Source organism: Gadus chalcogrammus, chromosome 9, assembly GCF_026213295.1.
Source record: "Gadus chalcogrammus isolate NIFS_2021 chromosome 9, NIFS_Gcha_1.0, whole genome shotgun sequence".
Classification (NCBI taxonomy): domain Eukaryota; kingdom Metazoa; phylum Chordata; class Actinopteri; order Gadiformes; family Gadidae; genus Gadus; species Gadus chalcogrammus.
In genome coordinates this window covers 24624104-24753325 of record NC_079420.1, presented here as the reverse complement: position 1 = coordinate 24753325, position 129222 = coordinate 24624104, and the positions used below count along the sequence as shown (strand labels likewise).

The following is a 129222-nucleotide window of genomic DNA, read 5'->3' as shown; positions in this document are numbered from 1 at the left end:
AGAGAGAGAGAGAGAGAGAGAGAGAGAGAGAGAGGAGAGGAGAGAGAGAGAGAGGAGGAGAGAGAGATGAGAGAGGAGAGAGGAGGATGAGAGGCGAGAGAGAGAGAGAGAGGAGCAGAGAGAGGAGAGAAAGACGGAGAGAGGCGGGAGAGAGTGAGAGAAGTAGAGATAGAGAGAGAGAGAGAAGGAGAGAGAGAGAGAGAGAGAGAGAGAGAGAGAGAGAGAAAGAGAGGGAAGGAGAGAGAGAGGGGGAGAGAGAGAGGGAGGGAGAGAGACCCAGGGGGCTGCAGGTATAATTAAGAAGAACAATCCATCAAGATGTAGCGTTACAAACCCTGGCACAGGCTCCGCAAAAATACACAAGAAAATAAGTGTAAGCAGGAAAAAAATGTGGTTGTGGGGGGGGGGGGGATAAGTGAAAGCAGAAAAAAAAATGTGGCTGTTGGGGGGGGGGGGGGGGCTTGGGGGGGGTGGGAGAGAGAAAGGGAGTGGGGTCGAGAGAGATCTGTCTATACAATCCCTCTTCACTGGCTGACCGATGTTCTGCTGGCTGCTGCTGGTGCGGAAATGAGAGCGTGCTAGAGTCTCCCCACTAGAGAATAACAGGGACCCCGCAAAGAGCAAATCAAACACATGATCCACGTCAGAGGAAGCCATTTTGAAGCGTAAAACCTCCCAGAGGGAGATCCTTTTGAATGCTGCGTGTATGTGCTCCCTCGCTTGCCCCACACCACCACTACCTCCTCTCTCTCTCTCTCTCCCCCCACTCTCTCTCTCTCCCTCTCTCTCTCTCTGTACTGACCACAAAGCTAACCCGAACCACACCAGGCTCAGACGACAAGCCTGCCTTTCTCTCACTGCTGCACTAATCTCCTATTATTTCTGTCTCTCTTTCTGACTCTCCATTTGCTACTACAGCAATGGTTAACTCTGAATCAGTGTAGACGCTGTGTGTTTGTGTGATATACGTGGGGAGGAGAAAAAGGAATAGGGAGAGTGAGATTGAGAGAAGGAGAGTGAGAGGAATAGGGAGAGAGAGAGAGAGAGAGAGAGAGAGAGAGAGAGAGAGAGAGAGAGAGAGAGAGAGAGAGAGAGAGAGAGAGAGAGAGAAGCTGCCTTTCAACACCCAGTGTGGTCGGAGACGTACACAGCAATTGAGGCATGTGTAGTTTATTTCAAAATCACAATGAGCATATCACACACACACACACACACACACACACACACACACACACACACACACACACACACACACACACACACACACACACACACACACACACATACACCAAAGTCTATTTATGCTAAGGGTCATGAGCGACTGCTCTGAGTTAAAGTACTGAAGTGACCTTTCTTGAGATTCTTCCCCCCCTACAACCTTCAACCCCGAAAACCTCCCTCCCCCTCCCCCTCCCCCTCTTCCTCCCTCTCTCCCCCCTTCCTCCCTTTTTCTCTTAGCTTTCTCCTTCTTGCCTGGCATCTGAAAGTGCTGGAGGTCAAAAGGTCACATGGGAGGTAATCAAAGCTGTTTTGGCTGCCTCCCCCTCCCCCTATCAGCCTGGGAAACCGACACGTCCATAATCACCCAGGGCACCAGAACACTAGGGCCACACCCGTAGGGCCAGACCAGTAGGTCCACACCAGTCAGGCCACACCAGTAGGGCAATGGCCATGCTGGCTGAAGGTGCCTGGTGGAACCAGGGGGCAATTTGTCAGGCCCTGGACTCTGCCAAACTTTGTAAACATACACACACACACACACACACACACACACACACACACACACACACACACACACACACACACACACAAACACACACACACACACACACACACACACACACACACACACACACACACACACACACACACACACACAAACACACAGACATACATGCACACAAACACACAGACATACATGCACACAAATTGAGAAACACACACACACACGTACACACACAAAGTCACACACGAGAGCCAAGCATTGCCTTGCTGGAAGCGAGTCAGTACCCAGGCCAAATCAGCCGAGCTGCGAGTAGCGGATCAAGCCAGGCCTCATCTGGGACTCTTGGTTCACGCGAGTTTACCCGCACTGCTGGCCGGGAGGGGGGCCAGACCAGACCGGACCGGGCCAGGCCAGGCTGCACCATGCTGGCTCTGGGCGGGGGTCTGTCATTAGGTTGCCTCAATGTGAGCTAACAGCAGGTTGGCTAACAGCAGGTTGGCTCACGGCGGCGTGATGCGAGCTGCTCAGCTGAAGGCTGGCGGGGGGCCACTGGGGAGAGGGGAGGCAGGGGCCCCAGGGGAGAGGGGAGGAAGGGTGCTGGACCGTCTCACAACCTCCTTAACCCCGGCTGCACTGTGACCGCGGGGAGAGAGAGACAGAAGAAAGGGGGTGAGCTCCCATCCGCCTCTCCTCGAACGCCCCTCATCCTCTCCACGCTTGTCCATGTGATTCGTCTGGTGACGTAAACGTTTTGCTGCTCTTCACTCTCATTCCTCTCCCTCCCGACCCGCTGGCCGTCTCTCCTCTCCGCTGCGCGGTGCGGCGTCTAGGGACGGCGTTCCAGAAGGCCCCGGTCCCCGCAGCCCCCCCCCCCTAAGCCCCTTGTGACCTCACAACAGAGCGCCCGGGGGCGTCCACCGCAGCATTCTCAGACCGGCAGGAATCTGTCTCACTGCGCTTCACCCATTACCATGGATTGTGTTACCGTCGCAAACACAGACACGCACACAGACACACACACAAGCACACGCAAAAGCTCATACAGCACATACCAGGGCCCTACCACCGCACCACATCGAGGTTCTTGTCCCCGCAGGAACAAACAAACAGCCGGCCCACGGCAACGAGAGGGCCTTAGCACGTCAGGGTGAGGGGAAAGAGGAGACGCTGGACGTATTGACAGGTCCCGCCTGGTCCCGCATAGTCAGGGGGATCGCCTTGCTCTTGGGGAAATTAATTTGGCCATTCTCTGGGCCCCATTGTCCTCCAGGTCTTTCTCTCTCTATCACTCTCTTGCTGTGTCCCCGGATCCCCTCCTCAGCAGACACACCAGGGGAAGCTGTTTTCCTTAGCAGCTCTACCAGGGTCCGGCGAGGGGGCTTGGCCCTGGATCAGTCTGTTATTAACTTGGCAAAAACTGCAGCTGCTACCTACCTCTGTTTGTGTGTGTGTGTGTGTGTGTGTGTGTGTGTGTGTGTGTGTGTGTGTGTGTGTGTGTGTGTGTGTGTGTGTGTGTGTGTGTGTGTGTGTGTGTGTGTGTGTGTGTGTGTGTGTGTGTGTGTGTGTGTGTGTCCAGGTGGCTAGGTACCAGTGGATAAGTGTTATGACAGTGGAAATCATTTGTGTATCTCTTCCCTCTCTATCTCCCCCTCTCTCTAGAGCTCCCTGTATCTCTCCCCCACCTCTTCTTTCCCTCTCTTTAGATCTCTCTTTCTCTCCATCTCCACTCCCAATCACACATACAACCAGAAACCTCCTCCTCTTCCTCCTCATCATCCTCATCAGTCTGAGATGGTTCGAGATGCAGACGTGTCAGGGACCACCCAGCTGTGTTGATTACAGATCAGCTGTTGTAAACCCCCCCCCCCCCCCCCCCCCCCCGATAGACCTAGCGAACCAAGACACCATGCAGCCAAACTCACACACACTGGATGTACGCACACACACACACATGTGGACACACACACAACCACGCACTGGCTATTGTATACAGACAATGGCGCGTGTTTAATGATCTTTATGTATCTCCCTGTTCGTTATTGATCATCATGATAAGGTCAAGAAGGAGAGGGGAGAGAAGACACAGAGGAAGGAGATGTAGATGAAGGGGCTCCCATATACAACATGGCTGCCTCGAAACGCACACAGAGAAGCAGAGATTTCCTTTGTGATTTTGTGTTTTGTTGTGATTGAAGTGCTAAGAAGCTTTGGGAGCTCTGGGCCGGTGCTAGAAACATGTTGATAAATACAGAGGACAAATGTTTATATGCAAAGTCTCTCAAATGTGGTGCCAAGCCACATAGCTTGTTGGTGAATCAGAGCAGACTCCATCAATACTCTCCTCCATAACAACTGCAGTCCTGCATTAGAAACCATCTCTCCCAAATAATATTTAGATAACGCACACATTTGAGAGCGTCCGCACCACGGATATAATCTATAAGTGTTCATGTGACTTTTGATTTGATGTAAAATGTACATATATATATATATGTATATTTATATATGTATATATAATGTACAATTATAACCAATATGGATATATACATAACACAAGTATACTGATTACATTAACAAAGTAATCTTTTATTTCTAGAACGGTTTTCAAGGTATTGTTCTTCGACCAAAAATGACACTTTCCATTTCTTTGTTTGTGAATTGAGAATGGTGTGCAGAAGTAAGCCTCCACGTGCTGAACCTTCAGAGACTGACCTGAGATGATGCACATCTGGGGAAAACAACACCAGCCTTTTTGTGGTATTATTGAAACAAGACGTTTCCAAACAGAAATGGTCCGAGAGTCCATTTTGAAGCTCAGCCCTCCTGGTCTCCTCTCTGAGCACCGTCCGCCTCCTCCACTTGTTGCTCCTGGCCCCGCGCCAGCCGCTCTGTGGATACTTCTCAGCACTGTATCATTGTGTGTGTGTGTGTGTGTGTGTGTGTGTGAGTGTGTGTGGTTGCGTGTGTGTGTGTGTGTGTGTGTGTGTGTGTCTGTAATAGTGGGGCCACATTAGGGTACATTAAAAGCATGTGTGTGTGTGTGTGGGTGTGTGTGTTTGCGTGTGTGTGTAGGTGTGTGTGTGTGTGTGTGTGTGTGTAGTGCTAAGAGTATGCCTGGAAAGCACAATCAACTATGAGCTTCAGCGGTGTGTGTGTGTGTGTGTGTGTGTGTGTGTGTGTGTGTGCGTGTGTGTGTGTGTGTGTGTGTGTGTGTGTGTGTGTGTGTGTGTGTGTGTGTGTGTGTGTGTGTGTGTGTGTGTGCGCGTAACCATCTACTGTATGCACCCACACATAAAAAACATTTTCCGCTTTTCCAAGAATTGTCTTTGACACGCAAACGCACACACCAGCACACACACACACACACACACACACACACACACACACACACACACACACACACACACACACACACACACACACACACACACACACACACACACAGCCTTAAAGGGGTGACAGAGTGCACTGGCTGAGCTCAGATAAACCAATGGCAACCTGGGAAGGAAAGAATGTGCATGGCTCCAATCCAAGAGAGGCCGTCAAAGGGCTCCGTGGGTAGCCTGTTGTCTCACTGTGTGTGTCAGTGTGTGAGTCTGAGTACAGTGGGGGAGTTTGTGTGTGGAACTGTGTCTGTGGGCTGGGGGCTGTGGCAAGGCGGAGGAGTCTTAAGCGGGACAGCCCACGGGAACCTCCGCAGATGTAGGTGGTGAGCTTGTATCTCCTGATGTCTGCTCTCCCATCACTGAGCTTAATGATGGACTGACTGTATCCCCTGATGCCTGCTCTCCCCATCACTGAGTTTAATGAGGGACTGTATCTCCTCATGTCTGCTCTCCCCATCACTGAGCTTAATGAGGGACTGTATCTCCTGATGCCTGCTCTCCCCATCACTGAGCTTAATGAGGGACTGTATCTCCTCAAGTCTGCTCTCCCCATCACTGAGCTTAATGAGGGACTGTATCTCCTCAAGTCTGCTCTCCCCATCACTGAGCATAATGAGGGACTGATTGTATCTCCTGATGCCTGCTCTCCCCATCACTGAGTTTAATGAGGGACCGTATCTCCTCATGTCTGCTCTCCCCATCACTGAGCTTAATGAGGGACTGTGTCTCCTGATGCCTGCTCTCCCCATCACTGAGCTTAATGAGGGACTGTATCTCCTCAAGTCTGCTCTCCCCATCACTGAGCTTAATGAGGGACTGTATCTCCTCATGTCTGCTCTCCCCATCACTGGGCTTAATGAGGGACTGTTTCTCCTGATGCCTGCTCTCCCCATCACTGAGCTTAATGAGGGACTGTATCTCCTCAAGTCTGCTCTCCCCATCACTGAGCTTAATGAGGGACTGTGTCTCCTCATGTCTGCTCTCCCCATCACTGAGCTTAATGAGGGACTGTATCTCCTGATGCCTGCTCTCCCCATCACTGAGCTTAATGAGGGACCGTATCTCCTCATGTCTGCTCTCCCCATCACTGAGCTTATGAGGGACTGTATCTACTTATGTCGGTTGTGTTCTCCGTCACAGTGAGACCGGGATCAGGGTCCATGTGGTTCCCTTGTTCCCTTCATTTAGTTGTTTGATCACTGTTTGATGTTTCTTCTCCGCCGAGAGAAATGACTTGCGTTGAACCGGTTTCGGCACTAGATGTCGGCACGCCTGGGTGAATCGAATCCGTTGCCCAGTCCAACGCGTTACCTTCAATAAAAACCCAGTAGTAGCATGTTACTTGCTACAGTGTCTTCAAGACCAGTAAGTGTGTATGTGTGGCTGAGAGTCTTTAAGAAGGTGTGCCTATAGTGGATGGGAGATGGTTCGGAGGGTTGTGTAATCGTACAGACCTTTGGCCTAGCTAACGGCTAGCTGGAGAGTGTCTCCGTACGCAGAATAGTAGGGAACTTTGTCTGCTGGAGGTTCCCCATAGATGTGGATGCGAACCTCTAGAGGAGTGAAGACGGGGTGTGTGTGTGTGTGTGTGTGTGTGTGTGTGTGTGTGTGTGTGTGTGTGTGTGTTTGTGAGAGCTCCTAGTGCCAAACCAACATAAATACTGCTGGTAATAGCCATTATTTATGTGCTGTATGCAGATGCAACAGGCAGGCTCACACCCAGGGGACTTGACCGGGCAACATTATCCATGAGGCTGGATCAATACAGCACCATCTTATACCACCCACTTCCTGATTCCTGGATGTGGGGTATGATTGTAATTGTAAATGGTGAATGGACGGTCTCTGGATCAATATAGATGCCCTTAATTCCACCCAGTCAGAAACTTAATAGCACTATCAACCTAGCCAGAGGGTGCTGGGAGTTGTAACCGCAAACCTTACCGGCTAACCACCACAATCCAGGATTTATACCTTACTTCCTGTTTGGCCCCTATATGGAACCAGGCGATACATCGTGTCACCAACCGTATAGAATATAAGTTTAGAGATTTGAAATTGTGGAAAATCTAATCAGGAGCAAATATGTTTGTATGAGAGAGGGGCTATTGATCCAAGAAACTCCCTGAATAAATCATTTTGTTTCCACATTCCCACACACAGAAGTTATGGAAAAGTAATCTGGTTGTTAAATCTTCGCTCCGGGCCAACGGCTGGGTTTTCCGTCCTCCGTCACAGGACAATCTTTGAAGTCATATGCCAGGCCTGCTATCTGTATCTTGAGTAGTTTCTGGGCAAAAGATACTTTTACAAGAATTATAATAATGTGAAGTATTCAGATAAGCAGTTCCAGTGGCTCCCTGCTCGGAGTAGAGAGGAGGAAAAGCAGGGACACAAACAAACCACGCGTTGGTGTGAGGACTTCCATTCGTAGATCTTTATAAATCCTTTAAGTACCATGAATGCACTTACATACCATGAGTCGTGAGCTATCGCCAATAACACGATCATAAATAATTATAATTTTTATTAACGTTTCCCAAGGGGAATCTTTTATCCCTCTGTATAAATTACAATAAACTGGTATTTTATAAAACTAATTCAGGATTATTATTACAAAAATAAACATAAAAATAACAAGTAAGCTGGACATCCTCACAAAGCAGAAACAATTCGTCCAGAACCAGGAGCATTCGGTTCCTCAGCTCACTGGACCTAAGCGTTCGCGCACAAACCTTCAGCGTTCAGCAGTTCTTCTTCCTCAGACAGAGTCACAGGCGTGTGTGTGTGGTGTTCTGAGCCTCGCTGTCACCACCATGCAGGGAGGGAGAACCTTACATTATAGAAATGTTGTATAGCTGTATCTATTCCTCTATGGGTGAGGACAAAGACAACCAGGAAACCAGTGAAAACTCGAACTAGAAAACATACTCTCGAATGTTTTTAAAACTATTAACAGAATAAGGCTGAGTATGTGAGTGATCCAGGGGGGTGTTATATGAGTAGGCTGTGGTATTGGGAGAGACTGCGGCAGGAAGTCAGACATGAAAAGACCCCCCCCTCCCCACCACGGACACGCTGCATGATGTCATCAACGTGCTTCTCGCGGACTAAAGTAGCAGAAACAGGGTCACGTTTGCACTTTACTTATGCAGGGGGGATGAACAGATGAGGGAGGAGGAGAGAGAGAGAGAGAGGGAGCGGAAGGATGGCGAGAGGGAGAGAGGAGGGGGAACAGAGAATAGGGAGAGAGAGAGTCAGAACGACAGAGAGGGGAACCAGGAGAGAGAGGAGGGGGAACAGATGGAAAGAAAGAGGGAAAGAAAGATCAGGGGACGAGAGTGAACGGCTGTTTAAAATATTCAACCTCCCTTCCATTAGGCGGGCGTACGGAGAAGGGAACATGACCCGGGACGCTGCATCTCCCCAGAGTACTCTCCTTTGCCTCAAATCCAGCTCGCCGTTTTCTCAATGATTTCATTTGATTTGGCCCCCACCCCCTACACACCCCTTCCTGTGCCCTTACAGACAGACCCTCAAAGATGACTACACTTCCCCCCCGCCTCCTTTTCACCCCCATTTTGATTAGGAGGAAGTTCACCGTGCAGCCTCTCAGTATCTCCCCTACTTCGCTCTTCCTGCTCTTCCTCCCTGCCCCCTCTGTGGGGGGGCAGACGCCATCGACCTCATGAAGAACCTAAGAACAAAGGCCAGGGCGGCCTGACCGGGGGTCTGCTTTAGGGGCGCAGGGGAGACCGGGGTGTCAGTCCCGTTGTTCTGCAGGGGGGGGGGGGGCTCCGTTCCAGACAACCGGCCAGCAACATCAATATTGACCTTCCCCTTAGTGTTGGAGAGACAGGCTGGCGACGCCCACCGCCAGAAGAGGACAGGCCCGGGACGGGGGAACACTTACTGTAGCCCCCAGGACCCCCACATCTCTGTCTGGGTTACTGTAAGGCGAACACTAGAGGCATGCGGTCCTCCTGCTGGAGCTGGGTAACTTAAAGGGCTGGGGGGGAGGGGGGGGGGGATAAAAGGCTAAAGTAAACAGGCCAGAGGTTTTGGAAAAGACTGTTTATTTAGAAATTCTCATGCTAACAGTACTTAGTGTTGACTAAGCAATTCACAGCTTCCACACACTAACAGGGTTAGTTTACACACACACACACACACGCACACACCGAGCTGCTCAGCCGCTCACAGTTGTGGGGAGAGGTGAAGGGGCTGCTGAGGACACAACCCTGAAGCATTGTTAGAGCAACATGAAGTGGGGGGGGGGGGGGGGTTAAGGAGAAAAATATGAAAATAAGACATGCGAGGAGGTGGTCCAGAAAGAAAAGACCTGAGGATGAAGTAAGCTAGAGGAGAGGTAGAAGGACAGAGTGAGGAGGGGAGGAGAGAAGGAAGCAGGTCATCCGAGGAGAGAGCGGTTCTGAACCAGATGGACCCGGGCCTCTACACTCCTCTATGCGGTTCTGGCCCGCTACTGGACTTCAGCCTCACACACACAAAGTTTTTCATTTCAGCCTCTTACCAACAAAATTAGCAAATTAAATCAACTGAAACATCTCCAAGCCCACACATACACACACACACACATCACAGGTACATCATGATGGTCTGAAAGAGACGCCCACACACACACACATCTTGGTCTCTGGGCCGCGGCTAGAGGCCAAACCATTCGGTGACCCCTGCCCTGCGGGGGTCTCCCCGCTGCCGCTGCTTCTCGTCCTCCATGAACTGCTTCTGCATCTGCTCCATGGAGCCCTCTCCCTCCTCAGAGCTCTTCTCCACAAAGATGTCCGGGAACACAAACACCTGGTCCTGAGCCTGGAGGAGAGGAGAGGAGCGAGAGAGAGAGAGTCAGAGAGAGAGAGTCAGAGAGAGAGAGAGAAAGAGAGTCAGAGAGAGAGGGAGTCAGAGAGAGAGAGAGAAAAGAGAAAGAGAGAGAATCAGGTTAACCTAGTACAAAAGTAACAGAGCAGCTCCATCTAATATAAATATGTGCAGAACGTAAATACCACAGAAGAGTGTCCAGGGCTGTGCTTTATTCAATGTGGGCTTCAAGTTATACCAATTCACTCTCTCTCTCTCTCTCCACCTCACTCCCTCCCTCAAGATGTCATCTATTATTTAGACTCTTGCCATGTCTAATGCATAACTGGCTGCCATAGAGTACAGTATGTACTCTATGCGCGCGCACACACACACACACACACACACACACACACACACACACACACACACACACACACACACACACACACACACACACACACACACACACACACACACACACACACACACACAGGTCAACGGGGACACATGTACCAGTTGCATAATGCTGAATATTATGCAACTGGTGACTGAATATGTATATTTACACACATGATTACATACGTTGATATATTATGACGTCACACATGAGAGCAGAGGCTGCATTTTCAGGGAGCACACACCAGGTTCAGAGTTGTAATGACAAATAAGCTTTCACATTTTTTTTTTTGTTGAAAAAAACAAAAAAATAAAATGTTAAATAAATAACGAAAATATTAAATATATTTCTTTCAAATACAAAGCATATAATAAATATAGCCGGTGGGCAGAGGCTGCACACAGTCGATTTGAGTTGCCATCTTGTATTCACACGCTAACACTTGAATATGCTTGCTGTACCAGCACTTTATAGTTTTACACCCAACAACCACCCTCCTCCCTTATGTGATGTGTGTCACAAACTAAAAACAAACACCACACTGAAACTTGGGATTCTGTCAATACACTTAACAATTTAGCCTGGACATATATAATGTATAATCCGGCCCAGTTTGTAGCCGTAGAGAAGTGATGTCGACCAGCTGTGAATATCAGTTGAACTGTGCAAAAGTGACCTAAGAAGGCTCCAGAATCACTGCATTGCAATGTCGGTATGGCGAGAAATCAGTCATTAAGTAAGAGGACACACAGCCTCGTAATCTGTAATGCACTTTGGATCTCCAGGCTTGGGCCAATGATCTATCTACAGATGCCGTGGCATTCCCTCGTCCACAGAAGAGCCAGGGAGTCACCGTTACTGTGATTGGTTGGATCCCTTTTATTCTTTAAGCATGAATATGCTTACCTCAGCAATAGCTGCACACCGAGAGTTCTCCTTTTTAGGTTTGATCGAATGATCGAACCAGATCAAGGTTCAGAGCTAAAAGTCTTCCATTGGGAGTTCTAGAATGCTCTAATTGCTAAAATACCTTATTTTTTTTCCAAACTGTCCCTGCGGCTCATTTTCCGGAGCGGCTTATTGGTAGAAAACACAAACACAAAAGACTTCAAAGAAATCCTCTGCAAGGTTTTCAGTAACGTTCTAATAATATCTGACATTTTTAATTGCATCATGATGTAAAGCCCATATGCTCATTGACTTTGGATGTCTGCAAGTAAAGATAACCTTGTAAAGAAATATACGATTTTAAGTATGAACGTTTTATTCACGGTCATTTACTCATGTTTATTCACATACTCCAACTTCATTCTAATAGATGAGCTGTTGCCCAAACAGTGCCCAGTGCCGTTATCCATCGTCATCATCATACAAAAAAAAACTTTTTTAGTGTTGATATAACGTTATATTGTAGCAGATCATAGCAAGCTAGATCGCTTTCAAAGATCATTTTCGAAGATCGAGAAAATTGCATGTATCCTAAATATGGTATGTAATGTATTACTGTGTTGAAAAGCTAAGTTTGAAGTAACACAGTTTGTGCAACAGGCTGACTTGTGAATTATGTAGAACGCATCCTGCATTGTAGTCATTGCCATATACATTGTCTTAAACTAAACCTTTAAACTCACCCATGTCACCCACAAAGAATGTTTGTTGTGGTTTGGCTTCCCGGACGCTTATAGAATGACGCTACGTGTGGGTGGGTGGCTCCGTCTGGGCAGCACTTTATTTAATGTCTGCCTCCAAATAAGGGTTTGTCTGTGTCCTGGACACCTACAGTATAACTCGCGTATAAAATGTAAAGGATTCAAGAGGGTTCTTGCTTTCCGATATCCATCCCCAAAGTGGAAATATCCAATATGAATAATATCACTATTGCCATAATAGGGAGGCACTTGGCAAATTTGCTTCCAAAGGAACAGAAATCACCACAGCTGAAGAGGGCATTGTAAGTTTCTAAATGTCCGGTAACAAACTTGTCGCGTGTCTACAAAAACGCAATCAACGACTACTGCTGACGTAGCAGGGTCCTGAAGTGTTGTTCCATTTCACAGGAGAAGACCTCAACCACCACCCACTGCAATGCAGTTCGCATGGGCAAGGGGCACGCCAACCAGATAAGGGGTAAAAAAAAAAGCAATTGGGCCCAAGTAAAAAACTTGAGCCCCAATCTCTGCTAGATCCTATCCTAGACACAATGTCCGCCCCCCCACCAGGAAGATCTATGGCCGCTGCCAATTGGATAAGTCAACTAACGAGAAGCAGTGATAGGCGAGACGCGGGGCATCCAGGTAGGAGCCTCTTGGGTCTTCTGTGATGGATCTGTCAAACACACTGGGGGAATTGCCTGTGGCCCACTACCACCCGGAGTACAAACTTGCAAAGAACATGCATATCCAACTTACCAAGTCAGTTTGTCCAAGTTAACCTTGGCTTACAGACCACCTCATCTGCATCGCGTTTCAGATTCAAAATAGGGGAATAAAATAGTTAACATAATTTTGGCTGCAACGATATGCAACACTAGACTCGCCTTAAGTAGGTTAATTTTGACTAGTAAATATAAAAAAGGAAAAGGAAAAGTAAAACTCTCAACCAATTTTCTGCATCACACTTTCATGACTTTTCCCAAATATGTCTTGTGTACAAATCAGAATTGATAGATATCTGAAAACAAGATAACAAGCAATTTCACGGCAATAAATGTGGTAAAATGATCCCTGCTGTAACTACAAAGTCGCATTTTAGGTGTAATGGCCCTTTCTGCTCAGTAGCTTACTGGCATAAATTGTAACTGTTCGGCGTAATCTACTATGTACTTCTCCTTTGCCTGGTCAATTGTGTGGCATTTTCCAACTTCAGAGCGGTTGTAAGGCGTTGCCATTTCTGTGCCAGATTCTACTTGGGCACTGTGTACCTTGTGATCAAGTACACAGAGTGTATTTGATCACCAAGGTGATCTTATTCGCCAGTGTGATTGAAGTGATGAGGTTATAGGTTGTGACATTTTGTGTCCTGTTCTCATCGTTTCATAAATAAGGAATTTGTATCAATATCCAAAAAAACGATCCAAGATCTGATTCACAATTGATCAGGTTTGTTAGCCATTCACTGTCTAAAGTGAAAGTGCGCTTTTGTAGGGAACTGTTGTTGGCCAACCGCTGTGATATTCTCCCCAGGCACGTAGTTTGACAATTGTGAATAAATTGTTGAAAATTGCTCAGATATCCGGCAAATGTGTTTGTCTTGGCCATCTTTCCTCCTTTTTCCATTAAACTACACTGGCCTGGACCGCCTCATTTGAAAATGCTTGGTAGCTGAGCGGAGCTCGGATATGCATCTGCATTATTAAAGGGCTCCGTTACGTGGTACTGGGTTTTGTGCTGCTTCTGTGTATTGTTGCACTAATGCTTTTATTTTGGCCTTGCTCCTGTATTGCAATGTCTCTTGTCACCTCCTTTAGGCGGAGCCTCTTGTGGTTACAGGTTGCTGACTGGCTCTCCTTGATTATAGGCGCCACACCCACTCATATAAAGCCGAGTTGAATCACGTGTTTCACTTACGTGAAAGCCCCACTCACAGGGGCCCTGAAGCCCCAGTCACAGGGGCCCCAAAGCCCCAGTCACAGGGGCCCCAAAGCCCTAGTTAAAGGGGCCCTGAAGCCCCTGAAGGCCGAGAGAGAGCAGTCAAACCCCTTGGAAGCACAGAGAGAGCTGCAGGCTGCAGCCTCTCTGCCAAGGCCCCAAGCCTCTTTCTACCGCTCCCTGTACCGTCATCGAGGAACACAATCTGAACACAAACACCGGTCCCACTCTAGAGCCAGGCCAGGGTGGGTTTACAATAAGAGTCACATGAGGAGGAAGGAGCCAGAGGGAGGGGAGAGGGGTGTGTGTAGAGGAAGGAAGAGAAGAAAGTGAAAAGAGATGGCAGCCTACGATAGCAGGCGGAGGCTAGGAGACCACCAGGGTGTCCTGCTCCCCAAGTGCTGGAACCAGCAGGGAATCCACAGAGATCAGAGGATTTCTGAGTATTGTGACTCTGTAAATATTGCACAAACATTTTTTGGGTTTCATTTTAATATTTAGTGTTGTTTAAAGTTGGGTCTCCAGGATCGACATGTCCCCGTTATCGTTTAAATGAATGTGGCTGGACTTCCGGTTTGATCGATGACGGTGTAGGTCACAAACCGGGAGAGCTCTGTTGAAATCCTGCCTAAATTTGACTAATACAAGGTTTTATTATCACTTCATCTTGTGCAAGCTTGTGTGGAGGTATACTAAACATGGGGAAACCGAAGAAGCAAAGCCAACCTGCAGATGAGCAGTCGCCTGGGAAGAACCATGGCCGCGATCCGGATGCTAGCCAAAAGGACCCGCGTGCACATAGCCCAAACGAACAGCATGTTACTGGCAATGCTCCGCTGACCTTGGCCGACATGGAGAAACTTCTCAATTCAATGGAGGAACGCATTATAGCCAAACTTTCTGTCCAACTTTCTGCTGACAGAGCAATTATTGACCACCACGACCAGACCATCCAACATATTGAATCTAGGGCCCGACCGATTCATCGGCCTGCCGATTTTTTTAGCCTTTTTGAAAATAATCGACATCTGCCAAAAAGACGCCGATTACAACCGTTTTTTTTATTTATTTTTATTTTATTGCGCAGATTGCGCTCCTACTCGCCTAGCTAACTAACAACTTTAGCTGGAGTAAAAAAGAGGCGATTGAATTTTACCGTACAACATGAAAGCACGCTCGCTCAGGCAGCCGTGCGCTCACCTCACCAATGTACACAAGACGCGTTGTTTGAGCATGTTGTGCCTGTTTTTCTTTAGGTCCCAGGCCATGTTAATTTGTTATACTGTAGACCAGGGGTGCCCAACCAGTCGATCGCGGTCTACCAGTAGATCGCCGACAGATCCGAAGTCGATCGCGAGGGGTGAAGAAAAAAAAAAAAGTTTTTTTTTTTTAATAAAATTAAATTTGCGCGGGACATATACGCGCGGTAGCGCGTATATGTCCCCCCCCCCCCCCCCCCCCCCCGCTTGAAGGTAGGTTTGCTGGTAGATCTCGGGAGGTTGGCTACTTGAAAAGTAGATCTTGGGTCAAAACAGGTTGGGCACCCCTGCTGTAGACTCTAACGGTGAGACCATACTGCTCAGCACGCATGTGTTAGCCACTGCTCACGAGCACAGCACATTTGGAGTTAGTTATTTATTATACATTTTAAATTACACTAATTTTTGACTGTAAATGTATTCTAAAACACTCAAAGGTTCTGCATTCAATTCACATATTCGTCAAAAGTGTTTAAAGTATATTTAAGGTATCAAAAGGTATCAATATATATATATTTTTTTAATCGGCCGATTAAATCGTAATCGTAATTTTTCTCTGAAAATAATCGGCATCGGCACTCAAAAATCAATATCGGTCGGGCCCTAATTGAATCATCCCTTAAATGATATGGAGGCCAGGCTGCTAACCCTTGAGTCAACCTGCACTGCCTTATCCAGAGAGAACGAGGCCCTAAAACTTAAGACGGATGATCTGGAAAATAGATTGAGGCGCAACAATATCCGTATAACCGGCTTACCTGAAAAAATTGAAGGCTCACAACCGACCGCTTTCATGGAGGTATTCCTGACAGAACTCTTCGGCGCAGAAGCTTTTCCCTCTCCCCCAGCCGTGGACAGGGCGCAGAGAGTAGCCATCCCCCGCAAGAAACAGGACGACCCTCCACGCCCGTTCATCGCTCGGATCCATCGTTATCAGAGCAAGGAGCACATCATGAAGCTGGCTAGAGAGTCTGGGTCTCCCTCTTTCCGCGGTTCCGAGATACACATCTACCCCGAATACAGTGCAGAGGTGTCCAAGAAGAGAGCGACTAATTCCATGGTGAAGTCACAGCTGAGAGACGCCGGCTTTGGATATCGGACATTTTTTCCTGCCAGACTCCAAGTCAGCGACAACAACGGTCAGAAACTCCTTTGTTTTTCTCCAGAAGAAGTCTCCACTTTCCTTCAGAAAAACCGACCAGTAATTTCGCCCACTCGCTCTTCTCAATGAAACTTTGACTTTGTCTGCGTAAATTCCATCAGATGCGGGAACGTTCACCCTGTTATTGGTGAGCGCTGTGGTTCTTTTTGTTTGTTTTTTCGTCCCACACGTTGTGTAATACTGTTGTCGGCTGTTTAGCATCCTGTTGAATGGTGTTGCCTACATTATCTACCGAGTTCTGTTGAGTTTCCTTAGTTATTTTGCTCTGATTTAGTTTATAATTGTAGCCTATTTTAAGCGTTATATTCTACATATAGTCCACGGTTGTTTGACACGTGTAACTCCAAGGATAGAATATAACTTACCTTTCATTGCAGCAGCAATTGTTTTTATTTATTTTTTGTTTTTTTGAGACACGGATATATAATTTCTGCTGGCATTAGTTTACACCTGTTCCATTTGGTCTTACCAGACACGCAGTGTCTTTGCACCATTACATCCTTAAACCTGTATTACTTTTTAGTTTTTTTTTTTTTTAAAACAGAGTTAAAGTAGTAAGTTAAGTGGATGTCCTTGTAACACCTGGATGAAAAGACAAAAGATAACATCCTACCTACAACAATTAAAGTCAGACATAGCCTTCTTACAGGAAACCCCCCTCATGAATGACCATGTCAACTATCTGGGTCGGCCAGGTGTTCCACTCACAGTTTAACGCTAAAGCCAGAGGGACAGCAATCCTCATACATAAGGACATCCCCTTTGAAGCTGAGGAGGTGATTGCCAATAAGAATGGGGGATTTGTCATTGTTGCAGGTCGACTATTCACCAGTCTTGTAATTTTGGTCAACGTCTATGCCCCAAACTCTGATGATTACAACTTTTTTAACAATCGGCTCTCTGCCATTCCCGGTGATAACAATTATAAGCTAATAATAGGAGGTGATTTTAACCGTGTTCTCAGCACCCTGTTAGACAGATCTTCAAATAAGGTCCAATCCCTCACCAAATCTGCTAAAGTTATAAACGATTTCATAGCTCATGGTGGTGTTTCGGACATTTGGAGATTTAAATTTAATAATCAAAAGGTATTCTCCTTTTTCTCTAATGTCCATCACACATACACTCGCATCGACTATTTTCTTTTAGATAGATTATTGGGAAATGTTAGCTCTTGCACATATCATAGTATTACAATCTCAGATCACGGTGCCGTCTCATTTCACATAGCTTTACCAGACTGCCTTAGGCCCTCTCGCAATTGGAGACTTAACCCCCTCCTCCTAGCCGACGAACAATTTGTAAACCATGTTTTTCCTCAAATTGACTTTTTCATTGAAACCAACGCCTCCCCAGAAGTTTCCCACTCAACCTTATGGGAGACCCTCAAGGCCTACCTTCGAGGGCAAATAATTGAATACTCCTCCAGGGCAAAGAAAGCAAGAGAATCCAAACTCAACGACATCTCGCGAGCCATTGCAAAGATTGATAGCCAATACTCCTCCTCATCTCCAACACTTTTTAAAGAAAGACTGCGTTTACAGACAGAATATAACTTACGTTCTACTGACAAAGCAACATATTTACTCACGAAAGCTCGATTTAACGTGTATGACTCAGGGGATAAGACTGGCAAGCTTCTAGCCCAGCAAGCTTGCCAAGCCCAATCATCTCGCCTCATTCCTAAGATCTATAGCCAAACGGGTGAGACTATTACAGACCACTTGGAAATTAACAACACCTTCAAACATTTCTACAGTAATTTATATAGCTCTGAGTGTGATGATAACTGTCCACAGTTCAATCCCTTTTTCAATAACCTTCCCTTTCCTTCTATTCCATCTGAAAAATTCCTTACTGGGAGGTGCGATCTCCAATGCAGAGATTCGGGAAGCCATAAACCCTTTGAAATGCAACAAAACTCCCGGTCCGGATGGTTACTCCTCAGAATTTTATAAAAAATTTGCACTCAAGTTATGCCCTCTGCTCCAGGCCATGTTTAATGAATCTCTGTCATCTGGACATCTCCCACCAACCCTACGACAAGCCGCAATAACACTCATACCAAAAGGGGGTAAAAATCCACTTCAGTGCTCCTCCTACCGCCCAATTTCTCTGCTAAATGTAGATTCCAAAATTCTATCCAAGGTTTGGGCAGCCAGACTGGAGACAGTTATCTCACAAATCATTGCGACAGACCAAACAGGCTTCATCCTAAATAGACACTAACTCAAATTTTAGAAGGCTTTTCAATATTGTTTATTCCCCTCTGCCCTACACCCCCGAAATGGTTAGATCACTTGACGCTGAAAAAGCTTTTGACCGAGTTGAATGGGTATATTTATTTGCGGCCTTAAAAAAATTCGGGTTTGAAGATTCCTCCTCCAGTAATTACTAATGGACAGCAATCAGAGCAATTCTCTCTTGGCAGAGGTATGCGTCAAGACTGCGGTATGTCCCCTTTACTCTTCGCTATTGCCATTGAGCCTCTCGCCATAGCTCTCAGACAATCAGAGGATTTCCAGGGTATAGAATGTTGGGGCCGGACACACAAATTATCTCTATACGCGGATGACCTTCTTTTATATGTCTCGGATCCACTGAGTTCTGTTCCTTCCATTCTTAATATCCTAGCTCAATTCGGAAATCTCTCTGGCTATAAAATCAATTTCGAAAAAAGTGAGATGTTTCCTCTTAATCAGTCAGCCACTTCAATCCCTCCATCACATTTCCCATTTAGAATTGCCAACAAGGGCTTTAAATATCTTGGTGTAGAGATCACTCCGGCTTTTTTATCCCTCTTTACTAAAAATTGTAACATCTTGTTTGAAAAATATAAAAAAGACTTTGCTAGATGGATAAACCTCCCCCTGTCCTTAGCTGGCAGAATTAACCTCGTTAAAATGCTTGTGTTACCAAAGTTTCTTTACCTCTTTCAAAATATCCCCATCCTGATTAAAAAATCATTCTTTAGCTCTTTGGAGGGATGCATAGCTTCGTTTATTTGGAACGGTAAACCCCCTAGAATGAAAAGAAGCGCCCTCCAAAGACCTAAAAAGCTTGCCGGACTAGCAATATAAAGACAATGCTACACTGGATTGGGTGGGGGCGTCTCGGTGGGTGTGAGGCCGGGGTGCAAATGGAGTGTGTCTCTAGCTCATTCGATCTAGGTTCCATACTATGTGCCCAATCACCTCTCCGCAGAGCCAATTTTGCGCTAACCCAGTGGTCTGTCACTCAACCAGAATCTGGTAACAATTTAGAAGACATTTTAATTTGCAGACATCATCTGTGAATTCTCCCATAAGGAATAATTATAACTTCCCACCTTCTCTGTCAGATTCTACATTTGGAACTTGGTTCTCATATGGAATCAAGTCCATTTCGAATCTAAATGTGGAGGGTAAGTTCGGGTCTTTTGCCCAACTTTCTCAATTATATAATTTGCCAAAGTCCGACTTTTTTAGATTTCTCCAAATTAGACACTTTGTTCAGAAAAGTATTACCTCCTTTCCAGATTTCCCAGCAACCAACACGTTTGATCATATCATTAACCCCTTTGCGTAAAGGTCTTATTTCAGTTCTTTACAACTGCATATCCAATATTTCCCCTCACTCTTTGCAGGATGATAGGAGGAACTGGGAGAGCGATCTTGGGGAGAATTTTACAGATGATCATTGGAAGGCTGTTCTTGATTTAATACATGCATCTTCTCCTTGCGCCAGGCACAGTGTGTTACAACTCAAAATAGTTCTAAGAGCACACTTGACCAAGTCAAGACTGGTCTTCCCTACTGTTGACCCCTCATGTCCTCGCTGTAAAGGTCAACCAGCAGACTATATTCACATGTTCTGGTCTTGCCCCAAACTTCACACATTCTGGGCCAGCATCTTTGGCGCCTACTCTAAAATGCTTCAAAGAGTCATCACCCCCAACCCTGTATGTGCCCTATTTGGTTTTACCCCTGAAAATCGTTCCCTTATAGCATTCTCCTCCTTGATTGCCAGACGTCTCATCCATCTCTCTTGGAAGGATCAGGCACCCCCCAGCTTCACTAGGTGGATAAGGGATATTATGCATTTCCTGAAGCTTGAAAAGATCAAATATACTCTTAGAGGCTCCTTGCAAAAATTGAGGACGGTTTGGGCCCCCTTTTTAGAATACTATGACAGCTTGCAAATACCATTAAATAAAAATGACTAATGGGCTCTTATCAGAGGGAAGCGGTGCACCCCCCCCCCTATCCCCCCCCCCCCCCCACACCTCCTTTAATCTTTTTTTTTTTTTCATATATATATTTTTCTCTCTATTCTCCACGGTTTACTTTACTCTACTGATACTTGCTTATTTTGACATATTGTACTGAACTGTATATGCTCCTTCTGTAATCCTTCTTTGAACATACACTTCAATAGACATTCTGGTGAAGATCTGGACTTAAAGGGACAAGCTGGGATGGGTGGGTTGGGGTGGGTTGGGGGGGAAAGTATTTTTGCGCATTATTTGAACATTACCTATTTTTGGGTAAAAATACTGTGAAATAAGAGTAATGTTTTACATACGATTGTAAAATGTTTGAAAAAAAAAAAAGTTAAATTTCTTCATGTCCATTTTGGTATATTGTTAATAAAAATATATTAGACAAAAAAATTAATGTGGCTGAACGTAACACAACATTGTGACACAGATTGACCACTGGTAAATACTATACTGCACCCCAGACGTATTCAACCTGATGCTGGTTGTGTTGCTGAACCAAAGCGTATGTGTGTCCAGCAGGACATCGGCTGGCTGGCTGCATCAGTATCTTCTGCTGTTAAATAAAGAGGCAGAGCAGCATGCAGACCATCTAGATCAGGGGTGCCCAACCAGTCGATCGCGGTCTACCAGTAGACCGCCGACAGATCCCAAGTCGACCGCGAGGGGTGAAGAAGAAAAAAAAATATATATATATATATTTTTTTTTTTAATAAAATAAAATTTGCGCGGGACATATACGCGCGGTAGCGCATGCGCTGTCAACAGCAGTTGAAAGCCGTCAACAGTAATTACGCACTCCTAAACGTTGGCATGGCTGAGGGGAAACGAGCTAAGAGCTGAGAAGGTGCCGTGCGCAGACGGAATGAAACCCCCACTGAAGCGCTTGAAGGTAGGTTTGCAATGTTGACACTAGGCTGGTAGATCTCGGGAGGTTGGCTACTTGAAAAGTAGATCTTGGGTCAAAAAAGGTTGGGCACCCCTGATCTAGATACTCCCCAACCTCTGTCCTCCCTCCAGCTCATCCTATCTGCAGCCTCCTCCTCCCTTCATCAGACCTGCAAATTCCTCAGAGTAAAAAGGGGGGGGGGGGGGAAATCATCGGTGTTTCGAGATATACGGCTACTTGAATTCTGAGCTACCCTGGGCGGGATTTAGCTTGGATACTCATAACGTAGGTTGTAGCACACAATACAATGGAAAGACTTCAAATGACAGACTTGGATGCAAAATGTAGCCCTTTAATATACTGATCGGTGTTTCGAGATATACGGCTACTTGAATTCTGAGCTACCCTGGGCGGGATTTAGCTTGGATATTCATAACGTAGGTTGTAGCACACAATACAATGGAAAGATTTCAAATGACAGACTTGGATGCAAAATGTAGCCCTTTAATATACAGAAATTTGCTGTTGGTGTATTAGCCTAGGACAACACCCTTACCAGATTATTTATCTAAATAGCCCTATGTTGTTAGAATTTACAAACTTTATGCAAGGTCTACGTTCGTGCAGTACTCGGCGACACTCTGTCCTAAAAATACAATATTATTGTAAATTATATCACATCGAAAAAGCGGTAGCTAACGTTAGTTGAATCAAGCAAACAAATAGCTGTTTTTGCTCCAAAAAGCTTGATTTACCTCGAATTTTACACAAGATAGTTCCTTCAAATTAGGGCTGTACAGTATGGACTAAAATGTATATACCGGTATGATTTGAGGCATGGACGGTAACGGTATTATATCACGGTATGTTCATTTTATCTTCTAATTTCGATATAAATGCCAGTGAAGGGGTAAAATACTGGTAAGGCAGCAAGACTGCATAAAAAAGTTAGTTACTTCCATCTCTGAAAAACACTAATGTTTAATAGTATGGATTTGTTTCGGATCTAGTTTTGGCATCTCAATTTGGCTGAAGTGTGTGCGGGCAGGTAACGCGTACCTGGGATCGAGTGTTTTGACCATCTCTTTAAAGCCCTTTCTATCGACATTTTGAAAGGGAACCATGTCCTTACACAGGTATACATGACAGCGTTTGTTATCTTGTGCCACTGCTGGCATTTTGTCGTAAGGGCTGGCTTTCAAAATGCCTGCGGAAGCAATGTCTGATTGTAAAGACAGCTTCACTTTACCAGTGTCTGTCTCGTACGGTGTTACGCAAGCACGCAGGAGCGCTTGCTGTGCACCTGCCTGCTTGCACAATAGCATACTGCCTGAGAAGGCAGTATCGCTGTCAAATCTGTCCCTGGGAAAAGTAACGTGGCGCCGAATTGAAAAAGGAACTATGTTTCGTTACCATATTTTCAGTAGTTGCGCATAACTTTACTTTATACAAGAAAAAGTAGTTAGTTTACTGTATTAACGCGTTACTTACTTTGTTATGCGTTACACACAACACTGTCCACACCGGTCTCACGGTAACAAAGAATCAAAAAACATACCGTAGCGCAAATTCACACTGGTGTACTTTCTATACCGTTTATACCGTAGGCCTACACCCCTACTTCAAATTGACATTAAGAGTTTCCATCAGACTCGCGTGGTAGCCACGCGTCTCATCCAAAGGCGAGCACAGTTGGCGCTGTGTGCTTCAAAATTCTAGAGCAAGTGCTGAGATTCCGAATGGCCCAGAGAAATGTCAATTATAAAAATTATTGTTCTAACAATTATTATCCAATAATGTTTAATTTGAAGGACAGCCTTCCCCGCACCCCCACTAAAAAAAACTTTGGTTCTACTCGCTTCAGGTGAATGACCCAATTGACCAAGAAAACGGCGATCGTCGCCGAAAAGCGACAAGTTTGCAGGTGTGCTTCATCCATCCCTCCACATGCTGCTCCATCCCTCGACCTCAGTCCTCCCTCCCTCCACCTCTGTCCTCTCTCCTTCCATCTCTGGTCTCCCTCCCCCCCCCCCCCTCCCTCCACCTTTTTCCTCCCCCGCTCCATCTCTTAGCTCCCTCCCTCCATCTGTAGTCTCCCTCCCCTTCTCCCCAGGCTACCGTTATATTGATTCTTATTCTTATCCCTGCATGTGTTGTGTGCGTTCCCTGCATGGCTGTAGAGAAAGCATGAGGAGAAAGAGAAGAAGGGGGTGAGTGTATTTCTGAGGAGCACAGATCGACAGACCTAGACGGTCTCTGGGGGGACACAGTCCACATTATGTTCCTGCCTGGGCTGAAGCCTCTTGTCCGTCAAAGCTGTGGGTTTTCCACAGTGAAAGGACGGGGGATTTTCCATGGGCCGGTCAGCATCTTCTGTGTGCTCTTAATGAAGCGCACTGCCATCCAGGAACACCGGAGCAGGGGTGTGAAGGCATGATGCTTACGCACGTTGGCACACCATGACACCCCAAGGCCAGTTTCCCTCCACGGCCCAGGACAGAGGGAGATGGGGTTGGGGGAACAAATGTTTTCATTGACTGAGAACCAACATTTCTTACTTCCATCATGTGTATGCATGTTGATGGAAGTAAGCTGAGAGTGTGTATGGTGGTGGTTGGGGCGCGTGTGTGTGGTGGTGGTTGGGGCGTGTGTGCGTGTGCGTGTGCGTGTGTGCGTGCTTGCGTGCGTGCGTGTTTTTGAGTTCTATCGTTATTGAAGAGCAGAAGAATGCCGTTCTAAATTATGTGTGTCCAGCAACCTGGAATGCATGTGAAACCGATCCAGTGGAGACAGGCCAGAGGTGGGTGTTGGGTCGGCGGTCTCTTCCTGTTGTTGTTGCTGTATTCATAAGTGAAGTTCCGAGTATCAGATATGAAAATCACAGCGCTTTTGTTTGCTGTGTGAGAATGTTTTTGAAGATGACAGGAAGGTGGTTTAGGGGAACAAGAGTCGAGGTGGAGGTGGGGTTTGCGGGGGGTGAATAAAACATTACGGCTTGAGGACACAAAAGAGCGATTCATCCGGTCTCTGGTTGAGCACTACCCATCACGGGACAGACTGGATGAAACGGGCCCAGACCCAGGCGGGGCAGAGAGGTAGACAGCAGACTGAGACTGAGAGAGGGATCCAGAGATAGCTGAAAGACAGACACAGAGACAGACAGCGAGACGGACCTAGAGACAGAAACAGCAGAGAGAGGCAGACACCCAGCAAACAGAGAGACAGCAGAGAGACAGACAGAAAGCCAGACAGAGACAGGAGACAGAGGCACACAGTAGAAAGAGAAAGACAGAGGCAGACACAGAGACAACAGATAGAGGAAGACATAGTGGACCGCAGACATACACATTCACAGAGACAGACAAAGATACATAGATACAGCAGACATGAGACAGCATACAGAGACCAACACAGAGGCTGCAGACATTGAAATTTGCTGAATGGTTATCACAATATCAAAAGTTTATATTGGTAATTGACAAATTTACCAGTATGCAATGTTATGCTGCAATACCTTAAATAGTGACCAGGGTAATTATGCTCTCTTTATGTTCATTTCGAACGTAGGAGCTGTGTATAGTCAAACAGATTTACAGCTTTTCAAATATTGCGATATTCAATTTCTTATATGGGACCACCCTACAGTGTACCATGAAGAATCACCCCAGATAATCTGATGAGCACGTTATTGGTGTGTTGTAAATGTGGGATGAGTTTAAAAGGTGATTTCTATTCAGACAATGAAGAGGATTTAAAAGGAAGAGAGACAGAGCTGGAGAAAAGACGTTCAGCAAGGGAAGGATTAGAAGAGGCTTTAGTCTTTATCACACACAAGCTAAAGAAGATAAGATAAGATCAGAGTGTGTGTGTGTGTGTGTGTGTGTGTGTGTGTGTGTGTGTGTGTGTGTGTGTGTGGGGTTGTGTGATAGTGTGTGTGTGTGTGTGTGTGTGTGAATAACAATGCATACTTTCTATTCTATGTTTGGGGAACAATTCAACGTTCCATTTCGTCCTGAGTTCGCCTTGGTGTGTTCACGGCCTTGCAATCAGTCGATGGAACTTTTTCAAATATATAATGGCATAAACTCATAAACACTTTCATACTATAATTTGCCACACCGCGTTCTGAGCGCACATCGGACTAAAGCAGGTCCTGATATCGGCCCACAATGTACTGAAGTCTGATGTCTGAAATCGAATAGAATGCGATACCGATGGAATCCCCTCATGACCCTGAGAGTCACCGTGGGGCCGACTGAGGGGCCCTAGGGGAGGAAGCCTCCGAGAGCCAGAGGTGGGTAGAGTACTGAAAATCTATACTCAAGTAAAAGTACAATTACTTCCTTCAAATGTAACTTGAGTAAAAGTAAATATTCCAATTGTAAAAACCTACTTGAGTAAGAGTAAAAAAAGTACTTTGTTTTAAAGTTACTCAAATTACAAGTTACTTTACATTTTTGTATTGCAGTGCTTGGATCAGTGAAAAAGACCTAACGTGTGTATGTGTGAGAAAGATGCACTCTCAAACATTTCTCACAAGTTGCTTCATTCTGTATTGTTCATTAAACAAACATAGGCCCATCAAACAAATTTAACACTAAAACATGGAATTTAACTTCAGCTTTCACAAAAGCATTGTAGGAACAGTTACCAATTAAACACTAACCTGGCTGGGGGGGGGGGGGGGGGGGGGGAAGAGAGAGAGAGAGAGAGAGAGAGAGAGAGAGAGAGGAGAGGAGAGAGGAGAGAGAGAGAGAGAGAGAGAGAGAGAGAGAGAGAGAGAGAGAGAGAGAGAGGATACCCCTTAACAGTGGTATAATGAGCACATACCAGAGCCTGTCGTGATCTATTGCTTAATTATAAATAGCTCTGGTTGTTGTTTCTGTTCCACAACATTTGTTATGTCATGTTTGTGGTGTGGGATGAAAGAGAGTGGTAATGAATCAGATGTAGTGAGTGTAACATAATTCACCTACAGTATTTTGTTATTGTTGTTCTTTCAATTGTGCTGTCGTTTACTGCATGTCATTTACTGTTTTGGGGGGTGGTTCAGGGATCGGCTGTCCCTTTAAGGATTACGGCGTCTCATGACGTCAGAGCCCATGCGGGAATTGTTTACCTGCAGCACGTTTCGATTTCCGGCTTTTCTCTTTGACTAAATAAATAATAAAAGCCTGGTCTGTCTGCACATACAGACAGACGGCAGGGCTGAGACAGGCCGCTGAGCAGGGGGCTGCGCCGGATCTGCTGGGATCGTTCAGCTCTGGTCCCTCCTACACCCCAAAAATAATTTCTGATCTCATTCTTCATGTGAGCCGTGTTTGGCAGTTAAAGAGCCCATGCCATTAAAATCACATTTTTCCTGTTGTTTGTTAAATAACATAGGTCTAATAAGTTGGTGAGCTGGGTGGTAAGGTTTGTCCTCTGAATGCAATAGGCAAATGAAAGGGAAAAAGGCAGAAGAAATGAGCCAATCTGGATAAGGTGGACACTGTGGACGTAGCGTTGTCAAAACCATTATTCATGCCCTGCCCACGTTGGTTGGTTCGTAACCACCCACAAGATTCTGAAGAGTCGTGTTAAGCTAGGCTAAATGCTAATACGTGTATGGTAGTTGCTTGGTTCGTAGTAACAGGCTAGTTACAGAATTTTGAATGCAATGGCAGAACAACATCGAAGTACATGAACTGCGACATGCTGGCCTGCCGCCAGGTTGCCGCGAGGCACCACCACCCGCGAAGCACCACCGCCCGGCAGCGGCAGCTGGGCTGTGGTGCCTTGCGCCGGCAGCAGGCAGCAGGCAAGCGCGCGGTTCTGATCTACTACAGATTGATGTGAGAGTGGACGAACCAGAGACGTCGGAGAACCCGACAAAGTCCTTTGGATTCATTATATCGTCTGGACGTGCAACAAGCTTTTGGCCGTGATAATATGTATTATTTGATATAGATATCTATGTATTTATATGATATTATTTATATATAGAGCTCCAGGACTGTAACGCAAGTGTTGCACACTTCCTTGTTATTTGGATAACCGTTCTGCTGTGGTGTGATGGCTTATAACACGTCGGACTCTCGTCTCCTGGTATTTCTACAACGAACTCGTAGTGGGGGTTATCTCAGCCATGGTTGAGAATGAATTGGGGGAAAGGAACTTTGGCTTTGACTCCCGGAAGTAGGCATGAACCACAACATGGAGGAGAAAGGGGATTGTTGACTCGCGAGTCGTCTCCCGCCGGAGCCTCTCGCTGCCGATGGACCACCGCCTTCAGGAGGCGGTGATTAGCGCTGACCGCTGCGAGGCGGGCGTGAAGCAGGGCTCGAAGCGGGATACATTCGCGGCCAACAAGTCCCCTTCTCCTCCATTGGGTCGTGGTTCATGTACTTCAGGGAGTCAAAGCCAAAGTTACTTTCCCCCAATTCATTCTCAACCATGGCTTAGATACCCCACTACGATGTCTCGTTGTAGAAATACCAGAGACGAGAGTCCGACGTATGCCGCCATCACACCCAACAGCAGAACGGTTATCCAAATAACAAGGAAGTTGTAGCAACACTTGCGTTACAGTCCTGGGGCGCTACATCTAAATAAGATCATATAATACATAGATATCTATATCAAATAATTCATATGATCACGGCCAAAAGCTGTGGTGCACCTCCAGACGATATAATGAATCGCAAAGGACTTCGGTCGTGTTTCTCCGACGTCTCTGGTTCTTCCACTTCCACATCAATCTGAAGAAGACGTCGGATCGTTTGAGATTCATAATGCCTATCGTCTGGAGGCTGCACACAGCTTTGGCCGTGATAATATATATTAGTGATATAGATATCTATGTATAAAATGGGTTTCTAAGAGCCATTGCGATACATCCACCGTAAACAGAGCGCATGGTACCGTGGCTACAAGCTGCTCAGGGCCAGGTGATAATATATATTATAGATTATATGATATAGATATCTATGTATAATATGGGTTTCTAAGAGCCATTGCGATACATCCACCGTAAACAGAGCGCATGGTACCGTGGGCTGCTCAGGGCCAGGTGATAATATACATTATATATTATATTATATAGATATCTATGTATAATATGGGTTTCTACGAGACATTGCGATACATCCACCGTAAACAGAGCGCATGGTACTGTGGCTACAAGCTGCTCAGGGCCACACCCCCACCCCCCTCCTTGACACGCCCACCGTAACCAGAGCGCATTGTACTGTGGCTACAAGCTGCTCAGGGCCACACCCCCACGCCCCCTCCTTGACCTGCCTTGACACGCCCACCGAAACAGCGCGTTTGGGGAAGCTCTATGTGCGACAGGTTCGGAGTGGGCTGTAACTCTGCACCACGGCTGAATTTCGGGGACGTCTTTGAATACTGTGTTTGTGGCCCACTAATACCTATATTAAAGCATCCATAAATAGCATGGCATGGGATCTTTAACAGTCCCCAGGGAAGAAGAAGAAGAAGACAAGAACAAGGACTACAATGACAAAAAGGTTTTTGTAGCAGAAGAATTTGATGCAATTCCAATATCCAAAACATGCATCCGATATTGACATCGCTCTCTCCAAAGCGTTCCCGCCCACTCTCTCTCCAGCATAGCGCACATCTTAGGGGATGAGAACGCATGTGGACCAGGATAAGATGGGCCAGGACACTCAAGGTTCTCATCACACCGCCTGCACAGCATCAACACTGGCTGAGGAGAGAGAAGGAGCAAGAGGGCTTTCAGGGATCTGTTGTGGCCTGCCTACTGAGAGGTGTTGATGATGTGGTTAGAAACCCCATGGGGGATGTGATACTATGTTGGCCTTAACGAGAGAGATATACAAGATAAATAGACAGACGCAAAGATGGCGGATGGCGAGAGATCAACAGAGTGCAAAGACAACAGGAAGGACTGTATATGAGTGAGAGAGAGAGCGAGATCGAGAGAGCGAGACCACAGCTCGTGAGGTTACAGGGATAACAGTGAACAGCACTTCCCCGCCGGGCATCTCCAGAACTCTGGTCATTAACAGAGCTGTGGTGTTTTTCACAGCAAGGCTCATTCAGTCCCACAGACACACACTGAACTTGGGGAGGACCAGAGGAAATCTGAACCAGTGATGCAGGGGCAGGAATGACCAGCGTGGCAGTGGATCAGAACAAACTTATTGGTTCATAAATCTAGTGAACTAATAATATTTCATCATTATTAGAAAAAATAAAAATATTAAGGCATACAATAAAAAAAAAGATGGCTGGACAACCGATCACCAAACACAACTGGAGAGAGGGCAGAGCGGCCATTGGAATGGTAAACACTCTGAGTCATTCAGCCATTGAATGAATGTCAAGAGTCTTTCTCCTGCAATCAGAGCTCCCTCCTGGGGTGATCCCAACGCATCCCTCTTCCCAGGGGCCGCGCGCCACATGAAGAGAGCCATCAGCGGACACACACATGGCCATTATACAGCACGTTTCTCACAGCTGTGGTGAGCGTTCAGGACGGGGGCCCTTGCTCGGGGGCACGTTGAGTAAAGCGAGCCAGAAGGAGGGTCTTCAACATGCAACCGTCTGGTTGCCAGACGAGTGTGTTCTTCTCTGGAGGGAAGCCCTGTCCCACTCAGCCCTCCCAGCCGCCCTTTAGGGCGCTGACGACCGGGATCTGTCCGACTCAGCCCTCCCAGCCGCCCGGGACCTATCCCACTCAGCCCTCCCAGCCGCCATTTAGGGCGCTGACGACCGGGACCTGTCCCACTCAGCCCTACCAGCCACCCTTTAGGGCGCTGACGACCGGGACCTGTCCCACTCAGCCCTCCCAGCCGTCCTTTAGGGCGCTGACGACCGGGACCTGTCCCACTCAGCCCTCCCAGCCGCCCGGGACCTATCCCACTCAGCCCTCCCAGCCGCCATTTAGGGCGCTGACGACCGGGACCTGTCCCACTCAGCCCTCCCAGCCGTCCTATAGGGCGCTGACGACCGGGACCTGTCCCACTCAGCCCTCCCAGCCGTCCTATAGGGCGCTGACGAGCGGGACCTGTCCCACTCAGCCCTCCCAGCCGTCCTATAGGGCGCTGGCGACCGGGACCCGGACGCTGCGGGGGTACGCCGAGCACGCTCTTCTTATGGCAGAGGAGGAAACCCAGCTCACAGCATGGGCCCGTTGCCATAGCGACCTGATTTCTCCGGCCTGTTGAGGTTGTTCACACAAGCAGAAAGGGGGCTGGGGAACGGGGAGGGGGAGGAGTGAGGAGGAAGAGGAGGAGCTGTAGGGAGATTCAGATTGGTGACTGTAAACAGCTCCTACTTCCAGGCATCTGGGTGGGCTTCACACACACACACACACACACACACACAAACTCTCTCAGCCTGGCTCCCTCGCTCTGACATACACACAACCCAGAGGAAGAGACCAGAAAGACTTCCCTGACCTGCCCTCGGTTCCCTTCTCACAGAAACCGGTCTGATCACGTAGCTTTGAACGTGAAGCTACGTGAAACACTGATAATTAGAAACATACAAACATTAGCCAACACAAGAGCTCTCTCTCTCTCTATGTCTAGCCCTCTGTCTCTCTGAAAGCCTTCCCTTTCAGAGAGACAGAGGGCTAGACATAGAGAGAGAGAGAGAAAGGAAGTCACAGAGACGAAGAGCCAGAGAGAGAGAAACAGAGACACAGAGTACAAGAGAGAGTGAGAACGAGAGAATAAGAGACAGAGACAGAAAGAGACATAGAGAGCAACAGATTAAATGGAAAGGCCCCCAGTAATGCAAACACACACACACCAACACTTGTGCGCGCACCCGTGTGTATATCTATTGAGCGTGTGTGAGTGTATGTGATTGCATGTCCGGGCATGTCTGTGGCGAGTGTTACTGGAGATGGTGAACTCTGGTGACAGTGAGATCTTTGAGGGAGAGATCAGCCTGATCCAAGTATCACCCAGACCTCTGGCCAACCCCCCGGCCCACAACCCCCATAAAAGTCCTGTAGCCTACTTCCATCTGTTGGAGGCCCACAACAGACAACAACAACCAGCACAGAGTCCATCCACCCGGCCAGAACATCCCATCACCACACACTAAACCAGGTCACTGCAGAGACCCCTCCACCAGGTAACCAAACACTAAACAAGGTCACTGCAGAGACCCCTACACCAGGTCACCACACACTACACCAGGTCACTGCAGAGACCCCTACACCAGGTCACTGCAGAGACCACTAGACCAGGTCACCAGACACTACACCAGGTCACTGCAGAGACCACTACACCAGGTCACTGCAGAGACGACTACACCAGGTCACCACACACTACACCAGGTCACTGCAGAGACCCATCGAAACACTCAACCCATAAATGAAGCTACTGTCACAATGGCACCCATTCCCATCAGGGACCATGATGGAAATAAGTGCTTGCACTTATGCCGCTTTTCCACTGCATGGTACCAGCTCGACTCGACTCGACTCAGCTCGCATTTTTTGCGTTTCCACCGCGAAAACATGGTATCTGGTACCTGAAGTGGCTGCTTTTTTTAGTACTGCCTCGCTCTAGGTTCCAAGCGGCTGAGCCGATGCTAAAAGGTGACGTTGGCAGACGGCCGGCCACTGATTGGCCAGAGAGTGTGACGAAGTCACGAGAGCGACATGGCAACCATGCTGGTAACAGCCATAGCAGCGCCGCAGCCAACATATTCCACTTCTTCAACTTCTTCAACATGCCAGCTAATAATAGTAATGTTATCGATGTCCTCCATTGTTGTTATGTGGGTTCTCTCCATGTGTGGGTTCCGTAGGTGTTGTTTGCGTCGCGTACAAAAATACGTCACGGCCCTTTCGCGCAGCCGACCCCGCCCACGTCCAGGAGGTACTATTTGCGGTGGAAAACGACCCGTGCTGCTGCCCTGTCGAGTCGTGTCGTGTCGAGTCGAGTCGAGCTACATGTGCGATGGAAAAGCGGCATTAGTCATGTTTTTCTTTTATCCCTTGGATATGTCTTTATTCCAAATAAATCAAAATCCCAGCTCCTTACGGTCGACCATACCCCCCTTTGCGTCCCCCGAGTTGAACCCCATAGCACACACGCACAGCTGTCTGCTGTCATTATCCCCTTTGTCTGTGTGCACCCCGACACCATCCACCCCTCACCCCCACCTCTGTCTGGTAAAGCGCACGACAACAACAGGATCAGACCCCCACCCCAAATACAGATATGCAGGGTACCCGGGAATGTTGCCTGAAGCTTCTCACTGCAACACAAACATACTTCCTTCATCATGTGGAAGGAATATAAAGAGCTTTATGCCCCAATGAAAACAGACGCACAGGCTCAAAAAATACACGCTATAATGTGGACTTTACGTTTTTTTTGTATGCATCTACTTTATTGACTTATTTCTTTGCATCTTCATTTTAATTCATACATTTTCATTCAAACTTAATATTAACGTTCAGTCATAAGTTATTTCTAAGCAGATAGTTAATGATGAGATGAACATTAATAAATGCTGTGGCATTCCATCCAGTGGTAGGCTGTCATACATCTGGCTGGACACTCCCACTTTTCCAAAGGGTAGATTTACATTTACATTGAGGGCATTTAGCAGACTCTTTTATCCAAAGCGACTACAAAGCGAAGTACATTTGTCAGAAGAAGGTGAATCAATAAATTGCGGTCGGTACAGTAAGGATGTCTTAGCCGTAGATTTAGACGTGCTATTAATTGCTAGCTAATCAACATCCCACCTGGTGGTTCAATAGGGTTCCTTTAACATAACTTATGAATCATCTACAAATGTATAGAAATGTGTTGTGAATTATTAGTTTATCAGTTATTATAAGTATAAGCCTTTTTACACACCAGTAAACCCCATTCCAATAACTTGTGTTTGAAATATGTACACTGTTATATTTTGTCCTAATTACAATTAAAGATTTGTTATACTACAGGTCCCACCCAGAGGTCAGGCTGCCTCTCAGGACATATCCAATGTTCGTTTTTTTACTTCATTTGTTGGAGGCTGGATCACCGAGGACATACCTCCACCCAAAGACTTTGTAGGGTCACATTCCCTACAGGCACAAAATAGTCTTCAACATAAAACATTTGACGGTCCTTGTTGAATGATTGTCATTCCATGGACATTGACCCACCGTTAAACACAAACACAGACATCATGTATGTCAGGTTGTAAACGTAATGCAGTGAACGTAGCCTTGGGTTTTCAAAAACTCCAGCCCCTCCAAGCACTCTCTCACTCTCACACACACACACACACACACACACACACACACACACACACACACACACACACACACACACACACACACACACACACACACACACACACTCTCTGAAGAGTGTCACCACCAGCTGGTGGAGGAACATAAAAAAACATGCGTAGCAAAACAGGAAATGCATCAGCAGGGGCCTATCAGAGGGCTTTATCAGGTCACAGACTGCCCTTCTGAGAAACTGTGTGGCGCCAAATGCTGATTGGCCTATCAAAAATGCAGCCGTGTCATTACAGGTCAAGACGTCAAGAGGTCAGCGGTAATCAAAGGGGTTTTTACGCGTGTGCGTATGTGTGCGTGTGTGTGTATGTCTGTGCGTTACCATGGTGATCTAAACAACAGGGGGGATCCTGGGGGAAACACAAGAGGTTGTGTTGGAAAGAGGGCAGAGGGAACGCTGTGACATCATCAGGTGACGGGCAGATTACAGAAAGAGAAAGAGAAGACGCATTCCTCCTACATTCAGAATACAGTGGTGCCCAGAATGCAAATAGGTCCAAATAGAAGGCAAACCGTGGCTTACACAGTACCCTCTATGTTTTCCAGGCATTACGGCCATCTGTTCTTAAGACCTGGCCAACCTTTCTTTATGGAGATGCAGACCATTCGAGGGCCGTCAAATGATTATTGTTATTTATCTCCTCCCTTGTATTTTTACATTGGGTTATTTTTCATTTTTCCCATTGTTGGCCCGTAATGTCATCAACGTCTGCAACTTCATCTGAAGGCAGCGACCATCAAACGTAATCCCCGGCACACACCTTCGGCACTCTTTTGTATCCGGTGCAAGCTAACCCTCTGCCTGCAGAACCATCAGTCCAGAGCATAAGAACCGGTACTAAACAGGGCGTCTGAGCACCAGAACCGGCCCCTAAACAGGGCGTCTGAGCACCAGAACCGGCCCCTAAACAGGGCGTCTGACCACCAGAACCTGCCCCTAAGCAGGGCGTCTGACCACCAGAAACGGCCCATAAACAGGGCTTCTGAGCACCAGAACCGGCCCCTAAACAGGCCATCTGACCACCAGACAGCCCCTAAACAGGGCGTCTGACCACCACTATCTTTAGCGATGACACACCACCGCTTCAGAAGACAACAGAACACAGAAACCACAGTCAGACATGAATGGGAAAACCAGATCAACACTGCAGAGAGAGACAAGATGAAGGGGACAGTCGAGTAACCAGCGGCAATGGAGGAAAAGTGACATTTATTTACTTTAATCTGTTCGGAGTTCATAAATAATCAAACCACTACGATATACTAACAACAGTCGGACAAAAAGGGACAGAAGGAAGAAGAGGTGGACAAACCGTGGTCAGGAGGGAGAGACAGAGAGAAAGAGAGACAACAGGAGAATGAGACAGAGAGAAAGGGAGGGATGGAGAGAAAGAGAAAACAGGAGAACGAGAGAAGAGAGAAAGGGAGGGATGGAGAGAAAGAGAGGAAGAGAGACAACAGGAAAACGAGAGAGAAAGGGAGGGATGGAGAGAAAGAGAGGAAGAGAGACAACAGGAGAACGAGAGAGAAGAGAGATAAAGGGAGGGATGGAGAGAAAGTCAGATAAAGTGAAAGACAGACCGAGAGAAAGAGCGGGAGGGTTTGAGAAAAATAGGGTTGGAAAGATATTGAGAGTGATAAAGGGAGAGCTGAAAGCAGTTGGGAGAACCTGAAGGCCTCTACTGGAGAAACTGAAGAAACAACCTTTGCGTGCGAGAGTCAAACCGGATGCTTCGGACCCTGGTCTCTCCTTTATAATTCATATTTTATGACACACAGACACACACACTTTAGAACTGGATCTATCCTTTTGGGGATGCTTATCACCACCAGATTCCCAAGCTTTGCCTATCAGCCTTGTCACAAACACACACACACACACACACACACACACACACACACACACACAGTAATTAGTGTATCAGCTCAGTACTTCCTTCCTAGAATGCTGACCGATACATTACTCGCCTGAGACGGAGGAGAGAAAGGTGGAGGGGGAGGGGGAGCGAGGAGGAGGCAGAAGGGAGAGAGTGGGGGTGAGGGAGAGACGGAGACAGAGTCAGAGAGGGAGCGAGAAGTGGAGGGAGTTCATGATAATTAGCAGGATAAGTAAGGGTGAGGCAGTGCAAGGAGAGGAAGAGAGGAAGAGGCAGACAGACAGGCTGCTATTGGCGTGACAGGGTGAAATTGCGGCAGACGGAGAGGAGGTGGAACCATTAGGATCCAAACAGCTGAAAATAATAAAATTCCAACCCGATAAGCAGGAAATCCCCCCCCCGTCCCCCCCTGGGAGGCCCCCAGCCCTGATCCAGCACCGCCAGAGCGTGTGTGTTGGGCACAGACATAGAGGTGTGGGATATAAAGACACCAGAGCCCCCTGTTCTGTACCCCTCGCTGCTCAGCTAGCCAAACTCACACACACACACACACACACCCAGACTCACACACACACTCTCCTGTGGCGTTTGTGAGATCCCCCCCCCCCCCCCTCTCCCACTCTTGCTCTCTCTCTCTCTTACACACACACACAACCCCCCCCCCCCCCCTCCCACCACCACAGGGTCCATTGTTAAGCAACAAGGAGTCAATAACAGAAAGGAGATAGAGTTAATGTAGGAGAAGAAGAAAGAAAAGAGACAGAGAGGGAAAAAAAACAGAACAGCCAAACGTTGCCATCTAGTGTCTACCCGACAGGAAGGGCACAGCTGATATTTGTGAGATCCTGGACTCACTTTCATCTGTTATCATCGGTCATATCTCCCTCTCACTCCCCCTGGAGGTGCATATGGGGGAGGAGGTGATTCACCTCAACAACCATGATCCTTATGTGACTCTCCACCACGGCTATACAACCCCTATATTGTTTTGTCAGTCGGTCGCCAGGCAGACTGTGTCCTGGGAGGAGGAGCGATGTGATTGGAGCGCCTGGGTTGTTGGGTTGCTGTTGCCGAGAGGCTGCCAAGACTGAATTTTGACACCTTATTTACTTCTTTTTAGGAACTAACACTCGCACACACACACGCGCACACACACACACACACACGTGACCACACAGCTGTGTCTAACTGGATGTGGGTGTGTGCACCAGGGAGGAACCTGGCCTGGGTGAGAAAGAGAGAGAAAAAGCGATTGGTGGAGTTTTGCCAATATCCCAAAGGTATTCCCTATGTTTATCAGTTATTTTCTGCTGAGCAGGACAAGCTTTCAGACTCAAGTCATGGCAGCCGTTAAATGTGGAGCATTATGAAGTGTGATACCAATAATACGTCATGCACATATATATCAATTGACGTGTGTGTGTGTGTCTCTTTCAGCGATACAAGTACCGTCACTGGTCTAGGAGTGTCCTCACAAAAATGTCAACAGCTAACTTTTTATTTACAAAAATAAATAGATAAATAGATAAATGGTCAGTCTTTTTTTGCTGAGGACCCCCGCTGGCCCATCTATGTTCCTCCAGTCTGTTACTCAGCGTACAACACTAGGTGCGTTTCCATCCCCCTAATTTAATGCGAACTTTGAAGTATCGAATCAGTTAACGGTGATGGAAACACCAAAATTCGCATAAAAAAAGTCTATCCGCTCGCTTGAGGTGGTTTTTGAGAAATGCGAAACAGAGTAAATTCGCAAAATGGGACATGGAAACACATTTTGCGAATCAGCTGTGACGTAGCGAACTTTGAACACACAGGACTGACAGTCTTTCAGATTTCCGCATAACGACCGGCCATAGCAACCCTGCCGACATCAACGTGTAACGTCATCACCCTATTCCGCTCCAACCACTTGATGGAAACGCACCTAATTCGAATTACTTTTTTGCGAACTTTCTAAAGATTCGCATCACCTTTTAGATGGAAACGCAGCTACAGGCCTGCCTCTGAGGCCCTTTGCAGTCTCTCCACCCTGGCGCTATGGAGAAGCTGTAGAGCTGTCCTACACACGACCGAAACACACTGCTGGTGCTTCAAGTGATGCTGATAGTAAAGCTCTAGCAGGCCACACTACGCAAACTTTTTTGAGCTGTATTTGTTGATGTGTGATATCTATAACTGTCTGCAGTTTCACTAATGTAATCAAAAGAACAACGATGTACTGTGCAGCATTTCTGAATTATATGGGAACAATCTGCAGCAACTCAAATCTTTGACTCTTTGCCTCATCGTTCCTAGCCTGACTTGTAAGTGACTTTCAATAAAAGTTGACATCTCATTTCTTTTTACTTCTCTTCTGGATTGCTAGAAGAGCTGATTGAATGCATCGTTATCTGGTCATGTGGACAATGTTGTAACTAATCAGGAAGCCAATTACTTTTCAATACATATGTGCTCTAATCCTGATTCATATGTCCACCTAAATGATATATAATCATATATAGGGATGGGATCTCCTCTAATCATAAGGTCCTACTCAGTACAGTGGAATGAGTGTTATAACTTGCATGAATGCATCCTTTTAGAAAAGGGATTAACGTTTATAATGCATTGAACAGCAGTTATGAAACTACATTATTTACCTTATGAAACACTGTGCATATAATTAATTGATAAACAACTGACTCCCACCCAAGGTGCAATGAAAACTGGAAGGTAGTAGGAAATCTACTACCTCCACACAACAAACGGATCATTTCAACAATCAAACCTACAGAAGAAAACTAGAGAGAGAGAAAGAGCGGTGTTCATACTGAAGGTAGAGCTAGAACCATGTGTTCAGAGGACAGTTACGACACCATGACAGAGTACAAAAAACAACAACCATCATGGCACCGGCGCAGTGGAAGCAGACCGAACAACTCAAACCATCTCCCAGCCCCCCTTACTCACACCCCATTGCTCCCTCCTCCTCTTCCTCCACCCCCCCCATCCTGTACCCCTGTTCACCCCAATCCACCCGCCTTCCCCAAACCCACCGCCCCCGATTTGTCTCTGGGCCTCCCTGCTCTGGCATAACTCCACCATGCCCTTACTCACCTCCCCTGCCTTCACCCCTCAAAGCCCCCCTCACACACACACACACACATGTGTACGCACTCTTTCCCACTGACACTCACTCTTTCCCACACACACACAGAGCTACTATCTCTTCTCCTCTGCACCGAGGTCTCCCCTTAGCCAATAGGAAAATGGCCGTCATGGAAGCCTGCTAAAGAGAGGCCTACCCTGAACCACAAACCCGGAGTAGGAACATAGATGTGGTGGTGGTGGTGGGGGGGGGGGGGGGCAACATATTACTGCCGCAATATTAGCTGATGGAGAGAAGAGGGGGGCTGGGGTCTGGGGGGCTGGGGTCTGAGGGGCTTGCTGTGAGCTCGAGCCCACAGAACACTCACCAACATATGGAGTAAATTAGGAACAATCTTATTTTTTACCGACCACTGTGTTTTTTTCCCTCCTTGAGTTCAGCCTGTGTGTGTGTGTGTGTGTGTGTGTGTGTGTGTGTGTGTGTGTGTGTGTGTGTGTGTGTGTGTGTGTGTGTGTGTGTGTGTGTGTGTGTGTGTGTGTGTGTGTGTGTGTGTCGTGCACACACACATAAACATGGAGGAAAAATAATGACTGATTGAGTGAGGTACAATAAGAGAAAAGAGAAGATTTCTCAGCAAAGAAGATGGAATAGAGAAAGGAAAGCTGTTGGCCGCCCAGGCCAAGTTTGGAGCCTGGATGTAAACAACCGGTCCCCAGGCCAGCGCTCAGACGAGCATCCCCCAGCTCACCGGTGGCGAGACACCCTGAGAAGAGTACGAATGACAACACTGCCGTCTCTCTGGGAAACTGCACCAACTGGGCGTGTGTGTGTGTGTGTGTGTGTGTGTGTGTGTGTGTGTGTGTGTGTGTGTGTGTGTGTGTGTGTGTGTGTGTGTGTGTGTGTGTGTGTGTGTGTGTGTGTGTGTGTGTGTGTGTGTTGTTCTGCGTCGTCTCTCCCTGTGGTCGGTCTTCAGGGAGGGGCAGGATGCATTACCTTGAGCGACTCTGCCGGGAGAACCAGTCACATAGTCATGCTCAGACCGCCAGCCTCATCACAGGTCCAACAAGGAGGAGGAGATCCCTCCTCTGAGAACATCAACTCTTGGATGACATCTCCCCTTGCAGGGACATGCTTCCGGTTAGCCCGTTATAAGCATGGTCTGCATAAGGTCCACCAAGGACGATCAAATAGCAAAAACCCTCTGATGAGAGCCTGTATCTCTCATCAAGAATATTCTCAGGCAATGCCAAGGGATCGGTCTCGAAAGAGCCTCTGTCGGAGAGACCCCTGTACGATAAGGGCTCAGAGGTCCACGGGAACACCCATTAATGGTGACGCCATTGTCAAAGGAGGGGCTAAGAAGCTGCGCACGCCGATCTAACCCGATAGACTTAGCTGAAAACTTGCACCCGACCAGGTTTGGTTGAGAGCATACGTCTCCATGGTGATATAGCGACTAAAAGAGATAGACTTTCGTGTCCCAGCTAACCTAGGCTTTGAGCGCAACATACCTCGCTAACCCACTAATCGAGGTTCGTAGTACAGGGCACGCATGCTGTCCGGGGTGTTTTGATTTCAGGTGATGGATCAAGCTGGATGTGTTGAAAGTCTTCGCAGATGTTCCCCCTCTAGAAAGTTCAGCAGAACAATGTCTGCAAACGGCCTTATTTGCTTTGTTTCCTGAAACTTTAAAATGCTTCCACACTGCCATGTTTGCTGCATTAAGTGTGCGCAGATTTTTTTCTCTCTGCTTGGTTTCTTGTTAACAGGTGCGCTCTGCTCTTTTTTCATCGCTATGTATTGTCATGAAGTTGTTTACAAACTTACGTGCGGCTCTTTTTTAATCTCTCTTTTGATGATGCGCACCCGGCTCATTCCACAGTGGTTGCCTTTTTTATTTTTTCTCACATCATCAAAAATAGAAATGTTCGGTATTTTCTTTCGGCCTTTTTACATCTTTAAAAATTATGTTTTGAGCCATTTTCAGTCTAACATTTTCGGTGGCCGAATTTTCGGTGCATCCCTAGATCCCAGTGAGATGGGAGGTATTCCGACTACCAAAGCAATGGGTGAGCACAGGCAGGGGTTTAAAACCATGATTAACGCAAATATTTATGTGAAGGGAGGTTATGACGATTGCACTTTAATGACATGACATCGATTTGTTTCAGTTAATAGCTGAAAGCAGTAGTTGATCTACCGACGTTCTTACGCCCAGCGATGAACTCTGATTCGCTGGATCCGTCCTGACAGCTAGTTTCACATTAAAGCACGTTCTCCCGGTTGCCTCCAGGAGTGAACCCAGCAGGAACCAGCAGGTATTTTGAGTCAGCACGACATAAACAAGTGTCACAAAGCTGCACACTCATCTGGCTCGAGATCAAGACCGCACTTGCCACTTAATCTTCTTCAAAGCATTCCTTTAGAAGACATGCCATTTAAATATTTGTGCTCTTGTGTGGTTTTGTTTGGCGTGTGAAAACGTCACCCCGTGGTTGGTTCCCACAGCAGGAGGTGCCAGCTGACCTGATGTTCAACCTGAACCGAGGTGTGAAGGAAACCATTGGGAGGGACCAATGTGTCTGTTGGAAACGCCACCAACGATGTTATGCACCGTTAAACAGGAACACACACACACAGAGCCCCGTACACATACACAAAAACCGGGCGAGCTGGCCAAGATAACCATACCCTAATATATGTAATAGGTCTGGCATGTAACCAACCGCGACCTTTGACATTGAGTTCAGGTAGGCTGCAGCTCCGTCAAGAGAGAGTGTGTGTGAGTGTGCGTGCACGTGCTAAGTGTATGCCTGTGTGTGTTTGTGAGGAATAGAGTGTGTGCAAGAAAGTTTGGTTGTCATAGCTTACAGTCACAGTATAGACCACATACGTTATGCTATGCCTGTAGTGTGCAACATTTATTTTGGCTGTAAATTGTGCAACCCAAATAAGAGATTAATGAATGTTTTTTAAATCAAGCCAGACGCTGTTTTCTCCATGGTTCTTTCTGCACTGAGGATGATTAACTTTGTTTGCTAAATTGCTCGTTTAGCTGTCACTGTCACAGTAACTGTTTATTGTGCATATCGAGCCGTTAGTGCCAGAATCCCATCTTTTACGATTCACCACTCTCCAAAAGCCCAGTGGCCATTGTGATTAAAAAATAGGTTTTGGTATGTGAGTTATGAAGATATAATCTCCGAGACTAGGCTATGGGTAAAACAATTTACTTGGTTTTTAAAAACGTATAATTCCCCTTGCTTGTAACCATGCCAGCAAGAACCAGGTTATTCAGCACATCAGAACTCGTAATCCGACAGTTTTATAAGCAGGTTGTTCATAAAATATTTGAGTTTTTCTGTCATCTCCAACAAATATCTCCTTGAGGGTGGAACGCTTTGTACGATGAAAACAAGTCTTCTTACCAAACAAAGTGTGCGTGTGGTGTGATCTTACCAGCTGCACATAGGCCACTTTATAATCAGGCTGTTTAACCTTCTGGTTCAGATGGTTTCTCTTCTTGTTGGAACCTGTGAGAAACAGAAGAGTATCATTTCAATGGAGCCCACTGTTAAGATAAAACATTTAGTGCAAGATGCAGGCGAACACTAGCCTGGTCCTACCAGACTCTCGGACTTCATTTAATTTGTACCGAGAGTCTGGACCAACTCAATTGACAAACGTTAACTCACTTGAAGGCGGGTGTCTGTTGAAGTTTAAAACTATTGGATCTGCCCAGTGCCACTCTGGATCTGCCATATACAATCGCTAACGTTTGGTGGGGAATCACGTTGCGTGCAGGCTGTAAACAAACCAATCACTGTGCGTGAAGATGTCCGTCAACGAGAGCTGACTTTAACATCATTGATCTCGGCGACTTCCTCTGTTCGCTGATTGGACGCAGAAAATCTAGACGGAGAAAACCCACTAACATACCGCAGACCCAGACCTAGTACTGAAGGGAAATTTAAATTGAGCTTAGGCGGGCGGAGCCAGGCTAGGCGAACACTAGGTAAGTACGGAGAATGGTTGATAAGAAAGCTCTCTCATAAGGAATACAATTCACTGAACACTCAATTTATGTTTCTTTTGAAATATGTTTTAAACATTAAATGTACATTGAAATGTTCAATCAACAATGCATATAAAAAGTTAAATTCAAAAAGGAAACAACACTGGACCCTGGTCCACAAAGAAAATAAAGTAAATCAAATGGGTGGAGACTAGGGATGGGCACGAGTAGTAAATTCCAAACTCGAGTGATCGACGGAATTCCTCGAGGATCAATCGAATACTCGTTTAATCAAATCTATTTTTAGAATGCAACGCATCTGCAGCAGGAATATGCCTAATGATGAACGGCAATATTACCAACCAAACATGTAATGCTTATTCTCCATCAAAACAGTCCGAGTTATCAGAGTAATCATTATTTATTTTTGCAAACGTTCAAAACACATTTTCCTTACAAAAATAAATATGCGTCTCACAATTTAAATCACGTCGAACCAAGGCCTGTAACGGTTTAAAAAAAACAAATACAAAACAAGTAGCCTAACCATTGCAAATAATCTGCTGCAAATTAAACGGCAGCAAATGGACTATGGAAATACTCAGCGTGGTGACCTTCTCTGCACGGCCGGGACGCGTCTTGCGGCGGTGAAAATAGCCGACACACTTGGTTGCTGCGGGTCTGCTTTCCCGAACTCACCGTTGTGTTTCAGGAGCATATGTTGCTGCATAGTACTTGTAGTACTCTGGTAGCTCGATTCCGCTTGGCATATTTTACATTTCACCTTATGATCCCCTATTTCTTTAAAGTATTTCAATTCTTCGCTGTGCTTTGCTTTAATCGCCATCTCTTAACTTTTTGAATTTTGGCGTGCCTGCACACGGCACGGCACGCACCACACTCCCCCCGACGTGATCTACCAGGAGGCAGGGTAATGGAGTAGTCTCTCCAGACTCTCACAGAGGCGGCAACAACCAAGACAGAGGGCCCTATCTTGCATCCGGCGCAAGTGACTTAGTCACTGGCGCATGTGTCGTTGCTAGTTTACAACTGGCGCAGAGCGTTCTTTTCCAACCAGCGCCACTCGCCGGTAAATTAGGGATTGATCATGCGCCCCAAGGGGCGGTTCGGCGGAAGGAGGAGGCGTGTTCTGGCGCAAACGGTATTTTGCCGTCTCTGAATACCATTGCGCTTCTGACCAGGAAATACCTGGTTTAAAGTCAGTGGCGCGTTGTTCAGATGCTATTTTAAGGGCGCATGCATACATGCGCATGCGATGCATACGGATTGCTTGTGCACCTCGCGCATACACTTTGCTTCTCTCATCTACCTAGCCGCACATTCTTGGTAAATTATTTGGGAAAGAACAGCTGATGCAGCGGTAATAAGTTGTACTTTTAAATCAATGCATCTACACCGTACAGCAAACACATATTTTCTTGACACAGACATCGTGTAGGCCTACATGCCCATAACTTTTAGGATTGATGAGTAGGCCTATTTGATCGTGAAAAACAATGAATGAATGTGGGCGCGCGTGTGTGCTCTGTTTAAACACACGCAAACGAAACACTCTCATCATCATCTCATCTTCGTTCGCTTATCCGGGGTCGGGTCACGGGGGGAGCAGCTCAAGCAGGGGGCCCCAGACTTCCCTTTCCCGGGCCACATTGACCAGCTCTGACGGGGGGATCCCGAGGCGTTCCCAGGCCAGTGTGGAGATATAATCTCTCCACCTAGTCCTGGGTCTTCCCCGAGGTCTCCTCCCCACTTGACGTGCCTGAAACACCTCCCAAGGAAGGCGCCCAGTGGGCATCGTTACCAGATGCCCGAACCACCTCAGCTGACTCCTTTCTAAGTAAAGGAGCAGCGGCTCTAATCCGATTTCCTCACGGATGGCTGAGCTTCTCACCCTATCCCTAAGGGAGACGCCAGCCACCCTTCTGAGAAAACTCATCTCGGCCGCTTGTACACGCGATCTCGTCCTTTCGGTCATCACCCAACCCTCATGACCATAGGTGAGGATAGGAACGAAGATCGAGAGCTTTGCCTTGCGGCTCAGCTCTCTTTTCGTAACAACGGTGCGGTAAAGCGAACGCAATACCGCCCCCGCTGCTCCGATTCTCCGGCCAATGTCACGCTCCATAGTTCCCTCACTCGCGAACAAGACCCCGAGGTACTTGAACTCCTTCACTTGGGCAAACTAAACACGTAACGCATAATACAATCAATGGCAATGTCTATTACCGCGGGGACACATGCATATTAGGATAGCATACAATACTGATAAGAAACAATGTTTATAATGTATTGCGTATATCATTAAATAGAACCACAGTTACCGCATATCATATGTTATAGCCTATCATACGTTTTCTTTGCCGAAATTTATTTGAGGACTCAGTATTTCTGAAGTTGTGGAAGAAACCCCCTTATTCCATGTGTGAATTAGGCCATATTATTTGGCAATAAACTAAGCCATTTGCAGTTTGAAATTCATGTGCATCTGTCTCATCGGAGACTGCAGACGCGCTGTCAAAATATCAACTTGTCCGATTCAAATGCGCTCATGGCTCTTAAAGGGGATGGGAGCTGGCACTCTCATTGGTTTGTTGCACGTTACGCCCAAACCACACCTACGGGTAATAAGGCTGCTTCAGACCAACCCTTTTGACACTTGCGCCGCGGCGCAAGCGTCATTTATCCGCCTGTAAAATAGCGATAGCGCCGTAGAACCGCCCACAAAGCTACTTGCGCTTTGCGCTTCCCACTTGCGTTTCAGACCATTAAAATAGGGCCCATAGGGTCTCCCATTGCCGTGAAATCTACAGTATCAGGGTTTGCTGTGGCCTGCTAGACCGTCTGGTTTCGGCTTATAGGTTTATGATAGAGTGAGATGGACAGGAACGTATTGGAGAGAGAGGGGTGGACATTAGGGATGAGTCGGTCGCGACCGATTCGTTCACAACTAACGAATCCCGAACGTGAACGACAAGAACTGGTTCCTCAAAACAAGAAGAACTGGTTCTTTGATTCTTTTTTTTTAACATAAACAAAAAATATGGTCACGTAAATAAAATATATACAAACGAACAGCGCTTCGTATCCCCGCGACTTATATTGATTGAGTCTACAACGTTCTCACAGATTCAGCCAATGAGAGGTAGCAATGGTGTTGCAATGGCACCTGGGTAAACAAATGACAAGGCGGTACCGTTGAATATGCGCGCTTTCTCTGTCTGACGTATCTTGGGTCATACCATTCGACGTGGGGCCACTCATATATCCCCCTAAATTTTTTCGGAAATAGACTTGCCCTCCATCTGCTATTGGATAAACGCATTTCCCAATCCCAGGAGTCTTTGCTCCATTCTACGTCAATTTAAGAACAAACAAAGAAATTAAACTGCAGTTCGTATTTTTTATTTATGACCATGAAAGTTCTGTAATGCCTGAATAATGAAGAATTAAATGAAAAGTAAAATAAAATTATAAATGTAAAACCATGAATGAAATATAGAGAGTAAGCAAGTGGTATAAATATTGGTGGGATGTTCGGTTATATAATATAGTACATCTTCTCGATTTTCATGGGGGTTAGAGCCTAGAAGTCGTTTAAATTATGCTCACGGCCGTCTCGCGGGGGTGGGGGGTTCGTTACACCAAATGACGTAACGAACGAATCAAAACGAACGAATCAAACAAACGAATCGTTATAGTGAACTGAACTGAAAGAACTAGTTCCCGGAAAATAATCATTTTGCCCATCCCTAGTGGACATGCAGCAAAGGACCTTAGGCAGGAATGGAACCCTTAACTTTCATGTTGAAATGGAGGATCTGTGACGTTAGATCTGTCATCGTCACATTCACGTCTGTGCCGTGTACTGTGCCGTGTGGGTACCTGTGGCCTGTACCCACAGGGAAATGGTGGACACAGTACATGCTCCTGAAAGTCTTCTTCAAGTGAGTGTTCCCAGGCACAGTGGATACCGCTAATGGCAGCTTCTAAATCCTCAGCTGCTGGAAGTCTGGTTGGAGGCTGCAAGGCCTTCTCTAAACTCTCCATCCAGTCTCGATCAGGGAGCCCATCACATTTGCGTCGGGCCTGTTCTCCACTACAAGCTCCACTCACCGCTACTGCAGTCTTCTGCCTCCTCGTCATGACTCAGCATGTTGTCTGTTGTATACAGCTCCTGTAAGAGAACACAGATCTTTGATGGCGTGAAGTTCTCCTGGAGCTGAAGCCAAAGCTCTTTCCTTCTTATGCTTCATTTGGATCGCGAATGACAACTCGTGACTTGATCTGTAATCACCATCCGTTTCTTGTATCTTGTCGTCTGGTTCAATAGACAAGTAGCCCATGCAGACTAACTCAATCAGGTAACTTGTGCCAACTGTTCTCAATGGAGCAGCTCTCCCATGGTTTACGAGCATTTTTCACATGTATGGCATTTAACGTTGAGCCATCTTGGTCCAATAGAATCTAGCATGGACCAGGTGAAGTGATCGCTCAAACCCCAGGTGTCCCACTTCATCATTAATACCTTCCAGGTTTCTGGATCTGTACTTTACAGGCAAGACTAACTAACTGGAAGCCTTCTCTTCCTCCGTCTACATATCTCCTGAAAAGGTCTCAGAGTTTGAACTGATTCAATATATTCTCAGGTCTGATGGCTCCATTTTAGCCTCTTTGAATGGGGGCTTAGTCTTTGTCCCAATAAGATGGTAAACATGCTTTATGGCAGGATCTTCGTTTTAGTTCTTTGCGTACGTCTCATGTGTAAATCAGGTTAATTTAAAGGAACGGCGGGTGGGCCCACCAAGAGGGACACTGCTTGGAAAGGTGGTTTGCAGGGCTCCAGTCTCATTGGGTGAACAGGAAGTGATGATGTCTTCTGAGTACTTGATGGTTTCAATCCAACACACACTGAGTTAGCTCTTCCATCTTCGGTTTTTCCTATTGAACATTTTTTTCTTCCGAGGGCTCCTGAGGGCACCTCAAGAGCAAGAGAACGCCCGTCTGCATCCTGATATCTGTAAAAGGTCATACCTGATGTCAGAGCAGTAGATTGAAAGGGCAGCTAGCCAGCAGCCGCCTATTGCATTGAGTGTTCCAGATGTCAACACATAAGCATGGGATAATTGTCAGTCTGGAGTGACATTTCATGAAATTTCACACATAATGATCACTTTAATACTAAGTATCAAGTTTGTGTGTTGGATAGTTGTGTTCACCTTTGGAAAGCCCTCGCAAAGCAAAGGCAATGGCCCTAAGCTTTCCTTCTTTCTCTTGGTAAAATGCTTCTCCATCTCCTTGAAGGGGATCTTAAGTCTGAGTGTGTGTCACAGCAGACATGCGTTTGTTGAGTCATTGTAACAATGTTCCAGCTACATGCCATCGTGTGGCTGTCGTACTCTACCTAGGTGGCTATTACTGGCCCCCGACACAGAACACAGGATGATGTTTTTGGAAACCGTCTAACTGTAGCGCTAGTAGGACAACATGAAGCCGGTGATCCATGGTGTCATGCAGGAGAGAGCACAGATTGCGTGTTGAGATGGCTGGTTTAACAACAGGTGTACAACAGGTGTACAGCCTCGACCAGCCCCAGAGTCCAATAAGTATAACTCGGGCCAAGTGAGGCTGCTTAAACCAGCCATCATCCAAACATACTCCACAGTCATCAACTGCACATTGACGACACCTCGGATATTGTATTCAATTTGGCCAGAATGCATCATTTCAAATCTGTAGGGATGGGAGAGTATTTTAGATTACAAGTCACTCGGCGAAGTGTACACTGACGGGAGAACACATGACATGGGGACATCAGGTACGTGACCAATAGTGCTGTCATAATTACTGCGATCACACAGTGATGAGTGATAGAAGGCTCAATTTAGGGCTGCAACTAACGGTCGATTATTTTTTCGATTAATCGATGAATCGGATAAAAAAAAGAAACATTTGGAATTGCCGCATCTTTATTCAAAACGGAACATTACTTCAAATTCACAGTGCAGACTGAAGTGTAAAACACCAGGTTATTGATCCAACGTCCCGGAACTATTAAAAGTAATATTAAATAATAAAAAAATTAAAAAAAATAACTGGGATAACACAAAAAAAAACATACAATGTATGATATTGTGGTGACCCACAATTGATGTGTGAGACATTCACCAAGGGACTGTATCTTTAAGGTAAACAGTTCCGGTTTACTACCGTAGTGTTTCACGACAGTTCCGATTCTCTGCAGTTTAGATTTGAACTCATGTGCGAGTTAGACTCGTTTGTTTGAAGTGGAGAGTAAAGCTGACTCGACCCATCTCCGTCTCTTGTCTCATCATTTACATATCTCCACAATTGGTGACCCCCGACGCGAGTTGGATACGGCTGTAAAATGTTTCACATCGACGGTGATAACAACGCGCCCGCCGCGGCGCCGGCCGCCGCTGGCGGTGCGGCTATCGACGCGGCTAACGTCGGCGCTATCTATGCTGCCACCGTCAAGTTACCGGACTTCTGGCAGAACAACCCACGGCCGTGGTTCCAGCATATCGAAGCCCAGTTCCAGCTGAGAGGAATAATACAGGACGTGACTAAGTATTTCCACGTGGTAGCAGCCTTAGATGCCTCGACGACGGCCAGGTGTATGGCGCGGTTGGAGGCTCCTCCAGCTGTCGGCAAGTACGACGCACTCAAGGCGTTCCTCGTGGACCTTTTTGAACTTTCGGAGCTGGAAAAGGCGGACCGCCGGCTTTCCCTGAACGGCCTGGGCGACGGCAAGCCGTCCGAGTTGATGGAGAGGATGCTGGCTGTGCTGGGCTCGGCGGATCCCTCCTTCCTTTTCGCCCACATCTTCCTGCGGCAGCTTCCAGCACCCGTGCGCACCGCACTGGCCAGCTCACCCCTCTTTGCCTCCAAGGACTACCGGGCGGTGGCTGTAGAGGCCAACAGGATTTTCCTCGCCAACAGGCAGCAGTTTGTTCATGCGCTGTTGCCCCCCCAGCACACGTCGGCCCCGTTTCCCCCGCAGGGGTACGACCCGGACACCGCAGCCGCTGTGACCGCCCGCCGACCACGCCAGGTTCGGGGCCAAGGCCAAGCAGTGTCGACAGCCTTGCAGTTTTGGGGCCCCGGGAAAAGCCCGGGCCAGCGCTGGTCGGGACTGCAGGCTGTTGTTCGTCACTGACACCTTGTCCGCCCTCTCCTTTGCTTCGTTACCCTGCACGCTGGGGGGGGTGGGGGGGCTTTGTCTTGCGAACACGTTTGCCACCGGGGACCTGTATCAACGCCTGCTGGCTGAGTTTCCTGACATCACCACGCCAACGTTTTCATCGGCTGTGGCTAGGCATGGTGTGGAGCACTACATCACCACGGTTGACCCCCCGGTCTATGCACGGGCCCGCCGCCTCGACTCTGCCAAGCTCGCGATCGCCAGGGAGGAGTTCGCCACCATGGAGCGCCTCGGCATCGTACGCCGTTCCAAAAGTCTGTGGGCCTCCCCCCTGCACATGTTGACCAAGGCTGATGGCGGTTTGCGTCCGTGTGGTGATTTCCGTCGCTTGAATAACGCCACCACCCCCGACCGGTACCCGGTACCGCACATTCAGGATTTCACCGCCCACCTGGTTGGCGCCGCCGTCTTTTCAAAGGTGGACCTGGTACGCGGTTACCATCAGGTGCCCGTCCGCCCGCAGGATGTCCCCAAGACGGCGGTCATCACGCCCTTTGGACTTTTTGAATTCCTGAGGATGCCTTTCGGCCTCAAGGGTGCAGCGCAGACGTTCCAGCGCCTCATGGATTCTGTGCTGTGGGACATGCCGTTCCTGTTCGTCTATCTGGATGACATCCTCGTTGCCAGTGCGTCCGCGGACGACCACCTGACGCATCTACGGCAGCTGTTCGGTCGGCTCAGTGAGCATGGTCTCATTGTGAACCCGGCCAAGTGCGAGTTTGGCCGGTCATCCATCACCTTCCTCGGCCACCACGTCACTCCGCAGGGGGCGGTTCCCCTCCCGGCCAAGGTGGACGCCATCGCCAGTTTCCCACGTCCGCGCACTGTGAAGTCCCTGCAGGAGTTCCTGGGCATGGTGAACTTCTATAACCGTTTCCTCCCCCATGCGGCCCAGCTCATGCGACCCTTGTACAACGCCTTGCGGGGCAGGAAGCCTGCAGACGTGTTGGATTGGTCCACGGAAATGACGGCTGCCTTCGATGCTACCAAAACCGCGTTGGCCAACGCTGCTCTGCTGGCGCACCCGACTCCGACCGCCCCCGTTGCTCTTACTACGGACGCCTCAGATTACGCCGTGGGGGCTGTGTGTGAGCAGTGGGTGGGCGGAGCCTGGCAACCGCTGGCCTTTTTCAGCAGGAAGCTCCGCGACAACGAGAGGAAATACAGCGCTTTCGACAGGGAGCTCCTGGCTCTTTTCCTCGCCACCCGTCATTTCCGCTTCCTGTTGGAGGGCCGTCGGTTCACGGCTTTTGTTGACCACAAGCCGCTGACGTTCACCATGGCCAAGTCTTCGGAGCCATGGTCTGGTCGACAGCAGCGCCAGCTCTCCGCCATCTCGGAGTACACCACTGACGTTCAGCATGTGGCCGGCAAAGACAATTTTGTAGCCGACTGCCTCTCTCGGGTGGTTATTGGTTCCGTCCACTTGGGCCTCGACTACGCAGCTATGGCTGGGGATCAGGCTATTGACTCTGAGGTGCAGGCCTCGGCGACTGGGCTGACCGCCTCCCGTGGGTTATGCTGGGCCTTCGCTCCGCCCCCAAGGACATTACATCTGGGTCCTCATCGCAAGGGGAAAGGCAATGGACTGTATACATATGAACCACAGCTTCAGCCTTTATTAGGTATTTCCACATTCGGCTAAGTTGTTGATCGCCTAACTTCCTCTGTTCTAAGGAAAAGCAAAAACTCTGAAAAGGATGGGGTGAGCCTTCTTGTGCTAAGGCTTGAGTTCGCTGATTATTGTCTGGTCTCAACAACTCCTAAAGAAGTATCTGGTAAGTTGCTTATGTGAATCTTCACCCTACATCCCGCCCTGGGCATCAGCTTTGTTTAGTAGTGTGTGTAGTTGTGCAAATAGTTAAGGGGGTTTGGCACTTAGAAATGCTGTATAAAGCTCTTCTCCATCTGCTCCAATCCCAAAGCAAAATCAAGTTTGGTGACGTGACGCCAAGAACTTTGACTATTTCACTAGTAGTGCTCATCAAGCTCTCCAACATCTTCCTGACCTTCAGAGGACCTGGAACAGAGGAGTCATTCAACAGCAGTTCTGCTTGTGTCCTCTAAGCGTCATCATCAACCACTTCCTGTGTAGGTAGGGGTTTTGCATTGACTGGCATATGAGGATTGAGGCTTAGTTCTTATAATACGTGCGTTTTCAAATTATATAATACGAATTCCAAATTATAAATATGTATACTTTATGTTGAAAAGTAGTATGAAAGTAGGGCTGCAACAACGAATCGATAAAATCAATAAAAATGTATTATTAAAAGCGACGGCTTTTCGTTGAGTTGTTGAGACGGCTTTCGTTGAGTTAATCCCGCGACTCATCGATTCGTTGAGTCGCGGGATTAATACGTCACTCGTAGGGGTGGCCCTGTTTACAGCCAGCTGCTGACAGGTTGGTTCATACATGCCCACAGAAAGCTTTAGTGTGAGCGACCACAGTTTGTAATTTGGTCATATTTTAACACTGGACTGTAGGCCTATATATAAGTGTTGTACCTTCACTGTCTTTGGGTTAAAAAAACTCCTTCAACTCAGTATCCGACTAGTCCAACAGAAAACTCTGTCAGCTGCTGCTGCAGACGGTGTGCAGACGGGCTCGGAGTCGGCACCACGTGCATCAACAGTTATTCAAAGCAGCGGTAGTAATCTCACAACCGGACGGTGTAGAAAGACCCGTAAATTAAAAATAGTAATCCAGCAATCCCAGCAATATAAAATAGATAGTAAAGAAGGAATTTTGACCTGTTTATCGTCCTATCTTGAACTATGATCATCTTATCAGCAATTAAAGCAATAACACAAGTTATATTTCAACAATCTCCTGTCATCTGAGAGAAATTAAGATGATTTAATTAATTTTTAACCGTTAGTATTTAACGGTTAAAGATCTTATCGGTTGACCGGTTAACCATGGACATCCCTTATATACGGTATATACAGTGGGGAGAACAAGTATTTGATACACGGCCAATTTTGCAGGTTTTCCCACTTACAAAGCATGTAGAGGTCTGTAATTTACATCATATGTACACTTCAACTGTGAGAGAAGGAATCTAAAAAATCCAGAAAATCACATTGTATGATTTTTAAGTAATTAATTTGCATTTTATTGCATGACATAAGTATTTGAACACCTACCAACCAGTAAGAATTCCGGCTCTCAAAGACCTGTTAGTTATTCTTGAAAAAGCCCTCCTGTTCTCCACTCATTGCCTGTATTAACTGCACCTTTTTGAACTTGTTACCTGTATAAAAGACACCTGTCCACACACTCTATCAACCAGACTCCAACCTCTCCACAATGGCCAAGACCAGAGAGCTGTGTAAGGGCATCAGGGATAAAATTGTAGACCTGCACAAGGCTGGGATGGGCTACAGGACAATAGGCAAGCAGCTTGGTGAGAAGGCAACAACCGCAATTAGAAAATTATTAGAAAATGGAAGAAGTTCAAGATGACGGTCAATCTTCCTCGGTCTGGGGCTCTATGCAAGATCTCACCTCGTGGGGCATCAATGATCATGAGGAAGGTGAGGGATCAGCCCAGAACTACACAGCAGGACCTGGTCAATGACCTGAAGAGAGCTGGAACCACAGTCTCAAAGAAAACCATTAGTAACACACTACGCCGTCATGGATTAAAATCCTGCAGCGCACGCAAGGTCCCCCTGGGGCCATGTATCGCAAGATCTTGGCAACAACCTCCTTCCCTCAGTAAGAGCATTGAAGATGGGTCGTGGTTGGGTCTTCCAGCATGACAATGACCCGAAACACAAAGCCAGGGCAACTAAGGAGTGGCTCCGTAAGAAGCATCTCAAGGTCCTGGAGTGGCCTAGCCAGTCTCCAGACCTGAAACCAATCGAACATCTTTGGAGGGAGCTGAAAGTCTGTATCACCCAGCGAGAGCCCCGAAACCTGAAGGATCTGGAAAAGGTCTGCATGGAGGAGTGGGCCAAAATCCCTGCTGCAGTGTGTACAAACTAGGGCTGGCCCGAATTATTTGAATATTCGAATACTCGTTCGGAAAATTAGTATTCGAAGCTTAAATCAGTATTCGGAGCTTCGTTTTTTTGTTTTTTTTACGTATGTGACGTTACCAGAGCGAGGGAGGCAAACTATAAGCGTCAGCGACACCAAGCAGAGAAGCGAGAGAGGTGGAGGAAGAATAGATATCTTGTTTCCCTTTACTTTTATAACACAATATTAGCGGGATCTCTGGAGGAAAAGTAATACTTAAAACCTTAGCTTAGTTGTTTGTTTACGTTCGCTGTACAGCGCCGCGCCAATCAACCGTGACTGGCTTGCTGCAGAGCGTGAGCGTCTTGGGAATACCCGGTAAATATAATGGATATAATATGGACACATAAGACAATCAATATTCGGTATTTGTTATGGATTTATTGTACAAATTCCCTGAAAAGATGCACGTTCCAGAATGAATTGAAAAGCTCCAGTGAGGGCTGAGATGGCAGAGAACAGCTGATTTGGAACGGAGCAACAGCTGTTCGCTTTCACGGGGAAAAACTAAGGAACTTCAACCTACTTAGGCCTACTAATTAACGTTCAAAAGCTATTAAATCTTCAACAAAATATGCAGATACTAGGGCTGTTAGATTATGGGAAAAATCATAATCACGATTATTTTGGTCAATATTGATATCACGATTATTCAAACGATTATTTTTGAGTTTGAAAACATGCATTTATTGACACAATCAATTATGACATAGAAACACGAGTATCCAAAATAAAACCTTTTTCGTGTGTAAGTGTACTGTCTGCCACAACATTCTGAATCTAACATTTGATTTTTATAAAACATTTCATGAATACAATATATTCAGCCAAATGCACTGACGAATGACTCGACTGAAATAATACATTCCCTATTTAATGTCTAGAGAACAACGGTCCCAGCATTTCTCCAAAGCAAAGTTAAAAGTCACAAAGCCATAACAAACACATGGCTAATAAAAATCATATTGTTGTTAAATAGAAATACATATACAAGATGTACTTGGCAGTTCTGCCTTAAAGAACTCTTAGTTAAAGTCTGCTATAGGAGCTTGTTATCGTTCATCAAACTGTAACGTTACTGAAACTTTAATATTCCACACTGTAGGTCTACTCCAACATGTCTGTCAACAGTCGATGCTGCTGATTGGCGGTTCACTGGCATGTCCCGCCTCCTGACAACGGCATACTTCCTGATGCAGCACGCCTGTTAGATTGTATTCCCTCTCGCCGCGTTGAATGCTTTCGCATGCGCGTCTCTTTCATAAACTCTCTAGCCCTACTGTAAAACGGAAAATGTCAAATTAATCGTTTCAACTCGATTATATGAGTTTGGAGATCGTTTGACCCCAAAATCGATATCGCGATCGAAATTCGATTAATTGCACAGCCCTAGCAGATACTGTCAAAATCGGTTCCAGGAAGTATATAGGGATTATTAATGTTGTTTTTGATGGTGAGTATTCGAAGCCTGAGAATGGCATTTGGGCCAGCCCTAGTGCAAACCTGGCCAAGAACTACAGGAATCGTATGATCTCTGTAATTGCAAACAAAGGTTTCTGTACCAAATATTAAGTTCTGCCTTTCTGATGTATCAAATACTTATGTCATGCAATAAAATGCAAATTAATTACTTAAAAATCATACAATGAGATTTTCTGGTTTTTTGTTTTAGATTCCGTCACTCACAGTTGAAGAGTACCTATGATAAAAATGACAGACCCCTACATGCTTTGTAAGCGGGAAAACCTGCAAAATCGGTAGTGTATCAAATACTTGTTCTCCCGACTGTATATAAATGTATATCATACATTGTATGTTTTTGTGTGTTATCCCAGTTATGTTTTTTTATTTTTTTATCATTTAATATTACTTTTAATAGTTCCGGGATGTTGGAGCAGTAACCTGGTGTTTTTACACTTCAGTCTGCACTGTGAATTTGAAGTAATGTTCAGCTTTTGAATAAAGATGCGGCAATTACAAATGTTTCTTTTTTTTATCCGATTCATTGTTTAATCGAAAAAATAATTCGACCGATTAATCGATTATTAAAATAATTAATTGCAGCCCTAGTTGAAAGTATAGACCGTCGCGATTCCCATTGAAACGAATGGCGCGGTGATTAGTCTTCCAAATGAGAGCTGGTCAATTGGCAAGTAAGTTTGACCTTGGGCCAATTTTCTTTTTTCAGGCAGTAGGTGGCGGGCCAGAACATTATCAAAGGCTAGTTCAAGGAATTGATTGATGAAAATGCATCTGGAATTTGTGACGCAGGCCCATCAGCTTGCTTATTCATATGCCTACCACACGCTAGATGACTATATGTAGACCTACATGTAAACAAGTGTATGCCCTAATCACGTACATTTCATGTCTGATCAAGTTATAACCTGCCAACGCGATTGTGATTATTTAAGTAAAAAATAAAAAATAAGTTAATTCATAATGTAGCATAACGGGGGACATCCCATTGGTATTTGAATGACTTTATTTGCTGATCTCGCCCCCGAATTACTCTTACTCCTAACCCTAAATGTGAAGATAAAATGAAAGAGTTGCGCAGTTGTCAGCCTGGTTCTCCAGCGGAGTCTGCCAGGTAAAAGTGTCCGTAAGTGTCTCGTTGTATGCAAAGGCCACGCGTAAAGCCGCTCCTCCTTGCCTTTCTATGCCGGAGAGAGCAGCAGTGCGCACCTAAAAAAGCAGCCAACCACTCCTAAAACACAACACACACACACACACACACGCACACACACACACACAGGCGCCACGGCGGGTGCTGATTGACTGCGCGCACACACAAACAGACACACACACCACGGCGGCTGCTGACTGACTGCACACATACACACACCACGGCGGCTGCTGACTGACTGCACACATACACACACACACACACACCACGGCGGGTGCTGACTGACTGCGCACACACACACACACACCACGGTGGGTGCTGACTGACTGTGCACACACACACCACGGCGGGTGCTGACTGACTGTGCGCGCACACACACACACACCACCGTTCCTAACCTACTCACCATCAGAAGAGCTGTAGGCGCAATAGCCTCTGAGCTTTTGACTTTTGTCAACAGCTCCTGCCTTTCACTACATGCAGTAATCACACAAAATATATACATATAGAGGGGGGTTCCCTTTCATTTAATATTGCAGTATCCAATTTTAATATTGCAGCTTCCGTAAGCTGCCCTTTGCAGCTCACGTGTGACCGACGTGAGGGGGTGTGTCACTAATCTCGCGGGAGAAGTAGCAGGATTGATACATTTAAATAAAATAAAAAATAGGCCTTATAGTAAAGTTCACTGTATCGGGCCCTTTACATTTAAGCTAACGCACCCCATTTAAGCTAACAGAAACATGTCGCTTTCAAAAAGTCTAAAGAGGAAGGTTGACAACGAGAATAGGGCATTCAATGAAGAATGGAAAGAGATATACGTTTTCATCCTACCTGTTTTCGTGATTTCAAAGCCCTTCTGTCTGATCTGCAATGAAGTTGTCGCTCTATGCAAAGAGTACAATATCCGACGGCACCACGAGACTAAGCCTGCTAACTTCAAAGTGGCATTTCCACCCAAAACAGATGTACGAAAGCGAAAATTTAAGCACTGTCAGCCAGCTATGCACATAGTTCCAGGATCTTATTCCGAGGCCTGACAGATCTACAAAAAGTCACCAGTGCGTCCCTTAAAGTGTCCTAGGTGCTTGCACGGCAAGCACCTAGGCCGTTTCACTGATGCAGATGTGTTCAAAGAGGTCATGGTGAAATTTTGGAGGAGTTGGCTACGGACAAGTCCATGGATGGTATCAATGCTTCAGTGAAACAGGTGCCCCTTTCAGCCAGGTCTGCAACTCACCGCATAGACGCACTGTCGGATGATGTGCTTGCGGTGATTGTTAATGCCCTGAGTCAGCCCAGTTACTTTTCCTTAGAGATCGATGAAAGCACTGACAACACAGATGTAGCCCAGATGTGCGTCTATGTTCGATATTTTGATAGGAAGGAGTTCCGGCTAGAGCTGCTTTCTCTTGTCCTATTAGAAGGGTGCACCACTGGGGACATTATATTCACAAAGCTGGATGAATTGTTTAGGCTGCATTCACTATCATTTGATAATGTAAATCTAATGGTGACAGACGGTGCTACTTCAATGGTGGGAAAAAACAGAGGACTGGTGAGCAGAGTAAAGGAAATCGCCCCCCAGATGCATGCACTGCATTGCCTCATTCACCAGAGTGTCTTATGCGCCAGGCTCAGCGGTGAGCTGAAGGGGGTTATGGATAAAGTTATGCGTGTCATTCATTTTATCAGGGGCACATCAAGCACCCAGCATCGACTTTTCAGCCAACTTGTTGCTGAGTGAGAAGAGGCCCCATACGACGACTTGCTGCTACACAACGACGTGCGCTGGTTGAGTAAAGGCGTTGGAGCGCTTCTGTGCGCTAGTGAATGAAGTCCAAGCATTCCTTCAGTTGAGCAAGAACAGCGCAGCATCCAACCACCTTGCCCATCTGGATGACAAAAAGTTCCTGTCCAATGTAGCTTTTTTAGCTGATGTATTTGGCCACTTAAACATGCTTATTCTGCAGCTACAGGGTAGAGGCCGGAACATAGTGGACATGGTTGAAAAGCTGCAGTCATTCACGCGGAAGCTGAAGATGTTGGAGTCCGATCTATCAACTGGCAGGCTCCTACATTTTGCTACACTGAAAACACTGTTACCGGGAAAAGTGACAGAGCTGCAGTGACATCAAGCAGCTACGGGCCAACTTCACTTCAAGGTTTGAAGATTGCTCTTTCCCAAAGGAAATCATAGCCTTTGCCCGTGTCCCTCTCACTGTCCGATCAAGTGCAGACTTCTCCTCCCTGACGAAAAAAAACCTCCCCTCGTTGAATCAGGCTGCATTTGAGATGGAGTTAATTGATTTACAAACAAGCTCCTTTGTTGGTGATGCGCTCAGAAGTGCGGAGTCTGTGAGTACCTTTTGTTTGTCCCCAACGTTATGCATTGTACATATTTATAATTCGAAATTCGTCCCAGCCTTTATATCACAGATACTCTAGGGCAGGGGTTGGCAACTGGCGGCCGGCCATAACTTGCCCGCCAGACATAATATCTGGCACGCCAGATTTTTCAGATTATTATATATTTAAGCAATAGATCACGCCAGGCTGTGATATGTGCTCATTATACCACTGTTAAGGGGCGTTGTCCTGCCCCGACGCCCAGCGGACGGCCGGCGACCCCCTTCACAGTGGTATAATGAGCACATGCCACTGACTGAAGTGATCTATTGCTTTTATACAACGGTTACTATTATGGCGAATCGAAAGTCATAGACACACTACATTTAAAAAGAAACCAAGAAAGTCAAAATAGCCGTTTAATTAAAGAATACAAAAAAGTAGTCCCTCCTGGCTGTCGCTATTCATCGACGGTCGCTATGCAACACACTTTAGCGTCCCTCCGAGAGAAGGCTCCGATAGAGCGGTTCGCCGGCAATTTATCCTATGGAGCAGTTTACTCGCCGTGTGCCTAAGCTTTCGTTAGTCTGTCCATATCGCCCGACATAAAAGAAATCGTGACCAATGGGAAATGCAATTTTTCACATTAGGTGAAAAACCGAGGCATGTCCATCCCAAACCAAACGCAAAACGAAACCGGAAACCACGACAACCCGCCTAAAAAAGTTTCCTCTGTCATTTTAGGAGCATAGGCCAGTATGCCGGGCATCTCCCCTTAGTTGCATCAATGTGTATGCGTTGTTTTCTTCAATATTGTTAACATGTGTGGGCCGTTTTGACTCTTATAAAAGGTTTAACTTTCTTCAATAAATGAAAAACTGCAAAAGCCATTTTTGGTATTGGACAATAATTTCCATTCCGTTGCATCCCTAGTAGATTATTAATATTTAGGTCTGGCAGTTCGACATTGTAAAAAAAAAAATATATACATTTATACAACGGGGGACCTAAATCCAGCGATCTGATTGGTTCCCAACTGTTGTATAATGAGCGTATACATAACTGCTATGACGCCCGATCATTTTGTGAAAGTTTGCATATCACTCCGCGCCTGGAAGTAGAAACAGTTACAAAGTAAAACATATGTTGGATGATGGAGAGCGTGTAAATATTGTTACTCCAGGAGTGAGCAAGGCGATGGAGAGACTAACGAAAGCTTAGGCACACGGCGAGTAAACTGCTCCATAGGATAAATTGCCGGCGAACCGCTCTATCGGAGCCTTCTCTCGGAGGGACGCTAAAGTGTGTTGCATAGCGACCGTCGATGAATAGCGACAGCCAGGAGGGACTACTTTTTTGTATTCTTTAATTAAACGGCTATTTTGACTTTCTTGGTTTCTTTTTAAATGTAGTGTGTCTATGACTTTCGATTCGCCATAATAGTAACCGTTGTATAAAAGCAATAGATCACTTCAGTCAGTGGCATGTGCTCATTATACCACTGTGAAGGGGGTCGCCGGCCGTCCGCTGGGCGTCGGGGCAGGACAACGCCCCTTAACAGTGGTATAATGAGCACATATCACAGCCTGGCGTGATCTATTGCTTAAATATATAATAATCTGAAAAATCTGGCGTGCCAGATATTATGTCTGGCGGGCAAGTTATGGCCGGCCGCCAGTTGCCAACCCCTGCCCTAGAGTATCTGTGATATAAAGGCTGGGACGAATTTCGAATTATAAATATGTACAATGCATAACGTTGGCATCGTATCTAAGGTCCGTCCTATTTACTGGAGGAGTGCACATTGTTTCCGTTGCATAAGAACCTAACAGGAGGGCAATGATTGATCCAGGTATTAGTCAAACCCTCAGGCGTTACCAGGGGAACGAAATTATGGCTTGTGAAATACTTTATATATGGATTGTAAAACACATGAAAATAAATAAATTAAGTCTTAATTTGTTTTCTTTGGCAAATGACCATGGTATAAGCGGGATATTGCCCTTCGAGTTGTCGAATATCAGGAATTAATGGACTTCGAGACAACCTTTCTCCGCTGCGCGTCGGATGTTTCTAAGGCCTCATCCATTAATTCCTGATAATGGACACCTCGTCGGGCGTATCCCTTACTTGATGTGCTACGAATAAGTGCTGCATGAATAATAGAATCACAATCGCAATTGCGATATCAGCATATGCGATTGTATAACCACAAAAGGCTGCGATTTAATTTGAAAATATATATATCTATAAACTTAGCACAAAAAGTAAGGAAATTTGTGTTTGTTTGATTATTTCTTTGTGGTAACAATCCTTTTTGGCAATAAATCTTATACCGCGCTTGTGGGATGAGCAGCAGAGCTGAGTATGTGGGTTGCGCCCTTGAAAAATTTGCCAAATCTTCTCTGCCAATGCCAAACAGCTTCTTCTGCCATTGACTCATTTGGTGTTTGGTGGATTGGATGATTGAAGTTTGAAGAAATAAGAAATATTGCCAATTAAACAATATATTCATTTCACAAACAGGAGCCTCAGTAGCGTGTGGAAGAACCATACACAGCCACAACAGCCTGGCACCTCCTCCTCATGCTGGTCACCAGCCTGGTCACACACTGCTGTTGGATGGCATCCCATTCTTCAACCAGCATTTGTCGCAAGTCAGACAACGTGGTTGTGATGGTCACTCTGGTACGAGCAGCACGCCCAAGCTAATCCCATACGTTTTCAATGGGGTTGAGGTCAGGACTGCTAGCAGGCCATTCCAACCTCTCCACTCCCACATTCTGGAGGTAGTCTCTGATAAACCCCACCCTGTGGGGGCGAGCCTTGTCACCTTTGAGGATAGAGTTCGGTCCCAGACAGTGGAGATATGGGATTGCCACTGGTTGCAGAATCTCATCTCTATATCTCTCTGCATTGAGATTGCCTCCAATGATGACAAGCCTCATTTTTCCAATGAGGGAGATAACACCCGACACCATCACACTGCCTCCACCAAAATATGTTATTCTATCGGTGCAGCAATCAGCATAGCGTTCTCTGCGTCTTCTCCCCACTTTGACCCTACGATCCAACTGCCGTAGGCAGAATCTGGACTCATCACTGAACATAACGTTCCTCCACATGTTCAGGTTCCAGTGCACGTGTTGCCGACACCAGCGCAAACGGGCCTGACGGTAAAGGGCAGTAATGGCTAGGGATGGGAATTGATGATTGAGAATTTCACCATTCCGATTCTGCTTATCGATCTGATTCCTTATCGATTCTCTTTGGGTGAGAAAATAAGTACAAATGTGTTTGTTTGTATTAAATCTCTAATATCTGAACAGAAGTGCATCTAGTATTAGGAAATTGTAAATTTTCACAGCAATTGGTCCAGACAAAAAAATATATGTTTGGTTTTCTTAAGCCCAAATGCCATCATTATGTGCCATAAAACTACAGTCAAGTAAGAGCTTGTGCCTTTTGGAATACTAACGGTGCTCATTTGCATTCAACTTGTAACAAAATTCAACTGACATAAACAAAATAAATAAGCGACATTCCTGCAAATTAATTGCATGCTGTGTAGCCAAATGTTTCAGCATATTGGAGGTAGTTCCCCCCTTTGATGAAATGGAAACTTTACAATTGTTGCAATTGGCAATATTATCGTCTATTCGCGTGTGTTTTGTCACGCCACAAATCATAATCTGTCGCTGTGCAAGTTTTGTCTAATTTGTCGCGCCACAACAAGATAACCACCATTACATGTCTTTACCTTTTGTGGAAGAGGGAGAGACTTCGGAGGACCTGACGCAGTCTATTCATAATATTGACCACATTGGAAGAGGCAGTGAATGAAGTATTGATTAGACAGAGATGTATTAGATGCGCCAACCTAATAAACCGTTGGAACACACAAGACCGGAAACCATAGCAACGCCGGCAAACAAACCCCGAGAAGCCCAATCCCTATGAGAGCTCCCCACGCTACGGCCATCCGGAGGCGCACAGAGCTGTTGGCCGTGATATTATATATACAATTATATTATATTATATTATATACTACAGGGGTTGACACTAAGGTTTCAAAAACACTTGCCGATCGGGCAAGTACAGGTCAGGTTTAACTTGCCCGAATGTGATCAGAATCATGAACAGGCCACTTTTTGCCAGGCACGCGGCCTGGTTTTGGGGGGGATCAGAAAAATCATCCTAGCTCAGACTGAAGCTGAATGTTAGCTTCCACACATGTTGTGTTTCAAAAATAATGAACTCCTCTTTCTTTACTTATTTATCGAGCGGTCACATCGTGCCATGAAGTGATTTCAGTCCACCGTTGCAACCTATTAAAGCTATCGCCAAGTTATCTGTAGACCTGCATGATTTCATGCAAATGTACTTAACTCAATGTCAGAGGTAGTAGCAAAGATATGTATTTTTTAACTTTTACGTTTCTTGTAGCTCTAACTGAAAGATCACAATCGTGTTTCTAGTAGTGTTGTCAGTTACGATACTGAATTTCTAACTTTGACACTATACCTGGAAAAATATCGATATTCTATACGATTTTCGATATCAGGGGAAAAGTTTTTTTCAGGAAAGAACATATCCAAAGTAAATAGAGTATATCTCCACAACTGCAAGGGCGATAATGTCATCTTTGTGCCAAAAGAAAGATTGTTGTGAAAGTGAAATATTCAATGGGGATGATACTTGGTTAAAGTGAATAAAGCCATGGAACACAGCATAAGTGGAAGATAACATTTCCACCTGAAATAATTATCAGTTGGTCATTATCAGTTGGGAGCGATGTCTTACTATGAGACACAAATAAAGGTAGATATCTTACAATTTAGACACTTGACACCTCTATTTAAAGTTCAGGGCAAATATATTCGAATGCACCAAGCCAAACACTCGCAAATAAACATATGGCCACTAGATTGCGCTGAAGAATATGTTTTCTGATTGAAGGCAATTTACTTATTTCCTAAGAATCCTTCTCTTATTCATTGATTGAAAACACCATGTTTAGTTGCAAAATTTGGCCCAGACACTGGGTTATCTGTTTATGGTGGTTTTATTCGACCAGAATCAACTTTTTGGACAAAAATCACAAAGGTAATACTTCATTTTTGGTTGTTAAAAGAAAAGGGGACGTTTCTTCTTAGGTTGTTATTTGCGAGTTTTAGTCACAGAATGATATGGTTTGGACTGTTGGAATAAGTGGAGGCTCAGCTTTCATGTAATATATAGTTTGTGAGGGTCCAATTTCGTGAAAAAGATCGCTATTGCTGTGCATGTAGCTCTTGCATATGACTTTCCTTGGTAATTTGCCTCAATCCAAAGTACTTCCAAGCTGCACTCCTCCATCTCCATCTCCTTCTACCTAAACCGTTCGCGGAGGAGCTGCACTTGCGATGCTAGCTTTGTTGGCTAACCTTTAGCTAACACCTTCGAATCACGGCCAGAGAACGTACAGAGTGACAGAAGGCGGGGCTATATTCGCACTGAAGCGATGCGTGTCTGTTAACTCGTTTTCCAAGAGAAGAGAAGACAGCGCGCTGATAAATTGCAAATACTATTTTGTGTTATTTCAGAAAAAAAGGTTCTGCAGTTTCTAAAAAACATTTGAATAAATAGCCTTTATATTAACATCCACCCAAAATCCACTTGCCCGTTCAGGCAACCAGAAATCAATCTCAACTTGCCCTAATATGACTTTTGGTTGCCCCGGGCAAGCGGGCAACCGTTAATGTCGAGGCCTGTACTATTATATATTGAGCTCCGGGAGTCGCAAACAGCAACAATCACTTTCTCCTCCATGCTGCAGTTCACCCCGGACTGCACTGCACTGAGTTTGATGGTTGAACGCTGATTGACTGTTAGGTAACACATGTCACTCACTGGTCATGCTGTTGAAAGCTGATTGGCTGTCATCACGCGAAATTCGCGTCAAAGTTGAAATATTTAAACTCGAGCGAATTTGTCGCGGCACAAATCCTCGTGAACTCGCTCGCCTGTGCACGGCGAAAGTGTGGCGCGACAAGTAAACATGGCGCCGCCGAGGAAGAAGGGCACTGTGCGTTCACACCAAACGCGACAGGGCGACAAGATCCCATACAAAGTGAACGTAGACGCGTATCAGGTGAATTTTTCGCGAGAGAAATCCGGTGAAAGGTTCTGATTTGTCGCGCCACACTTTCGCCGTGCACTGGCGAGCACGTTCACCAGGATTTGTGCCGCGACAAATTCGCTCAAGGTGAAATATTTCATCTTTGACGCAAATTTCGCGTGATGACAGCCAATCAGTGTTCAACAGCGTGGCCACTGAGTGACATGTGTTACGTAACAGCCAATCAGCGTTCAAACATCAAACTCAGTGCAGTGCAGTCCGGGGTGACCTGCAGCATGGAGGAGAAAGTGATTGTTGCCGTTTGCGACTCCCGGAGCTCTATCTATAATAATAAGTATAATATAATAAGTATATAATATAATATAATTGTATTAGGGATGCAAACAATTAATCGATTATCGATTAATTGTCGATAAGAGATTACTCGATTAAAATAAATTACTTGCAATTAATCGCATTTTTAACCCGCAATTCCCCAACCGTCCACGTGAGGGCGCGCTTGACGCCAGACGTACTTGACGCACACGCGGGAACACAAGCGAAGCAGGACAAGACAAACGAAAAGCGGGACACTGATACGATGAAGAGGGCAAAACGGAGTGCAGTATGGAGCCACTTTAAGTTGGTTAATGACGACAAAGACGCCAAATACACAATATGTGGAAGTATTTTAAAGTACAACTAAATGACTTCGTTGAATTACCACCTAAATGTGTCACATTCAGAAGGAAATTCTGCTTCTCAGAAGAATTGCCGCTTATCAATTAATCGATCATCGATCGATAAGATGAAACAACTATCGATTAATGAATTACTCGATAATTTGCATCGCTAAATTGTATATATAATATCATGGCCAAAAGCTCTGTGCGCCTCCGGATGGCTGTAGCGTGGGGAGGTCATAGGGCTTTAGCTTCTCGGGGTATGTTTACCGGCGTTGCTATGGTTTCCGGTCTTGTGTGTTCCAACGGTTTATTAGGTAGGCCCATCTAATAAATCTCTGTCTAATCAATACTTCATTCACTGCCTCTTCCGTGGTCATTACAATATTATGAATAGACTGCGTCGCGTCCTCCGACGTCTCTCCCTCTTCCACAAAAGGTAAAGACATGCAATTGTGGTTATCTTGTTTTGGCGCGACAAATTCGACAAAATTTGCACAGCGACAGTCGACAGATTATGATTTGTGGCGCGACAAAACTTCGGCGACAACACGAACGGGCGACAAATGTTGCGTTTGGTGTGAACGCACAGTGTTCCCTTCTCTCGCTCTTTCCTGTGGCTCTCTGCCTCACAGACTCATATGCATTAAACACACTCACTCCCCCCGCCCGTTGCGAGTCCGCGAGATTCTCATGGACGCGCGTGTGTGACATAGTCTGGAAGGCGCGCTGCTGTAGGTGTGTGTACCTCCGATCGGCGAGTGAGAAGATCAAGAGAGAGAAAAAAGGATGGAAACTGAGGATTTGGTTTCGAAAAAAAATAGCAATGGATCCGTCGTCTGGCAGTGAATATCAAATCATTATTATTCAAACCGTTAATAAATAATTAACGGTTTGAATAAATGCTGTGTTGGTAAATCTAACTTGCTGTGATTTTCCTTTTCTTATTTGTAAGTTCTAAATTGTTCCAATAGAAAGCACTATTGAGTTTAAACTAGGGATGGGCAGGAGTAGTAAATTCAAAACTCGAGTGATCGAAGGAATTCCTCGAGGATCAATCGAGTACTCGTTGAAACAAATCTATTTTTAGAGTGCAACGCATCTGCAGCAGGAATAGGCCTAATGATGAACGGCAATATTACCAACCAAACATGCAATGCTTATTCACCATCAAAACAGTCCGAGTTATTAGAGTATTCATTATTTATTTTTGCAAACGTCAAAACACATTTTCCTTACAAAAATAAATATGCGTCTCACAATTTAAATCACGTCGAACCAAGGCCTGTAACGGTTTAAAAAAAAAAAAAAAGAAAACAAGTAGCCTAACCATTGCAAATAATTAAAAGCTGCAAATAAAACGGCAGTAAATGGACTATGGAAATACTATGGAAATATGGAAATAAATTGTGAGACGCATATTTATTTTTGTAAGGAAAATGTGTTTTGACGTTTGCAAAAATAAATAATGAATACTCTAATAACTCGTATGAGTATGGAAATACTCAGCGTTGTGATCTTCTCTACACGGCAGGGATTACAGCTGCGTCTTGCGGAGGTGAAAATAGCCGACACACTTGGTTGCTGCGGGTCTGCTTTCCCGAACTCACCATTGTGTTTCAGGAGCATATGTTGCCGCATAGTACTTGTAGTACTCTGGTAGCTCGATTTCGCTTGGCATATTTTACATTTCACCTTATGATCTCCTATTACTTTAAAGTATTTCAATTATTTGCTGCGCTTTGCTTTAACCTCAATCTCTTAACTTTTTTAATTCTGATTCCGATACCAGTATCGGAAGGAGATCCGATCCAGCACTAAAATGGTGGTATCGGAATCGGCGAGTACCAACAAATAGTGCACCAATACCATTTTGATGCTTGTATGTCACTTAAACGCAACCTTCTCTCTCCCGACACTCACTATCGCTATTGGCCTGCTCCTGACCAATGAGAGCGGACCAATAGCCGCTCTTAACCGTCTTTTTCATGCGGCGGGAAAACAAACCAGGAGAAGAAAATGTCTGCAGTGTGGAATTATTTCATTATAGAAACGCCGGCGAGTACATTGGCTAAATGCAAGATTTGCGACCTGAAAGTTTCGAGAAGTGGAGTTAAACGGGGCAGTTTACCTCGAACCTGATAAAACATTTGAAGTCGAAACATGTGAACGAACACAAAGAGTTCGAGACTGAGGCAACTGCAGCTAGCAAGAGAAAGCGGGATGGACCGCAGCAACGATCCCTGGTCAGTTCACTTCGTGCGAAAGAGCAGTGGGACGAGAAGAGTGAAGCAGCAAGACAGATGTCCGAGAAAATAACCGAGATGACTGTTCTCTGTAACCTGCCCCTCTCCTTCGTTGAAAGCGTGGGCTTCCGGCTTTTTATGGCTCACGCAGTACCTAAGTATAAGGTCCCAAGTCGCAAATACATCACGGGGACGACTATCCCTGCACTAAAACATAAAGTAACGGAGCATGTTTTAGGAAAGCTAGGGGAGGCAGGGACCATAAGCTTTTCAACTGACATCTGGAGCAGCCAAGTCTCCCCACTTTCCCTGCTTAGCTTGACAGCCCACTGGGTAAACTTGGAAACATTCACTCCAGAAAGCGTCATACTTCATGCGAATGAATTCAAGGGATCACACACGGGCGAAGCTATTGCAGGAGCAATAGAGTGCATGCTGCTCAACTGGAGCATCTCGAAGTCAAAGGTAACGTAACTTTTCTAGTCTAGACTTTGAAAGAAATGCCGCAGTAATTTGCGGCAGTAATTTGAGCCGTAAAGGGGTGTGTGTGTGTGTGTGTGTGTGTGTGTGTGTGTGTGTGTGTGTGTGTGTGTGTGTGTGTGTGTGTGTGTGTGTGTGTGTGTGTGTGTGTCGTGCTCTCTATTGCGACTTGTCTATTTAAGCAATATAGCACTCGTGGGAGTGGGGTAGGTAATGCTATATTGCTTTTATAAAACAATTATACCGTCAAAAAATTAACATTTCAACACAAAGCTTTGGTTAATATTGATTATTATAATTACATTATTATTATTATTATTAAAGGTCCATGCCATTCTACGGGACAATGCAAGCAATATGAAGAAGGCAATGAGGGACCTGGGAGATGTTTCTCGCACATGATTCAACTCGTGGTGCACGATGGACTGCTGTCCCAGCGAAGTGTGAGCGATGCGCTGGCCAGTGGGAGAAAAATAATTGGGCACTTCAAACATTCCCCATTGGCCACATCAAGACTTGAAACTGTCCAGACGGGACTGGGAATGCCAGTCAAACGTCTGATCCAAGATGTTCCCACCCGCTGGAACAGCACCTTTTATATATGACTGCGAGCCTGCTGGAGCAAAAGAGTGCCATCTCACTCTATGCTGCAGACCACCAGCTCCCAGCAACACTGACAGCAAGTGACTGGACCTTGCTGGAGAAAATCAACACTCTTCTGGCTCCATTTGAAGAGATCACAAAACAGATCAGCTTCGCCACCTCCACCACCTCAGAGGTCATCCCCTCAGACGTCGTCCTGAAGCGTCTGTTGGCCAAACAGACCACAGAGGACAGCGGGATAAAAACAATGAAGGCGACACTTCTAGCAGCTATGGGCACAAGATTCCAGACCGTTGAGGCGGAGACCTTGTACTCTGTTTCAACCATATTGGACCCACGTTACAAAGACAGGTATGTTACTTTAATTGTGAGCTGTATAGTGTAAAGTTTAAACATCTTGTGTTAGTGTGTAATTAAATGCAGTGCTAAATAACAGCATATATGAGCTAACAGCTATATTATGCCATTCTGTTTACTTTGTTACTGCAGATACTTCACAAGTGCAGAGAGCAGCAAGCTTGCAAGAAGTGCACTGACCCAAGAGGTGGAGAAAAATGAGGAGTCATCACTGCAGACAACCACCACCGAGGCAGCAGACCCAGCCAGTAAGACCCCACGGATGACAGCAGAGCCCAACACAAACAGCTGCTTTAAGGGGCTGTATGAGGAATTCCTGCAAGAGCATGCTGCTGAACAAGGTGGGGCCAGCAGCACAGTTACACAGGTGCAGATAGAGACATATCTGGCTGAGAAAACATTCCACCGCACAGAGAGCCCAATCGAGTACTGGGGAAAGAATAAAGAACGGTTCCCCTCCCTGGCTACTACAGCTGCAAAGTTTCTCTCCGCTCCCTCCACCAGCGTAGATAGTGAGAGGCTTTTCAGCACAGCTTCTAACATACTTGATGAGAAGAGGAATAGGCTGTCAGGAGATGTAGAAACACTAATCTTCCTCAGGAAAAATCTGCCAATGTACCTGAGCTTGAACCCCAAAGACTTGAATCCTCAAAAGTAAACAAGAGTAAACACTACTAGGTGTTGTGTGACAGATCTGTCACTGATTAATGCTATTTGTTCTTACCTCAGATATGTTAAATTAATGCAGCTATCTCTCAAATGTACCTCATATGTATATTATTTCTTATTTTAATACAATTTAACGTTCTACTTCTTACTGTTGCACTAGTTTTATACACTAGTATTATGTTATAATTTTATGAAAGTTGCACTATTTTGGCATTTGAGAGCCAAAACTCAGGGTTTCTAAGAGTTTGTAATGTATTTTTAATGTAATGTAATTTTAATGTATTTTACTTTCTTACTGTTGCACTGTTCACTTCTATTATACATGTTCTAATTTCATGAATGTTGCACTATGTTGGCCTTTGAGAGCCAAAAGTTTATTCAGCTATTGTTGTCACCCATACCAGGTAGGCAATAAAAAGTTCTACTGGATTCAATTTGTATTAGTCTTCCTGCTTCACAAAGGTAGGCAGCAGCTTGACAAAGCCATGATGGCAATGATTTTACATCCAAGTAGTATGCAGCTCTTCATATATACACACACACACACATCAATTTCAAACAGAGTGGTATCGGTATGGTATCGGCCGATACTGCACAGCCAGGTATCAGTATCGGTGCCAAAAAATGGCATCGGTGCAACACTAGTGTGTATATGCAAACTCGAGTTTGCCTGTCCACCAACCGAGTTCATTTGTAACGAGGAGTACTCGAGTAATCGATTCCTCACGCCCATCCCTAGTTTAAACAATATGTTGTTTCATGTAATCGACATGCAGACTTATGTTTCAGGAATATTCTAGAATTATTACTGACGTAACATTATGCCAGACATGGTTGAATCGAGCATTTATGATGTGTGCTCTAGAGGAGATTCAAAATATATCGAGATACATATCGTGTATCGAGATGTAGTAAAAAAATATCGAGATATTCATTTTGGCCCAGATCGCCCAGCCCTAAATTGGGCACCTGATTGGCAGCAACTGGGGGTACCAGAAGCTCAAAACAAGTGTCAATAGAAACAGCAAAACACCCTGTTTGGCAACGGCAGAAAATATTTGGCAAATTTTTCATGGGCGGAACCCACATACTCAGCGCTGCTGCTCATCCCACAAATGCATGTTCCTTGGAAATGGGGCACCATTTGAAAGGGAACTAAACAGGCTATCCAACGGTATAAGATTTATTGCCAAAAAGCATTTTTTGTTACCACAGAGAAATAATCTACCAAACACAAATTTCCTTACTTTTGGTGCTATGTTTATATATATATATATTTTATTTGTATTTCCTTATTTATTAAAAAATATATATTTACTTTTACTATTGAGGAAATCTAACAAGTTTGCACTGCAGAAATGCCATTATTAAGATATTTATTTTTTATTTATTTAATTTTGTAAAATATTGTAATTTTGAAAACAGTACTGTACACAGTTTATAGTTTTTGTATTTTTTTATAATAGCTTAAGTTTGTATGTTTGAGTTGAGAAATAAACATTTAAAAATGATCAGTAATCTGTGTGCATTTTCCTTGAAAACCAAGCAAGTAGACTAATGACAATTTGTTTATTATATCGCAATAGCAATATTGTCCACTATAGTGGCAATTTGACTTTTTCACCAAATCGTACAGCATTACTACCAATCAAACACTATCAATGTTTAAAAAAAACGATCCACCAGATGTTTCTTGGAAAACACAAACAATATGCCCAAAGCACCCCAAAACAATATTGGAATTTCAGTTGTATATTTGATGCAAAACCAATAAAGTTGTGGACAAAAGCTAACCATCATCTAATCATTGTTGATAACTATCGTATAAGAAAAATGAACCACCATCCTAAAGTAATGTTTCATGGGGTAGGCGATGCATTGAATTCCATTGATTTGTTTTGATGATTTATTCCTTGCATATCAATGCTATGCTATGTCCCCTTGTCCTCACAGCCTCCATTGTACGTGTGCTGTCTAATCAAATCCTTACCTCCCCCTAAATTAAAACCTTTATTCGAAAAGTACAAATACATTTCAGATGTGGGCAGTTAAGTTAAGTTATGATGCATAAGCTAGGGCTTGCCCGAATTATTCGAATATTCGAATACTCGTTCGGAAAATTAGTATTCGAAGCTTAAATCAGTATTCGGAGCTTCGTTTTTTTTTTTTTTTTCACGTACGTGACGTTACCAGAGCAAGGGAGGCAAACTATAAGCGTCAGCGACACCAAGCAGAGAAGCGAGAGAGGTGGAGGAAGAATAGATATCTTGTTTCCCTTTACTTTATAACACAACATTAGCGGGATCTCTGGAGGAAAAGTAATACTTAAAACCTTAGCTTAGTTGTTTGTTTACGTTCGTTGTACAGCGCCGTGCCCATATACTGTGACTGGCTTGCTGCAGAGCGTGAGCGTCTTGGGAATACCCGGTCAATATAATGGATATAATATGGACACGTAAGACAATCACTATTCGGTATTTGTTATGGATTTATTGTACAAATTCCCTGAAAAGCTTCACGTTCCAGGATGAATTGAAAAGCTCCCGTAAGGGCTGAGATGGCAGAGAACAGCTGATTTGGAACGAACAGCTGTTCGCTTTCAAGGGGAAAATCTAAGGAACTTCAACCTACTTAGGCCTACTAATTAACGTTCAAAAGCTATTAAATCTTCAACAAAATATGCAGATACTGTCAAAATCGGTTCCAGGGAGTATTTAGGGATTATTAATGTTGTTTTTGTTTTTTCTGGAACGAGTATTCGAATATTCGCTCGGAAAAACCAACGAGTATTCGAAGCCTAAAAAATGGCATTCGGGCCAGCCCTAGCATAAGCTGTGACATTTGCAAAGTGATGAATTCCCCTCTTCTGTCCGGCGACAACAGCTTGCTCAATGCTACCATCACCGTCTAAATTGCTTGTTTTCCTTCCACACAGAAACCGCTCTTTAAAATAGGTTTCCCCACCGTCTGACAGATCATTATTTTAATCTGTTGGTTTGCTAATTGCTGTAAAAGCACTCGAGACGTGTTTATACGCCCCTTGTGTTCCTGCTTTTAACAGTCTGACACAGTACTAGTACAATATATTTAAGAGTTTGTTTGCATCCAAGAGGACCACAAGCACCCTCAATCACACAAAATTAAGTGTATAGGAGGGGTGATTAGGACCATTAACAAAGGCTGGTTTTAAATTTAAATATTAATTACCGAAAGCATAATCTAAATTACAGGTAGATTAGATAAAACTATGTGGAGCCCTCTCCTCTTGTTTGAATGTACAAACAAGAGGAAAATGGTAAATACCTTGTTTACCGGAGAAGCATAGTAGAGCCCCACAACATGATCCTCTGAAGAAGACAATGACATAACCCTCGCCCGTGTGTGTGTGTGTGTGTGTGTGTGTGTGTGTGTGTGTGTGTGTGTGTCCGTTAATGGAATTCCATCAAAGTGATTGTTGATGGTTATTTTAACAAGTGCCGTGGGAATGGTCCAAGTGTCTCGGCTAGCTTGCTGTTGTTGCGCAATTAAAGATGACCAGCCATTAAGCTCATCTAAGGCCTCCTACAGCTCAAGACGTTACCTTTGGAGCTTTAATTTTAACATGACAAATTAGCAAAACACACAAGGTAATGAATCATGCAGTGTCTCTAGTGAGTGAGTGAGTGAGTGAGTGAGTGAGTGCACTGCTATGGGAAAGCCCAACAGGCTTTAGTGCACTTCCCCACCATCAACCTGAAACCTGACCCCAACCCCAGTTGAAGGGTTGTGTTTGGAGACAGGTAAGGTAACTCTGGGACCCCCGCCCCCCCCCATCCATCCTCTTTACACAGACAAAGTACTTTCACGCAACACTCGCAGACGCAAGCACAAATTGTACCACTTCATGATTGCGGTTTTGCAGCCAGCTATCACATTACAAATCCTGGGGCTGCATGAGTAACCATGGCAACACCTTCCAAAATACCCCCACCACACATGCAACTATGAAGGCTCTCTCTCTCTCTCTTTGACGCACCGAGGCACCACCACCACCGGGCCCCGGGGGCCCCTGCTCTCCCTCTCCCCCTCGCTGAGGGGCTTTCCTATTTCCTCAGTCTTTTAACAACACAAACCCCAATAAACAGCGGTAATGGTCGGTCCACACTGGACTTCGCACGCTCTGTGTGTGTGTCTCTCCTGCATCTCTCCAGAGGTAGAGGGGCTCCTTACAACCCCTTCAGGACTCACACAGATCTCTCTCTCTCCCTCAAACTCAATGCCCTTTAAAAATCTCCCCAAAACAGAAAAAACACAAAGAGGGTCCAGCAGCCAATCCGAACCCTGACAGGATTAACAGGATAATTGTGTCGGTAGCACCCTGCTGTGTGTGTGTGTGTGTGTGTGTGTGTGTGTGTGTGTGTGTGTGTGTGTGTGTGTGTGTGTGTGCGTGCTTCTTTGGGAATGTGGCCTGCTGTAAATATTATAACAATAACATATTTTATTATATGTATTCTGACATGTATTTTGTAGTGTGTCTGCCCTGGGACTGCGATGTAGATGACCAATACCCACCAAGGAACAAGAAACCTTTGAAAGAACGAGTCTCTAGGTTCCAGGGACATTATTTTACCCCCAGAAAAGTCCCTGCTTGGGGGGTGGGCGGGCTCAGGGCTGAAGACATTCATCATGGGGATGCATATATATATATATACATATACACATACACACACACACACACACACACACACACACATACATATATATATATATATATTAGAGCTGCCAGTTAAACGCGTTATTAACGGCGTTAACGCAAACCAATTTTAACTGCGTTAAAAATTGTATCGCTCGATTAACGCAATTATTTTATTTAAAATAAACTTTTTTTTTTTTTTTCTTTGGCTCAAAACAAAGAAGCAGTTGCCTGACTGCTATGTTCAAATTACATTTGTTCAAAGCAATCGTTTAATTGCACTATAGGCTCTTTTTTTGTATCGTCCTGTTTTGATCAGTATATGCCAATGTTGTTATCAATAAAAAAACATTTGCACAAGGCAAGCCGATGCACTTCTCCATGTTGATAAGAGCATTAAAATGAGAACAATTAATGGGACAAGAAATCAAGGGATATTTAGCATAGAAAAAAGAATTGCGATTAATCGCGATTACTCGCTATTAATCGTGAGTTAACTATGACAATAATGTGATTAAATATTTTAATCGCTTGACAGCACTAATATATATATATATTAGGGATGTCCCGATACAACTTTTTCACTTCCGATACGATACCGATATTGTCGCCTTGAGTATTGGCCGATACCGATATCAATACGATACAGGCACAAATCATACATATATTTATTCCTTATTTTGTTGTGTGGAATGTTAGAAAAGGCTTGATAAAGTGATGTTACTGTTACTGATGTTGTAGTGATATAACAGAAAACAATAGTCAGCAACAGTAGGTATAGGAAAACTGACCCATTTATTATTAACCAATTGGTTACATAAATTTTAACCTTCAACATAAGAGTATTACCTCAACAAATCCAATAAAAACAAAATGTTACATTTAAAGTGCAAAATAACCACTGGTAACCAACATCATTATACAATTGAATAGAATAAATTAAATGTTAAAGTGCAAACAATTCAAGTTCACTGTCAGCATATGTTGGAAACAACTTTGGGCAGGGACAAAAACAACAAAAACAACACAATATTGTCCACTGTCCAACTGCTCTAAGTTAAGAGTTCACACAGCTCCAGTTTCACTGACTGACTGTGCCCAAAACAATGTAGTAATAACTCTTAGTCTTCACTGAAGAATAGAGTGTAAACACAATAAACATATCACTCTAATAACAAGAACATAAAACAAATAATAATCAGTCAGTGCTGACTACCCTTACTACTCCTCCTCCTCCTTCTCCTTCCTGCTCTTCCGTTCAATCGGAGCCTCACAGAAGTAGCTCTCCATTTCACAGATTGCCCCTGTGGTGATCTGGTCAGACGGACCTGCTGCTGTGCTGCTCTCCTCCAGTATTTCGTCAAAGATGCTGCCAAGGCTGCTGCTTGCACCCGCCATCCGTGGAGTCTTGTCCACTGGCTCGGTCACATCGGGTGGAGGCGTGGTCTTCAGCTCTTCTTCTACTTTACATACCGCTGCCTTTAACGCTGCTTTTGCATGTCCCAGGTTTTCCGGGTTTGTGAAGTACCTGGCATAAATATAAAATATATAAAATAATGTAACGTGTATATTTTAGAGCTTTTCAAACCCAGTCCCCACACATTTGTGCTCACAGAAAGAAACACAGTCATGATAATGTAAACAGTGATTCTAATCTGTAACCTGTAATCTTATGCAGTCACAACACAGTCACATAGGCTACAACCAACTCACTGTAAACAGTACCGTTTTTCTCATATACATCAGATTAGGCTAAATAAATGTAAGAATTTAACATAAATTCCCTTACTTGTCTTTATAACGTGGATCCAGCAGTGTTGCCACGGTGTAGAGGGGCTCGGATTCCACATGCCTGAAACGTCTGTGGACTGCATCCAGAAGGGTGGCTTTCATAGTTAGGATCCCATGATCATCTTCACTCTCCTTACTGAGAAACCGTACCAGTGCATGGACAGAGGGGATGACATCGGCTGTGGTAGCAGAGGCGGCACTGACTAGAGTTGTTAGCTCTTCAAAGGGGGTCAGAACCTTTGAGGTCTTCTCTAACAGCCCCCACTGGTTTGCTGTTAGAATGGCTGGCAGGGTGTGGTTTTCTTCAGATGAGTAGGCATGCAGTGGCCGTTTTTGATGAATGAGGCTGTCAATCATGTACTTTGTACTGCTCCATCGTGTCTGGACATCCTGCTGGAGACGTTTTGGTGTGACATTCAGCTCTATTTGCAGGTCTTCAAGGCTCGAATAAGCCTTGGGGGAATGTTTGAAGTGGCCCACTATTTTTCTCCCGTTGGCTAGTGCATCACTTACAGCTCGCCGTGACAAGACCCCTTCATGGACTACAAGCTGAAGAGTGTGAGCAAAACATCCTAAGCTTGACACACCTAGCTGATTCATTGCCTTTTTCATGTCAGCAGCATTGTCTCTTAAAACGACATGGACCTTATTTTTCTCAATCTTCCAGTCATGCAGCATCTCCTCCATGGCGTGCGTGATTGCATCAGCTGTGTGCGATCCCCTGAATTCACGTGCATGTAACACTGCTCTCTGCAGTGTGAAGTCAGTGTCCACCCAGTGCGCAGTCAAGCTCAACAGAGACAGCGGACGATGGTCTGAGCTCCAGATGTCGGTGGTGAAGCTTATAGCATTAGCCTTCTCCACGTGTGCGGCAATACACTTTTTAACCTCTTCGTGCATCCGGGGTATAGTTTTGTCTACAATATAGTGGCGGCTAGGAATAATGTAGCGAGGTTCGAGGTGCTCCATTAAGCGTTTAAACCCGACATTACTCACCACAGACAGGGGCTGGTCATCAAGCACAATAAACTGGGCTATCTTTTCTGTTATGGCCATTGCCTTTTTGCTGTCCCGTGGGAGTTTGTCACGTCTTGCAAAGCTTTCGGCCAGCGTGGGTTGCTGAAGCGAGCATGAGGCTTGTTGCTTCGCCTTGCTGCTCTCGCGAAAATCCTCATGTTTTTTTTTGTGGTGTTTTTTCAAATGTGCGATGAGGTTGCTTGTATTGAACCTTCCCGGTTCTGTCCCTCCACGGGACACGCCTGACAAATGTTGCATTTAGCTGCAACGTCTTTGTCCGAGTTAACGGTAAAATACTTCCACACAGCCGACATCACTACACCTTGCTGCAGGCACACACGTTGTCGTTGTGATCACGTGGGCTGTGCATGCTGGATCAGAGACGCTCTTCCGCGGCCGGCACCAATGTTAATTAAGGGGCATTACCACCTACTGTGTTGGAGTGTGATCAAACCAGAGTCACCTATTATAGAAGTCCTGGAGCGGTAAATGGACAGCTTATATCGGAGCGCTTATATCTGAGTTTTTAGATTCAGTCCGATAAAATCCGATATTCACTTTTTTGGCTGATATCGGACTGATTTCCGATATCAATATCGGATCGGGACATCCCTAATATATATATCACCCGTCAAAAGATTCAACTTTAGGTTTTGTTCTGTGTATAACGAGTCGTAATGGACGGCACTGCGATTCACGCCTAGGTCTTGAGCAGTGCTGGCGGTTTTCTCGCGGCTTTATGATGGAGCTGGTAGGGGAGCACTATTAACAAACAAGACCACTTAAATTCCAATCAAGACCCTGCTTTGATAAGAAAACTAAAAATGTGCTTTGTACATTGTGGAAAAAGTTTCAATGAAATAAACCTATAAATATATAAATAAATAAATGTATAATAATTGTAATTTGACTAATATTATTATTATTACTTAATAAGCAGACCGTTATTAGTAGGTAGAGCTTTTTGATAATGGATGGGAAGGAGGTACCGGTGGTAAAGACAAAAAATAAAAAACTGCATTAAAAACATTAGACAACTTAATTCAAGTGTGTTAATTGTTCAAACGAATGAACAGATGGATAGTACACGACAAAGGACATGCTGCCAATACTGCGAAAAAGTGGCTAATAGAAGGTTACGATCAAATATGTAAGGGTGCTACCAAATGAAACAGTGTCACCAGTGAGAGCCGTAGAAAGGTTAGTCTTGAGGCCTGGGTTTGCAGTGCTGAACATCTGATTGGTTGAGTACTCTAAGCATTTCATTTCAGCCATTTCAACATCTGCAGCCGCGAACCAACAGTTTTTTGCTGTAAATCACACAGTCCTCTTATTGCATCCATAGTGGTTTCCTACATTTATATAATTAGCGTTTTGTGTTGTATGCGGTGATCATTCATCTTGATAGCAGTCGGTGCTACAAGCAAAGTTTACTTGCACTCAGAGACGTGAATATCGGTTGAGCAGTTAGCCACCTCCTTTAAAAGAGTGATAGCCTACTTTGGGTTAAAGGAGCATTTCACCGGTGCAGACATGAATATGTATTGAAATTGGGTCCTATATCTAGTCGAATAATAAAATAAAATTCTAATTTGGTGCCGTCTTGACCGAGAAAAGGCAGAAAATGACTTTTTGGCGCTTGTGGATTGAAGACAACAACTCCCACCATGCACAGCTTCGCTGGCGGCCACTCCCGCTGATCATCTCCGCCTATCGGACACCTCCTTGTTCCATCTACTAATGGAACAAATCAGCGTGGAGCTTGAACCGACGTCACTAGAGTAGTGACGCTTGCACAGAAGTATACGGCCGACATCTTTCCTTATTCTGGGTGGAAATAGTAACATAGTTACGCCATTAAATGCGTTTATGTAAAAAAAAAAAAAAGCGAGAAATGTGCATTTTAATTTCATAACGTTCGCTCGTTGAATTTGAAGGATGTTTGGTTTGATAGTTATGACGAAGAGGGAACGCTCCATTCACTTGCATGGACAGCGTCTCTGGTTGCTAAGCAACCTCAACGTCTTGGCGGACTATATTATTGTTATTTATATCCGAGATTATTTAATCTAACCCGATCTTAACTCTATCATGCACCCAAACATGGCGGCGTTTGGGTTTCCTACCTCGGACTCCTAAATCCAGCGCAGCCACAGGCGCCTTGGCGCATTGAACCAATTTTTGTGACACACAATGATCAAGCGACAAGTTAGGCACGTTACACGCGTTTGGTGTGGCCGTAGCCCGTGTCCACCAAAAGCGTTTTTTTATGCGGTTTCACCCAAAAAATAGGTTTCGTGTGGACGGGGCCAAGAAGGCGAATACACGTCACCAAGACGGGGAGACAGCGCCAGGCGACTTACGCCACTATCTGCCAATGGATCGTGGATGCCTGGGCTTATATAACAGTCTCCACTGTGGTCCAAGCTTTCACGAAGGCAGGAATAATCACTGAACTGCCAGGCAACAACAGCGACAATGACTCGGACAATGACGAGAGGAATCCGGGCATGTTGGATGCCGTAGGCCTACTCGCCCAACTGTTCAATTCGCACACACAAGAATTCGAGGAATTCGTAGACGGGGAATGAACTGAAAAGGTGAGCTTATTGTTAAGAGATATTGATCAGATATTGTTAATATGCACATTAACGTTTGAACATCGTTACCATGGGAGTGAACGGAGTTGTCAGAACGCTTAATAAAGTTTGACTTTATCTGACTGTTTTGTTGACATTCTCTATAGCACAGCTCGGTCTTGTCGATGCATAACGCAACCCCAGTCAGACGTTTGACTGCAGTATCTTCTATTCTATGCGCCTAATAATCCGGTGCGCCCTATATGAAAACAGTTCTAAAATAGGCCATTCATTAAAGGTGCGCCTTATAATCCGGTGTGCCATATAGTACGGAAAATACGGTAGTCCTCGTTTGTATTTCTTTCGAAATGGGGAACTTTTGCATGGAGCCATCTTCTATGTCAGATCCAGTACCCTCCGCCAATGTACTTCAGTTTTATCAACAGCCTCTGTTATCTTAGCTTCAGACGCTGTGGATGTTAGTTTCTGCTGGTGAAGTCCCACCCACTGGCACTGCTCTAATAGGTCTGTAGCGTCAGTGGGTCCCACCCCCTAGAGGGGGGTGGGACTAGTGGTTGTAGTCTTTCGAGAATCATCTCCTCTTACACTTCCTGTTTTCTTGTACGCAAAAATCGTCATATTGCGTCATTAAAAACAGGAAGTGTTGGAGATCGATACGGATCTCTCCAGTCTTTCCAGAAAATAAGGGAATGATGCTAGACCATTCAAAAATATGCGGGGGGTTCTAAAAATACAAAGCTTGTGTGAAATGGGTGAAGTTTCCCTTTAATGAATCGGAAAAACTACCTCTAAAACAACCATCTCCAAAACAGGGATGATTTAAAGAATGCACAATCATTTACCTTAATCCCCCTCATCCAACAACTGACATGCGATAGACCCTTTTACCCTTGGATTACAAATAAAACTCCACAATAATTGAATCCTCTAAATCCACAGGATATTTTATTTACGGAGCATAGGCTCAGAATCAGATTCACTTGCTACACGAGGTTGGGAGTTGAATCCATTTTTCACTGCCGCGATTCGAACAGTGCAGTCACACCAAAGGCCAAGTGAGTATTCTACTCACAGTACACAAGTTTGATCGTGCAAGTGTTTTGAAGAATATTGGAACTCTTGTGAACGCCAACTTTTCTTTCTGCCAATACATTTTTGTGAGTTGAATCACTCGAAATCTAGGTATACACGATATATCGGCATTAATATCGGTATTGGCCGATGTTTGTCATTTTTTAACATATCGGCATCGGTCCGATGAGTAAAATTGGGCCGATATCCACAACCGATGTATATCCTCTAGTTGCTGTTTGTGTGTCGGGAGAGGGAGAAGGAGGGGGAGTGGGATTTGGCCATGTATATAGGGGGATTATTTGTTTATCAACACGGCGGATGCTCGCGCAGAATGATCGCAAAAAGTAAATTTGTTTGACCGGTTGCCATGGTTATCTCCGTGTGGTTAATTTGCAGTTGCGGTGTTAATTAGCGATGTTGTCAGCTTACTGCTATATTAAATTGTAATCAGGAAACTCAGTTATATGCTATAGACCCTATAGTATCTGTGGTATAAAGGCTGGGGTGAATTTCAAATTGTAAATATGTACACTTTATGTTGAAAGTATAGACCGTCGCGATTCCCATTGAAACGAATGGCGCAGTGATTATTCTTCAAAACGAGAGCTGGTAAATTGTGAAAAATGAATTAAACTGTAATCAGACAATGCGGTTATATGCTATATACCCTAGAGTATCTGTTGTATAAAGGCTGGGACGAATTTCGAATTATAAATATGCACACTTTATGTTGAAATCTTAGACCGTCGCGATTCCCATTGAAACGAATGGCGCTGTGATTATTCTTCAAAACGAGAGCTGGTAAATTGTGAAAAATGAATTAAACTGTAATCAGACAACGCGTTTATATTTAGAGTATAGGTTGGGTGGTAAAGGTTGGTTACTTATGTTTCATGGTAGCCCTGTAACCTTGTTATTTGGAAGTTAAATACGTTCTGAAAATAAAGGAAGATATTCAAAAATTCAGTTTGCATGATTTTCAGTCTGTACAAAATTTTATCAGAATCAGAAAGGATTTAATTGCCAAGGAGGTTTTACACCAGCCAGGAATTTGTCTTAGTAATTTATCATCTAAGAATTAAAGAAAAACAAACATATATCGATAACTGTAAATATCGGTTATTGGCCATAACAGCAAAATTAATATTGAATATCGGTATCGGCCAAAATTTTCATAACGGTGCAGGCACGAGTAGTAAATTCCAAACTCGAGTGATCGAAGGAATTCCTCGAGAATCAATCGAGTACTCGTTTAATCAAATCTATTTTTCAGAATGCAACAATTCTGCAGCAGGAATAGGCCTAATGATGAACGGCAATATTACCAACCAAACATGTAATGCTTATTCTCCATCAAAATAGTCAGAGTTATCAAAGTATTCATTATTTATTTTTGCAAACGTTCAAAACACATTTTCCTTACAAAAATAAATATGCGTCTCACAATTTAAATCACGTCGAACCAAGGCCTGTAACGGTTTAAAAAAAAAAAAAAAACGAAACAAGTAGCCTAACCATTGCAAATAATTTAAAGCTGCAAATAAAATGGCAGCAAATGGACTATGGAAATACTCAGCGATCCTCTCTTCACGGCCGGGATTACAGAAGCATCTTGCGGCGGTGAAAATAGCCAACACACTTGGTTGCTGGGGGTCTGCTTTCCCGAACTCACAGTTGTGTTTCAGGAGCATATGTTGCCGCATAGAACTTGTAGTAGCCATACTCTGGTAGCTCGATTTCGCTTGGCATATTTTACATTTCACCTTATGATCTCCTTTTTCTTTAAAGTATTTCAATTCTTCGCTGCGCTTTGCTTTAACCGCCATCTCTTAACTTTTTGAATTCTGGCGTGCCTGCACACGGCACGGCACGCGCCACACAGAAATTGTATACATTTCATTTGCTTTGTGCCGACGTGACGGCATGCGTTAGTGGCACCGCACAGAAAATTGTATTCTATTGTATGTGTGTATTGTATTGTATGTGTGTGTATATGCAAACTCGAGTTTGCCTGTCCATAAACCGAGTTCATTTGTAACGAGGAGTACTCGAGTAATCGATTCCTCACGCCCATCCCTAGTGCATTCCTATCGAAATCTGCATGAACCAGGTTGTTTGTGCCACGCCACTCATTAAGGGTAACGCCAGGGGCGTCAGCTTACCCAATACCATACAGGGGCACAATAGGGCATGAAAAATCCATGCGAGCGCGCAAAGCGCGCAAGCCAAATTTTTTTTCGATCAACAGGTCCAGCTTAAACAGTTATCGCTACAGTTTAACCCATTGGCGCCGGATGCTGCGTAGCGCAGCATAGCCCCTCCTGCCGGTTGCTGCGTAGCGCAACATAGGCTTTCCTGCCGGTTGCTGCGTAGCGCAGCATTTTGTACACGTGCTGTTTTCATGACGAATGCAGCATATAACTCACTCTGGTTGGTTAAAAATACACATGGGGTGGGTCTTAAGGCTTTGGTAAAGATCAGGAGACCACCAAAACGAACTTTGGTTGGCTGAAAATCACGTCAATCAATCATATAGCCACGCGATATTCTATGTTTGTTTTTAGCGACGCGTCTAGCTGGCGACCGAGAAGTAGCAATGAACATGGAGGATTTTGATAGCGATGGCAGTGATATTGTCATAGAATTCAAGGGATTTGAGTATGAGAATGAGGACGAGAATGATTTTGTGCCGGTTGATCCGCTGGATCGGATTCCAACGAATCGGTACGCGCAACAGGTACGAGCTCAGACCCCCGCGACCTCAAGTGGACCCCGGTCCCGAAAACAGAAATGAAAACATTCCTCGGGCTGTGTCTTTGCTTTGGAATTTTAAAGCTACCAGCACGCCGCGATTACTGGAGGCAAACTAAGTGGCTCTACCAAACAAATGTCAAGGGACCATTTCGACATGATCTGGAGGTAAATATTTATGTTTTCTTTTCTTGTGCTCTCTTCCGAGTTCCATTCTCTTCTCTTAGAAAACGGAATGGCCAGTAATGATAGTGGTGCTATAGCAATTACTAATGGTGATGATGGTTGATATTGAATAAATACAATGATGTTAGTTATAAATACAATAATGGAATAATGAATAAATAGTAATACAATTATGAATATAAATACTATAAATAACATAATACAAATAAACACAATGATGGAAATAAATGTCAGGCTCAAATTCTTTGTCATATATGCATTTTCAGATATCTCCATCTAGAAGATAACTTGGACCCTGCCTTGGATAAATCCGATAATCTGTGGAAGATCCAGCGGTTCATGGACCTCCTCTTGCATCAGTTCCAGGCCCTCTATGAGGTCAATGGGTTTGTGAGCGTGGATGAGTCCATGGTAAAATACAAGGGACGCCTTGCCTTCCGGCAGTACCTCCCCATGAAGCCGGTGAAGTGGGGGATAAAGGTGTGGGTCATGGCAGAGAGCAATACAGGCTACATAAACAATTTTCAAGTTTACACAGGGGCCATTGCAGGCAAGACCGAGACAGGCCTGGCTTACCGGATTGTGTCATACCTGGCTAAACCGTATTTTGGGTCAAACTTGTGTGTTTACATGGACAACTTTTACACCAGCGTGAAGTTGTTGCTGGATCTGCAGGTCAGGGGTGTGCCTTTACCATGCTTTGGTTAAAATGTTATTTGTTGTATTTTATATCATTGATTTATACTGTTTTTTCTTCTTAATCTTGTTTTGAGAATCTTTTTAAAATGTTGCTGTTATGGTTGTGCTCAGGGAGCATGTTTTAATAAAACCTGTAGTTCTTACCTTTAAAATGCTTTTTATTTCATGTTTCTAGGTGCTCCAGAGGCTTAGATATTAAGGTTTATGTAGACGTTGACAATTCTTACTATTTTCTCAGAAAAACCTCAGGAAATGAGGTTCTTTTTCCTAGAATAGCATAGGATTTTAGCAGGCGTTTTTAGCAGGCGTTTTAGGCATAAATGGGTTAATATATTAGCGAACTGTCTGGCTACTATAGCATAACGACAGACGTGACCACATTAGCTAATAACACCACTTCAGAGACGCCCCTTCACCTTATTTGATGAAAGGCATACACATTTGTTAGACATTCTATGCTTCCAGAGGATAAAAATGTAACGCTTACTGTTTACTTCACTTCACGCCGGCCAGAGTGAATGGTCGCTGACGCTGTGCTGGACAGGTTCAAAAAGTCGATATCAAGGAGAATGATTCTCTCCTCAGTGTGTGCCGCGGCCGGCCAATGAGGGGGGCACCATGCATTCTATTGACGTAGGCTAATTCAAATAGTAAATTTCTTCAGGGTGTCAAATTTTGTACAATCAATGTTTTAGTGTGTCTTTACTAGGAGGACTAGTACCGTGTTTCTTAAAGATAGCCTAAGATATGACGAACTCCTGGCTCTGTGTTACAGGCAACTCTCCGGCTGCAACATGCTCCGAGTGGCCGCAAGTGGATTCTAATTACTCTGTCCGTGTGTCGGACTTAAATTCTAACGAAAGTCTATAGGCCATTTTAAGAAAAAAAATGCAAGCATGCATTCTGTAGATTGCCAGATGAGTCAGACTTAAATAAAAAAAAATTAAAGGTATAAATAAATAAATAAATTAAAAAATCAGTGCCCCAGGCATACCCAGGCACCGCAGATCCACAACGGGGCACGTGCCCCGGTGAAAAGGGTCTGCCGACGCCGATGGGTAACGCGCAGGAATATTCAAATATTTATTACCCCCGCCATGGTTGACAATGAATGAACAATGAATTGGCGGAACACTTTACTCGTAAGAGTGTATGGAGGTTTGCACGATCAAATTAACCGACAACATAGGGCAGGAGTAACTTTAACTAGTCCCTTGAGGTGTGGTTCCTGGGACACAAAGTTCCTGGTCAATTTGGTGAAAACGTGGCTCAGGAGGCAATAATCAAGGACAATGCATCTCATTGTGCCTGGGGTCTTTCTAATACATTGTCCAAATAAACAAGTTTAAATGAACAGCAAATATCTGCAAAAAATATATTTGCTGTGTGTGTGTGTGTGTGTGTGTGTGTGTGTGTGTGTGTGTGTGTGTGTGTGTGTGTGTGTGTGTGTGTGTGTGTGTGTGTGTGTGTGTGTGTGTGTGTGTGTGTGTGTGTGTGTGTGTGTGTGTGTGTGTGTGCAGGGACGTCCTTAGGGGGGGGTAAATTAGGATGATTCCAGGGGCGCAGCACTGACGGGGGGCACCCAGAGGACACTGGTGGTATTATTAAAATTATGAAAAAGAAAAAAAAATCAAATTAAGGTGGTTTGTTTCGTTGTGGTTTGTTCCTCCATTTTTACAAAATCATTAGAAAGTCTTCACCCTATTATCACCCCTCTCATTTTTCATTATTTGGTACAGCCCACATCTTACGCTACTGCAGAGCAAAGTAGCAGCCAGGCAGATCAGAAGCAAGTGCAGACTGCTAGTGTCTTAAACTAGCAGTCTAAAGTCAGTTTGTGTGTATCCTGGTCGGTGTAATGAAGAAGTCAGGTCGTCAGGGGAGGAAAGAGAGGAAAGAGAGAGGAAAGAGCTCAAAGCGGTCGACAGTTTGTCACCCAGTTTTTTTACAGAGAAAGGTATATTCCTTCCTCTACACTTTCCCAACAACCTGATAACAAGCCTAGCCTAGCAGCTAGCGCTACTGTAGCTAAAATGAGCGGACTATTTAATATCTCCCGTATGCAGGTGAGGCCAAGCAACGTGGCCATAGCGTCTTCATAGGGTCAACGTCTTTCCTAGGTGTAAATTAACACTTAACCTTAACCTACACCCTCCAGCCAATCAGAATCGAGTATTCACCCAGACCATGGTATAAATGGAGATAATGCAATGATTAACATTCCATACTGCTTGCCAGCATGATAATAACAGCAGACATTAAACTAAGGATACTTACATTTTAGCTGAATTTTAAGTTTAAGTCAGCTAAAATTACAAGTAGTCTACCCTTAGATTAATAGCTGCTATTTATTGTAGGCTAATGCAGCAAATCAAAACATACAAATACATATTTAGTCATGCCCAGCTCAATCCAATCAAATAGACTGTTGACAACATTGTTTAATATGTTCAGATAATTATGAGACATATTCTGAATTATAAGATGTATCTTAGAGTCAGGGCCCTCTTCAAGCCATGATGATCCCACAGAAGAAACCAGTGAGGTTGAAATAGAAGAAGGGGAGAAGGAGGACATTCTAAGTAGAAGCAGCACTGTCACAGTCCATTAGCTTATTTCTGTCTATAGTAACTACAACCCAGGTAAATGTGTAACTAAATACTAACTAACTATCTAGTGTACAAAGTAGCCTAGGTAAGTTTATCATGTTGTTATTCAGTTGTTATTCATTTTTTTCTGATGATAATGACTACCCAATTTTGACCCAGTATTACCCAACATTTAATGATTATAAAATGTGAATGAATTTATAACATAAAAAATGTAGGCTATATATAATTTCATTTTTTTTTTTTATATATATTTTTTTTTTTTCTTGGGGGGGGGGGGGGGGGGGGGGGGCTCCATAACTTAATTCTGTCAGGGGGCCCAGAATTCCTAGGGACGTCCCTGTGTGTGTGTGTGTGTGTGTGTGTGTGTGTGTGTGTGTGTGTGTGTGTGTGTGTGTGTGTGTGTGTGTGTCTTTAGACGTTTTTACACTGACAAATATGCCCGTCTTATGCTCGCCTTTTTCCCGGCATGGTCCTGGATTTACACTGCCCTTTGAAATCGCGGGCTGGAGCCGGCACCCCAATTGACCCTCCCGGACCCTGAACACATTGCCGGTTTCAATCTGATGTAAATGAGATTAGACGGCTCCATGCTTCAGTAATCAAAGACAGGGAAAGATGGTGCGATTTACGAGGAAGACTTTTTATCCTCTGGTTAAAAAACAAGTGGTGAGTAAAATTAAGAATATGTTGCGGTTTTTGCACTTGGAAATAGTTAGCCACGTTTTTAGCCTACACTCAGATGTATACTCATTCTTGCATCAGTCTCTTGAATCATAACATTTTTTAAACATTTGTTGTATGCAAATTATTTTAAGGAGGTCTTTAGAAAAGCCCTAACTTCTCAAGTGAACCAAGAAAGCCCGCTCCGTGACAACGGGGGATTTTACCCCCTCGGTTTTACACAGGCAAGGCAGTGAAATTGCCGGGCGTGCTAAGCTGCGACCAAACTAGCTTGGCGTTGTAAAAAGTGTGTCTGTGTGTGTGTGTCATGAGTTTGCCTCGGGGATCCAGGGACCAGAGGATCAACAGGACCCGAGGATCAACAGGACCAGAGGATCAACAGGACCAGAGGATCAACAGGACCAGAGGATCAACAGGACCCGAGGATCAACAGGACCAGAGGATCAACAGGACCAGAGGATCAACAGGACCAGAGGATCCAGGGACCAGAGGATCAACAGGACCAGAGGATCAACAAGACCAGAGGATCCAGGGACCAGAGGATCAACAGGACCAGAGGATCCAGGGACCAGAGGATCAACAGGACCAGAGGATCCAGGGACCAGAGGATCAACAGGACCAGAGGATCCAGGGATCAGAGGATCAACAGGACCAGAGGATCCAGGGACCAGAGGATCAACAGGACCAGAGGATCCAGGGACCAGAGGATCAACAGGACCAGAGGATCCAGGGACCAGAGGATCCAGGGACCAGAGGATCCAGGGACCAGAGGATCCACAGGACCAGAGGATCTCAACTGGACAAGTGTTGACCCAGGTACATGTTGGCATGGAGAACCAGAACGGGCCCCCACACTAATGACAAATCCATCGAGTGTTCTCCACAGGCCCATTAGCAACAGATAACCGTGCTCTATAGCCAGGTGTATAACGTACGGTATGTGTGCAGAGCAGACACTCACCAAACTGGATCCTAGTGCGGACCGCTCCCACTGGAACACTGTAAACCTTCTCCAGGTAGTTCTTCACATCACACTTGGTCATCCTGTCCAGGGGAGGGAGAGGGTTAGAGGTGTGTGTGTGTGTGTGTGTGTGTGTGTGTGTGTGTGTGTGTGTGTGTGTGTGTGTGTGTGTGTGTGTGTGTGTGTGTGTGTGTGTGTGTGTGTGTGTGTGTGTGTGTGTCTAGCCCGCACATTTTTACACATGCACTTCATTGAAACTGACACAACAATGAAAAAAAATTTTTTCACAATGCATCCTGTTATGGCTTGTTACCGAGAGAACCTTTCAATATCAACCCATTTCCACGCTTTTATTCTGAAAAGCAGGAAGCGGAGGAGAACGTCACTGGTGGTGATTCATCCAATTAGCTGTCTGGATGTATTGATTGCGCCCAATGAAACCCTACACAGGAAATGAGCCTGGCAACAATGCACCAGCTCAGCTAAAGCTAACCACTGGCATCTTGCTATTGATCGGTTCGGTCAGAGGAAGAAAGGCTTTTAACGGCTCAATCAATTTGTCCAATTGGATTACCCGGCTAGAGAGCACTTCCCAAATGCAATCGGACAAAGTGCACTATAGCGGCGTTACGGGCAAAAACCAGCTCCTCCAAAACGCTGTCTGCCCTGCCCGCTGATATGACTGACTAATGTAACACACTCCTGCTGCCTCTTTTGTCAATGGAAGTGGCCGCATCACTCGGGCCTCTGAACGGAAAGAGGAGTCAACTCCTCTCCATAGGTGAGAGGAGGCTCTTCTCCTCCCATGACCTCGCTCTGCTGCCCCTCTGAGGAGCTGATCTTCTCTGTAGAGGGACCACATCTGTCCCTGCCGCATCAAACCAGTATATTCTATGGATATTTATGAAGCACTTTCTAATACATTTTTGCTAACCTGAAATACCACAATAAGTATTTCATTTAAAACTAAATGCAAACATATATTTATAGAAATACAGTGATTAATAGGCTCCTTAAATAAGAATTGAATCAAGAGGATACCAAGATGGAGAGAAGATGGACAAGACCGCCGAGCACCGGTCCTGGGTGATATGTTACACAATTAAGAAAAAACACAACAATGGGCCTCTTCATGAATAATTTATATATTTTTATAAGTATATATATTTATAAAAATGCGTTGTTTTTTTTTAAACCTTAATTTTTGGTGCCACCCCCAGGTACTTGGTGCCCTACGCACTCTGCGTACTCTGCGTATTGGGAGCGGCGGCCCTGTTGCTCACTCAAACAAATTGACATTGGCGCACATGGATAATTTGCATACGTGCACAGGACTGGCTGGCTCCGCAAGGCAAATAATGGAACATATTTATCAATTTATCTAGGTCTACCTGTCCATCTATCTATCTAACAACGCGTGTGTTTAATGTGATGTATTTTGTGCATGCCCACTCAGACTTGTCTCCCTTGTTCTGTGTGGTCTTGTAGGCTACTGTCCTGTTTGAGCCGAATCACCTAAATGAATTCCCGACGATTTGTGTCGTTTGGTATTAATAAAGACTTGACAAGGCTATCTATCTAGACTATTTAATTTAAAATGATTCACCTCAGGCTCCTTGAATAATGGGGAATAGCGGGAATAGAGGGATAAAAGACAAGAGATCTATCCCTTGTAATTTATCCCTTGTCTTGTCGATAAGTTTGTGTATGTGACGATTTCAAAAACGTGTTTTGTTTAAAGCACGACTACACGCGATTGGTTGGTTAGATTGGTGGGATGGAGAGCAAATGAAAATGATTCCCGCTTAAATATGAATGATCTAGATGGCAAATATTTTCTATAAATACTCACGTTTATCATCACTTGGTATCAAAATCACTATGGATGTTGCATTTGAACACAAAACAGAAAACACAGCTGTCATTATCACTGTCACTGACAGCGATATATTGTATCACTTCTTATGACAAATGTACTTATTGCAAGTCGCTTTGGATAAAAGCCGGCTGTCTATCCTCAATTAAACTGCATTGAAGTGACACGTTTGTTCTGTGCATTATTAATTTGCATTATTATTGCATTATTATGCGTGCATTATTCCTTTGCACAACCGAACCTACTATTCCTTTGCACAAGGTATGTATTTTCAATATTTGAAAACGATATCGTCCAATTCAGAGCAAGGAAGATTAGTATGCTAGGATCTCGGTTAGCAGGCATGTATCGCACCTATTTTACAATAATCTCAATCGTTTCATTAACTCACACACCAGACCGACCAACCAACCAACCAACCACGCGTGACACCTCCGCCCAGGCCAGAGACTTTTTGTTGCGTTCTCTGAAATGAAAAAAGGCTCGGTTCGTACAGCGGGTGCCCAGTTACAGCCGCGATTCATTTTTCGGTCAACATTTTGTACAGTCAGTAGGAACCAAAAAAGTAGGTAGGACCAAAGTGCCGGTGTTCGGTGTACCCTGGGATCCATGCAAGCGAAGAGCGTCTACATTACGATTGGTTGTCAGTGTTTTGCCGCCGAAACGTGTCATAGTAATTTGCATAAAGTTCAGCAGTCTTCAACTTTTTTTGGTCGCTCTGGTCACTCACCATGGGCGTCAGTTTGGTTTGAAATGTGCTGGGGACAGAGACGCATTCGGAAGTCCATTTTCAGAAGTGCTGGGTACAATGAGGCGCACTATTTTTTCTCTCTTGAGTGCCGGTAATGAAAGGTTCTGAAAGACGGCGTACCCATGTAGCTTATTACTAAGGAATAAAATGTATACAAAATCTGTCTGGCACGTTTTATGAAGAAAACGTTTCCAAAAAGCATCGGACATATGACCCACTATGTTCTGCTCCATTTATCCAATGTTGACAACGTGACATGACATGGCTAAGCTAACAACATAAACAAGAGGAGCTAGGAAAGGAAATTAACTGCGTGTTTAAGTTCAGAAGGGCCAAACGTGTGGCTACACACAGCACTACAAAAGTTGTCAAGATTAGAAAAGAAAAAAATATTTGTTGCACAGCTGAACACTGTATCTCATCATGAGCTGGCTGTTCTCAATTCACGACACACATTCCATCAAAACTATCAAGCATTCTGACCAAAACGCATGCACTCCCCCCCCACAATTATGCCAGAATTCAAGCAAAGCAAGAATGACCAAAAGTAAATTTGTGTCAACAAGAGACTGACACCACGACTATCAATTTCAAGTTAAAACAGCCGACCCCTTAGTCGGCTGTCGACCCTAACCCTAGGGTTAGGGTATAACCCTAACCCTAACCCTAACCCCTTAGAGTGCAAAAAACACAAAAGACCTGCCACAGCAACAGCAAATCTTAAGCAATAAATATCGCTTCTTACCTTTATTTATGTGTCAGTGGTCTGCAGATGCATCCCGTGGTGTAGCCTACCACATCCATTTAGTTCAACAAGTTATCGTTCTGATACTGTCCATGGTACTAGCAACCTGCCCTGTTGCTTTTTGCCTATGTATTCAGGCTAAAATGACTTGATTGTCTGATGCCTCATCATCCCAGTCAAACAGTATTGGTATTATTAGTAATGGATAGTTGCCAAATCGAAAAAATATTTTTCCAATGTATTTGTTATCATTCGTGTTGGTCAGCAGAGAAATATTGGCCAAAGTCATCGACGTCGCTTAGCAACCGAATACGCTTGAGTTGAACGTTACGGTCATTCCCTCGGACGGCAAATGACACTCGGGATACCAACAGAATGCCATATGTGTTGGTAGGGGTGTAACGATACACGTATTTGTACCGAACCGTCACGGTACAGGCACCTCTGGGTGGTTACAGAGGTGGGCCGTGCGTCAATTTGGTGTATATACCGGTAATATGGCGAATGTAAAGGCTTGTTTTGCAATGCAGACTTTAAAACTTGAAGTCTGAGTTTCCTCCGGACCGTTTAGGCAAAGTACCATTTAGCCCCTTGAGCATTCTCAGTTCTCCGACGGGATGTCCGGTACGCAATGCAATTCGCCGCCCGATCGATCTTATATGTGGACTACAAACCATGTAAGCAGTGTTGTAAATAAACTTCCAAAGCTTTTCAAATCTTACTTGGTGTTTTCTCCTTAATGTGCAGAGTAAACAATGTACAAAGTAAATAAGGTGCAAAGTCAAACCGGAGAAGTGATTCCGGAAATTATTTTGTTAGAGGACCAATGACAGCCCTTGCCGTCTCCATTGCGTCGACGGATAGTTAAAAAATATTGGATGCGCACGTAAGCTACGGAGATATGGAGTCAGTTTCCTGCCATAATTCAAACCTGAAAAAAAAAGAATAACACGAATAACAGCCGACCCCTTAGTCAGTTTCCTGCCATAATTCAAACCTGAAAAAAAAAGAATGACACGAATAACAACGGGTTGATTTCGCGGTTGATTTTGATTTCCATTTTCTGGAACCAGAGTCTCATCTCCATAGGACGCGACTAGCAAGGACGAGTCCTAGCAAGGCTGCAGCCTTCACTTTGGGAAACAGCCATGGTTCCAGAAAATGGAAATCAAAATCAACCGCGAAAGTCGCTTGTTATTTGTGTCATCGGCAGAGCACTGTCAATCACGCACAGCCCGGTGAACGGCACATGTGATTGGAATGTACGTCAGCCGAGAGCAACCAATAGGTTTAGAGCTAAATGGTCCCGCCCCCAGGAACGTTTTCAGATTCGACTGTCAGGAGTTTCAAAACGAGTGGCGTCAGAACACTGCCAATATTCACGTGACTCAAAGCTTGCGCCTGTGTGGTCAAATCTCTGAAAAGTCGGTGCTGAAAAGTCAGTTCTGAAAAAATACGTTGTAATGTCGTTAACGTACACCTTTACAAGTTTTTAAAACTAAATATTCAACCTTTCAAAACGTATTTCTCAATGTATGAACACCTGTTTGCAGAATCCCATTTACAAGGTTTCAAAACCGGGCAACAATGAAATACACTGTTAGAACAGTGCCAGATTTGAAACTCTGCAAATGCGCTGGTGAAATTGTTTGAACTTTGAAAATGTGTTGGTGAAAATGATGAAGAAGATAAAATAGAACACAAAATCATGTTTACAGATGTTTGAATTTTAGTTTTAGTTTTTTTCAGGTTATAATCTCTTTTTTCAGTGTTGCAAAACCTTTATTACAAGGTGTTGAGTTTTCAAACCCAGACTTACAAGCCTTTGAAACTTTTTTTTTCAGGTTTGAATTATGGCAGGAAACTGACTCCATACGGAGAGGGTCTCCGACAGGCTCTCCGGCTACGGAGAGGGCTCTCAGTGTGTACGTACAGCACTTTTACATGCACACGCATTTGAAAAGGCACCATCAAGGTGTTACTATCACCGTTGATGTGAAAAAAAAAAAACGAGCTGTGCAAACCCAGCTCAAGACACTATTTCAACAATCCCTGTCTGGGAATTCCGAAATGCAAATGCTATAACCAAGTTTATTGGCGTTTTCATTGCTGCTGATCTACGGCCATTCTCCGTTGTTGACAACAAGCAGTTCTTTATTATTTTCCCCTTGACTATGAACCGTACCGTCCTGTACCGTACCCTGACTTCAATACCGAGGTATGTACCGAACCGTGACCCTAGTGTTGGGGAAGGTAGTGGAATGTGCATCACAGCAGCAGTTTCCTCAGAGGTTGTGATGAGAGGAGGGCATGCAGCACTTCACAAACACCAGAGAGACGGAGCGAGACAAAGTGCAGGGGCAGAGAGAGCGAGGGAGAGATTGTGGGGGACACAAAGGGAGGGAGAGAAAGACAGAATGAGAGAGGGACAGAGACAGAGAGGAGGACAGACAGAAAATAATTATAATAATAACAATAATAATATACTTTGTCAGACAGGTCTGACATTTGTTTTGCGTCCATTTAGTTGCTCCATTGTGACTTAACACATGCATGCAACATGAATTGTAAATTATGTACATTGTAGGGCATTACACCACACACCACAAACTGAAAACAGAAAATACAAACACATAGAAGACAAACATAAAACATAAAAGTCCCTTCAACTTCTCTTTGATCTAGAGATTGATTCAGTGTTGAACATGTGGATTGAATAATGCACCAAAGAGTGTTTCCGTAAGATCTTGTTAAACTTGGGTACTCTGAATCTGCACTTTGATGATAACAGTTTGTATTCTTTGTTTAAGACATGGCTACTGTTAGAGATGATGTTGTTAGCCAACCTTAACATGTTTTTAAAAAAGGGAAGGCAGAGAATGTAGAAGATAGAGAAGAGGGACAGAGTGGAGAGAGGGGGCTATACAAGGAAATGATTCCTAGAGAGCAGAGAGGAAGACTGGGCTGCTTCTGAAGTAGAGGAGGGAGAGCAGAGCGGGAGGGTTGCCAGGTGTCCGTGAAACCCCTCCAGGAGGAACCCCCCCTCCCTGATTAATGGCAGGAACAGGGTCTAAACCCCAAGTCTCGCTGGGCACTCCAATTATTCTGCTGCAGCACACACGCACAGGAAGCGATATAGGAAACAACAAACAAGCAATACACAAACTGTAGCTGACTGCAGCCGGCCCCGTTCTGTTGACGTACCGACGGGGAGAGCCAGGGTTCAACTGGCCGCGCATTTTCTCCTCTTCATTCTCAGGAGTGAGAACCGTTTGATGCCGGCCGCCGCCATTTTAAAGTAACCACATTAATCTGTACACTTATTGGGAGCAATAAAGGTATAGCTTGTGACTATTTAGGCCCAGAGCAGATCCAGATTTATTTAGGGTTCATATAGCCTGTCCCGACTTGTCGCTACATTTTTGGACATGCCTCCATGGGCTCAGGCGCAGGATGCAGGATTATCTTGCACAACTACACACACACATGCGTGTACACGCACACACACGTCTGAGTGCAAGCTAATGAATGTCAAAGCGGGAGAGCAGCACTTCAGCGAGACACACATGGGGGGAAAAAGTGCTCTGTACCTCCTCCTGTGGTACACAGCCCATCATCATCGTCAACATCATCATCCCCGCCAGGATAGATATCAGTCTGACCTGGAGCGGAAGACATTTCCCCCACTATCCTGCCCAGCAGAACGGCCCTAAGTGAGCGACCAGGATGAGGGTATACCTCTCTACCGTCTCCCCCACCAAGCAACTGGTGTAATTTATATAGAAACACGCATGAAGAGAGGCATTTGTCGCGGTAACGCAAGCCTGGGCCGCCACAGCAATACCGCCGAGGTGAAGGACAAGAGGAGGAGGCTGACGCAGAGGGAAGGCCACGGTGTCTGGGAGGGACTGTTACCAAGCAAGTTTGATCGTTTGAAACAAGACGCCCTGCCCTGCACATCCTGGTCAATACGTCTGGGCCCATGAGGTCAACGCTACTGAGTGGGAAGACCGAAGAGCCATCTAGGATGTCATCGATTCAACTAAATTAATCATATTGGATTGACCTCTTCTCTGATATAAAGAAGCATTGGGCAATGGCCGTCATCCCAAGAAACGGCCTGCCTGTGTGTGTGTGCGGATGAATGTGTGTGTTTGCGTACGTGTGTGTGTTGGTGCGTGCAGTGAGCAGGTCACCCTGAGTCAGGGAGAAGGATGAAGAGGTAATGTAGGTGAAAGGTGGAGATACAGACAAAAAAGAAAGCCATTAAGGAAAAGACAAAAGCTGCTTTGACGGTGAACAGAAGAGAGACGTATTCTTAGAGAGATTATGCCCTGGCACCTGTGTGTTCCCGTCACCGAGAGCTAAGCCAGTGGGAGTTGTATGGGTGGAGACCATCTCTCTCTCTCTCTCTCTCTCTCTCTCTCTCTCTCTCTCTCTCTCTCTCTCTCTCTCTCTCTCTCTCTCTCTCTCTCTCTCTCTCTCTCTCTCTCTCTCTCTCTCTCTCTCTCTCTCTCTCTCTCTCTCTCACACACACACACACACACACACACACACACACACACACACACACACACACACACACACACACACACACACACACACACACACACACACACACACACACACACACACACACACACACCCCCCCCCCCCCCCCCCCCCCCCTCAGGCCACATATCTCAGGGGGCGGGAGGATTGTTGTTTTAATAAGAGAAAAACGCGTTCCGACCGTTAGACCGGTAAGTTCGTGAGAAGAGAGAAGGTGTGTGAGCGGCGGACTAAAGGTTTGCATTAACCGCGTGGTTAAGTATCCCGTTAAACACGACACGCTAGCACGTCACTGCTGGGCATTCATTGCAGGGGCAGCAAACCATCCATCAGATAAAAAAAGGATGCACCAACGCATACATGAGTGTGCATGTATGGTGCACGCATGGGGTGCACGGAGGCATGCATGGAAGAAATAACATGTGTGCATGTATAGGGGTGCATGCAAACTACAAAATATATGGTATTCTTTACCAGGGGACCTCATGAATGCAGAAGTGAGCTCCACTGTGCCCTTCTTATGCCAATGGCATCCTACAACAAGCCTTGATGGATGTTATTAACAGTTTCCTTAACATTTCAGACAGCGGTGCGCGCCGCCCGTGCGCGCTGCCCGTGCAACATCAAAGCGCGTTGTGCCGGCACCTTAATGGTGAGAATGAAACGAGAGCGCGGCTCCTGACGCACATGAAGGGAAACAAAGAGGAGCCGCTCCTCATTGTCGGGGGAACGATACACACACCGCTCACCGCTCGCTGCTCCATTCACACCGACACAATGCAACGCGCACAACCCGTTCAGCCCTGGCCCCACCGCCATAACAGCCCACTTTGTCTGAGGGGCGGGGGGGTTAAGGCGTGAGGAACCTGAGAGGAAAGACAGGGGAGACGGCTGAGATTGGCGGCCTGATGTAACACATGTGAAGGATTGCACGGATTGTCCACACACACACACACACACACACACACACACACTTGAGTTACCTACAGGTAGCTCCACCTGAGACCACCACAGTGACCTCACTGGACATGGCTGGCGTGGTGTAGTGGTGGGACTCCCATTGGACCGTATAGTTAACTTACTACCAGTCGACGGCATTATGATACTAACATTACACCTTGAGAAATTACGCTTCTGCATATCAATATGGAAGGATTAAAATACATCAGATAACGGTGATAACAACATGACAAACAAAGGCCTCAGACAACTCTGAGACTGCTTTATCGTCAATAATCCAAAGCAAAAGCCAGAAAGAAGAGTCAGCAAGTAAACAAAATCCTCCTTCCTAAAATCGCTTTGACGGACAATGACAAAACAAGACACTTCTTGTACTTCTTCCTGCCATTCCCTCTCTGCCCGCGAGCATGACGCCCCGGGTCACACCACGCTCCACCAGCCTGGGCGCGCTGGGACCCTCAGAGAGTCCTAGCCCGTCCAGCTGAGGCCCTCAGAGAGTCCCAGCCCGACCAGGTGAGGCCCTAAGAGGGTCCTAGCCCGACCAGGTGAGGCCCTAAGAGGGTCCTAGCCCGACCAGGTGAGGCCCCAGGAACGGGCGTGTCCGCACACTGGGTATCACCGCACTGCCCAGGTGTTACAGCCCTGGAAAGGGCATGTCCACCCACTAGAGACCTCCCGGGAACACGGCCACCATCAGCGGAGGAATCGCTCCCTTGTTTTCATTGCTGATGATGATCGAGTTATGGTGGGTTGTTTTAACTGCAAGGCTTCCAATCAGATGCTCACCTTACTAGTCACACGTTGATGTTCATTGTCTGCCGACCGAACAATACGAGATAATATAAAAAAACTCAAATTTAGGTCGCTTTAACATGACTTTGTATTACTTATTTATATTATTGTGTGTGCGTGTGCATGTTGTGTGTGTGTGTATGTATGCGTTCATTATGGATACAAATACAAAATTGTCTAGTATTTGGAAACAAATTTAAATCAATTTATTTCTATGACTGCTGTATTATTATGTGGTATAGCCTAACCCATATGTGTAAGCAATTGTCTGTGTGCGTGTTTGAGACAGAGGAAGAGAGATGGATGGGGGGCAGAGCGATACGGTGAGTGGAAGAGAGGGAAGAGGGAGGGTGGCAAAAGAGCGGGGAAGCGTCAAGCGAGTGGGAGAGAGAGAGCGTGAGGTAAGAGAGAGAGAGCGTGAGGTAAGAGAGCGAGAGCGAGAGATCTCTTATGGTTGGTCCCAAGGTGGTCGAGGGACAAAGAGAACTCTTTGTGATTCCCACGTGAATGCTGTCATTACTGCTCCTCATTAACAGTTGTGCTGCACCTCCCCACCCCTCCCCACCCTAGCTCACCCCAGCCCATCCAACCCCACCCTTCCACAGCTACAACTACCGTACTTGCACCGGGACACAGGCCAGCTAGGTGCCTGCCTTCATGGGTCTTGACATTTCAGTGAGGGAAACAGGACATGGAGAACATACCACAGTTTGGGATCATTTCAAATGCTCAAGTCCACTTTCGTCTCAGATTACAAGGACGTTTACATATGCCGGTCCAACCTTATTGTAAACCTGGTTGCACGACTCATACCTTCAGTGGGGGAGGTGGAACACCCACTGGATGAATGAGTCCTGATGTTTTGGGGTTTGAGATAAGCAACCTTAATAAATTCAAATTGTATCAATGAATAGTGTGTAGTACCAAGTACAACTTCTTTGAAAAAGATAGAATGCCGCTGCCTTTGAATTATTTTCTTTTGCAGCAGACATTGCGTCATGCCATTCATAGTGCTGTAGGGATATAAAGTTGATCCCTTTTGCAAAACCTAATTCAGGCTATTGATGTGGTGAGGAGGATTCCAACCTTAAGAATACAGTGCTTATCAATCATCTGCGCACCTCTCCTGCCACTTTCATCAAAGACAACACACCCTTCCTCCCACACCCATTACTGCAGTGTGCACGCACACACACACACCAAGTGACAGCCCAACAACACGGATTGTCACACACACACACACACACACACACACACACACACACACACACACACACACACACACACACACACACACACACACACACACACACACACACACACACACACACACACACACACACACACACACACACACACACACACACACACACAATTGATAACAAATAACAGAATATTAGCAAATATATTACATACATTCTGTTGAGTCTTTGTCCCAGAGGAATAGCATGTTATTATTCAGAACATCTCACCTCCACTGCATCCAAATAATCAACCTGATCAACGTCCCCCAACCCAACATAGTTCTGGAGTCCTGAATATGAGAGCTACATTTGGGTTTATGTGGTGTTGTGATTCCCCCTGGTGGCATAGAGGCTTAACTACACTCCAATATTGGCAATTTAGAATGAAAGATGGATTTTTTACCACCTGGGGGGTATTCCATCAACCAAGCTAAGGGCAAAACCAGGCTTATTTCGCTTAGCCTCGCTACTTTAAGCTATAGTTGTGTTCCATCAACGTGACTCAAGGGAATCTCCGCTAAGTAACCATGGCAATTTATCCGACCAAATGAACCTGGTCGGTACCAGGCTAACTGTCAGGCTTACTTGAGCGGTGTTTCAGAGAAGTCCCATCTGTCGGAAACATGTGTACCATCAGAAGGTTCCGCCAAGCCTAGTCCTTACGATTTTGTCATAAATGTACATATATGAAGTACATATATGAACAGCCTATATTTTCACTAAGGGTCTAAGATTAAATGATGCAAATAAAACAATTAAATGAATCGCTATCTATTGCTATCGTGGATATTTTCTAAACACATTTTTAGACAAATTATGTATTCTATCAAAATTGGGAACCAGAAGTTGGGTGAGTGCCCTAGCATCTGCCCTGTAATACAGGCGACCCGAGTTCATGTCCTGGGCACTACATTGAATTCTTATTTTTGTAATTTCCTTTATATCAGAGAAATTAGGCCTAACAATTGACTTTATATAATAAATATGTCTTACAAAATCCCTAAAACCCAAATATAACTTCCAAAAACCCATGTTAAAGTAAATGTTAATATTAATGTTACTGACAAGCCTTTTTCACAATGACAAAGACATGGGAAATCGCAGCCACATAAATTCCATTCAGGTGAGTTTCTCGGCAGGCAGCTAAGAAAAGAACAATGGTCAGTCAATTTAGAATATTCGAAGAAATGGAAAATAAATTTAATCTTACTGTAATCCAGTAATCTTTCCTTATTCACTAATTAGAGGGGATTAAACCCTGGACGACCGGGTGCAAATCTGACACGTTACCTCAAGACTATCTCCCTGATTACGAATTTGCAGTCAATATTAAATTTAATTATGTTACGCTTAATACTACTTATTCATTCAAAGGATTGGCGATTTTATTGCCAGGCGGCCTCCCTGTTTTCATTAATGTTTACGGTGTTCCCTTTTTGAGTATGCTTGTATTCCTCATAGACCTCCACAAGCAGCTTCTGTTCGCCGCTGGAAAAGATCCCGCTCGGTCCTTTTCGGACATTTGATCCATGATTCGACATTCACGGTTCTGGGCTGGTTACATATCTCGTGAGCGTGCGTAATCCACGATAACGTAAGCCTGGCTTTAACTAACCTGAGCAAGTCGCGGCTGAACTGGGTTGATGGAACGGCTTTAGCCTCAAGTCGAAGTTGGCGTTAGTTCTAACCGGGCTTAATCAACTACGCGCCGCTTTCGTCAGCGACTTTGATTGAATACCCATCTGGTAACCTTCTGCCTATCTCAAGCACTGCAACACCGAAAATAATGCAGTAATATTTTGAAAGATTGCCGTCTCGAAACAGTATAGTAGCCTCTTTTGTAACTTTGTTCCATTTGATTAAAGGCTGCAACTGCGACTTCACGAGATAGTAATGTATAGCAGTATACAACTGGCATTAAACGTATAGGTCTAAATATACATGTTTAATAGTTGTACATATTATTTCAAGTACAACTATGAAATAACATGGGATAGGGAAACATGCAGGTCCAGTCAACGAAACTGTCAATGATGTTCCTCGACCATTCCTGATCATGGTGCCCACTTCCCACAGTGCATTCTGGTGCCATCTCCTCCCAAGACGCACATGTACACTGCCATCCAAATGGAACAAAAAATTAGATTCAATAGACCGGACCTTCTTCCATCGACCAATTGTCAAGTTCAGACGATTTGCCCATTGTAGGCCCTTTAGGCAGTGGACAGGGGTCAGACAGGGGTCAGACAGGCATCCGCCAGGTCTGCCGCTACGCAGTCAGCTGGGATGCACGGTGTTCTGACACCTGTCTAACAAGACAAGGTACTAAACCCTGCAGAGCAGGAACACCACTCAAGAACTGCCTCTGTGGAGAGGACCCAGGCGTCACATCTGACCCTTGGCAAATCCCATCCTTACGGTTGCCCATTTTATCTGCCACCAACACATCAATTTTAAGAGCTGAGGGTTCACTTTACGGCTAATTTATCCCAGGGCTTGATAGATGCCAACGTAACAAGATGATCAATGTTGTTCCCTTCCCCTGTCATTGGTTCTAATGTTGTGGCTGTCTTTTCCCACACTTAACTGATGGACAGCAGGCAGCAGGCCGCAGAACTGAAAGATGGCCTTAAAGATGTTATAGTTTAATTTAGAACTCACTCCATGGGGATGCGGAACTGGACGGTGTCTGAGGGCTGCTCCCGGCCGGGCCGCACCAGGGTCAGGGCCCAGTTGGGTCTGAAGAGCCGCAGCTGGGGGTTTCCGAGCTGGTAGAGAGGGTATCTGTGATGGGGACAGAGAGGAGGGGACGGGGGTCACTAGGTACGGAGGTGCAGAGAACAAAGATAAACTGGGGAACCAATTAAAAAACACTTGGCTGTACATTTAATGATGTTTTCACATCATAGTATTCATAACCCAAAAAACATATTTAGGATTAGTAGTTTGTGGATTAAAGAGAAGGGATGCACTCTTCTGTCATCTGTTTATTTGTATATTGCGATAGTACTATGAGTGCTATGAACCAGATACTGAGTTTTTTCAATGTGTTAACGTTCGTCTTTAGACAAGATTACACCACTCTGTTCCAAGCCTCTGCAATAGCCAATGACTGAAACCCCTTTTAACATACGTAAACAGCCTGGCTAGAGTATTAAATAAAATAATACCTCGGGGCTTACATTAGTTTCTTTGCTGCCATGGCTGCGGTAGACGTTGGGATTCTTGTATTCAAGTTGTTTTGAAGGTCTAGTTGATATGATCCATGTGCATTGAAGTGTTTCCGGGTACAACGTGTGCGCAAGCGCATTCGTGGCTTGCCTTAATAGCTGCGTTCAAACAACTCGGAAATATAGAAACAACAGTTCCGGGGGCTGCCGTCTAATAGTATTATCTGATTCGGAATCTTCCTTATTGATTGAAATGACTCAAAAGTAACTGGTTAACAGCTCTGAAAATAGCTATTTGAATCCGCTAAATGATAAGGAAAGGTGCTTTAATGCTTCCTTTCTCTCCTTAAACATAGGGTAAACTGGACCAACCTTTACCCAAGGAGATGATGCGGTCCCACAGCTCCTCAAGGGGGGCTTGCTTCAGGAAAATTAAAGATCAACATGACCAACTATTATTTTCATATAATCATACTACTTGGGATTCATACCTATGTACTGCATATGAGTGGTATGTGAAAGGAGTTGGAGCGGGAGTGACCATTCTCAATGTCCATTTATTTAACCATTTATTTAATCTTTTGTGATTAGTAGCCTTCATTACATTTCTATTTCCATTTCAATCTCAGCCTTAGTTATGAAGTCCTGTTGTTCACTGGGTTCTCCACGTGTGTCAGCTATGTAAGTGAATCTGTGCAATCGGATATTGAAAAAAAAGCACTCTAAGCACTGAATATTTATGCATTGAAATGACGTCTCTGGATTTTTTTGCATCTGAATTTAACCCTTACATTCAAAATAAATTATTCAACAATGCCCACTGTGGAACAAGAGCGCAGAACCAACATTATTGCGCAACTGTGCCCGACAGCAACCTGCTTTTAATTTGTCATCCTCATATATGTATCGTGTCACTCCGTGTCACTCGGTGACATGATATTTTGAATTGTTTAACATTGAAAAATAAAGCTGAAAATGTTAAATTCAGCGGCAAAAAATCCAGGTATGTTATTTCAATGCATGAGTATTCAGTGCTTAGAATTCAATGGCTTTTCCTTTTCAAAATCCAATGGCACAGATTTATTTCCATATCAGCCAGTTGAAACAACGCGCACGTAGCGAAACCTGAGTCGCGCCTTTAGTGGAGTCTCCTGAACATTGTGGTATTTGCAGACCCCAGGAGTGCAAATAGGCAAGGCAAGGCAACTTTATTTATATAGCACTTTTCATACACAAGGCAGACTCAAAGTGCTTCACATATAAACATTGTCATACAATTAAATAAAATAATAGATAAGTAAAAGAAAAACATATGCAAAGAAATGGGTAAAATAGGAAGTTAAAAAGGCATTTTAGTATTAAAATAGAAAATAAAGGCAAAGTTATTTTTAGAAAGTGCAATGTATTTAAGATTTAGCAGAAAGCTATAGCAAACATAAAAGCTTTCAGTCTTGTTTTAAAGGTGCTCAGAGTTGGGGCAAGCTTTAAATCCTCTGGGAGTTTATTCCAGCTATTTGTTGCATAGTAACTAAATCCTGCTTTCCCATGTTTTGTGTTTACTCTGGGGATAATTAACAGATTGGTCTCAGAGCTTCTTAGTGTTCTAGAAGGCTGATGTAGTGGAAGCATATCAGTTAAATATTTTGGGCCTAAACCATGTAGGGATTTATAGGTTAGCAACATGATTTTAAAATCAATTCTCTGACCTACAGGAAGCCAATGTAACGATTTCAGAATTGGTGTAATATGATCAAATTTTTTGGTATTTGTTAGAACTCTAGCAGCAGCATTCTGAACAAGCTGAAGCTTCCTCAGAGTTTGTTTTGGGAGACCTGTAAGGAGACCATTGCAGTAATCAAGCTTACTAGTGATAAAGGCATGTACAAGTTTTTGTAAGTCTTCGGTGGACATGAGCCCTCTAAGTCTTGATACATTTTTAAGGTGATAATATGCTGATTTTGTAACTGATTTGATGTGACTGTCGAAATGTAAATCTGAATCCATGATAACCCCTAGATTTCTGGCTTTGATTGAGGTTTTCAGGGACAGAGAGTGAAGGTGTTGGGTTACTTTAAGCCTTTCCATTTTAGAACCAAATACAATTATCTCTGTTTTGTCCTCATTTAGTTGAAGGAAATTTCGGCACATCCATTCTTTCACTTGCTCAATGCACTGGCACAGCAGATCTATGGGCCGATAGTCATTTGGTGATAGCGATACATAGATTTGCGTGTCATCAGCATAGCAATGATGGTCAATATTGTTATTTTGCATGATTTGCCCTAGTGGGAGCATGTAGATGTTGAATAAAGAGGGTCCTAAGATTGAACCTTGTGGGACTCCACATGTCACGTTGGTTGATTCTGACACAAAGTCGCCAATGGAAACAAAGTAGTTCCTATTTTGTAGGTAGGTACTGAACCAATTTAAGACGGTGCCTGAAAGCCCCACCCAGTTTTCTAACCTGTCCAGAAGTAATGTATGGTCTAAAGTGTCGAATGCAGCACTGAGGTCAAGTAGCATTAGTATTGAGGTTTTGCCAGAGTCTGTGTTAAGACGGATGTCGTTTACAACTTTAATAAGGGCGGTCTCAGTGCTGTGCAGGGGTCGAAATCCTGATTGGAAGGTGTCATAGCAACCAGTTGATGCCAGGAAGTGATTAAGTTGCTGGAGGACAACTTTCTCAAAGATTTTACTTATGAAGGGTAGATTTGATATTGGTCTGTAGTTGTTAATAATAGAGACATCTAGGCTCTGCTTTTTTAAAAGGGGTTTAATAACTGCAGTTTTCAAAGCTTTTGGGAAATGGCCTGACTGGAGAGAGTTGTTAACTATCTGCAATATGTCTACTACTAGGCAGTCGAAAACATTCTTAAAGAGGTTGGTAGGTATAGTATCAAGGCAACAGGTGGATGGCTTTAGTTGTGTCACAGTTTCCACAAGATTTTGAGAGTCTATAACATTAAAGCATGCCATCCTTGCCACATTATTTTTGCCTGAACAGGGTAGTAGTCCAACATTTTTGTTTGAAGTGGAGATATTGATGGCGTGTCTGATACCTTCAATTTTATCAATATAAAAAGCTGCAAACTCATTGCATTTCTGCGTGGAATGGAGATCAGGTGGAATTTCTGTTGGGGGGTTGGTCAGTCTGTCAACAGTTGCAAATAGGGTTTTTGCATTGTTAGTGTTGGTTTTAATGATATTGGAGAAAAATGTTTCTCTAGCATTTTTTAAGTCTAAATTGTAGGCACGGAGGCTCTCTTTATAGATATCATGGTGAATATGAAGTTTTGTTTTACGCCAGATGCGTTCAACCTTCCTGCATTATTTTTTCTGTGCTGTTACAGAAGCAGCTTTTCTCCAGGGTGCCTTCTGCTTTCCAGAAATAGTTTTAACCTTATAAGGTGCAATGACATCTATGACTTTCAAAATTTTCAAATTAAAGTTTTCTACAAGATCATCAGCAGAACATGGGTTTAGAGGTGGTAGCAAGGAGATGGCCTTTTTAAAAAGTACATTAGAATCTTCATTGATATACCGTTTTTTGACAGTGTTTGCTTTTGTCTGTATGTCGGGAATGAAAGATATGTTAAAGAAAACACAAAATTGGTCAGACAAGGAAGGATCAGTCACAGAGAGATCAGAAACATTGAGGCCCTTTGTGATAACCAGGTCTAGAGTGTGCCCCTTAAAATGAGTAGCCTCTTTCACATGTTGAGACAGTTCAAATGTGTCCAAAATGGTAAAAAGTTTTTTTGCACACTTGTCATTCAAATCATCAGTATGAAAATTGAAGTCACCGGTTATAACTAGACAGTCAAATTCTGTGGAGATGCTAGACAATAATTCTGTGAAGTCATCGAAAAAATGTGCAGAATATGTGGGTGGCCTGTAAATAATTAATAGGAGAACTCTGGGGGAGCATTTCAATACAGCACTAAGGTATTCGAACGATGGAGAATCACCAAATAAAATCTGTTTCCCCTGAAATACATTTTTAAATATAGCAGCAACCCCTCCACCTCTTTTTCCAGATCTACATGCATCAAAAAAGTTATAGTTGGGAGGAGCTGTCTCTATCAGAACGGTTGCTCTGTTAATTTGTTCCAGCCATGTTTCAGTTAAAAACATAAAATCCAGTTTAGAAGTGGTAATAAAATCATTAACTAAAAATGATTTGTTATTAAGAGACCTCACATTAAGTAGAGCCATCCTGATGGTGTTGTTGATAGGCTTTAAGGTTGTTTTTGGTTTGGAGGCAATAGATATGAGATTTGTGAGGTTAGCAGTGTGTCTAAGTTTCCCTTTGTTTACTCTCTTAGTGGTTACAGCATGAATGCGAAAGTTGCCCTGCTTTGACACAGGCAACCTTGGGTTCAGCAGATTATGTGAAACCTCCTTTATACTGTGTCTACGGCTGAACCCTTTTTTGTCTCAGTAATACTCAGGACTACTATCAGTACAGGGGGGGGGGCTGGGGCGCCATCCTCTTGGGTGTTATCAGCCTGTGGCCATGACGTGGCGATGCTATCATTGACACAGATGTAAGTTTGATGCCAACATATTCCAGTTTCTTATATTCGGCTGGAAAATCGCAAAGGGAGGAGACATTGGGGTTGGAGTTGTTGTTGTAGCTATGGGAGAGATGAGGCTGGAGGTCATCGTCGATGGGGGAATGCAGAGGAGGGGGGTGGCCGTTCCTCGCCAAGCCAGCATCAGCGATGGGGGAAGGCACAGTGTTGATGGCGTCGGGCAGGCTGTTGTCTCTCTTCAAGGTCTGTGGGCTGTCTGCTATCTGTGTGTCAGATAGTGGCAGAGTAGATGTGTGGGGGAGGCTGTAGTCTCGCTTCTTCTCAACCTGTGCTCTGATTGTGGCCTGTGCGTCAGACCATGGAGATTTGTGGGAAAGCGAGAAGAGAAATAGAATAACAAACTGTTATTTTTCCTTTTTATTGATTGACTATAACAACTATGCAGGTATACATTTGAAGATTAATACAAATAAGTACCTAGTAGCTTACTTTTATATTGATTCTATCCTTCTGACGTGTTAAGATGGTATTTAGATGGTAGGTTCTGAGCCACTATCTGCAGGGTTTTTTTTAGCTGCAAATAGTAGCTCAGAAAAGAGCCACCATGGTACAAAACCAGTACAGGTCAGGTGTGGATAATAATCTCAACAGTAGGCAAAACAATTAATCACAAAGAAAACATGTTAATAGCTGGCTCATTGGCCACGACAATCTTCATGACAAATGAATCTCTAACAGTTATTTGATGTTCTCCTCACAGGAGAGAAATTAAGGCAGCTAAGGTGGTAATAACCGCTACTGACCAGCAGAGGGCGACCGCGATTTCTCTTGTTGTTTTTCTTCCTAATCCAATGTTTATTTTGTAATAATACTAATACATATTATAATAATACGAATAATATTAAACGCATCCATATCGAGCCATTGCAATTTAATGTTGAAAGAAATGTTCGGAAACGCCAGAGATTGGACATTTCTGAAACTTAGATGAAGAAAATGTGATGCAAATAAGGTAAGACCCACTTTATAAAAGTTTGCAACACCACCTGACTTACATATATAATTTTACACCTTAAGGTACGAACACACCAGACGCGTACCCGCGCAAAGATTTGCGCGCGTAACGCACCTAAAATGTTGCTTGACCATTTTGTGTCAAAAATGGTCCTACGCATACGCTCCTAACGCGCCTACGCTCCTAACGCGCCTAGATGAGTCCATGTCCATGCAAGTGAACGGAGCGTTCCCTCTTCGTCATAACTATCAAACCAAACATCCTTCACATTCACCAAGCGAACATTACGAAAGTAAAATGCACATTTCTCGCTAAAAATGTTTCCATAAACGCATTTAATGGCGTAACTATGTTACTATTTCCAACCAGAATAAAGAAAGTTGTCGGCCGTGGCTGGAGGTGGGTCTGTCTGCGTCCTGCAAGACGGAGGCGTAACTTGTAGTAGGAGGCGTAACATGTAGTCGGAGGAGGCGTAACTTGCACTAGGAGGCGTAACATGTAGTCGGAGGCGTAACTTGTAGTCGGAGGCGTGTCTAGTACTTTTCTAAATCGCGGAAGTGATCTGTATGTAGCAGTGGTGCACGGGTACATAAATGACCGCAACTCGGACCTAAAATATTAGGCCTTAAATTGACTTACCGTCATGAATATCGGAAGACCCGACTTCAATGAAGATCTCGTGTGAACCGTGATTTACAACGCTTTTTGTTTACCGCGATTTAGAAAAGAACAAGTTACGCCTCCTACTACTACAAGTTACGCCTCCGTCTTGCAGGACGCAGACAGATACTATTGGCTGGCTGCGCTGGAGTCCGAGGTAGGAAACCCAAACGCCGCCGTGTTTGGGTGATAGAGTTTAGATCGGGTTAGATTAAATAATCTCGGATAGAAATAACAATAATCGGGTTAAATAACTTCACATGGTGTGTCTGGTGTGTTTCCAGCATTCGTAGTGTTGATCAGCAGATATATAGTCCGCCAAGACGTTGAGGTTGCTTAGTAACCAGAGACTCTGTCCATGCAACTGAACGGAGCGTTCCCTCTTCGTCATAACTATCAAACCAAACATCCTTCACATTCACCGAGCGAACATTATGAAAGTAAAATGCACATTTCTCGCTAAAAATGTTTCCATAAAAGCATTTAATGGCGTAACTATGTTACTATTTCCACACAGAATAAAGAAAGATGTCGGCCGTATGCTTCTGTCCAAGCTCACTACTCTCTGCCAGTGACGTCGGGTCAAGCTCAACGCTGATTGGGCAACGCGGCTAATCGTCATGCGTATGAGCACGCCCCGTGCCCACTACATGCGTCCGTTGCGTGATCCCCATTGACTTTAATGGGGACGGACGCGCAATGCATTGTGGATCCGTACGTTCCGTTGGAGCCTTCGGCTCAGTCACGCCCCGTGCCCACTACATGCGTCCGTTGACTGATGTGGGAAGACGTGGCTGACTGATGGGGGAGTAGTCTTTGCAGAGGCATCCGTCAGCCAATCTAATCGCTTCGCCGGGTTCTTCCCGCTACTTCCTGCTTGTTGCGATGCAAGATGACCCGCTTTCCCGCTTTCCAGTATCGTCAGAGCCCGAGTCGCGTCACAGTGCTTAAATTTGCAGACGCGATCTGATTGGATGACGGATCCGTCGCTGCCGAAAAAGTTGAACATATTTCAGCCCCGTGCCCACTACATGCGTCCGTCGACTGATGTGGGAAGGCGTGGCTGACTGATGGGGGAGTAGTCTTTGCAGAGGCATCCGTCAGCCAATCAAATCGGGTTCTTCCCGCTACTTCCTGCTTGTTGCGATGCAAGATGACCCGCTTTCCATGCAGTATCGTCAGAGGCCGAGTCGCGTCACAGTGCTTAAATTTGCATACGCGATTGTTACGTCCCCCGCTAGGGGAAGGGGTGGCAACATAAAACCAGATGTCTTTGGTTAACTGGAAGTTGTTTATTGGTTTATTTAGCCTAGAGCATGGGATAAGTTCCCGTGTATTAATTAACAAGAACCTCGATCAACCAACAAATAACCATTCGAAGACCCAATATGGCAAGCTTCATATCCAAGGCCAGCTGCCGTGGATGTTGAGCTCGCCCGTGCTTTACCCTCCCGGATCCTCGGCCCTCCGATGCAGCAGCCAATCACGTCCGGGGACAGGCACATTAAAATTAACATAATGGTCAACAAATCACACGCGGGGAAAAACACATGATCATTAGCATGAGCATCGACAAACTGAGGATTTTACTCATGAGGGCGGGGTGTCAATCAGCAACCGTACAGCGATCTGATTGGATGACGGATCCGTCGCTGCCAAAAAGTTGAACATTTTTCAACTTTCTGACGGAGCCGAAGGCTCCAACGGAACGGACGGATCCACAATGCATTGCGCGTCCGTCCCCATTAAAGTCAATGGGGATCACGCAACGGACGCATGTAGTGGGCACGGGGTAAGGCCGATCCATACCGGCGGACGAAATTCGTCCGTCGCCCCAAACGTTGCCCCCGGAGCTACCCTTCATACCTCCGTCTGGTTTCAGCGTTGTTATGGATGTTACGCAATAAATCCTCTACAGGGCAGTGACTGTCGTTTCACAAATTAACGGCATCTACAATCGCAAACATGACATCTGTAGCGATGATTTTGCTTTGCGTCATCCGAAATCTGCAAAATAAAGTGGAAAAAGTGTGCGGTGGCATGTGACACCCCTCACCAACCCGCAGATTATCTCCTCCCCACTGGACGTGCCTGAAACACCTCCCAAGGAAGGCGCCCAGTGGGCATCCTTACCAGATGCCCGAACCACCTCAGCTGACTCCTTTCTAAGTAAAGGAGCAGCGGCTCTAATCCGAGTTCCTCACGGATGGCTGAGCTTCTCACCCTATCCCTAAGGGAGACGCCAGCCACCCTTCTGAGAAAACTCATCTCGGCCGCTTGTACCCGCGATCTCGTCCTTTCGGTCATCACCCAGCCCTCATGACCATAGGTGAGGATAGGAACGAAGATCGACCGGTAGATCGAGAGCTTTGCCTTGCGGCTCAGCTCTCTTTTCGTTAGAATAGAATAGAATAGAAAGCTTTATTGTCATTGTACAAGTACAACGAAATTCAATGAGCAGCTCCATACATGCACACATGTAATCGAATATAAATATATAATAATTACAAAAGCAATATATAATATAAATAAAATAAATAAATAAAAAATTGAAATACACAGTAAAACTTAAATACACCGTAAAGACTACCAACAGACAAAAAAACTGTGCAGAACTGAGTTCAGTATGGTGACAGCTTTAGGAAAGAAGCTGTTCCTGAGTCTATTTGTCCTGGCATATATGGACCTGAAGCGCCTGCCAGAGGGCAACAGGTTGAAGAGATGGTAGCCGGGGTGGATGGTGTCCTTCAGGATGCCTCTGGCCCTGCTGAGACAGCGGGAGCCGTAGATGGTGCTTAAGGAAGGCAGAGGGCAGCCAATGATTTTTTGCGCAACATTTGCCACCCTCTGCAGTCTCTTCCTGTCGGCCTCCGTGCAGCTGGAGTGCCACACTGACACAGCGTAGGTCAGCAGGCTCTCTCGATGGTGGAACGGTAGAAGGTCACCAGCAGCTGTGCGTTTAGATGCTCCCTCCTGAGCACCCTCAGAAAGTGTAGCCGCTGCTGGGCCTTCTTGACCAGCGCTGAGGTGTTGACCGACCAGGAGAGATGCACTTTTCCAAGGTGACATTCCCAATGCAGTACTTGATGTAAGACAGTACTCTGTCCACGAATGTAGCCAGGTCTTCATGGTAGAAGGCTTCCCACTGTGTTTGTTCAAAGCAGTCCTGCAGTCGGGGGAGGGCATCCTCAGGCCAGGTGGTAATGGTCTTCTTTGTGGGCTTTGTTTGTCGACAGAGGGGGGTGTATGCAGGGGTGAGGAGCAGCGAGAGGTGGTCTGACCGGCCCAGGTGGGGGAGGGGTACGGCTCTGTATGCACGCTTGATGTTGAAATACACATGATCCAGAGTGTTTTCTCCTCTTGTTGGGCATTTTACAAATTGATAGAATTTTGGTAGAACAGTCTTGAGATTTGCTTTATTGAAGTCCCCTGCCATAATGTGGGCACCATTGGGGTGGGCGCGCTGGTGGTTATTGATGGCATTATGTAGCAGAGAGAGGGCCGTGTTTACATTAGCGTCCGGTGGTATGTAGGTATATACAACTAGGTATATAGTATAATATAAGTAAAAAACTTAAAATACTATATATATATTAGAGCTGTCAGTTAAACGCGGTATTAACGGCGTTAACGCAAACCAAATTTAACGGCGTTAATTTTTTTATCGCGCGATTAACGCAATTATTTTATTTAAAAAAAAAAAAACGTCTTTTTTTTTTTTTTTTTTTGCCTCAAAACAAAGAAGCAGTAGCCTGACTGCTATGTTCAAATGACATTTGTTCAAAGCAGTCGTTTAATTGCACTATAGGCTCTTTTTTTGTATCGTCCTGTTTTGATCAGTATATGCCAATGTTGTTATCAATAAAAAATCATTTGCACAAGGCAAGCCGATGCACTTCACCATGTTGATAAGAGAATTAAAATGAGAAGAATTATGGGACAAAAAAAATCAAGGGATATTTAGCATAGAAAAATATTTTGTGATTAATCGCGATTAATCGTGAGTTAACTATGACATTAATGCGATTAATCACGATTAAATATTTTAATCGCTTGACAGCTCTAATATATATATATCTATATATATATATAGATAATATACATATCAGATATTATACTACTCTATCTATTTTCGCGAATGGTCTGACTTTTGACTCTATACTGCCGCCTCGATTTCCGGTGGCATTGCTCCGGTTCTCTCGGAGCACTCCGGATTCGTAAGCTCAGAGGCGACGGACCCATTTACGGACGAAACACCTCCGGGACCGAACGAAACTGTCCGTATCCGTATTTACCGTAGGGTGAATGGGCCTTTATGGTCACCAGGTACTATCCCTGTGGAAACAAGCTTATATCCCTATGGCAACCAGTTTCTATCCCCATGGCAACAAGCCTATATCTCTATGGCAACCACCTTCTATCCTAATGGCAACCAGCTTCAGTCCCCGTGGTAACCAGTTTTTGTCCCCATGGCAATCGTGCATGCTTCTATCGTATGGTAGGCAGTTTCTGTCCCCATGGTACCCAGGCTCGCTTCCATCATGACTGCAGCAGGGCTGAGTGGACCATGTGGATGATAAACACAACCACAACACCTGAAGGACCTAGAACAATATTCTGTACACACCCAACCTGTCCAACAACAGCTGCTCATTAGTGTCAATATTAGCCTATCTTCACCCATGAAAATAACAAATAATAATAATAATATATTAAATTTGTAGAGCCCTTTACATTCAGAAATCTCAAAGTGCTACAGAGTTTAAGAGAGAGAGAGAGAGAGAGAGAGAGAGAGAGAGAAAAAAAGGGGTTGTTAAAACATATAATGCATAAATAGTAAAAGGGAAATTAGCAAAAGGCTTTTTTAAAAAGATACGTTTTTTTTTTAAAACAGCTGTAGTCTGTGGGGCCTTCAGGTGGTCAGGGAGAGTGTTCCATAGTCTTGGGGCTGCAGCGGAGAAAGCCCGAATGCCCATGGTCCGGGTCTTGGTCTTGGGTGGTCTGAGGGTGTGTGCTGATGCAGAGCATCAAATATAACAAAAAATAAATGCATAAACAAAGCATAAAGATAACACTAATGAAGATAATGAAGATTTTTATATTCGAAGCATTACTGCCATACTATTTATACAAATGCAAATACTTACAAGTGCAACACACATGCATGCGTGTGTGTGTGTGTGTGCATGTGTGTGTGTGTGTACATGTGTGTGTGTGTGTGTGTGTGTGTGTGTGTGTGTGTGTGTATGTGTGTGTGTGTGTGTGTGTGTGTGTGTGTGTGTGTGTGTGTGTGTGTGTGTGTGTGTGTGTGTGTGTGTGTGTGTGTGTGTGTGTATGTGTGTGGGTGTGCGTATGAGAGTAGGTGATGAACCTCCCCAGGGACCGAGCTGTCAGTGTGGGCCGTACCCGACCCCAGACCTCAGCCAGCTGAGCCTCGATGTGCCCTTACAGTCAACAGCTTTGCCGCAGCACTGGAAACAAACATCCTGGGCATTTATCACACTGCATACTGGATGAGATTGAAAAGGTAAATGGTGTGTAATAGATAGGATTGTCTGTGATAGATAATGATGGACTGGGTGTGTGTGATAGGTATTGAAAGGTATGTAGGTGAAGAGTCACTAGCATATTGACAGTTGGCTCCACCTCGGGTGGGCACCAGTGATGGGAACCATTATAGAAGTGTGTCAAATTTCTCCAGTGTTGTCTGAACACCAGACACTATTGTATAAAGGTACGGCCACACCAAACGCGTTACCCGCGTACCTCGCGTATAAAATCGTCAATTTTTCCATAGGGAACCATTGGTTTACGCGCGTATGAGACGCGTACACGCGTTACATGCGCTAAAGCAACATTTTACCCGCGTTAGCCGCGTATGAGGCGCGTATATTTCAAGAGTTCAAAAAATTGAACTTTTTACGGTGCGGCCACACCAAACGCGTTACTCGCGTTGGATAACGCGAGTAACGCGCCTAACCTGACGCTTGATCATTGTGTGGTGGTTACTCGGTTCAACGCTTCCAACGCGTCAACGCGCCAACGCAGCTAGATGAGTCCATGTCCATGCAAGTGAACGGAGCGTTCCCTCTTCGTCATAACTATCAAACCAAACATCCTTCACATTCACCGAGCGAACATTATGAAAGTAAAATGCACATTTCTCGCTAAAAATGTTTCCATAAACGTATTTAATGGCGTAACTATGTTACTATTTCCACCCAGAATAAAGATAGTTGTCGGCCGTGGCTGCGCTGGAGTCCGAGGTAGGAAACCCAAACGCCGCCGTGTTTGGGTGATAGAGTTTAGATCGGGTTAGATTAAATAATCTCTGATATAAATAACAATAATCGGGTTAAATAACTTCACATGGTGTGTCTGGTGTGTTTCCAGCATTCGTAGTGTTGATCAGGAGAGAAATTGTCCGCCAAGACGTTGAGGTTGCTTAGCATCCAGAGACTCTGTCCATGCAAGTGAACGGAGCGTTCCCTCTTCGTCATAACTATCAAACCAAACATCCTTCACATTCACCGAGCGAACATTACGAAAGTAAAATGCACATTTCTCGCTAAAAATGTTTCCATAAACGCATTTAATGGCGTAACTATGTTACTATTTCCACCCAGAATAAAGATAGTTGTCGGCCGTGGCTGCGCTGGAGTCCGAGGTAGGAAACCCAAACGCCGCCGTGTTTGGGTGATAGAGCTTAGATCGGGTTTGATTAAATAATCTCTGATATAAATAACAATAATCGGGTTGAATAACTTCACATGGTGTGTCTGGTGTGTTTCCAGCATTCGTAGTGTTGATCAGCAGAGAAATAGTCCGCCAAGACGTTGAGGTTGCTTAGCATCCAGAGACTCTGTCCATGCAAGTGAACGGAGCGTTCCCTCTCCGTCATAACTATCAAACCAAACATCCTTCACATTCACCGAGCGAACATTATGAAAGTAAAATGCACATTTCTCGCTAAAAATGTTTCCATAAACGCATTTAATGGCGTAACTATGTTACTATTTCCACCCAGAATAAAGATAGTTGTCGGCCGTGGCTGCGCTGGAGTCCGAGGTAGGAAACCCAAACGCCGCCGTGTTTGGGTGATAGAGTTTAGATCGGGTTAGATTAAATAATCTCTGATATAAATAACAATAATCGGGTTAAATAACTTCACATGGTGTGTCTGGTGTGTTTCCAGCATTCGTAGTGTTGATCAGCAGAGATATAGTCCGCCAAGACGTTGAGGTTGCTTAGCAACCAGAGACTCTGTCCATGCAAGTGAACGGAGCGTTCCCTCTTCGTCATAACTATCAAACCAAACATCCTTCACATTCACCGAGCGAACATTATGAAAGTAAAATGCACATTTCTCGCTAAAAATGTTTCCATAAACGCATTTAATAGCGTAACTATGTTACTATTTCCACCCAGAATAAAGAAAGATGTCGGCCAAGCTCCACGCTGATTGGCTATCGCGGCTAAGCGCCACGCGTTGGAGCGTTGAAAGTTCACATTTCTGAACTCCGGGCGTTGGTGCGTTGGGCGCGTTACTGCGTTTACGTGCGTAATTACGTGCGTCTGACGCGCCTAAAGGCTGATTTATGCTCAGTTACGTAAGCGTAAGCGCAAGCGCAAGAGGCCCTTGCGCGCCCTTGCGCACCCCTTGCGCGACTTCTCACGTCTTGCGTGCGTCGGGTGATTTTTCTAGACTTGCGTCATTTTTTACGTAAGCTTTTACGCGAGCCGCCCAGCCTGCAAGGCTGTGATTGGTCTGCTGGTCTGGTTACTACTTCCTGTCTGGAGTATCGCCCGGCAGGCTCATATACAAAAGCATTAACGTGAAGTGAAGTTAACTTTGCTGCCAACACATTATGTCGTTTTAAAATGTAGAGAGATATGCATATTTATACAACCCCAATGATCAACAACTTCATCACCCCTGTTCCTCTGTCTGTTGCCATCATTCACTGTGTATGGGGAGAACACGATCTGGCACATAAACAAACCAACGACTCCCACAGACAAAGACGTCATTCTCGAGGTCGTCTTCAACGAAAAACTTTCCTCCACATATTACTCCACCTACTGTTCTGGCGGTAAATTGCTTGGCAACACGCGCAACACGCGCAACCTTAAAGGGAGCATGAATTGCTTTGAGTAAATTTTGCGCAACAACGTAACACCAACGCTGAAGCATGCAGCCGCCTTAAAGGCCGATTTATTCTCAGTTACGTAAGCGTAAGCGCAAGCGCAAGAGGCCCTTGCGCGCCCTTGCGCACCCCTTGCGCGACTTCTCACGTCTTGCGTGCGTCGGGCGATTTTTCTAGACTTGCGTCATTTTTTACGTAAGCTTTTACGCGAGCCGCGCAGCCTGCAAGGCTGTGATTGGTCTGCTCGTCTGGTTACTACTTCCTGTCTGGAGTATCACATTTCCTGTTTTCATACCGCCACCTACCACACGATCTGGCACATAATTATGCGAACCCTTTATGCGAACCCTTCCACAGGGGCAAAGTGCTATTTTGATGCGCGACATCAAACAGCTGATGCGGGATTTTGAGCCATTTTAATGATCTTGTCACCCGATATTCGTTCTATTAGGCCTACTGGCCTTATTTGTTTTAGTGTTAGCCTATTTGAATTAATTACGTAATGTTTTGTGTTCACGTTCTATGTGAAACATAAGTGTTCATGTTCTGTGTGAAACATAAGTTCAGTAGCCTCTTTGAGTGAATGAAATTTGAAAGCGTGAGTGTGTAGTGAATGAAAAATGTGTGCGTGTATGGTGGGACTATTTTCTGTATTTGATAAATAAACCCCTTTTCTCTAATAATGCTGCCTACCAATAATTTATGTGGACATTATGCGCTATAGCTTAAAGCCTTTGGCTATAGGCCTACACTTAAATAATTCATTCATCTGTCAAGGCAGTAGCTGTTGTATAAACATTTTATATGGATATGAATTAATGAGTTTGACGTAAACCAAATTAGGTAACTTGTGTAACATGATAACTAATGAATCAAAAGTCATGCTTCCAAGTGACCAATGTATATATATTTATTGGTCAGTGCGCATACCCAATCGTAGCACATTGTACTGGTGGGGAAACACGCCAGCATCTGACAAAACATAATCTGCCAGCTGCTCCCTGACAAGGGCCGGTTTTGGTGAGAGTCGGGAAGATATCGGATGACTCGCGAAAGGAGATCGTCAAACTTTGGCACATAAACAAACCAACGACTCCCACAGACAAAGACGTCATTCTCGAGGTCGTCTTCAACGAAAAACTTTACTCCACATATTACTCCACTTATTACTGTTCTGGCGGTAAATTGCTTGGCAACACGCGCAACACGCGCAACCTAAAAGGGAGCATGAATTGCTATGAGTAAATTTTGCCCAACAACGTAACACCAACGCTGAAGCATGCAGCCGCCTTAACGCCCCTAACGATAAGTTCCCGTGTAGCAATTAACAAGAACCTCGATCAACCAACAAATAACCATTCGAAGAGCCAATATGGCAAGCTTCATATCCAAGGCCAGCTGCCGTGGATGTTGAGCTCGCCCGTGCTTTATCCTCCCGGATCCTCGGCCCTCCGATGCAGCAGCCAATCACGTCCGGGGACAGGCACATCAAAATTAACATAATGGTCAACAAATCACACGCGGGGAAAAACACATGATCATTAGCATGAGCATCGACAAACTGAGGATTTTACTCATGAGGGCGGGGTGTCAATCAGCAACCGTACAGCGATCTGATTGGATGACGGATCCGTCGCTGCCAAAAAGTTGAACATTTTTCAACTTTCTGACGGAGCCGAAGGCTCCAACGGAACATACGGATCCACAATGCATTGCGCGTCCGTCCCCATTAAAGTCAATGGGGATAACGCAACGGACGCATGTAGTGGGCACGGGGCGGCTAGATAATGGTTACCATGGAGATAGATTCTGTAGCCGGTTACAATTCACCTGTCGCTTAGTCACGCCCCCTGTCGTTAGCATGATGAACTCGGAAAAACAAACCAGACTTTTGGGCGAAAAAAATATTAATTCAAATCTTTAAAATACTTACAGAAGGTGACAAGCTTAAATTCAGTTGGTATTCTGACCTGCCACAGTCTGATCCAAATTGCAAACTTTTTCTTGTACCGTTGTGGCTTGGGAAAAGGGATGAAATATAGCCCATTCTGCAGCCTCTCGGGATACAGACTGTCTGTGTTACATGTACCCCAAGCACATCGCTTGACAATGTTTTTATTTTTTTACACAAACATAAATCCCCCATTCAATTGTTTTATAACATGGCTGTGACTTTGTGTGTGCTTGTTTGCATGTGTGCGAAAGGGTGTGTGTGCGTGCGTCTGTGTGTGTGTGTTGGTGTGCGTGTTTGTATGTGTGTGTGCGTGCGTGTGTATATGCATGTGCGTGTGTGTGTGGGTGCGGGTGTGGGTGTGTGTGTGCGTATGTGCATCTGTGTGTGTGTGTGTGTGTGTGTGTGTGTGTGTGTGTGTGTGTGTGTGTGTGTGTGTGTGTGTGTGTGTGTGTGTGTGTGTGTGTGTGTGTGTGTGTGTGTGTTGTGGCAACCCGCTCCTCGAATGAGCCGGGTTCCAGGTACAAATGACGCTTGGCAGTGAGGGTTTAGCCGATCACGGCATTTATTACAGACAACTTAAACCATATAAGGTACTCGCGGTCTCTAGGGCCTCCGTGGGCCTATAGGGTAGGGCTGGCTCGGCCCGTGCTGTCTCGTCACTCGTCGGCCCTTTCCGTCTGCTCCCGAGTGCCTTTTAAAGCGTCTCCCTGGCTGTCCAGCCAGGTGTCTCCCATCCCGCTGATTGGGGTTCGGTTGGTGCTCTCCGTCGCCGGCTGGTGGGTGACGGTGGTATCGGCCATCCCGGACCAACCCTCAAGGCTGGTCCGGGCCGAGGTTTAAGTGGCGGGATGCCACAGTGTGTGTGTGTGGGTGTGTGTGTGTGTGTGTGCGCATTCGTGTGGGTATGTGTGAGGGTGTGTGGGTACATGTGTGTGTGTGTGTGTGTGTTTGTGTGGGCGTGTGTGCGGCTGTACGTCTGTGTGTGAGTGCGTACGTGCGTGTGTGGGTGTGTGCGTGTGTGTTTTTGGGGTGTGCGTGTGTGCAGGTGTGCAGGCTAGGGAATGGAGGTCAGCTCTGGGCTAGTGGAAAGCATCTGTTTATGCGACAGAACCCAATGAACAGAAATAAAAGACCAGGGATGGAGAGAGAGGGGATGGGGAAGAGACTGAGAGAGAGCGAGAGAGAGAGAGGATGGAGAGAGACTGGGTAGACGGAAACTGTTCAGGCTATAGTAGTATATTAGTCCCGCCAAGATTGGACTGTGGGGCTGCATGGAAACTTTCCCCTCCAACAGGAGGGGCTGTCGGTGTTGGATGTCCCAGAGCCCAGCGGAGGGAAGTGGGATCCAGACGGAAAAGTTTCTCAGCTGAACCAGAAGATGTTGATTGTAAAATGACCCAGATTTTCAAAAATGTTTTTGTTAGACAATTCCCTCTTTTCTTTCATCAGGAGGCCTGACTCTTTTCAGCACACCCCACCATGGTGAAGTAAAGCAGAAATGGATATTTGTATCTTAAACATGTTTAAAACTTGTGAATGGATTTCAAAGAACCCTGTTGAATGGGTCAGGAGTTCTGTAAGCAGAACTGACCGGAAGCTAAACTCAACTAAGGAAAAAGTCTTTATCGATGTCACACTTTAAAACCTACTTTAGCTTATCATTCACTAAGAAGGCTTATTTAGTACTTTTACTTCCCTGTTAATAAGCTGCTATGACCTCATCTTTTGTTGGTTTTATTTTATTTGTGTAATCCAGGTATACAAAATACATTAACTGTTGTTGTTAAAGTTGTTAATTTGGACACAGTCTACTGGCTAAACAGTTTTTTGCTCATCAGATGGTGAGCAAAGTCAGATGGTGTGAAGCAGTAAACCAAAGTGCTCTTCTGTCCTAACAGTAGCTGGATGGCTGTCTGGTGTTATGTTGGCTATGCAGCTCAGTGTGTGATAGCTTTGACATGTGTCATAGGATTTGATTCAGCAGCACCTGTTCCTATATATATATTTATATATAATATATATATATATTTATAAGGCATTTCATGTTTTGCGATCAGAGAGGTTATCTCCATATTTGTCAGTAGGTCAATTACCACATGGAGGGAGATGCCAGGAGTTTTGTTTACATATGTAAGTATTAAAGGAACAGTGTTTCATCTCATGACCTGAGACCAACAGAGTGGACTCATCTCACAAAGCAATAACAAGTAACTCATTCTAACATGTGGAGAAAATAAATGGGGAAAAAGTTAACAGAAATCCCTCCGTTCTGCCATGAGTCCTGTTCAGGCCCGCTCCTCTCTGATTGAAAGAGCAGTTCACCTGGCTTATGATGCTTAGGTCTTCTGAGCAACAGCCAAACAGACCTTGGTCCTGCCCCGGACCCCGTCCCATACGCAGACCCTGCACCTCGGGTGGCTCCTGGCCCTTTCTCAGGTTCTGTGTTCACACTCTCAGAGGTGGAGGGCGGTGCTGCTGCCACCCAGCAGTGTTATTTATAGCCTTGGAGATGGAGCTGAAGGTGGTGGTGGGGGGGGGGGGGGGGGGGGGGGGTGATGTTATTAAGCTCACCCCTGACCCAGGAGGACAAGGGTCTCTCACACACTACTACACACACACACACACACACACACACACACACACACACACACACACACACACACACACACACACACACACACACACACACATTTTCACAGGTTTTGAGCGATAGTGGAGGCTGCAGTGTGCGTTGAAGAGCGTGTGGAGTAGAGCTTCCATAGCCTCTTATCTAATGACACACACCGTGCCAGGGGTATGTGTCGCTTTGGGAGCCCGGATACACACACAGATACACACGGGAGACACACACACAGGGACACACACGCAAACAGGGACACACACACACAGGGACTCACACACCCGGAAACATAAACACAAGGACACACACACAGTTACACAAACACATACACATACACGGACAGGGGGCAACTGATCTGTGAGACGTCTCTGCCGGCATTCCCCGGAGGACTCTGCTCTGCACCTTTAACCACCAGTCAATGTGTTCACTCACCTCTCGGCCTACACCGTCCTTTACATTCACATCCATTCAGCTAGCAGATACTGGCATCCATTCATTAAGAAATTACCTAATCCCATTATTATGATTTGGTTGTTGAGCCTCTGGGGGTGGGATGGGGACTGATGATGACGCAACAAGTCCGCAAAATTTTACGACCGTATAGGTCGTTTGTACTGCCACGGATTACGACCCACTGGAGCGTATCAAGCGCCTCTACAGGTCGCGGGAGGTATGTATGCCACATGACCAACAGGGCATTTGGTGAAATTGTTACGAAGCCATATTAATCGTTATTATCTGAATGGGAAATGCAATATTTTAGGACAGATACACCATTAAACGTGTTTCTAATGACATTTCTAGCGAGAAATGTACATTTTCCTTGCATAATCTTCACTCAGTGAATGTGTATGATCTTTATTAATCTTTATTATCTGAATGGGAAATGCAATTGCATTGTGTCTGATCTTTAGTTTTATAGTTATTAGGAAGATTTAATCGGCTAGCTCGCATGTTTCAACGACGTCAGGTTGCGAGGGACGCTGCTTTCGCTAAACTAACAGCTCACGTGTTTCCTGTGTTTGTGTTATTAAACCGTTACTTTATGTAACTTTTAATGATATTGTAATAACCACAGGCGAGGTATTGAGCGAAGTAAGCTTGATAGCAGGTTTATTGGATTCCACAATCGGACAGGCAGGCACAGCTCCACCGGAAAACTACAACAACCAAAACTCCCGCCCGGAGGGAAACCCCCGAAACCCCCGGAACCCCCTCTCAGAAGGCCCGCCCCTTCCTCCCAAATCCTGTGACGTGAAACACGTTTATCTGAGAGCCAACCCAGTCGCATTTCAACATGAAATAGCGTGTTAGCACACACACACACACACACACACACACACACACACACACACACACACACACACACACACACACACACACACAGACACAGACACAGACACACACACACACACACACACACACACACACACACACACACACATAATGCATTTCGCTGCTAAAACAACAACTTGGGCTGCTTCTAGGACATTTTGGGTGGATTTGGAACGGTATGTGGGCAGGACGATTTTTGCAGGCAGGACCTGGCAACCCTGCGCTGTTGCCCGAGGTGCAGAAATGCTCTGGAACAGATCTGGATCCACCATGGCCAAAATAATTGTCATGAATAGCATGAATAGATTCATGCATTATCATTCAACTTGAACATGTGTTTTTACAGTATATAGTGGTGGAGGGATGACGTATGTTGGCCAACCAGGAAGTGAGCGTCGACCTGGGTTTCCCTTGACAAAAAGCCAACGGGTTTTTCCATTGGATTTTGGATTATTGCAGAAAAATTAGCATCTTTGAAGCACCTCCACAAAAACTGAAAATAAATAAATAAATAAAAATAACTGCTCCAAAGAACGAAATGTAAACCAATGCATTCTGAATGGGAGTGTTTCTCCGATTTTTCCATGCTACACAGAACGAAATGTAAACCCATGCAAATAAAGACTTCATGGTCATAATAATTTAAATATCATTATTCTCCTCAGTGTGTAGGGTGGTATTCTATTTTTTTCAACGGGGTTGCATCCAGTCACTTGACCGTCATGGTTGCTATGGTGGTTGCTATCGACCCGCCCCTCTAATCCTTACATGGCTCTAAAAACCACGCGGCAAAGGAGCTGCCGTCCATTGTGTTGTTTTTGTCGTAAAATAGGGTCCGATGGTTAAAAAATAGACAGATATTCCAAGGTATCCTTAAAAGGCAGCTTGGTTGTTTTTATTTTCTGCAGTTTAGACTTCTTCTGTAACCTATTTTTGAAAGCAAAACACCAAGCTCAATGATTTAACGAGGCAGGGTTATTTGAAACAATTTATTAAATATATATTTGTGAGAGGTCATTCCTTCTCCTGAGTTTGCTTCCTATTTATGTCTAGTGTACAACCCTACTGTCCACAAGCATCACCCCCCCCCTCCCCATATGGATTTGGAGAATTGTTGCCACGTCCCAGTGGTGGAGGTATCATATATATGAAGGAGGGCATTCAATTATACTACAATGATCAATTAGGAGGCCGAAGCCCGAAAGGAAGTGATGCAATAGGTGACTGCAGGTCGACAACATTTAAGTAAGCTGTACTTTGAGGTCTCTTATAGATCAAAGGGGGTCTCAAAGGACCCCCTGTCCTAGAAGCAGCCCAAGTTGTTGTTTTAGCAGTGAAATGCATTGTGTGTGTGTGTGTGTGTGTGTGTGTGTGTGTGTGTGTGTGTGTGTGTGTGTGTGTGTGTGTGTGTGTGTGTGTGTGTGTGTGTGTGTTTGTGTGTGTACGCTTCAACCTGTGGCTCCAGCCCTACAGGAAATGACTCAGCAAGTGCTCCATCTCGTTGCACCTGCACCCAGCGGCTCGCTTGCAAGATTTTGGCCCACGCGCGCACACGCACGCACACACACATACAAACACGCACACAAACACACATACACAAACACACAGACGCACGCACAATGTGTATTTCTCTCGTAACTTTTTGTCATTATTAAAGAGAAGCCTGATTCTCAGATATGCGTGTTGGATGGCTAGGGTGTAGGTCTGGGAAGAACTTCAGGCCAAAATCTTGCAAGCGAGCCGCTGGGTGCAGGTGCAACGAGATGGAGCACTTGCTGAGTCATTTCCTGTAGGGCTGGAGCCATAGGTTCCAGTTCAAGTTCAAGTTCAAGTGTACTTTATTGGCAAAAATCTATGTAACAGTAGGGTGACCAGATTTGAGTTTGTGAAAAAGAGGACACTTCGTCGCGGGGGGGGGGGGGGGGGGGGGCGAAAACATGGGTATTTTTTCTTTAGTTCGTCCGTGAACTTACATTTACGTTTAGGCATGGCTGCAGACAGTGGCGATCCCAGGTCCCCCGGGCAAGATTGTTGACGGGGGGGGGGGGGGGGGGGGGGGGGGGGGGTTGTATCGTGGGCCTACGTACTTCAGTGGGGGTTTCATTCGGTCTATACACGGCACCTTCTCAACGAGCACATGAGATCGGTCGCCCAATGACAGACTCTCTCTACAGTCAGCTCGCGCAAGAAGGTGGAACGTAAGGGAGATACCATTTCAAGAACTTGGAAGGCCGTAGTAACCATAGACATATACAATGGTAATAACTAGTAGGTTATGTGAAAGACCCAGAAACACAAATATGCGACGAGGCAAAAATAAATAAAAAGATAATAATAACAATAATATATATATATTTTTTTTTTTGCGACGAGGCAAAATACCGGACGTTTTTGGAATCCCTGCCGGACGCATTTTTTAGGTCTCGAAAAGAGGACATGTCCGGGAAAAAGAGGACGTCTGGTCACCCTATGTAACAGGGTTAGCACAGAAGTTTGAAATTGCGTTTGACCAGTCTCCAATGTGCAGTTTAACTAAAAACATTTAAATAAGACATTGACAATACTCTCACTCACACACACACACACACACACACACACACACACACACACACACACACACACACACACACACACACACACACACACACACACACACATAGCAGCAGAAGTACAATCAGTGGTCACAAGGTGCAACAGTAAAGTAAAGTGCAACAGTAAAGTGCCAGTGGCATGGTGAAGTGACTATGGAATGTTCATGTGGTTTTCTTCAGTGTGTTGATGAGTCTGATGGCTTGTGGAAAGAAGCTGTTACTCGGTCTGCTTGTGCGGGACCGCAGGTTGCGGTACCGCTTCCCTTGATGGTAGAAGGGAGAACAGACTGTGTGCTGGATGAGTTGTGTCTTTGATGATGTTCATTGCCCGCTTGGAACAGTGTGAAGTGTACAGTTCCTGAATGGCTGGTAGGGGTGACCTGATGATCTTTTCTGCTGTCCTCACCACCCTCTGCAGTGCCTTCTTGTCTGCAGCTAGATAGCTGCCGTGCCAGACAGAGACGTTGCTGGTCAGGATGCTCTCAATAGCACCTCTGAAGAAGGTGGTGAGGGCAGAAGTGGGGAGGTCAGCTCTTCTCATCCTTCTCAGGAAGTGGAGTCGTGTCTGCACCTTCTTGACCAGCGCGGTGGTGTTGGTAGTCCATGAGAGGTCATTCGTGATGTGCTCTCCCAGGAACTTTGTGCTTTTCTCAGACTCTACTGCACTGCCGTTGATGATGAGTGGGATGTGTGTTGGTTGTTTCTTCCTGAAGTCTACAGTAATTTATTTTGTTTTGTTGACGTTGAGAAGCAGATTGTTCCTCTCACACCAGTTGATGAGTAGCTGTACCTCCTCTCTGTATGCTGAGTCATCATTGTCTTTGATGAGGCCCACCACGGTTGTGTCATCTGCAAATTTGATGATGTGATTAGTTTCAAATTTGGCACAGCAGTCGTGGGTCATCAGCGTGAACAGCAGGGGGGATAGCACACATCCTTGCGGCACCCCCGTGTTTATGATGGTGGTCGCTGAGGAGTTGTTTCCGACTCTGACTGTCTGCAGTCTGTTTGTAAGAAAGTCCAGCAGCCAGTTGCACAGTGAAGTGCTGATGCCTATTGTACTCAGCTTGTCCACCAGATGTTAGGGAATGACGGTGTTGAACGCAGAGCTGAAGTCTATGAACAGCATCCGCGCGTGACTGTTTTTGTTCTCCAGATGAGCCAGGCAGAGGTGGAGTGCTGTTGCTATGGCGTCATCAGTGGAGCGCTTGGGGCGGTAGGCAAATTGGTATGGATCCAGAGTAGTGGGGAGGGTGGATGTTAGGTGGAAGCGTATGCGTCCTTTGAGACCCCCTTTGATATATGAGACCTCAAAGTACAGCTTACTTAAATGTTGTCGACCTGCAGTCACCTATTGCATCACTTCCTAGGGCTTCGGCCTCCTAATTGATCATTGTAGTATAATTGAATGCCCTCTTTCATATATATAATACCTCCACCACTGGGACGTGGCAACAATTCTCCAAATCCATATGGGGAGGGGGGGGATGCTTGTGGACAGTAGGGGTTTACCCTAGACATAAATAGGAAGTAAAATCAGGAGAAGGAATGACCTCTCACAAATATTTATTGAATAAATTGTTTCAAATAACCCTCCCTCATTAAATCAATGAGCTTGGTGTTTTGCTTACAAAAATTAGTTATAGAAGAAGTCTAAACTGCAGAAAATAAACACATCCAAGCTGCCTTTTAAGGATACCTTGGAATATCTGTCTATTTTTCAACCATCGGACCCTAGTTTACGACAAAAACAACCCAATTGACGGCAGCTCCTTTGCCGCGTGGTTTTTAGAGCCACGAGTATTAGAGGGGGCGGTCGATAGCAACCACCATAGCAACCATGACGGTCAAGTGACTGGATTCAGCCCCGTTGAAAAAAATAGAATACCTCCCTACACACTCAGTAGTAGATTAATGATATTGAAATCATTATGACCATGAAGTCTTTATTTGTATGGGTTTACATTTCGTTCTGTGTAGCATGGAAAAATCGGAGAAACACTCCCATTCAGAATGCATTGGTTTACATTTCGTTCTTTGGGGCACAGTTATTATTATTATTATTTTTTTTTTTCAGTTTCTGCGGAGGTGCTTCAAAGATGCTAATTTTTCTGCAATAATCCAAAATCCAATGGAAAAACCCGTTGGCTTTTTGTCAAGGGAAACCCAGGTCGACGCTCACTTCCGGGTTTGCCAACATACGTCATCCCTCCACCACTATATACTGTAAAAACACATGTTCAAGTTGAATGATAATGCATGAATCTATTCATGCTATTCATGACAATTATTTTGGCCATGGCGGATCCAGATTTGCTCCGGAGCATTTCTGCACCTCGGGCAACAGCGCAGGGTTGCCAGGTCCTGCCTGCAAAAAACGTCCTGCCCACATACCGTTCAAAATCCACCCAAAATGTCCGAGAAGCAGCCCAAGTTGTTGTTTTAGCAGCGAAATGCATTGTGTGTGCGTGTGTGCGTGCGTGTGTGCGCGCGTGTGTGTGTGTGTTTTATGTTGCACTGCGACGTAATCCAGTGTTCACGAAAACGTACACTGTCAACGTATGCTTTTGGCTACTGGGTTGGCTCTCAGATAAACGGGTTTCTAACAAGATGATATTTTAGCGTCACAGGGTTTGGGAGGAAGGTGCGGGCCGAGAGGGGTTCCGGGGGTTTCCTTCCGGGCGGGAGTTTTGGTTGTTGTAGTTTTCCGGTGGAGCTGTGCCTGCCTGTCCGATTGTGGAATCCAATAAACCTGCTATCAAGCTTACTTCGCTCAATACCTCGCCTGTGGTTATTACAATATCATTAAAAGTTACATAAAGTAACGGTTTAATAACACAAACGCAGGAAACACGTGAGCTGCTAGTTTAGCGAAAGCAGCGTCCCCAACCTGACGTCGTTGAAACATGCGAGCGAGACGATTAAATCTTCCTAATAACTATAAAACTAAAGATCAGACACAATCACTGAATGAAGATTATGCAAGTAAAAAGTATATTTCTTGCTAGAAATGTTATTAGAAACACGTTTAACGCTGAATCGATCCTAAAATATTGCATTTCCCATTCAGATAATAAAGATCATAC

General features: G+C 45.0%; 2 protein-coding genes across 2 annotated transcripts; both read right to left on the bottom strand.

Moving 5' to 3' along the window:
* Positions 1 to 9157: 9157 nt before the first annotated feature.
* mrpl23 (mitochondrial ribosomal protein L23) lies at positions 9158 to 103391 on the bottom strand. Its single transcript, XM_056599069.1, has 5 exons — positions 103292 to 103391; positions 102771 to 102893; positions 89191 to 89273; positions 42205 to 42278; positions 9158 to 9945 (listed from the first exon to the last, which is right to left on the bottom strand). The coding sequence occupies exons 1-5, from the start codon at positions 103309 to 103311 to the stop codon at positions 9781 to 9783; spliced, it is 465 nt and encodes a 154-aa protein (XP_056455044.1). The 5' UTR covers positions 103312 to 103391; the 3' UTR covers positions 9158 to 9780.
* LOC130389333 (zinc finger BED domain-containing protein 4-like) lies at positions 65366 to 87794 on the bottom strand. The gene is made up of 2 exons (XM_056599068.1): positions 76608 to 87794; positions 65366 to 76346 (listed from the first exon to the last, which is right to left on the bottom strand). The coding sequence occupies exons 1-2, from the start codon at positions 77882 to 77884 to the stop codon at positions 76040 to 76042; spliced, it is 1584 nt and encodes a 527-aa protein (XP_056455043.1). The 5' UTR covers positions 77885 to 87794; the 3' UTR covers positions 65366 to 76039.
* Positions 103392 to 129222: the final 25831 nt, after the last annotated feature.

Bases quoted from the DNA above. Each gene is read 5' to 3' on its own strand.
- LOC130389333 (XM_056599068.1), bottom strand. From the start codon at position 77,884: ATGCAACATTTGTCAGGCGTGTCCCGTGGAGGGACAGAACCGGGAAGG. The intron at 76,347-76,607 runs GTAAGGGAATTT...TATTTATGCCAG, and splicing joins GATCCACGTTATAAAGACAA to GTACTTCACAAACCCGGAAA.
- mrpl23 (XM_056599069.1), bottom strand. From the start codon at position 103,311: ATGGCAGCAAAGAAACTAAT. The intron at 89,274-102,770 runs GTGAGTTCTAAA...TCCCCTGGACAG, and splicing joins CAGTTCCGCATCCCCATGGA to GATGACCAAGTGTGATGTGA. The intron at 42,279-89,190 runs GTGAGTGTCTGC...TGTTTCTCACAG, and splicing joins CCGCACTAGGATCCAGTTTG to GTTCCAACAAGAAGAGAAAC.